Consider the following 114,985-nt stretch of genomic DNA (forward strand, 5'->3'; position numbering starts at 1 on the left):
AAGTACTAGGGAAATTGGATACTTACTGTGTGTCACAAAAAGTCTTCATAATCCCTACATAGGAGGGGGCGAGCCTTGCAAGTAGGGGATGAGAGAGAAACTCACACACGCACACACAAGCTCCCTTTACACAAAGGGAATGAGGGACACATGTCAGTTCCCTAGCCAAGATGCCCACAAGGTGTACCCAATTTGAAGGGGATCGGGGAGCACCACAGACAGAGAGTGAGAGAGAGAGAGAGAGAAGGAGACACACACTATGTGGGTGGGGAGACTCAAAGAGTGAGCAGCCCCCTATACACTTATGCTATGTATAAGGTATACAAGTCAGTGGGCGCCCAGACTCTGGGCGGCCGGGCAAGGCACAGGCGCCTATACCCCAACAACCTCCCACTTAAAGGCGACTGTGCCTTTAAGCAAGGGAACCTAGTCTAAAGACTAAAAAAGGTGAGAGAAAACCGCTCTCAACCGATGCCCACTGGCTGGCTGTGATCGTGTGCATCCGGCTGTCCTGCTCCCGTGTAAGTCCATACACCACCAGACGTACCGCACACGTACTGCAAGTATGTACGCAATACCTGCAAACCTCCCCTATGCTCTATGCCAAGATCAGTCATCGAACGACTGATCAACCCTGCTGCAAATGCTCCCACTGCAGCTGCTATGTCGGGCCTCGAGATCAGCATCTCGTACATGAGACCACCGAATGCCGATGCAATGCTAGCGGGCCCTGCTAGCTCTACGGAGCATGCATCAACATATATATCCCTGGCAATAGGCATCTCTGACTGACAAGGCGTGTCAGCCACATGCATCTCGTGACTGTCCGCAAAAGACGCATCAACCTGTCGTGCAACCTCAGAGCAAACCAGCTGCTCTAGGTGTCTGCTGGAAGACATATCCTGCACAACTATATCCCCATGCTCACTGTCGAGCATAGAAAGGAATGACTGCATAATTGCTGACATCTCAGCCTCCTCTGCAATCATCCACTGCAAACATGACCACTCAATCTGCTGTGACTCACTAGAGCTCTCATGCTCTAACTCCGTATGCATAGACTCTTGCACAACGTCCTCCTGTCGTGACTCACTAGAGCAAGACCGCTCTACCTGTCTATCCTGCATAGAAGTATCTAGCACAACTGAGTCTCTGCTTTGCTCAGTCACTAGCAAAGCATGCATGTCTGACTCTGTCACCTCTCTATGTGACTGCTCAAGTCGTGCCCCAACCGTGTGCACAACGATCTCACTACTCTGCACTCCATGCAAAGCATCCTGCAACCCACAAGCAAAAGAGACTCGCCTGCTCTCTCGCTCTCTACCTGGCTGCATGATCACAGAGACAACACCGTCTCTCGCGTGATCCACATGCAATGGGTAACCTGTACCACTCCTGGCACCTCTCGCAATCACTAGCGAACCCAAATGCATCACAAAATCTCGCTCTCGTAGCGAAATCTGACATCCACAATCTCTTAGCTGACCAATCGAGATCAAACTCACTGTCAAATCTGGTACATAGCGCACATGTCGTAACAAGTAAGATGCACCACTCGGTAATGACAGTCTCACATCTCCTGCACCTGCTATCGCATGCACCGATCCATCGGTCAAACGTACACTGCCAAGCATCCCGCTAGAATAGCTACAAAACCATGCACGATGCGGCGTGACATGAAACATAGCATCTGCGTCTAGCAACCACTGCGAAGGGAGTGCACTATCCACATGTATAGCATCTCGTGCATAGCTTGAGGTAAAAGTGACATCCCCGTCACTAGTATACTCCGACACTACATGTGCCTCAACTGTCAAAGCAACTGAGTCCATGGCATCACTACATACATCTCTGAGACTGCCATGTCTCCTACGATGTCGCATACGACGAAAACAGCGCCGTCTAACGTGTCCAGAATGACCACAATACCAACATGTCATCTGTCGGCGTGCTCGTGAATGTACATGTCTCACACGAGTCCGTGATGACTCAGATCTATCATACATATCATGTAATCTGCGCCAAAGTGCTCTCGAAGTAGTCTCATACATAACAAGAGCATATACAGATTCCGCAAGGTGCAAAGAGAGTGTAGATAGTGCCATCTCCTCTAGCTCCTGCCACTGATCATCAGACATGTTTGAAGGTCTACCTACATCACCACTCAATGGTCGATGCAACCCTCGCTGTGTCAATGCATCAAGCATACACTCTCTCCATGCCGCAAAGTCTGACCCATCAAACACGCGCATCTGTGAGAGGTCACAATCTAATCGATCACCTGTCTCTGCCATGAGCACAATGTAGCAAACTAGAAAGCAAAACCACCTCACCAACAACACCTGGAAACTGTCTACAAATATGGCCAGAAACACAATGTAAAACCTGTGAGACACACTCCAAAATAGAGCTCCCGCAATGTCAATACAAGCCTCGCCTGCTCTAGTATCACACTGCAATCTGTGAGCTAATCACCAAGCCCACACTGTGCGGTATCGATGCATATACACGCACAAATCTCCCACATGCAGAGAACACCGCACGCAAATGTTGAGTGCAACCCGCAATCTCTACCTAGATCGCATAAATGATGCGCATAAAACTCCTGGAAAAATTTCGCCAGAGTTTCGTCAGTAAAACGGCCACAAAACCAGTAACCAAACTGACTGCACGCTCAAAACCATGAGCAACCAAAGCGCATCAAACCGTACTCCAAATGCATGCACCAATCTCCACACTTTGCATACATCATTGCAAACACCTGCAAATCTAGTACACAAATATCTGCTCTACCTGTGACTGCCAAAAAACATGCTCGAGGCATACATTGCCGAGCTCAAAATGCAATCACAGTAGTCTCCCTGAGCATCAAACCACATAAGGCATACATCGTATCCTCCCACCTGTGAGGAAACTTGCAGCAAATATCACTCTCACATCTGAGAGCAAACCATGTGTGGAATCCTCGACACACAATAAACAACTGCTGCTGCAGAAAATTCAGCATTCAGAATTTTACAATTCTGATATGATGAGTGCGTCCGGAGAGTGCCAAAACCCCAAGGTAGACTCCTGGATCATATGTATCCGAGTCCGGGTGTGAAAGCTATGCCAAAAACAGTGTTTTTGGGACCCGAAAGTGCACAAATAAACTTGCTGCTGTACCTGCTGTAATTCAAAGCATAATTTCAGCAAATAGACATCACCATCGCGTCCGGAGCGTGCCAAAACCCTGACCTAGACTCCTGGATCATGTAGATCTGACTCTGTATGACGGAGCTACGCGAAAAACTGCGTTTTAGAGCCCAAAAATGGCAAAAACGAGCTGCACACAGTCTTGAACCTGCTCCTGCTCCACTCTGCGTGATGCAATGTCCTCTCAATGCAAGCTCCAACACAAGAGCTCTGCCACAACAGCATCCAAGCACTCGAATGTCAAGCTCTCCTCCGCCGAGCACTTCTCTAACGAGCTCCACTGAGCTCAAAAGCTCCTCTCACCAAGGAAGCCGCAACCGCCTCCTCGACCAAGCTTGACCACACCAAGCTCCTAAGCTCCAAAGACAATGCTCCTCAAGCTAAAATCGCTCTTCGTGAAACTCCGCGATCGAACTCCACCGTCGACAGCTCTCAAAGCCGTCGTGCTCTCCGCGGTCACCATAGCTCTGATACCAATTGAAGGGGATCGGGGAGCACCACAGACAGAGAGTGAGAGAGAGAGAGAGAGAGAGAAGGAGACACACACTATGTGGGTGGGGAGACTCAAAGAGTGAGCAGCCCCCTATACACTTATGCTATGTATAAGGTATACAAGTCAGTGGGCGCCCAGACTCTGGGCGGCCGGGCAAGGCACAGGCGCCTATACCCCAACACAATTCCTATTGGATGGCCTTGGAGGTGGACCAATGAGAATTAGGTTACAGTAAATCTAGTTTAATTAATTTAAAAACACTTAACAAAATAACCGATAAGAATTAAGCTCTCTAGAAGACTATTGGACAATCTCCCAAGGGGACCAATGAGCATTCAACATCCCAATGGCTTACCTGATTCCTATTGGCCAGGAGGCAAAGGGGTCCAATGAGAGTTTAGTTGCATTTATTAATTACCTAAAGCTCTCACAAAAGGGGAAAGGGGGACACATGTCAGAAGGCTATCACTTATGCTGCTTAATTTCCATTGGCTGAGGTTGGGGAGGTCCAATAGGATTGTAGCATGAGTAATTAGCAAGGGGGTCGACCAAGAGAGAGGGGGGGCTGATTTTTGCAAGGCATTATCACACACACAGTCACACAATCTCATGTGTGAAGCAAAGAAGACTCTCTCTCCTTCTCAAGCTTTAATGGAAAGCTTACCACCTATTCCAAGCTTGTGAGAAGAGGTGCCTACACCAACAACTCTTGGCTTTGTGATGCAAATCCAACCAAGAGCCAAGCTTCAATGCATGCTCATCTCCTCTACCATGCTAATTACTAAGCTAAGCTATGCTAATATGAGTGATTATGTGAGGTGATGTACATGTTTCTCGTAAGAATACTCCTTCTTCCTCTCAATCTACTCTCATACCCCGCTAGCTCTCACCATCTTCGAAGGTGTGTGAGGCCTTGGGTCTGAGACCGTGAGGGAACTGATGTTGTGTTTGATAAGTGTTTTTCTTAGTGCAGGAAATTTCCATCTTCATTGCACTAGCTAGTATAGAAGGAACACAAAGAATTGTATTGTAAAATGTCTCTCTTGATTTGAGAAACCTGTTACAAAGTCTTTTGGAGGGGGGACCGGCTCCATGAAAATCCGGTCATCAAATGTTGTCAATATCTTAATTTCTCTCTCTTTTGAAGTATTGTTCATGCTATCTAACTAGGTGTTATGCTTTTTGTTGCTCTCTCCACCCAAGCACTCTTGTTATTCTCATTAGGAAGCTATTCTAATGAAATGTTCACTATGTTCATGCTATTTTCCACTACACACAAGTTACTAGAATGTAACATTTAATGGTCTAGTAACTTGTTGTGTAGCGTAAGATAGCATGAACATGGTGAGCATTTCATTAGAATAGCTTCCTAATGAGAATAACAAGATAGTTAACAGGCATCGGGGCATCATTAGTAGCTTGCTCATTAGCAAAATCAAAGTTATCAACATTAATTTCACTCTCTTTACTATTGTCAGCCATTCTAACAACTGTTAGGTGTACTTTGGCACTTCAAGCCCTAGTTGCTACTCCTCTTTACCCCTTTAGAAAAAGCACTCAAGCTACTGTACCCATGGCTCGAATACCATTAATTGCAAGGAATAGAAGAGAGGGTCGTTCAACACCAAAACAACACCGGCTCCTGTCAAGCTTCTAATAACTCAATAGTGGTTAAGCCGTAGGCAAGCCCCGTAGGACTCCACTATTAAGACCATAGCTCTCGATGGTGATGCCCCCTTAACTGCACAACGGCATGCGCACTGCAAGGCTGAAAATTCCCTATTCTACTTACTCACATGCAATTAATAGTACCAACCATTTATAGCTAGCTTGAGGACCTCCCTTCTTGAGCAAGAAAAGGAGAAACCTTGTGCTCTCATACCAATGTAACATTTAATGGTCTAGTAACTTGTGTGTAGCGAAAAATAGCATGAACATAGTGAGCATTTCATCAGAATAGCTTCCTAACGAGAATAACAAGAGTGCTTGGGTGGAGAGAGCAACAAAAAGCATAACACCTAGTTAGATAGCATGAACAATACTTCAAAAGAGAGAGAAATTAAGCAATTGACAATAGTTGAGGACCGGATTTGCATGGAGCAGGTCCTCCCTCCAAAAGGCTTTGTATTATGGTTTCTCCCATCAAGAGAGACATTTTACAATACAATTCTTTGTGTTCCTTCAATACTAGCCAGTCAATGAAGATGGAAACTTCATGCACTAAGCAAAACACTTATCAAACACAACATCAATTCTCTCATGGTCTCAGACCCAAGACCTCACACACCTTCGAAGATGGTGAGAGCTAGCGGGGTATGAGAGTAGATTGAGAGGAAGAAGGAGTATTCTTATGAGAATGATGTACATCTCCTCACATAATCACTCATATTAGCATAGCTTAGCTTAGGAATTAGCATGGTCGAGGAGATGAGCATGCATTGAAGCTTGGCTCTTGGTTGGATTTGCATCACAAAGCCAAGAGTTGTTGGTGTAGGCACCCCTTCTCACAAGCTTGGAGTAAGTGGTAAGCTTTCCATTAAAGCTTGAGAAGGAGAGAGAGTCTTCTTTGCTTCACACATGAGATTGTGTGAGTGTGTGTGTGATAATGCCTTGCAAAAATCAGCCCCCTCTCTCTCTTGGTCGACCCCCCTTGCTAATTACTCATGCTACAGCCCTATTGGACCTCCCTAGCCTCAACCAATGGAAATTAAGCAGCATAAGTGATAGCCTTCTGACATGTGTCCCCCTTTCCCTTTTGTGAGAGCTTTAGGTAAGTAATAAATGCAACTAAACTCTCATTGGACCCTTTGCCTCCTGGCCAATAGGAATCAGGCAAGCCATTGGGATGCTGAATGCTCATTGGTCCCCTTGGGAGACTGTCCAATAGTCTTCTAGAGAGCTTAATTCTTATCGGTTATTTTGTTAAGTGTTTTTAAATTAATTAAACTAGATTTACTCTAGCCTTATTCTCATTGGTGCACCTCCAAGGCCATCCAATAGGAATTGGGTACACCTTGTGGGCATCCGGGCTAGGGAACTGACATGTGTCCCTCATTCCCTTTGTGTGTGTGTGTGTGTGTGTGTGTGTGTGTGTGTGTGTGAGGGTGTGAGTTTCTCTCTCATCCCCTACTTGCAAGGCTCGCCCCCTCCTATGTAGGGATTATGAAGACTTTTTGCCACACACACTAAGCATCCAATTTCCCTAGTGTTTGGCCTTTGGACACAACCTTTGAATTTTGGAACCTTAGCATTTTTGAAGTCTTAATTGGCTGGACCTTAGGGTCTTTTAAGCCCATTGTTGCACATGGCTCTTTTGCAGATGCCCCCCCCTTTGGATCCCTATTTTCCCTCCTTTGGATCCCTACTGTGGCCGGTCTACTAGCTTAACCAATATTCTAGCTTTTTCTCCCCTGGCACTTCCCCATATTAAATGATCAGTTTAACATGAGAGAATCATTTAGGAGAATTAGATATTGATTATTATGACACAGTAGCCTACCTTCAACCTGTAGGAGAGGAGTGTACACGTCCTTCAGTCAATAATTAAAGCTTGCAACTACTAGAACTGAGCATCTTGATCGTCCACGTCTAAGGTAAAAAATAAAGTCCAACTCTCTTCTTCGCTAATGCTTGTTTTAGATAGCCAAAAAGGCCTTAAATGAGAAGAGAGTTAAGCATACTTTGTTTTCAGCGTCCAAATGGATGGACAAGATTTTAGTTTGGATATTGTATAACACTTGGCATGTGATGTAGTTTGCATTAAGAAGAATTTTATTAAATCCTTTTTAGATGGTATACGAAAATGAAGCATGTCCTTCTTGGCTTGCTAGAGTAGGTTTTTGACTTTTCAAAACAAGTCTTAGAGAAGACTCCCAAAAAGCCTATTTTCACTCCATGGCATCCACAAAACCTTCATACGACATTTTAAATCAGTCTCTACTTCCAAAAAGCCTATTTTCACTGCATGTCATCCACAAAACCTTCACATGGCCCTTTTAAATTGGTCTCAGCTCCCAAAAAGCCTAATTCCACTATTTGGCCTACATAAAAAAGTCACACAACTTTTTTTAATTGGTATCAACTCCAAAAAAGTTACAAATTTCCTTCCCATATCCCAACTGCTTTAATGACAATGCCAAAAACAAACCACAAATAAAAGGAGATAATGATTGTTCACATGGAGAGATATATCTGATCAAGGTAGGAAATAATAAAAAATAAAATGTATGCTTGTTTCAAAAAGCCAAAAAGCTACAAATCTTGAAGCACATCAAATAAATCAATGATGTACCTGAGTTCAAGAAACGATAGAATTATCTTTATGTACATCCTTTTACTTTTTGTTTTTAAATCATTGCGATCGTTGAATAATTGGTTGCAAATTTGAAATTTACACGTATTTGAAGATCCAAACACGAGTGCGATATTATACATTTAGATTTGAAACAAGGTGAAAATTCACTATGGCATGGATAAGGCTATGAGAAGAATTTAATGATAAAAGGTTGCTTTATGAAAGAAAACAAGAAAGTGATACTATTTTTTTAAAACATTCGTTATCACAATAAAATATTATGTTGCTTGAGAAAAGTATAACAATAAACTATTTAAACTACAATACATTCCAAACATATAAAAAATAATGTTTGAAAAAACCACTTGGAAGCATTGTAGCAAATTTTAGGAAAAAAAAGTGGAAAAGTAAGAGGAAGATTGTGTGTGGCCCTCTGTAAAGAGAGAGGTCCACAAATGTCAACACCTCTCTCAAACACCTAAAAAAAATATTAAATTTTTTTGTCATGTGGCACCAATATGCAAACTTAATCCGATGATCCACAATTGCACCAAAAATCCAACGCTTTACTAAGGACTCCTTATGTAGTCCAAAAAACTTCTTACAATAGACTTGCTATTATACATTTAGGTTTTCAAAAAGCTCTAAATTTTGAGGCACATCATATAAATTGATGCTATAGAAAAGCTAAAAAATAAGGTGAAGGGTCAAGTTTGACGCTCTAAAATAATTTACAGAAATGGACGCACGTGAGTCTTTTAAATGAAAAGATCAAAGAAAATTTCAATAAGTCAATACTTCACATCAAACAGGGTAAAGGGGCCAATAAGGGGACGGGTACCAGAACAAAGCTGCACCTCCCCCCAATTTAGAGCCAAAAAATTGAAATATGCTTGGAATCTTGGTGATGTGTCTTTCTTTGATTTGCTGAAAAACTGATTATTATTGGGTCTTGTCTGTCTCTAACACGTGGGAAGCTTCCTTTTGTATTGGAAAATGCGCTACGCTATGTATTATTCTGCAATCGTAGGCAGATTGCGCTCAGATTTTTGCTATGAAACCCTCTCTTCAGTGCGCATCTTTTGCACCTTCTCTGACTCAAATCTGATAACGAGGGAGGGAGCTATGGCCAACGCCTCTTAGCTGGTCCACCACTCACCCCTTTACCCTATATGCCTAACTCTCTTCTTCACTATGGCTTGTTTTAGAAAGCCAAAAAGGAATGAAAAGGAAACCTTAATTGCAGGCAAGTGAAAGGTAACAAGCTCAATTGAAGACAAGAGAGCATACTAAAAGAACTAATTAAGGCTAGCTTGTGTTTAAATAAATAGAGGCACTGAAAGTGATGAACTATATTAACAGCCACAAGTGAAGGGAGGTTGAGCAAAAAGAATTCCTCTACAAACAATATAAGGTTGGTTCAGACGGGTGAAAGAGAAAGGAGCGTTGCGGACTATTGAGTTTGAACTCGTGTCTTTAGTGCAACTGAGAGCATCGTCACTACTAGGCCCCTATGGGTCACAATTGAGCATGCAATAATATTTAGAAAGGGATGCTGACCCTCGTGAATAGAGTGGAGGAGGTAGCTCCAAAAGCATCTATCTTTCTCTCTATCTCTTCGAGATTGATGGCAAGATGAGTTTCATCCGCCACGCTTAATACCCATGCGGCGAAGCACTACTTAAACTTCTATTTGCTAATGAGCCACTTTCAAAGTGTCCGTGAAACAAACCATCTACAATTCGACACGAAACTGCCAATTGCTAACGAGGCACTTTCAAAGAGCACATGCGAAGGATTCTACCACAAGTCTAGTTAATGAGCAACTGCAGTGTTTTGACGGAGACGGACACTCACTCTTCGACTAATTAGCGACGAGCTAGCTACTCTCTCTCTCTCTCTCTCTCTCTCTCTGTGTCGGCTACAGCTACATTGCCTAGTAGAGTAAACAGTCTCTCTCTAAGATGTCGACGTTTTTGGCTGCAAGAAACGCTCTTTCTTTGCCTCGTTTTGCTGGTGTGCGTCTGCTTTCTGCTTTTCGGCTTTTCTGGGCTGGAAGATGGCCATGGCAGCTCCGAAAGTGGAAGACAAGATGCACCCACCCAAGGACCAGCTTGATGGCTTCGAGTACTGCATAGACTCCAACCCACCTTGGCGTAAAACCCTCCTCCCTGGCTCTCATTTCAGTTCTATTGTCTTGCTATTGCATCTCTATTTCACACCCATCAAAATGGCACTTGTTCTTGTTTTGTATAGCCTTGTCAGATACATATATGAATTAAGCCATTTACAAGGGACTTAAGGCTTTGAAGAATGTGGAACAACCTTTTTTTTGGTTGTTTATGCAGATGCCTTGTTTTGCAGTGGTTCTGTTCCCTGTCATGCTAGATAGACTTTCGAGCATCTGTTAGTCCAATAAGAATGAGCAGTTGATTTGTCTTTCAATCTAAATTGGCATTTTTATATAGTGGTCTCCTATTGGTGAGGGTTCTTGAACAATTATAAATATTTTTCCTCACATAAGATGAAGCTTCAAAGGTGACCTCTTTAGCTCTTCCGTCGTGAGGTGAGCTTTGACACATGCAAGGAATTATTCACGGTGGCTCTTACCTAGTGAGATTATGGTTGCCAAGTACCTTTTGATTCCCTGATTTTTCAATGGTAGCTTTGTGATCTCGCAAGTTATATTATGTGTATCTCCTGCAATTACGGGACACCTACCTCTCAAACTAGATGCAAATTAAATTCTCTTCAGCAATGGAAATTCTTGATACACTTTAAGTTCATTCACATTTGAAATGAATTGTGCACACTTATGGAGTACGAAAGAAAAAAAGATCCTTGCTGCCAGCTTCAAGACACAATAAGTGTGTGTTGCTCATAGACTTTTAAAGACGTTTGAGCAGCTATGCTACCAGAGACTCCTATTGCAACCACGATTTGGTTTATTCAAGGTGTATGGAGGAGGAATCATTCCCTCTTCTAATGTAGAATCACCAAAGGTACCGACCCTTCAAATTTTTATTACTAGAGAACTTAAACACATTGTCTCTAGCTACTAGCTATGATCTCAACCAAAAATGCCCAAGTGAGTTCCCTGCTCTTGTAATGATCAAATCTCTGTGCATAAATTTTAGAGGCTATGAAGTCAATTGTACTTAAGGCGACATGACGTAAACGTGTTCTTCTAGACAAGGCATGCCCTCCCCTTGAACATCTCACCATTGGGCTGGTACTTGTTCCCTCTTAATGTCGTAGGGTATACACACAGCCGGGCATACAGAATTCAGGAGAGGTTTTTCTACCCTTGACCACATTCTCACACTCAGAGCCATTATTGAGGAGGGCATATGACATGGGAGACGGATCTATTGTAGCTTTGCGGAAGTCCGCAAAGCATTTGACACAGTGCCCAGAGCTAGATTGATGTGCAGACTACAGGAGATGGGAGTACCCACAGAGCTGATTTGGGGGGTTGTGGCATTATACAGGTCAGTAGTGGGACATGTACGCACTTGAGAGAGGCTACTACATTAGTTCACTCCACTTTAGAGGTGAAGCAGCTCTCTCCGATTCTATTTGGTATGTATGTGGGTGAGGTTTCTGACTATATTGAGAGAAATGGTGATAGAGGTGCACAATTGGTAGGGACATGGATTCCACTATTGTTATATGCTGATGATATTGTGCTGATCTGCGACTCTCCGGAGGGGATGCAACGTTACTTGGATGCTTTGCATAGGTTTGCCTGTCACAAACCGATGACGTGGTAGAATTGTAGGGACGACCGGGAATTGCGCTGGCATGCTGACGTGGCAGCAGTACGAATCTCTGCGTTTTGTGCTGACATGCCACGTGGCAGGCTGTACGGATTTCCGCAATTTCCGCTGGCTGCTTTTGGGCCATTGCTTTTGAGTTAGCAGCTTTTCATGTAACTGCTTTTGATTTTGAGGCCAAGGGCCTTTAAATTAGAACCGAAGGCCACTCTTTTACTCAGTGTGCTGACGAGAAACTAAGCAGAGAGGGCATGCGGGAGTTGTAACTTTGCTCAAGCATTAATATAAAAATAAATACCGAAAGGGGCGCCAGATTTTGGGGCCAATACCTTTGGGGACAGAACTACTCCGAGCATGTCGACTCTGTTTTAAAAGTGTGATAAAATTGTAAAGTATTTTAAGTGATTCTCTCGTGTGTCGTGCTTGATTTCTGTGTCCAAGTGTAACATTGCCCACGATAGTGGTTTGTCTGTCGACCTTGGTAAAACCAAGGTTATGGTGTTTAACACCACTCCACAATGAATCAGGAGATCAACACTTGCATTCACATACGGCCATGAGACAGAGGAGTACACAGATGCACCTACCTTGGGGTGGTCTTTAGTGGACCAGCATTTTCATTGAGGAGAGCAGCAGAGACTATAGTGACCAGAGCCTATGCAGCATTGGGTGGATAACGGAGTATGAACGAATGGAGATGCAGCGTCCCAGTCTCGACCCGAAGCTAGTTTGAAGATGTGCGTATGTGGCCGATAGCACATCCTATCCCATGAGACAAGTGGGTGTCCATGTATCTGGGTCTCGTCACGAAGAGGTCCTCCGTAAGCTAGAGAAGATGCTCTCTGTAGAAAGCCATCTTCGTGCCCAACCCATGTGCCATTTGTATCCAAGTCCTCGTGGTGTCTAGCTAAGTCAGGTCTTGGCGGATGAGCCTGGTGATCTTGGACCGTGTAAGAGTCAGAGAGGGTGCCTCCAATGAGTACTGGAAGGGGGGCAATCTGTCCATGCTGAACCCATGTGCCTGAAACCATGATGTCATCTCCCCATACCAGCATGTTGTATCTCCCTGCATAGCTAACTGTCGAGAGGACTCCAGTGCTAGGCAAGCATCCGTCTCTGGGAAGGTCCCATAGGTGATGTATAAAAAAGACGGATTTGGTGAGTGTCTTAACCACTAGTGGGGGGGCAGCTAGCTCTTCTCGGATAATGTCACATGGTACTGAAGCCGCGAGATCATAGAGACTAGAGGCTTCTCCATGTCCCCCCATCCATCAGTGCGACCTTGACCTCCCATGATGGTCCAATGAAGCCCCCCATATCTGAGCTCCATAGAGCAATGCGGAAGCCCCCAAAGTGTCAAAGAGCCATAGCTTCGACCGAGGCTCTTGGAATTGAACCTGTGAACACATCCTCTCCAATCCACCCAATGCTGCATAGGCTCTGGTCAGTCTAGTCTTTGCTGCTCTCCTTAGTGAAAATGCTGGTCTGCTAAATACCACCCCAAGGTATGTGTAAGCATCTGTATACTCCACTGTCTCATGGCCGTATGTGAATGTGGGTGCTGATCTCCTAATCCACAGTGGGGTGGTATTAAACACCATAACCTTGGTTTTACCAAGGTCAATAGACAAACCACTTTCATGGGGATACCTATGCAAAGCATCCAAGTGACGTTGCATCCCCTCCAGAGTCGGATATCAACACAATATCATCAGCATATAACAATAGTGGAATTGTGGAAGTCCACAAAGCTACAATAGATCCGTCTACCATGTGATCTGCCCTCCTCAATAATGGCTCTGAGTGTCACAATGTGGTCAAGAGTAGAAAAACCTCTCCTGAACCCTGCCTGCAGCCTGGCTGCGCGTATACCCTCCTTTTTTGCCCATCTACTCAGTTGAGAGATAGATAGATAGATTGGATTAACGTCCACGGAGGTCATATATGACCTATGGGACCAAAAACACAGACATTACAACGATTCATTCTCAGTGTGGGCTGATACATATCAATTAAGGACTGAGGGTCCATCAAGAGAGTAGGGTAGGAAAAAAGGAGAAAACAAACAAAAACCTAAGGGTCGGCTGTGGAGAGAGCTGGTTTGGGATTTCGGAATTCTTGGATGATCGCTTTGCCTCCTCGATAGATTGCCCATTTGCCTTGCTTACGCGCTTCATGCACCTTCTTAAGCTCGCTCGCTTTACTCTTGAGTTGATTCATGGTCAGTTCTTCTGCAATCCAAAGCTTGGTTTCTTTGAGAAGGCGGGATTGACGTAGAAACTTTACCCGCTCCTCTTTGTTCTTGAAGGTAAGGACACAATGCTCGGGACGTACATGACGATGTGTGTCATTGATCCAAGCAACATTCTCTGACTTGATGTTGACTGGCTCAATAATATTGTTGAGTTTGATGATTGCCTCTTCAAGGGTGTCCTCAATAGTGCACCACTGCAAGGGGAGCCCACCGATGCGTACCTTGAGGGCATTATCTTCTTGAGATTTTTGTTCGGAGATTTCCTTTGTTACACACGTCCTTACTTGGGCGATGGTTGTTGAATGAACTTGGTTAACCTTTGCCTCTACCTCCTTTACCTTGTCGGTGGTGAGGTCAGCCATAGAGTTGAATTGTTCTTCTAATTTGCTCAGGCGAGATTTGAGTTCAAAGTTTTCCTCCAAGACTCGATCAAGAGTTGCTTGCAACTGCGTGATGCGATCAAGTTTGCTGGGGGCTGCCAGTACTGTTGCAAAGCTCGGTCTTGCTGTGGCGGGGGTCTTTGGAGTAGCCATCCCTGTGCTTGAGGAGATCGAAGGGAACCGACCACTGACTCGCAAATTCCGGAGGGAAAAGCCTTTGAGAAAGCTCGAGGCTTCACCCTTTGAAGAAGTTTTGAACTCCTGTCCTCGGCCGAGTATCTTCTGAAGGGCACCACAACCTGTTGTACTTCACAGGGCTGAGGCCGAAAACAAGTGCCGGCACCACAACCTGTTGTACTTCGTAGGGCTGAGGCCGAAAGCAAGTGCCGAAAACGCCTTAAAGCTTTTATGAATGCTAAAAGCTTCAACAAACCTTTGAAAAAGCTCTTGTTCTTTTACTGTGTCGTAACCTGCTGGACAGGGGGTCTCCTGGCGGGCGTCGCAGGCTGCTGTACTTCGTAGGGCAGGAGATCTACTGGCGTGCGCCGCGAGCCAGGGGCCGAGGCCAATGCTGAGGCCATCGCAGGGGCTGGAACCACTTAACTGTGCGGGGCTGGGGCAGGCTTCGCCACAGAGCTGGGCTGTTGAGGGGGGCTAGGCTCAAGCTTAATGCCTCCCCCAGGGCAGCCCTTCGCCCAAGGGGGACTGAGGGAGACAATGCTAGGGTTACGGTGGACCTGAACTGCTCAGGCGCGCGCACGTGCGCGCGCGAGAGAGAGAGAGAGAGAGAGAGAGAGAGAGAGAGAGAGAGAGAGAGAGAGAGAGAGAGAGAGAGAGAGAGAGAGAGAGAGAGAGAGAGAGAGAGAGATATGAAATGAAATGTAATATTAACGTCTTCAAAAGGCCAAAATGACCTATGAGACCAAAAGGTTACATGTTGTGAATCTAATACTAGGTCTGGGTACAAAAAATATAAAGAACTGAAAAGAAAATAGTGGGTAGGGGTGGTGTGAAATCTGATACAAAGGGAATACAAAGGGTGAGTTGATACAATGGAGCTCTCTGACAGTCGAGGCATCATATACATATACATCAGTATCCGGGACGACTCCTATGTCGCGCCAGTATAGTATGGATCCTCTGTTGCAATCTGCGTCGATATTGAGAGGGCCCCCTCATCCGTGGGTGATGGGACTGCCCCAACTCTATCGCCCGATCAAGCAGTATGTCTCTGGTGTTGTTATGGTGTGGGGGCTGCTCGAACTCCTCTGTCTGTGACTGAAAGAAATCTGTAATCTTCCGCTCGCTGGATCTCTCTCATTGTGCCCCTCTTCAAGAGGTCCTCTCTGTGTTTGCGAATCTCCAGTAAGTATAATCCGAGGCATCTCTGATCCTGGTATCTCATGACTCTAGAAAGTGGCCCAAAACCCTCTCTGAATATAGAGTGAAAGTGGCCTCGTATCTCATAGTAGAGAGAGAGAGAGAGAGAGAGAGAGAGAGAGAGAGAGAGAGAGAGAGAGAGAGAGAGAGATGAAATGAAATAAAATGTTATGTCATAAAATCTAATATCTAACCAATCCAAACGATTTTCTCATATTAAACTGATCATTTAATGTGGGAGAATAAATGGGAACAAGGGTTAAGATATAGACATGTGCTTATAGATCTATCTCAATACGGGGCCAATGGTAAAGGGGCCCAAATGAGAGATGGTCTATCAAAGAGCAAGGCTAACCAATGGAGCATAAGACCTTAGGGTTAGCTTCATTGAAGACCTCCAATAGTTAGTGTAAAAGTCCTTTGACCTTAGGTAAGCTAGGGTTGAGCTTGAGGTGGGAACCCGGGCCAAGCTTGAGGTGGGAACCCGGCCTAAGCTTAAGGTGCTTGAGGTGCCTGATGCTTGAGATGCTTGAGGTGCTTGATGATTGAGATGCTTGAGATGCTAGGGTTGTACTTGAGGTCAGAATGTAGCCCAAGCTTAAAGTGTTTAAGGGCCAAGCTTGTGGTGGGAACTGGGCCTAAGCTTGAGGGGCTTGAGGTGTCAAAAGTCAAAGATCCAATCCCTACAAGGAGGGGGCAAGCTGTAAGGTGCAGCGGAATGAATGTTGTATTTTCTCAAGATTAATTTGCTCAAGGTTCCTTTTAGTTCTTAGGGAAGGTAGAGCCTTCCGTTCCTTATGGAGAGTGCTATGATCACGAACAAAGTGAGTGGATATTGTGCGTGCAAGTGTATGAGACTGAGAGAGAGAGGAGAGATACGACACCAGAGACGTTGTAAAACCCTCCTCCGAAGGCCCCACTCTCGTTGGCGAGAGTGGTCTACTTTTGATTGCACAAAGGTGTACAATGATTATGCATGGACCGGTGCAATTCGTGACTATGTCGGTGACGACGATGATGACTTTAAGGCTGAATTCGGTGCTCTTCTATCTGCTGTCCACAACGGGGTAATGGCTGAGAATTTGGACCACTTTGGGGTGCTGAAATTGATTGTTTTACTGCTGTTTTTATGGCTGAAAATCCCTGATTTGTCGAGGGTCTTGTGGTTGATAAAAACGCTGAAGCTTTAGCAAGATAAGGCTGCGTTTTTGTGGCTGTTGTCGAAGGCTGAAAACACTGATTTGTCGCAGGTTTAGGGCTGCGTTTTATGGCTGAAAACGCTGCCCACTTGCAGGTATTGCTGGCGATCCAAACGCTAGGGTTTGGGGCTACTGATTGTGGGGGTGGACTCACCAAGGCAAGCTTGAAGAGGGTCTTTGTTGAGAGAGGGGGGGAGTACCTGTTGCTTGAAAGCCTGTTGTGCTCCTTGCTCATCTGCCCAAGAGTGCTAACTTGGGTTTGCTTATATATTAACTTACCCAATTTGCCCTACTTAGTTCCCAACAAAAGTCACTTAATAAATAAGTGAAAAATGTCAAAAATAGGGAAAAATAGGATAAAGTCACTGGAAAAATCCCCAAACTGACTCTGATGGAATCTGATTGAAATGCTTATGCTTATGCGGTGTGCAACCAGAGGATATGCATCTACACTAAGTGACTGGCATGCACGGTCTACGAATAGACTCACAAAAGTGCCATATCACTACTAATCTAGAGTGATTGGACTGACTGAATCCTGTTATGCTGTAGCTTGTCCATAGACACATAGGGTTGGGATGTGTCACGTGACATCCCCTCCTTTTCAAAGTGAGGTACTGGTACCGTACTGTATGGCGTCGAGGGAGATCGCCAATAGCATCCGGAATCCTCGAAGGGACTCTTCGCCGGCCCACTTTGATGTGTGGGTTGTGCGGTACTTGAACTTCATAAAGGTTTGCAACGCTTGCTTCTTTGGGCTGCGCCGAAAGCGACACAAAGTCTTTTGTGGCTCCTTCAATGCTTCAACTTCGTCGAGAGTCATGCTTCTGTCTTCTTCAAGAATCTCCATGGCTGAAAATTCCTGAAACCACTTCCAACACAAAACCATGAACATACCCATTCCATGTAAAGTGAAGGGAAAAAATCTTGTCTTCGCTAAAGACTGTGTATGCAATGTAGATGAACATAGAGACGGAGTGACAACCCGTTCATCAAGCACATGCAAACAATGAGATCGAATCTTTTCTGTTTGATCCAGAGCAATCAACTGTGGCAAGTCAGAACGGAAATGCCCATGCTTGGTGCTCATACTTTCATGTGCTCGTTCGGAAACTATGTCATGCCAAGGAAGAGACATTGAATGTGACTTCCTTACATACATACCTTTCAGCTTTTCATGAAAAAACCGCATACATTCGTGCTCATCCATGAGAGAAACGTACTCAACATACAATATGTCATGCCTAGGAAAAGGGATCACATAACGATGCTGACTAAAATACAGGAGACAATCACGAATGAAACACTCGAACAATGCGTGCGTATCAATCATGCGAACACATAATACTTCCTGTGAGGTTCTTTGGACCTAGGCTCGAGAGCCAAGATCGATCCTTCGTGATTGATCGAATCTGCAACGAGGTTGGCTTCGCTAGAGAAAGCATCAACTAACACATCATCCTGGTGAACAATCACATCATCTTCATGCAACTCATCATGCTTGTCTTCATCATCCAAATCATCATGTAAATCATTATCATTCAAATCATCATGCTTCTCATAATCATGCAGATTCTGTGTGTCATGCTGTGGAGAAAAAGAGACTGAAAGAGTCTCCTTCTCCTGAATCCTTTCACTCTTGTCCTGCATATTAGCAATGAGAGATGGAGAATGAACAATGTCCTCTCCATGAATGACAATAGGAGAATCACTTTTGGCATTGAGAGCCTTAGTATCACGAAACCATTTAATGCCCAAAATCATATCACATCCTGAGATAGGAGAAACAACAAATCTTCTAGTGAAGGCAGCTTGTTGAATTCCAAACAACACATCAAGGCACTCCTCCGTGATGAGAGCATCCATACCGGGACGAAAGCCAGAGACCTCGATAGGAGATCTCAGACTAACTTTGAGGCGGGCTCTCTCAACAAGAGAAGAACTGATCACATCATGCATACTACCTGGAACAAACAATATGACAAAACGGTGGCCTGACGTATGACCATAACATTTAATGAGAGAATCATCAATGGGAGGGTCCTGAGAAACATGGGGCACACGTGTTATCATTCATTGCATTGACAGAGGAAGTGGGTGCTGTGGGTTCTTTAGATTCATTCGATTCAAGCTTAGGACATGTTCTTTTTATGTGACCCTTAATGTGACAATGAAAACAACGACCTTCCTTAGAATAAGTGCTTTGCTCTTTCGACGTGATGTATCCTTCTACAATTCCTTGTGCTCTACAATTCCTTGTGCTACCTTTTTATCTGGAGTAAGCTTAGGTTTAGCAATTGTGTTAGCCTTACCCTTAGATTCATTGGAAGAATTCTTTGCTGAGAGACTGTTGGAAGATTGGCTAGAAGAGTTATCATTCTTACCATTCTTACCGTTCTGAGGGTTCTGAGAAGTCTGCGAGGTACTTGTGGAAGTCTTGTTCTCCTTAGGCTTTCCCTCCTTGTGCTTCATCTCCTGTGCGAGAGCAATCGCTACCGCCTTGTTGAGATCGATTGGATCGAGAATCTCGACATTGTACATGATATACTCGTCCAATCCAAAGAGAAAAGCCTCTTTGCGCTCATCATCCGATTTTCGTAATTGAGTGCCTACTAGCTGCAAAACACGATTAGAGAAAGACATAACCGGCATACCGTTTTGCTTGAGAGCGCGCCAATCATCCTTCAATCGTGCGAGGTACTGAGGTGGCATAAACCGCGCCTTGAGCTTGTCTTGGAAATCAACCCAATTGAAGGAAAGGGGCGTGAATCCGTCGGCTTCCTCTGGGTGCGTGGCTAGCTGTGCCTCTTGCCATGCGTGGTACCAATTGATGGCATCATCGGCAAGGTACATAGCTGCCGTCAAAACTTTGCTATTTCCTGTCTTCTTAGTTGTTGCAAAATAAGCGTTAAATTGATGCAACCAAGAATGAATAACCGTAGCATCCATCTTACCGTCATACTTACTGAAGGTCAACTTCTCTGTGACTGGGTTGTTGGAGTCCGAATCGTGGTTTGCGCCACTTGATGAACTCCCACGATCTTTGGGTGGGTCTGACTTTGAAGCAAGTACTTCCCGAAGCAATTCTTGAGTGTGGCGTTCGCGTTGAGCTTCACGCTCAATCTCCAAAGCCACTCGTTGAGCTGCACGCTCGGCCTTAATGGCCGTGCTTCGTGCCACCTCTTCCGCCTTTCTTTGTTGTTTTCGTTCTTTGCGTTCGTCGCGCTCGCGTTCTAAAGCAAGGCGATTTGCTTCTTGTCTATCCATCATGGCCATCATCTGCTGGACCATTGCCTCCATAGGGTTTGGTGCACTTGGTGGCGTAGATGGCGAAGGGAGAGGGTTGAAGAAATCTCCTGGTGGGGAAAAGTCTTTGTCGCCTCTCTCATGCTCATCACCTGTATGCGAAGTATCCATTCCGCTTCGGGTGACGACCATGCACTATGATCTTGGTGTCTTAAGTTCGCGAGGAACTTGGGTTCTTGGTTCTTGAGGGTCTTGAGCTTGAGGGTTCCTTCTGCTTGCAAATCGCGTTTGAGAAGGATCTTCTTTTCACCCAAGTTCTACTCTTTTCCGCGGGCGCACCCCTTGGCGGCCTTGCGCTCACACCAAGGCTGCTTTTTCCCACCTGACGTCAATTGGCCGGCCGCTAAGTGCACGGTCCGCTCTCAATGAGTGAAAAGAGACACAAGGGGAGGCTGGACAAGCCCTTCTTTCTTGGGATTCCTTTCACTCTTCAACAAAACACGATTAGGAATCGACACGCCCAAGCGAACTTGGGTTCGTGTGACCTCCACAAGCAAAAAAAAATTCTTGTGGTTCTTGCGGTTCTTCCCTTGAGTAGTACAGAACACTTCCAAAGATCTGATACCAATGTAAGGTGCAGCGGAATGAATGGTGTATTTTCTCAAGATTAGTGATCTATATTTGCTCAAGGTTCCTTTTAGTTCTTAGGGAAGGTAGAGCCTTCCGTTCCTTATGGAGAGTGCTATGATCACGAACAAAGTGAATGGATATTGTGCGTGCAAGTGTATGAGACTGAGAGAAAGAGAGGAGAGATACGACACCAGAGACGTTGTAAAACCCTCCTTCGAAGGCCCCACTCTCGTCGGCGAGAGTGGTCTACTTTTGATTGCACAAAGGTGTACAATGATGATGCATGGACTGGTGCAATTCGTGACTATGTCGGTGACGACGATGATGACTTTAAGGCTGAATTCGGTGCTCTTCTATCTGTTGTCCACAACGGGGTAATGGTTGAGAATCTGGACCACTTTGGGGTGCTGAAATTGATTGTTTTACTGCTGTTTTTATGGCTGAAAATCCCTGATTTGTCGAGGGTCTTGTGGTTGATAAAAACGCTGAAGCTTTAGCAAGATAAGGCTGCGTTTTTGTGGCTGTCGTCGAAGGCTGAAAACACTGATTTGTCGCAGGTTTAGGGCTGCGTTTTATGGCTGAAAACGCTGCCCACTTGCAGGTATTGCTGGCGATCCAAACGCTAGGGTTTGGGGCTGCTGATCGTGGGAAAAAACGCCAAGAAGCAGGCCTTGTTGGCGATGGGCTGCTGGTGGGGATTCGGGAAACACCAAGGGGGAAGATGGTATGGCGATAGCAAACGCTAGGGGCTGATGGGGGTGGACTCACCAAGGCAAGCTTGAAGAGAGTCTTTGTTGAGAAAGGGGGGGAGTACCTGTTGCTTGAAAGCCTGTTGTGCTCCTTGCTCATCTGCCCAAGAGTGCTAACTTGGGTTTACTTATATATTAACTTACCCAATTTGCCCTACTTAGTTCCCAACAAAAGTCACTTAATAAATAAGTGAAAAATGTCAAAAATAGGGAAAAATAGGATAAAGTCACTGGAAAAATCCCCAAACTGACTCTGATGGAATCTGATGGAAATGCTTATGCTTAAGCGGTGTGCAACCAGAGGATATGCATCTACACTAAGTGACTGGCATGCACGGTCTACGAATAGACTCACAAAAGTGCCATATCACTACTAATTTGATTGGACTGACTGAACCCTGTTATACTGTAGCGTGTCCACGCACACATAGGGTTGGGATGTGTCACGTGACACAAGCCCTACATGAGGGGGGATGAGAGAGAACACACACACTTAAGGCATGCCTAGTACAAAGAAAGCAAAGGGGACACTCGTCAAGTTTCTCCTCATGTTGCCCTCATGGTATGCCTGAAGCCTATTGGTTGGCCACCCAAGAGGTCCAATGATAATTTAAGAGATTTAATTAATTGTCTTTGCATTTATCAAGTCCTCTCTCTCAAAGGGGAAAGGGGGATACTTGTCCCAAGGCTACCCTTGTTGCTTGTAATGCCTCCTGCTTGTGATTGGCTAGGCCTGGAGGGGTCCAATGAGCTTCAAGCATGAGCTACAAGGGGGGGTCGACCAAAGCAAGCCAGGGGGTTGCTTAGGGGGTATACTCTCCTACACACAATCACACACATTTTGATTGTGCATTGTGCAAAGTGCAAGAGCTCCCTCTCCTTCTCCAAGCAAGTAGAGGTTGAGAGCCTACACCAACACTCTTGGCTATGGAGTGCAAATCCAACCAAGAGCCATGCTTCAGTGCTTAAGCTTGCCATCTTCTCCATCTTCATTACTATGCTATTATGGATGCTAGCAAGAAGAGTGATGATAAGTGAGGAACTATTTCTTTCTCCTATGAAATGTTTCTTCTTCCTCTTCGCTACCCTCATTCCCTGCTAGCTCTCTCTACCTTCGAAGGTGTTTGAGGTCTTGGGACTGAGGCTTGGGATAGGTAAAGCTTTTTTCAAAGTTTATGTTATGCTTGTGATGCATGAAGCTTTCCATTAAAAGCGCGAAGCAGAAGGTACCGGTAGGTGCGCATCGCGATGTAGTGCAGGATTGGGGCAAGAAGTAGGAGGCACAGAGCAGCAGAGAGCTAGCGCTAGAGATCGAAGCAGGGAGAGAGAGAGAGAGCTCACGTTTTTGGGGAAAACTCAATAAGGGAGTTTTTGGTTTTCCCACTTTTATTATAAGTGACTTAAAAAAAATGTGTCCCAGTTCACATATGTCCAGGTTCACATTGAACCTGGACAAAGTATAAAAATGTACAAAAAGGGGGTTATATAGGCCTTTAACCAAACAACCTCCCACTTAAAGGCAGAAATGATGCCTTTAAGTTAATCAACTCCCACCAGCTGTATGCAATGCTTATGTTGAGCCTTAGCAAGACTCTTGGTGAGAACATCTACAGGGTTAGTCTGTGTATAGATCTTAGTCAAGGTTACTAGACCATCCTCCATTACCTGACGTATGAAGTGGTACTGCATGTCTATGTGTTTGGTACGTGCATGAAACATGACATTTTTGGCTAAATAGACAGCACTCTGGCTATCACAACCCAACACGGGTGTATGAGCAGGCATGCCAAGTTCTTTTGCAAGTCTGCCCAACCAAATGGCCTCCTTTGAAGTCTCTGTGGCTGAAATATATTCAGCCTCAGTAGTACTCAATGCTACAATTTTTTGCAACCTAGAACACTAAGAGACTGCACCACCAGCAATGGCAAATACATATCCACTAGTAGATTTCCTGGTATCCATGTCACCTGCCATGTCTGCATCACAATATCCCTGCAACTCTAAGTCACTTTTTCCATAACAAATACGCTTTGATTGTGTACCTTTCAAATATCTTAAAATGCATTTGACAACTTCTCAATGCGCTTTGCTAGGATTCGACATGTATCGACTAACAACTCCCACTGCATAAGCAATGTCGGGACGAGTGGCAACCATAGCATACATAAGAGAACCACAAGCTGATGCATATGGGATTCCCTTCATTGCTTCCAATGCCACCTCATCCTTTGGGCAATCTGCTTTGCTAAGCTTAGTGTATGGAGCTAAAGGTACTCCAAGAGGCTTAGCATCAGCCATATGAAACCTGTCAAGTACTCTTGCAATGTACCTTTCTTGAGATAAAAACTGCAATTTCAGCTTTCTATCACTTTTAATACGCATGCCAAAATATGCTCTGCATCACCCAAATCCTTCATAGCAAATGCTGAATTTAGCTTACGTTTCAGAGCATCAAGACTAGTCTTATGTTTCCCGGCAAGCAACATGTCATCAACATAGAGAAGAAGAATGATGGGACTACCATCTTCATCCCTTTTCGTATACAAACAATGATCTGCATGGCTGCGTTTAAAGCCTTGAGACAGCATGTGATGATTGTCTCAAACCATACAGAGCTCTTTTTAGTTTGCATACAAGTTCCTCGCGTGTAGGAACTACAAAACCTTCAGGTTGTTTCATGTATATGTCCTCTTCAATGTCACCATGCAAAAACGTTGTCTTTACATCCATTTGATTCCAAATCAAGCACCGCAACGAGAGCAAAAAGGACACGTAAAGTTGTAAGCTTTACAACAGGAGAAAAGATTTCTTGAAAATCAATTCCTTCTTTGTGTGCATATCCTTTTGCAACCAATCTTGCACTTGGGTTTTTCATCCACAATCTTAATTTTGTATACCCATTTGTTAGGAAGAGCCTTTCTCCCTTTAGGCAATGGCACAAGATTCCAAGTATCATTTGCATACAAGGATTTCATTTCCTCTTGCATTGCAAGCTCCCACTTACTGCTTGACTCACATGACTTAGCCTCTTTATAAGTAAGAGGTTCACCCTCATCTGACAACATTACATGATGCAAAGAGGGATTAATCTCTATGGTTGCCTTCTCAAACGAGTTGACATGCGTACCCAATGATCTACATTCTCAGGCAACGGTTCTACATCACAAGGCAACTCATTTTCAGCTCTATCATGCTGCTGAAAATCATTTTCAGCCAATTCAAGTGGTTGTCCATCCTCATTAGGAGCATCAAAATCATGTCCTACCTCTTCTGGCTCAAGGTTAACCGGCCGATTATCAATTTCAACTTGCGGTAATGCATCATGAGGCTCTTTTTCAACATCAATGGGTGGCATGGAAGGCTGAAATCTAACTGTTTTCTTGTCAGCATCAGGTTTTGTGGCATTCTTAAGCAATTTTGCCTCATTGAACACTACATCTCGACTGCGAATTACCTTTCTAAACTGTGGTAACCACACTCTATAGCCCATTTCACCTTCTTTCTCATAACCTAGAAAGACTCCCTTAATAGACTTCATATCAAGCTTTGTTCTCAAGTCATTGCCTACATGAACAAAAGCTTCGTAGCCAAATACTCTCAAATGATCATAAGAGGCAGGTTTGCCAAACCAAACCTCCTCTGGAATGTCATTTTTCAGCGTACTATTAGGAAAGCGATTGTAAATATGAACTGCAGTTTTCAATGCCTCCCCCCAAAACTCTTGGGAAAGATTAGCGGTGGACAACATGCAACGCACTCTCTTGCATAAAGTACGATTATACCTCTCAGCCACACCATTAGAAGACGGATTATAAGGGGCTGTCAACTCCCGTTTAATCCCATTTTCATCACAAAAACGCTAAATTCAGCAGATACATACTCTCCTCCATTATCAGATCTGAGACATTTAAGCTTAGTACTCTTTTGCGTAGTGACAAAAGTATGAAACTTCTTAAAAGCACTAAAAGTCTCACCCTTACTTTTCAACAAATGCACCAATCCTTTCCTAGTACAGTCATCAATAAATGTAACAAAATACAATGCACCACCAAAAGACTTAACAGGCATAGTACATACATCGGAGTGAATAAGATCAAGAGGATTAGCTTTGCGAGAGACACCAGAGTAATAAGAAGATTTCTTTTGCTTTCCATAAAGACAATCGCTACAAAAATCCAAATTTTTGTCTTTTACATCAACCTTCTTCAGAGAGGAAAGCACATCAATACCCTTTTGGCTCATATGGCCAAGTCTCTTATGCCACAATTTCGTGTGTGAAGCAACTTCAGCAACAGCAAGAAACTTGCCAGGCAAAGCTTTGCATCAAAGATAGTACAAAGTATCTCTTTTAGACCCTTTTGCAACAAGCATAGAGCCTTTAAGAAACTTCCATGAACCCCCATAAAAAATGGTCGTATAACCATGTGTATCTAACTGGCCAACAGATAGCAAACTTTTCTTAATGCCTGGTACAAACCTGACATCATTCAACACAAGCTCTTGACCATTGTTAAGAGCCAAATGCATGGTACCCATTCCCTCAATATTGCAAGCAAAATTATCACCAAGGTACACCTTGCCATAATTGCATGCAGCATATGTAGCAAAACACTCCAAAGATGGAGTCACATGGAATGAAGCACCAAAATCCACTATCCAAAACTGGGATAGGCCATCAGTAGCACTAAGCAATGCATCAATGACATCTTTCTTCGAGATAAGCATGTCTTTGCATTATCTATCACCAAATCTGAGGGGCATGAAGCCGCAACCAAAATTTCCTCAACGTCTGACAACTCCTCAATGACCTCACTAGAGAATACATTTGCATTCTTAGCACCCCTGGAGGAATCACCAACTGATTTTTCCCCTTTCTTCTCATCTTTCTTCCTCTTATCTTGCGTTTCCTTCTTCCTTTCCTGCTCTTTCTTGAAATACCTGCAATCAGGTTTCTTGTGACCCTTTCTGCCACATTGATAACAAGTGATATCTTTATCTTTTGTCTTGCTCTTACTTCTATTTTGAGTCCTGTTGCTCGCATCACGCTTTTGATTTCTACCTCTTGCATTGTAGGCAGAACTCAGTGTAACAGGGAACGGGGGGAACACAGTCCAAACGTTCCGAAACGGCGTTCCAGACGAGTCACGTTCCCAAAACAGAGATTGGAATGGAACGCCGTTCCGGAATGGGGTGTAACCAGAACGGTGTTCTGGAATGGGGGAAAAGAGGCGGAACTGCGAAACGCGGGGCGGAATGGGCAAAAGTAGGCATTTGGGGACAAAAAAGTAGGCTTTTGGGGGCAGGTTTGGGGCTGTTTAAGGAACATATTTGGTGAGGTTAGGGGGCAGATTTGGGGTTATTTAGGAGTTTATTTGGGACTAAGTTGAATGGAGGTAATTCAAGCCTTACTATAGTAGACCGTTCCCAATGTGAACCTGGACAAAGTATAAAAATGTACAAAAAGGGGTTATTTAGGCCTTTAATCCAACAACCATCTTCATTGTATCACCTAGGTCACAAGGAACACAAAGATTGTATTGTAACAAGTCTCTCTTGGGAGAAATCATAATACAAATGTCTATTGGAGGGGGGACCGGCTCCACATAAATCCGGTCCTCAAATGTTGTCATGTTCTCTAAATTCTCTCTCTTGCAAAAGTATTGTTCATGCAAAGTTAACTAATTGCTATGATTATGTTGTTATCTTCAAGTATGTTCACCCGCTATGCTCACAAAGTAATTTCTCAAAAGTACTTTCATTAATTTCCGCTACTCTCAAGTTAATAGGCCAATTCCATTACATTGGTATCAAAGCATTTGGTTTCTCTTTGTTGCTTAAGAAGAGAGGTCCTTAAGTAGTCTATAAATGGTTGATGTTGTTAATTATATTAGGGTAAGTGGAAGTGGGATCTATTATCGGTTTTGTTGAGCCCACTATGTAGGATATGGTGCACACCTCGAGATCTTTGGACGTAATAATGAAATCTTTTTAGACTTGCCTACGGCTTTACCATTATTGAGCCATAAGAAGTCCGAAAGGAGCTAGCCCTTGGCAACTTTGCTATGTTAGACCTACTCCACTACTCTCTATAATTAACCACTTCGAGCCGTGGGTGTAGATACTTAAGAGCCGATTTTCAAAGGCTAAGAGGAGTGGCAACTAAGGTTTTGAATTGCCAAAGCATACCCTAAGTACATACATAAATTTTGTTAACATGGCTGACAATAGTCAAGAGAGAAGAATGAACATTGATAACTTTGATTTTGCACATGATGGTGCTAATGATGATGCTCCCATGTTCGTGAATTATCTTGTTACTAGGTTGCAGCAAGCTATGGGCAACCCTGCTTTGCAAGCCGAAGTTACTCAACAACTTCGTGCTTATGGAATTTCCCTTCCTCTCCAAGAGGAGAGAGAGCTTAGGAGGCCTCTTGAAGAGACCCCCAAAAGAAGACTCTTTCCCATTCGAGAGGAGGAATCCAAAGAGCAAGAAAGCAATGAAACTTAAAGTTCCTCTGAAGATGTGGCTCCACGAAGACGGCGGTCTAGACGATCGCCCACTCCTCTCAAGAGGTAAAGATCAACACACAATCCTTCTCCTCGTTCAACGAAAGGGAACAAAGGAAGAAAAGGGCTAGAAATAGGTCACCCTCTTCTTCTTCTTCTTCACCTTCCTCCTCTTCGACGAAAGCTATGGCTATTCTACTAGAGAATACAAGAGGGGAGGACATTGTAAATCATACCCTGCATGGCGAAGGTCACAAAAGATAAAGAAGTTCAAGGAGGGAGGAAAGAGTATCTCTTTTCTCACCTATGATGGCACCTTTGGTGCTACCGACAAAGTGTTGGCCTTCATCCAACAATTTGATGCGGCCTTTGGAGACGAGAGCTTCATAGAGTCCTCCAAGCTACGCAATGTAGCTATGCACTTCCAAAAATCAGCTCTTCAATGGTGGGCTAGCCTTCATGGCAACAGTGAAGCCCCAAAGACATGAAGCAATTCCTTGCAAGCGATGCAAAGGACAAAGTGCTTACCGAATGGCGCAGCTTGAAGCTTCTCTCACGAGTCTATCCACAAGTATGTAGACAAGTTTTGGGATTTACATCTCAAGGCTACTATCTTTCAAAAGATAGACTTTGCCGAGCAAAGGCAGCAATTCTGTGCGGGATCATCTAAAGAGATGGCCGAATACATCAACTCTCAACGGCCTGGTTCTATCAGCAAAGTAATCCATCACACCATGGTTGCTTCACGCATCAATTTCCATTAAGGGGCTAGATGGAATGTCAAGCCCATGGAAAACGAAGATAAAAATGATGCAAAGGGAAAAACCAATGCTCAAAATTCTTCCCAAGGCACTTCCAACAACACCAAATCCTCGAAGCTCCTATGATGTATAGCGGAAATAGCCAGCTCCAACGGCTTCCGAGACAAAGGATCTGCCACCACATTCTTCTGTCCCTGCTCACGGACAATCTGGAAGTGAAACTGTGACAAGATGTTCGCCCACCGCATCTGCTTTTCCGAAAGTTGCTTCTGTGACAAGAAGTAGCGCAAACTTTGATGGTCTGTAAAGACAGTAAAATCCACTCCGAGTAGGTAGTGCCGCCACTGAGTAAGAGCATGGATCACTGCCAAAAGCTCTTTCTCATATATTTGTGCTGTCATCTCCGGCCTAGAGAACAATCGGCTCTCGTAAGCAATGACATGGCCTTCTTGCATCAAGACCGCACCCAGACTACGACCACAAGCATCACAAAATACTTCAAATGACTTCTGCAAGTCCGACAAAGTCAAATCTGGTCCTGTAGTCAATTTCTCTTTCAATGTCTGAAAGGCAGTCACCTCTGTGGGTCCCCACGAGAAAGGTACTCCTTTCTGTGTCAAGATATGCAAAGGGGAAGCAACCTCTGCAAACTTTCGTATGAACCGCCTGTAGTACGAACACAATCCCAAGAAGCTTCTAACTTCATGGACATTCCTCAAATCGGGCCAATCACGGATAGTCTCTATCTTGGCCGGGTCCATTTGCACTCCTGCTGGCTAACACTCTGTCCCAAAAAGTGTATCTCTGGTAAGAAAACTTCACTTTTCTTTGCAGTAATCACTAACCTGTGATCTTGTAATGCCTGAAAGACTTGAAGGAGATGATCTCTGTGTTCTGCCTCATTCTTGGAGAAAACAATGATGTCGTCAAAGAAAGTGCCAACAAATAGCCTGTACTCTCAAAAAATCCTGTCCATCATCCGGTTAAATGTCGCAGGAGCATTGGTTAAGCGAAAAGGCATCACCAAAAACTCAAATAACCCAAAAGTCGTCCGAAAAGCTGTCTTGTAGACATCTCCTGGCGCTATCCTGATATGATGATATCCACTCTTCAAGTCAATCCTGCTAAAGCACGAGGATCCCTGTAACCTGTCGAGTATATCATCGATCGTAGGAGTCGGAAATTTGTTCTTGATGGTGATTTCGTTGAGAGTGCTATAATCGATGCACATTCTCCAAGATCCGTCTTTCTTTAAAACCAACAACACTCGAGAGCAATACGGTGAAGTACTAGGCTGGACAAGACTCTTTTCCAAGAGGTCTTTCACTGGGTTCATAATCTTTTCATTCTGTACTCGGCTCACACGATAAGGTGGCCGATTCGGTGGCATGCTTCCAGGTATCACATCAATGGTTTGATCTTCAGGCCCTCTGAAAAGCAATCGGCATGAGTGTGGAGAAAAATCTTGGCGTTCTTTTGATCAGGTCAAAACATATTCAACCTTTATCTATCGTTTAGTTCTCTCCCAAAAGAATGAGTAAGAAACTGAAGTTCATCAAGTACAATCTCTAAGCCCTTCATTTATCAAAGTCGCTTTCTCGGCCCGGTAGTCAACCACGACGTAGTTCTTGTGGTACCAAGGGATCCTGAGTAGAATGTCACTCGCGTGCCCTGAACACCCCTGTCATTGCAAACGAAGTTAAAAAGTTTGCAATGTCGGTGTAATGGCAACATCCCATCCGGGTGCCAGTCGAACTACCTCCGTCTGTGGCGTCAGTCTGTTGGGCGTAATTCCAAATCGAGCCGCCAATTCCAAGTGAAAAGAAGTTGGCCTTGGCTCCTTCAAAAGAGCTTCCTGATCCTTCACTTTGCCCCAAAAAGCGGCAAAGTTTGTACCTTCATTCATTTGATTCGGTGCAAGTCCCACGCCATGTGGTACCAGTTTTGCTTTTCTATCTGCCTTTTCTACCATGTTCCTCAGCTGCTCTCGAACTCTCAGGCCTGTCGTCGTCTTTATCATTCTCATTCTGTTCTTTCTGTGCCTTTTTAGGACACTTCGCGGAGATATGTCCATGTTCCCTGCATCCAAAGCACTTCCCCTCTCTGATGAAGTGAGCTCTCTCCTCAGGAGTAAGCTTGGGTCGTGCATCCTTTTTCTCTGGGTTGCTCTTTTTCTTTCTACTTTCATTCCCAGAAGTCTGTTCGGCTCGTTGTGTCATGGCCTCATCTGTGGGGTAGGTCAGACTGCCAGAGTGAATGGCAAAGCCCCGCTTCGCATGACTCATCAACTCCTGAATAGAAGCTGACTTCTGTTCCAAGCAGTGATCTCGGATCTCTGTAGGTAGACCCAAGGTAAACCGCTCAATCTGTTCTCTCAATGAGATCTTCTTGAATAAAGAGGCGGGTAGAAAAGAGCTCCAGAATCTTTCACAATAAGCATTGATTGTATCTTTCTTGGTCATCGAAAGATGGTTCCAAGTAGCTCGTATATCTCGTTCATATTCTTGCGTCAACCAAGAAGAAATAAAAAGCTTCTTAAATTTCAGCCATTTAACTGGCGCAGTCTTGTTCAAAAGAAGCGTGGACCACCAAGTACGAGCATTCCTCTTAAAGTAAGAGGCAGCTCTCCGAATCTTGGAGTGCTCTGAATAGCGTCCTCCCGCGAAAGCGATGTCAAACTGCTGTATAAAAGACAGCCTTCGAAGCATCTGAGTATCTTGAAAAAGTATCAAACTTGATTGAGTGGCCACCTTCCTTAAACTCTCGAACTTTCTTTCTTTTATCTTCGAGAAAGTCATACTGGTTAGCTTTGTAAAAATTCTTCTTGTTCGCATAAAACTTTCCGTCATCGGAATTTGAGCTGTCTGTAGACGAGTCCTCAGTAGAACTGTCAGTCTCTGGGCGAGATGTAGCCTTCTTTGCCTTTTTCTTGCCCTTTCCGAAGCTTTGTGCGCTTTTTGCTTTTTCTGTCTTCTTCGCTCGAGTCTGAAGAGCTAGAAGAACTGTCAGAAGAAGAAGAAGAACTGAGTAAGCCTTCAAACTTGACACGCTTCTTTTGTTTCTTTGCCTTGTCAAAAGTTGACTGATGACCCAAATAACCTGGAATGTCAGTGCTTTTCTTCTGCTTTTTGCCGTGCTTTTTGGCTTTCTTTTGCGCGTCAAAAAGCTGAGCAATCCGTGCATCAACCACGTTCTCCAGTTCCTTCTCTGTATATTTTCTTGGAGGCAGAAGGTTTCTTGAGAGCGGGTTTCGGGAGTGGTGTTGTGGTTCTCTGCCACTCCGTTTGTACCTCTTCCAAAGAGGTCTGGTTCATATATTTTGCCATCTTCGAGTCCTTGGCAAAATTGAGCATCATCTTTGTTGCATCACCGATCAACTGGCGACGCTCCATCTCTCGCCGCTCCGCCTGAGTAGGCCAAGGCGGGCCATGCTCTTTGCCGGAATCTTCGTTATGATCCTTGCTCGCATCTCCAGATGCAGAGGGAGTCGACTGATCCTTGCGTGAAGCCATAGGTACCGCGGAAAAAAAAATTGGGGATCGGATTTCGCGTAGAAGAGAAATCGGCCGTGCTCTGATACCATTGTAACAGACTTGGACACTCCAAGTCAAGAATCAACCGCGACAGGACCAAATAACCACTTCAAAACAAGTCACAGATCACAATAGATGTACACTAGCCCGACAAAGTTTCGTGCCTAGAGATATTGGCCCCAAAGACTGGCGCCCCTTTCGGTATTTCTTTTTATATTAATCAGATCAAAGTACAAGAGAGTGGCTAGGGTTTCACTCTCAGACACTGCGTCCAGATGCTCTGAGAAGTGAGACCCTCACCACTAATTTAAAGGTTACAAGGGATGCCCAAAAGCAGAGCCCCAAAAGCTTTTAAACTACAAAGCATCAGTTCTCTCTCTCTTAGAGTCTTTTCTCTTTTTTTTATGAAAAAAAAGCAAAATTTGCGTCGCTCATCATTTTCAAAAAAATAAAAATAAATAATTTTTTTTTTTGCAGCCTCCGCGATTTTCGGAAATTTGGGTTTCTGGCAGAAATTAGGGTTTGCAGGAATTTTAGGGTTTTTGGCAGAAATTAGGGTTTCTGTTGTCCGCCACGTCATCACTTTGTGACACACATTGCTAGTAAGCACAATCAAGTGGCCGATGCACTTTCACGACGACCAAAAGTTAATGCAGTGTCTATAGCTACTCTCAATGATTTATCCTCTATGATAGATGAGTATGCTACTGACACTGACTTTAGAGACATAATGTCAGCCCTTAATTCGGGGAAGAAAGAGGATTCATTCACCTTGCAGGATGGTTATCTTCTCCACGGCAATAGGCTATGTGTTACCCATTCCCTTCTTGAGAAAGTTATGTATGAATCCCATGCTCCTCCCTATCTGGGACATAGAGGTATTCAACCTACTCTTCGAGGAGAGTAGACGTATTTCTATTGGCCTACTATGAAAGTGGACATACAAGAGTATGTTTCGAAATGCGTAGTATGCCAAAAGACCAAATATGATAGAGGGAATCAACATGATAGAGGGAAGCAACCTGGATTACTCCAGGCATTGCCTATCCCAAATTCACCATGGGAGAGTATATCCATGGATTTCATCTTTGGATTGCCCAAGTCTATCCATGGGAATACGGGAATATGGATAATAGTCGACAGGTTTAGCAAGCAAGTACACTTTATTCCTGTCAAAAAGACTATTAATGCACACCAAAATGGCAACTCTCTTCATATCTCAGCTTTTCAAACACCATGGATTACCAACATCCATCGTGTCAGATAGAGATCCTAGAATGACCAGTAATTTCTGGAAAGGTCTCTTTGAAAGTCTAGGAACACGATTGAATTTCTCTTCGGCCTATCACCCACAAACGGATGGCCAAAGTGAGATAGCCAATCTTACGATACTCGATCTACTCAAGACTTATGTTATTGAAGTAGATCAACGCTCACAATGGGAAAAATACTTACCTCTTGTAGAGTATGTCTACAATAATATTGTACATACTTCTACGGGAAAAGCACCTTTTGAGATCATTGAGGGAAGACCTAAAAGTCCCTTGCTACTCTAAGTACATGGGAAGATCTTCACCGCCGACGATGGGTATAGCCGTGACCTACAAGAATCTTTTCAAAAGATTAAGGAGGCTATATCCATCTCTCAACAAAGGCAAACAGCTACTGTTAACAAGCACAAAAGGGCCTTAATTCTCAAAGAAAATGATTGGGTCTTGCTTAAGTTTCCTAAGGCTTGATTAAGGCAAACGACGGGTAAAAATCCTACGGGCCATCAAAAGTATTATGCTAAGCTAGCAAAAAGATACTATGGTTCTTTCCAAATCTTGAAGCCCATCAATGAGACGGCTTACCAACTCAAGTTGCCCAACCATTGGCTCATACACAATGCCTTTCATGTCAGCCTACTCAAGACCTACAAAGGAGAGCCACCAAGTAAACCAATTATTGAAGACCCTCCCGAAGTTGAAGACCAAGAAGAGGTGCTACAACCCGAAGCTATCCTTCGCCATGAAGACAAGGTACTATGACATGGTAAGATTATCCGACAATATCTTATTCAATTAAAAAATTATCCTTTTGAAGATGCTAGATGGATGCAAGGAATACAGCTTAAGGATAGTATCAATGCTTACAATGCTACATTAGAGTAAGCAAATGTACAAATTTCTTTTTAATGACCCATGTTTTTGTCTTATAAAACTAGTTCTTTTTTTTTAATTGTACACAAATTTAAATAGTATGCATGCTTAGAATCATGTTTGTGATGACGACGTCTCTCAAACACCAAGTAGAATTTGTCACTCTACTTTAGGAGAATGAAATGGACTAAAGAGCAAACATGCTTGCGGCAGCTATGTCTCCCAAGCACCAAATGGATTAATCATCCATCTTGGAAAGATGTCGTAGCATCTTGGAAAGATGTCGTAGGGTAAAAAGGGATCCTCTACCCGCTAAGTAAGATTGACTAATGACTAAGGCTTTATCTCTTCTACCTCATAGTCGAAGACGACTATGATTTCAAGAGAGGGGTAATGTCATAAAATCTAATATATAACCAACCCAAATGATTTTCTCATATTAAACTGATCATTTAATGTGGAGAATAAACGGGAACAAGGGTTAAGATATAGACATGTGCTTATAGATCTATCTCAATACGGGGCCAATGGTAAAGGGGTCCAAATGAGAGATGGTCTATCAAAGAGCAAGGCTAACCAATGGAGCATAAGACCTTAGAGTTAGCTTCATTGAAGACTTCCAATAATTAGTATAAAAGTCCTTTGACCTTAGGTAAGCTAGGGCTGAGCTTGAGGTGGGAACCCGGCCCAAGCTTGAGGTGGGAATCCAGCTTAAGCTTAAGGTGCCTGATGACTGAGATGCTTGAGGTGCTTGATAATTGAGATGCTTGAGGTAGCCCAAGCTTAAAGTGCTTAAGGGCCAAGCTTGTGGTGGGAACTGGGCCTAAGCTTCAGGGGCTTGAGGTGTCAAAAGTCAAAGATCCAATCCCTACAAGGAGGGGGCGAGCCCTACATGAGGGGGATGAGAGAGAACACACACTCACACAAGGCATGCCTAGTACAAAGAAAGCAAAGAGACACTTGTCAAGTTTCTCCTCATGTTGCCCTCATGGTATGCCTGAAGCCTATTGGTTGGCCACCCAAGAGGTCCAATGATAATTTGAGAGATTTAATTAATTGTCTTTGCATTTATCAAGTCCTCTCTCTCAAAGGGGAAAGGGGGACACTTGTCCCAAGGCTACCCTTGTTGCTTGTAATGCCTCCTGCTTGTGATTGGCTAGGCCTGGAGGGGTCCAATGAGCTTCAAGCATGAGCTACAAGGGGGGGTCGACCAAAGCAAGCTAGGGGGTTGCTTAGGGGGTATACTCTCCCACACACACTCACACACATTCTGATTGTGCATTGTGCAAAGTGCAAGAGCTCGCTCTCCTTCTCCAAGCAAGTAGAGGTTGAGAGCCTACACCAACACCCTTGGCTATGGAGTGCAAATCCAACCAAGAGCCATGCTTCAATGCTTAAGCTTGCCATCTTCTCCATCTTCATTACTATTCCAGAGCGCTGTGTGAAGCTTTAGGCCTCAGCTTGCTCGACATTATTGCCACCCGTTTATTTTGGTGCTGAAGAATGAAACTACCTAGCTCTTGACAAGCGAAGCACAATAAGAACTGGTTCACCCAGCTTGGCTTCTTGACGAGGTACAGACGAGCAACTTGTTTCAAACCTCCTGTTTTATTTTTTGACGGCCCTAACCACTCACACAGGGGGGTTGATCATGTCTTCCCCTAGTACTCCAGCACAGAGCCGCAAGAGCTTTCTTGCGATGGTGGCCGCTCCAAAAAAAGACCCTTTTGCTCGTCAAGATGCACGGATTACAATCTTGGAGACGCAAATCCAAGATTTAATCAAGGAGAACGCGTCGCTTAAGCAACGCTTGCATTTGCTTGAGGAAGCAAAAGAAACAGAGAGTCAAGCTTTATTTGCAAAAGCCCACAAAGTCGAAGCTTCCCTCAGCGACACTGTCATGGCGGTACAAAAAGAACTACATGAGGTAACTAACAAGAAGCTGGACGCGCAAATATAAAAAGTGTTACAAGAAACCGACGGCAAGGGTCTCTTGGCCTCAAGATCAGGGTTGGAGGGCTCAACTCACCATGGTGCACCGAAGAAGACACACTCGAAGAAGCCATCACCAAGCTCAATGATATTCTCCAACCAATTCACATCAAGCCCGATTCCATCTCCTGGATCAACGACACGAACAAGGCAATTCCACCCCAACAATGTATCCTTACATTCAAGGACAAAGAAGCATGGATGAAACTACTGCAACAATCTCGCCTTCTCAGGGGAAGAACGCTTTGGATTGCCGAGGAACTGACTCCACAACAACTCAAGCTTAAAGCTAGTGAGCTCAAGAAGATGCACGAAGCTCGTAAACAAGGTAAATGGGTTGTCTACCGAGGCGGTAAAGCCATCATCCAGGAGTTTCGAACCCCTAAACCGGCATCTCCGTCTCTTGAACCCCATTAGGATCTTCTATTTTCCTTTTCCTCTTCTCCCCTCCAGTGGACCCTCAATCCCTAACTGATATGTATCTCTTAAAAAACCCCGTTGTAATGATCTCCTTTTGGTCCCATGGGTCATATGTGACCTCCGAGGATGATAATGAAATCAATCTATCTATTCCTTGCTAGCTCTCTCCATCTTCGAAGGTGTTTGAGGTCTTGGGAATGAGGCTTGGGATAGTTAAAGCTTTCTTCAAAGTTTATATTATGCTTGTGATGCATGAAGCTTTCCAATTTCATTGCATCACCTAGGTCACAAGGAACACAAAGATTGTATTGTAACAAGTCTCTCTTAATGGGAGAAATCATAATACAAATGCCTATTGGAGGGGAGACCGGCTCCACATAAATCCAGTCCTCAACTGTTGTCATGTTCTCTAAATTCTCTCTCTTGCAAAAGTATTGTTCATGCCAAGTTAACTAATTGCTATGATTATGTTGTTATCTTCAATTATGTTCACCCGCTATGCTCACAAAGTAATATCTTAAAAGTACTTTTCATTAATTTCCGCTACTCTCAAGTTAATAGGCCAATTCCATTACATGTTATGTTATATTAACGTCTTCAAAAGGCCAAAATGACCCATGAGACCAAAAAGCTACAACGTGATGAATCTGATACAATGTCTGAGTACCAAAAAGTACCAAAAATAAAAGGTACTGAAAAGGGGAAAGGGGGGGGGGGGGGGGGGGGGGGGTAACTATAGAATCCTAAACAGCTAGATGCGAACTAAGCAGCTAGTTGGAATTGTGTAGGATATAAGTAGGGGGGTGAGAATAGTGAATGATGGCTAATACAACACAGTGTGGGTGTATCCTAAAAAAGAGCTAAATTACATGAGATCCATCATCGGTCTTTGGCGGATCTTGTTAGATTTACACCACTTTGCTGCTTCACAGGTCTAGGGCATGCATGTACGGCTAGTGTGCCTCCAGGCTGGCCACCCTTTGCATATGCATATAGGCTGCATTGTCTGGCCGCCCACTTTTGGGCCGGCCGCCTTCATTTGTTCAGGCGCCCTACTTACACTTTTTTTTGCTGGGTCGTGGGGCATTCCTCTTGTATTGCTCGACCTCCCCTTGGGCACCTATATATGTGAGGCAAGGGGGGTAACTCACAGATACATACGATTGGCATTGTATTGGTCTCTTGTTCTAGTAGTCATGGGGGATTGATCGCCCCCTTTTCCCTACACTCTCTCTCTCTCTCTCTCTCTCTCTCTCTCTCTCTCTCTCTCATGCTTTCGCAAACGCGCACTCTCATAGACCTCATCAATCTCCTCCATGATCAGTAGTTTGATCGGGCGTTGTGCATGTCGGACCTAAGTGATTCGAACCCTCTGATGTAGCCTCCGTCCATGCTGTGTAGTCCTCCACGGTCGCTCGATCGATCAACGTGCCTCTAGTGTGAGGAGAATGTGAGCGTTGCTGTGGTAGCCTGCTCCTTCGGTTGCCGAGTGTCTACTCTAAAGAAGTCTGTGATCCATCTTTGAGACTGACTAGCCTCTCCTCTCATGAGGCTCTCTCTATGTCTGCGCAACTCGAGCAAAAATAGTCCCAGACATCTCTGGTCCTCATACCTCATGACTCTAGAGAGTGGTCCAAGGCTCTCTCTGAACAGGCAATGAAAGCGGCCTCGTATCTCATAGTAAACTTGGAAGTGGCATGTGTAGTGCAACTCTGTCTCAGGCTCCATGTGGCATAAGGGGCATGTCTTGGCCTTTGCTGGTACTCTGCTGTATCTCCCAATCTCAACCCGAAGCTCGTGTGAAGATGTGCGTATCTGGCAAATAGCACATCGTATCCCATGAGATAAATGTGTGTCCATGTATTTGGGGCTCATCACAAAACCATCCTTAGTGAGCTGGAGAAGACGCTCTCCATAGAAATCCATCTTCGTGCCCAGCTCCTGTGCCGGCTATATCCAGGTCCTCTTGGTATCTAGTCGATCAGGTCTTGGCGGATGAGCCTGGTGATCTCGGACTGTGTAAGAGTCAAAGAGGGTGCATCCAATGAGTATAGGAAGGGGGGCGATTTGTCCATGTTGAACCCATGTGCTTGAAACCATGATGCCATCTCCTCTCCCCACACGAGCATGCTGTATCTCCCTCCATAGCTAATTGTCGAGAGAACTCAAGTGCTAGGTGGGCATATCTATCTCTGGGGAGGTCCCATAAGCAGTGTATAAAGGAGACTAATCTGGTGAGCCATCAACCACTAGTGGGGGGGGCAGCTAGCTCTGCTCGAATAATGTCATGTGGTACTGAAGCCTTGGCTCTAATAAGCCGCGAAATCATACAGACCAGAGGCTTCTCCATGTCTCCCTATCCATCAATGCGACCTATCAATGCGACCTGGCCTCCCATGGCCTTCGGTTCTAATTAAAAGGCCCTTGGCCTCAAAATCAAAAGCAATTACATGAAAAGTTGCTAGCTCAAAAGCACCCAATGGAAATCCGTATTGCTTGCCATGTGGCATGTCAGTGCAAAAGACGGAGATCCGTACTGCTGCCACGTTATCATGCCAAAGCAATTCACGACTGTACGTACAGTTCTGCCACATCATCAGCTTGCCACATCATCAGTTTGTGACATGTCCCCCGCTTGAAAGAATTGTAATCGCCCTTTATTATGCCTGCAAAATCAAACATAAGCCATAAACCAATTCAATACACACTGACTCTTAGTACCGACGCACTGACTTAGTACCGACGCTCTAGACGACACAAATCGAGCACTTGTACCAAGACAACAGTCACATCACATCACATTCAAGTCATATCACATAAATCCATCGAGACCTACGACCATGGTTCCGGGCAACGTATTTAGCAGTCGCATCTAGATCCACACCGGACCTCATTGATGTTAGATTAACTAATTCGTATTGCGATCATGTCCATAGATTTCTCAAAACTGAAATGCTGCAGTCATTTCGTCAATCATTCCATCTTTCAATCTTGCACTCAAACACAATCACATGTGTGAGTAATCATTTTCGGGAATTCCAATTCATCAATCAGACACTGAGTTCATACTGAACAAAGTTTTCAATTATTCAGTTTAGTCATCTTATCGCTATGTAGCCATCTCATCTCTCGGGAACTCTTTATGCGCTCACCACGGTTTCATTCAATCATTCATCATTAGTTATCATCATCATTCAAAATTCATGATTCTTATCTCGAATCGTGATTGGGTTCATTCTGGAGTTGTCATTGCTCCCAATTTGTTATCATCTAATTCTCAATTTCACCTGTTATCTGTACACAAATAGCAGGATCTTCCAAAAAACATTAATTTCACCTTCAGGAATTTCCCATTTCAAAATTATTCATTCACAAAGTCATATAGCAAGAAATATAGTCAACACATCAGTATCTTTTTGTAGCGCGGATAATGTGTCGTGCTCTCTACAGTGTGGGTGTCCCTCAGTGTAATGTGCGTGACAATCTCACTCGACAGATGGAAACTCACTCAAACAGAATGAAACACAAAAAAAATGGATAACAACAGAACAACGGATAACAACAGAACGACAGAGACACAACAGTGGACCAGAACATGTGGACTCGACTATCTCAAAGAACCATGTACAGACTCTGGCGTGGCAGCACAGTCAGCTCTAGCCCAGGACTCACAGGCACAAATGGGGTGTCGAGGCTCAGATGTGCAGGGATGGTGAAGCAGTGCCCTGTGCATAGGCTCACTCGAGACAACTACGTACAAGATGATAGGAGAAGATGATAATAGAATGACCCGCCGCTACTACTCATAGGTACCACCGTAAAGAGCCACCAACGGCTCATAAATGTCAGCCATGTGGTGACCTGGCCACGAGGTCCACTAGACCACCGTCGGTACCTTGCCACATGTCACTTCCCAGCCCAGAGGGTCCGTCCAGTGTCCTTCCAATGTGAACCAGCCTAGACCAACTGTACTAACTGCGTCCTGTGAAAGACACTGTACCGTGAAAGACACTGTAGCCCTGCTACAGGTTGCCCGCCACAAGACCGCTCACCGTCTCGGTGAGAGGAAATTCTGAAAAAACTGATCATTCTTGCAGATAACCTTGCCACACTTTGCAACAACACCTTCTCGAAAGGAGGGATGACCATAAGCCCGAGTAACACCGCAAATAGGGTTAAGCTGTAGGGTTAAGCTCCATCATAATGGCAGAACAAAAAGGCCTTCTCAGTAGCAGCAAGATGGCAACCATCGAGCCATCTGGGGAAAAACTTGCGGGATGGGGAAAAAACATGCCGAGGCTGAGAGGGGTGGGTAGGCATAGATAGGGGGCTGGTTAGGGCCAAGTGGAAGTGAGGGGGTGGATAGGGGCGAGGGTAAGTGAGGGGGAGGGTAGGTGCGAGGGAAGGTTAGGGGAAGGGTAGGGGCGAGAGGGGGAGGGTAGGGACGAGGGGGTGATGGGGTGAGTAGGGGCGTGGGAAGGTGAGGGGAGGGTAGGGGCGAATCCTAACTGGGCTGGGGCGAGACAATTGGATAGGGGCGAATCCAGTTAGGTAGGGGCGAATCCAGGTAGCTTGGATAGGGGCGAGCCAAATTGGGCCGGGGCGAGACAAAGGATAGGGGCGAGAGGGGGTGGGCTGGGGCAAATCCTAACTGGGCTGGGGTGAGACCAATGGATAGAAGCGAGAGGGGGTGGGCTGAGGTGAATCCTAACTGGGCTGGGGCGAGACCAATGGATAGGGGCGAGAGGGTGATCTAGACTAGTGGCTAATTAGCATGAATGGAAAACCAGGTTCAAACACTTGAACAGGCATTCCATCACACAACTAAAAGGACCTTGGTTTGAAGCTTCTACTTGCTAAAACATGATCAAATACTGACCAAACGATATCTGAATGTAGCTATCTAGTGTAGTGTGTATGAAGGCATGTCTTCAATTCGACTTACCGACTCCATTGCCAGCTCATGTTCAAGCTGCCCACGTGTAGCCTTCATCACTACATTGAACTCCGTGTATGAAGCACGCATGGCAAGCCACAAAGTATCCATAACTTTGAATGCCACACAATACAGCAATTCAAAGGCCATCTCGTCTTCAGCAAGAATTCTCAAGAAACAAACTGCAGCCCAAGACCTCGGCTTTCCTGACCAAAGGTTAAGCATTTGAATCAGCATAAAGGTGATGTTCACAACAGCAACTGAGAACGGATACTCCCACGTTGCTTTTCTACCTCCTTTCTTGTACAACAGCTGCTGAAATGTTTTTGGGTATCGTTTTGAGAAGAACAACAAATTGTCGAGAGACATAAATCCTCCACCCCTGAAATCTGTGGATGGGTCAGCCCCTTGCCACCCCATATCTTTCCATTGACTGGAAACAAAGCCATTCAAGTGTGAGTTGGGAAAAGCAGCAGACCATAAATCCTTCAATACCTCACACAAGATCAAGAGGAAAGACTTCATAGGCTTCAATTGCGTGTAGAGACTGTTTTTGATATCTGTCGTTCTGATCACTTCCACAAAGGGAGCGTCTGAGTGATCAATCTCTGTGACCTTTACACTTGCCATTGACTGAGGTGGCTCATTGGGCTCAGCTATTGTAAGAACTTTGGAGGATGGAGGTGGGGTATTCTCAGGCAAAGAGTGAACAGATAGCCCATAACAAGGCATAGATTGGGTAGCTTCCAACCACTCTAGTAGGTCTTCATCTGACCCATCCGGCGGAGTAGGCTGTTCTAGTTCGGGATTGGACTCCATGGACAGGGAACTATGATGCACCACCGGATCCATTCCGCCTTCAAGGAGAATCGGTTGCATTGGGGAGCCAGGGGTTCGTATCCACATTGCATCGTTTCCCCAATCATGTAGTGCTTTCGTGTGTCGTAGCCATGGTCTGCCAATGAGCAATGGGACGCCGCCTTCTACCTGGGGAAGGCGAACCACCACAAAATCCAAGCTGAATGTGAAATCTTGAACCTGCAGAGGCACCTTTTCTACAATGCCCAAGGGGTAGACAGTCCTCTGGTCGGCCAAAGTCACTGTGAATGGGGTAGACCTAGTGGGCTGGAGACCCAATGCCAGCATAGTGAATTCAGGCATCAGGTTGATACCCGACCCACCATCTACTATGACCCTTGAGAATTCGTGGCTCAGAATAGAAATGGTTAGACACGGACTCTTGTAATCAGTAAGTGAAGCTTCGGGATAGGATATCATGTAGGATTCGGAGGGCTGCACTGGGAGGTGCCCGCCACTAGACCCTGCACCAGGGTACAGAGATTGAATGATGGCAAGGGTGTCACTTCGAAAATTTGCATCAAGTCGAAGCATGTCATACAATGACACTTGCTGAAAGGTATTCTTCAATATAGTCTCTGCTGTAGGTTTTTCTCTTGGGATCAATGTCTTCTCAGTTTCCTTGATCTTTTGTAAGTCAGCAACTGCTTCTAAGAAAGCCCCATCAATATCGGAGAGCATAGTAAAAGATCCTTTCTTAGCACTAGGGGATGGCATGTCAGCTACTGGAGGAGGTGTAGGCATTGGGGAGGAAAGGGCTGTACCTGCTGGAAGATTGAGGCCGAGGGCTGCCCTTTGAGCTCGTGTGAGGACACCAGCTGGCTCCTCTACCAGCTGCAACTTGTCTTGAGAGGCAATCATATGGGCAGAAAGTGGTGGCTTGGGGTTGGTACTAACTGCTATCAAATTGATCTTGGGAAAGGTGAATTCAGGTTGGCTCTGACTTGGCTCGCACAGGTAGAGGCGCGTTGTTTTGGACAATCCTTAGTGTAGTGATCCTGAGCCTCAGGGCAAAGTTGGCACGGAGAAGAGCCTTCTGGCAGAGGGCATTTGCTCTGATAATGCCCATACTCTCCACATCTGTAGCATAAAATGGGCCGATTGGAGGGACGGAACGGCGGACGAGGTGGTTGTTGCATGGAGTTTGAGGGTGACGTGTAGAAGCTCTGAGGGGTTGAGGGAGCATTAGCATGATAAAAACTGGGAGATGTAAAGTTGTTGTGCATACCTTGCATAGGAGGTGTTGTCAGCAGAGGTGGCATAGGGTGTTGATGACCATAGGGTGAAACCATGTTGGATGTAGGTGCTAACCCCTGTTGGAGAGTAGGACCAAGACTTTGCTGTATTTTGTGCAATCCCTTTATATAGTAGCAATCCTTGTCTTCATGACCCGATTTTTCGCAGAAGTGACAATAAGAGCGAAGGGGACAGTCCTGTGGAGGGTGTCCTGTGGAGGGCATGAACTACACCATACCATAGCCTTAGTCTCTTGCTGAGACCTGAGCTCTTCTAACTCTCTTTTAAGTTGATCATAAGCCTCTTGATGTGGAGGCTTCTCCTCTCTGAGAGAGAAGGATCTCTCTTCTTGAAGGGCCCGCTGTAACTTTAGGGCTTCCAGTTCCCTTCGTAAAGAAGTCAAGGGGTCTAATGGACTGTCCACGAGTACAGGGGCAGTATCTAACTGAGGAGAGTCAGTGAACTGCCTTCTTGCTCCCTCTATTCTAGTAGCAGTAGCAACAAAGTCCTCCAGACTAGCTTCAGGACAGAGACTTTCTCTGAGCTTTTGTTGAGAAGTCTTAGGCAGAGCTTTCTCTACCCACTTCTTCACCATGAATTCCCCTGGTTGCTGAGGCAGCTTAGCGACCAGGGACTTTGTTCTGGTCATGAGCTCTGCAAATGTCTCCTTGGGCTGGAGCAACAGGTTGGCCAACTCATCTAGAATCTTCTCTTGATAATCCCTTGGTCGGAAAGCTTCACAGAACTGCTGTCTTAACATGATCCAAGTAGTAAAGTGGTTTTCAGCAAACTGACTGCACCATTTATCTGCAAGACCATCCAAGGTGGACGGAAAGAGCACTAGGTATGCGTCTTCTCTGTCGAGGCCACGACCTCTGCAAAGAGAGACAAACCTCCGAGCATGGTCGTCTGCATCTTCGGTGGAGAGACCTTTAAAGGTCGGGAACTTGATGTTAACCTTTGCTAGAACACTTGTGAGCTCCTCCATGGCCTCTTGCTCCTGAGTCTGTTGCTCACTAGCTTGCTGTAACAAAATGAGGGAGAGCCTTACCGGAGAAGGTGACCTGGAGCTGGAGGATGTAGAACCGGTCGAAGGAATGGAGGTAGCTGTATGAGTAGGTATGGGTGATGGGGTTAATATGATTCTACTGGGCACCAAGGGTTGACGCCGTCTGTGGTAGTACTTCAGAGGACTCAGTAGTGCACTTTGACGCTCCAATGACCTCCTTGTATGTGTCATGCAGTAACCACCAACCCCACCAAGCTTTGGGCAAGAAGACCTTCACTTGGGCAAGACAACCTTCACTTGGCTGAACATTGGTCTAGACTCTACTAGACCAGGGCGAGTGACTAGACCACCTGGCCTGGACCAGGACGAGGAAGGATTAGACCAGGGACGAGAAGGACTAGACCCGGACGAGGACTGGGTGGACCAGGGCAAGAGAGGACTAGACCAACAAGGCGAGAGACTAGACCAGCTAGATTAAGCTGTCAAAGGTGAAACTGGACCAGACCAACAGGCTGCACAGGCGAAGCAAAAAAACCAGCTACTCAACAGAGTGAGACTTCAGTTGAGGTCCCACCGTGATCGCCAAAATGAGAGCACTTGTAGCGCAGATAATGTGTCTTGCTCTCTTCAGTGTGGGTGTCCCTCAGTGCAATGTGCGTGACAATCTCACTCGACAGATGGAAACTCACTCAAACAGAATGAAACACAGAAACAATGGATAACAACAGAACAACGGATAACAACAGAACGACAGAGACACAACAGTGGACCAGAACATGTGGACTAGAACATGTGGACTCGACTATCTCAAAGAACCATGTACAGACTCTGGCGTGGCAGCACACTCAGCTCAAGCCCAGGACTCACAGGTACAAATGGGGTGTCGAGGCTCAGATGTGCAGGGATGGTGAAGCAGTGCCCTGTGCATAGGCTCACTCTAGACAACTACGTACAAGATGATGGGAGAAGATGATAATAGAATGACCCGCCGCTACTACTCATAGGTACCACCGTAAAGAGCCACCAACGGCTCATAAATGTAAGCCATGTGGTGACCTGGCCACGAGGTCCACTAGACCACCGTCGGTACCCTGCCACGTGTCACTTCCCAGCCCAGAGGGTCCGTCCAGTGTCCTTCCAGTGTGAACCAGCCTAGACCAACTGTACTAACTGCGTCCTGTGAAAGACACTGTAGCCCTGCTACACTTTTTCAAATTCCTATCCTGTATCTGTTCTGGAGCGAGTATCTCATCACCTAATTCTATTTTAGTCTGTCAGTCGTTCTCATTCTTGTGCCTTTTTGGGGCACCGCACATATATAAGTGCCTGTTTAGAGAGGGCTTTGGACCACTCTCTAGAGTCATGGGGTATGAGGACCAGAGATGCCTGGGATTGTTTTTGCTCAAGCTGCATAGACACCGAGAGAGCCTCATGAGAGGAGAGGGCCAAGGCTAGCCAGTCTCAAAGACGATCACAAACTTCTTTAGAGCAGACAGTGCACAATCGGAGGAGCTACTACCACAGTAGAGCCCACACACCAGAGGCACGCTGATTGACCGAGCGACCCAGCTAGGGAGATCCAGACGCGCGCGACTACGGAGGACTACACAACATCGACGGAGGCTGCGTTAGAGGATTTAGATCAATTTGGCCCGACATGCATGATGCTTGGTCAGACTACTGACCATGGAGGAGATTGATGAGATCCGGTAGTGACCGATGATGGATCTCTTGTGATTTAGCCCTTTCTGAGGATACACTCACATTGTGTTGTCTTGGCCCCCATTCACTTCACCCCCCTACTCCTCCTGCACAATCCCAGTTAACTGCTTAGCTCACATCTAGCAGCTCAAGATTCTGTAGTAACCCCCCTGTTCTTCAGCACCCTTTTTATTTTTGTTAGTCAAACTTTGTATCAGATTCACTACATTGTAACTTTCTAGTCTCATAAGTCACTTTGGTCTTTTGAAGATGTTAATATAACATTTCGTTTCATTTCTCTCTTTTTCATTGCATTTCTCTCTCTCTCTCTCTCTGTCACAAATGTGATGACGTGGCTGCTCAATGCACACACACACACACACCCCTGTGGCGGGCAGCCAGCTGACGTGGCACTGCAGACACCGTGACACGTGGCAGGCCGTACAGAGTCCCGTGTTTTGCGGCGGAATATCGACAGGCTGCGCCAGCTTTTGGGCGATGCTTTTTGGCTACGCGATCTCAGATAGAGAGAGAGCTTTTGCTGCTCTATTTTCTACGCAATTGCAAGAGAGAGAAAGAGCTTTAAATTTTGAAGAAGCTTTAAAATTGCAAGCCTATTTTTAGGGCAATTTTTTTAATGGGAAGCTTTTTATGGCAGCTTTTGGGGCTCTGCTTTTGGCATCCCTTGTACTCTTTAAATTCGTGGGCAGGGCCTCATAACTCAGAGCATTTGGACGCAGAGTCTGAGTGTGAGCGCCTGTCCACACTCTTGTACTTTGAACACAGATTAATACAAAAAGAAATACCGAAAGGGGCGCCAATCTTTGGGGCCAATATCTCTAGGCACGGAACTCTGCCGGGCCAATGTCGAATAATTTGTGAACTGTGAACTGTTTTAAAGTGATTATTTGGTGCTGTCGTGGTAGATTCTTGACTTGGAGTGTCCAAGTTTGTTACAGTGGTATCAGAGCACGGCCGATTTCTCTTCTACGGGAAATCAGATCCCTAATTTTTTTCCACGACACCTATGGCTTCAGGCAAGGATCAATCGACTCCCTCTGCATCCGGAGATGCGGGAAGGGATCACAACGAAGATTCACGCGAGGAGTATGGCCCGCCTCGGCCTACTCAAGCGGAGCGTCAAGAGATGGAGCGCCGACAATTGATCGGCGATGCAACAAAGATGATGCTTAATTTTTCCAAGGACCCAAAACTGGCAAAATATATGAGCAAGACTTCTGTCGAAGAGGTGCACACATAGTGGCAGAAAACCACAAAACCACCCCCAAAACCCGCTCTCAAGAAACCTCCTTACTCCCAAGAAGTATACAGAGAAGGAATTAGAAGAGGTGGTTGATGCACGAATTGCTCAACTTTTTGATGCGTAGAACAAAACTGACAAGCACGACAAAAAACAGAAGAAAGGCACTGACTTCTCGGGTTATTTGGGTCGTCAGTCTACTTTTGAAAAAGCAAGAAAGCAGAAGAAGCGTGTTCGATTTGAAGGAGTACCCAGTTCTTCTTCTTCTTCTTCTTTTGACAATTCTTCTAGCTCATCTGACTCGAGCGAAGAAGACCAAAAAGGTAAAAAGCGAAGCAAGAAACAACGCTTCGGAAAGGGGAAAAAAAAGGCAAAGAAGTCTAAATCTCCCCCCGTGAGTGACAGTTCTACAGAGGACTCATCTATAGACAGTTCAGACTCTGAAGACAACAACTTTTATGCAAAGAAGAAGAATTTTTATAAAGCTAATCAGTATGACTTTCTGGAAGACAAAAGCAAGAAAGTTCGAGAGTTTAAGGAAGGTGGATAGTCAATTAAATTTGACACGTTTTCTGGATATAGAGATGCTTCGAAGGCTTTGTCTTTTGTACAGCAGTTTGACATTGCTTTCGTGGGAGGGCGTTACTCAGAGAACTCTAAGATTCGGAGAGCTGCCTCTTATTTTAAGGGGAATGCTTGAACTTGGTGGTCCACGCTTCTATTAAGCAAGGTTACGCCAGTTAAATGGCTGAAATTCAAGAGGCTTTTTCTTTCTTCTTGGTTGACTTGAGAGTATGAACGCGACATACGAACTGCTTGGAACCATCTTCGGATGACCAAGAAGGATATAGTGGACGCTTATTGCGAGAGATTCTGGAGCTCTTTTCTACCCGCCTCTTCATTTAAGAAGATCTCGTTCAAGGAACAGATTGAGCGGTTTACCTTGGGTCTACCTACAGAGATCTAAGATATTGCTTGGAACAAAAGTCACCTTCCATTCAGGAGTTGATGAGTCATGCGAAACGGGGTTTTGCCATTCACTCTGGCAGTTTGACCTACCCCACCGATGAGATCATGACACAAAGAGCTGAACAGACTTTGACAAATGAAAGTAGAAAGAGGAAGAGCAACCCAACCCAAAAAAGAAAGATGCACGACTCAAGCTTACCCCTCAGGAGCGGGATCGCTTCATCAGGGAAGGGAAGTGCTTTGGATGCGGGGAAACTGAACCTATCTCCGCGAAGTACCCTAAACAGGCACAGAAAGAATAGAATGACAAGGGACGAAAGGCCTGAGAGTTCGAGAGCAGCTGAGGAACGTGGACGAAAAGGCAAGATGAAAACAGGACTAGTTCCAGATTGCGTGGGTACCGATCTCAGCACGTTGGACGAAAGTACAGAACTTTGCCGAGCTTGGGGCAAAGTGAAAGACCACGAAGCCCTTATCTTCTTTGATGGAGGAGCCAAGGCCAACTTCATTTCACCGGAATTGGCGGCACGGCTTGAGATCACTCCCGATCGGATGGGACCACTTGCGGAGGCTGTTCTAGCGGCACCCGACAGGGACGTAGCCATTACACCTGTCATTGGCAAACTTCAGTTGCATTGTCAGGGGTATTTGGGGCATGAGGACTTTTACATAATGCCTTTGGAAGGTTGTGATGTCCTCTTGGGAATTCCTTGGTACCACAAGAACAACGCCGTGGTCGATTATCGGGCAAGGAAAGCGACATTGACTACAGAGAAGGGCAGAACCATTGTACTTGATATTAAACTTAAGGGCGAGCCTGTCCCTATTGTATCGGCTTCAGCCATTTCAAAGTTAATGAAATCCAGTTTGTTTGTTTACTCGATCTTTTTGAAAGAGTTGAGTGATGCAGATACGACAAATATGTCTGAACTTGATAAAGAACGCCAAGATAGGACAAATATGTCTGAACTTGATAAAGAACGCAAAGATTTTCTCCACTCTCATGCCGATTGCTTCTCAGAGGGCCTGCCAAGCGAGTTACCACCTACTCGTCCTGACGATCATACTATTGATCTGATACCTAGAAGCACACCACTGAACCGGTCACCTTACCGTGTGTGCCGAGCATAGAACGAAGAGATTATGAACCAAGTGAAAGACCTCTTGGAAAAGGGTCTTGTCCAGCCTAATACTTCACCATATTGCTCTCCAGTGTTGTTGGTTTTGAAGAAAGACGGATCTTGGAGAATGTGCATCAATTATAGAGCTCTCAACAAAATCACCATCAAGAACAGATTTCCGATTTCTAGGATCGATGATATACTCGACAGATTACAGGGATTCTCGTGCTTTAGCAGGATTGATTTGAAGAGTGGATATCATCAGATCCGAATCGCGTCGGGTGACGTCTACAAGACAGCCTTTCGGACGACTTTTGGGTTATTTGAGTTTTCGGTGATGCCCTTTGGCTTAACCAATGCTCCTGTGACATTTAACCGGATGATGGACAGGATTTTTCGAGAGTACAGGCTATTTGTTGGCACTTTCTTTGACGATATCATTGTTTTCTCCAAAAATGAGGCAGAACATAGAGATCATCTGCTTCAGGTCTTTCAATCATTACGAGATCACAAGTTAGTGATTAATGCTAAGAAAAGTGAATTTTTCTTACCAGAGATACACTTTTTGGGACACATTGTGTCAGCAACAGGAGTGCAAATGGATCCGGCCAAGATAGAGACTATCCGTGATTGGCCCGATTTAAAGAATGTCCATGAAGTTAGAAGCTTCTTGGGATTGTGTTCGTACTATAGGCGGTTCATTCGAAAGTTTGCAAAGGTTGCTTCCCCTATGCATATCTTGACACAGAAAGGAGTCCCTTTCTCGTGGGGACCCACAAAGGTCTGCCTTTCAGACTTTGAAAGAGAAATTGACTACGGGACCAATTTTCACTTTGCCGGACTTGCAGAAGTCACTCGAAGTATATTGTGATGCTTGTGGTCGTAGTTTGGGTGCGGTCTTAATGCAAGAAGGCTATGTCATTGCTTATGAGAGCCGATTGTTCTCAAGGCCGGAATTGACAACACAGATTTATGAGAAAGAGCTTTTGGCGGTTATCCATGCTCTTACTCAATGGTGGCACTACCTACTCGGAGCGGATTTTACTGTCTTTACAGACCATCAGAGTTTACGCTACTTGTTACAGAAGCAACTATCGGAAAAGCAGATGCGGTGGGCGAACATCTTGTCACAGTTTCACTTCCAGATTGTCCATGTTCAGGGACAGAAGAATTTGATGGGAGATGCTTTGTCTCAGAAGCGTTGGTTCTGGCTATTTTCGCGATACATCATAGGAGCTTCGAGGATATGGTCAACCAGTATGCCATAGATCCAGATTTGCAGATGTTTTCACACGGATACGGGATGGGGAGACAATAGCGGGATATTCCATTCGGGATGGCTACTTGATGAGGAAAACCATGTTGTGCGTCACACAGCCGTTGAGGGAAAAGGTTATGACTGAATGCCACTGTCCGCCTTTTACGGGTTACTATGGCATTGCTACCACCATGAAAGGGGTAGAGAGATACTTCTTTTGGCCGAGACTCAAGAAGGATGTGGACGAGTTTGTGCGCAGGTGCTTGGAATGCCAGAAGGTCAAGTTTGACAGGCATAAAGCACATGAATTGTTACAGCCTTTGCCTATACCCACCCGCCCATGGGAGAGTATTGCAATGGATTTCATTTTTGATCTCCCGAGAACTCAGAGTGGTCACGATGGTATCTAGATTGTTATTGACAGATTTAGCAAGCAAGCTCATTTCATTCTAGTGAAGAAAACAGTCAAGCAGAATCTCTTAGTGAGACTGTTTGTGGCCCAGATTTTCAGATTACATGGCATGCCCAAGACGATTGTCTCCGACAGGGACCCCAGATTCACGAGTTTGTTTTGGAAGGCAATTTGGGAGAACATTGGCAGGCGGTTGCAATTCTCGTCATCTTTCCACCCGCAGACTGACGGGCAATTTGAGATTGCCAATTCAGTGGTTTTAGATTTATTAAAGTCTTATATCTCGGATCAGAAGACTCAATGGGAAAAGTAGATATCTACCTTTGGTGGAATTTGCCTACAACAACACGATACACTCTTCGACAGGGAAGGTGCCATTTGAGATTGTTGAAGGTGCTGCGAAGGTTCCACCCTTCCTAAGCACAAAAGATAACATTTTTGAAGCTGATGAGTATACGCGCGACTTAGACATGGCTTTTGCCAAGGTCCGCGAGGCTTTGCAGAAATCTCAGGAAAGACAGAAAAAGGCAGCGGATCTCCATCGTCGCGATTTGAAATTGAAGGAGGATGATTGGGTGCTCTTACGTTTTGAGAAGGCACGATTGAGAAAGAAAAAGGGAAAGGAGAGGCTTTTTCCAAAGCTTAGTACGCGATACTGCGGACCTTTCCAGATCTCCGAAAAGATCAATGTCGTCTCCTTTCAACTGAAACTGCTTGACACTTGGAGGATTCACAATGCATTTCATGTGAGTCTCTTGAAACCTTTTAAAGGTGATGTGCCTGATGATGGGGAACCCGATGAGCAACCCGAAGTGGAGGAAAACGAGGAGATCCTTGTTACTCAACAGATTTTGGCACATAAGGACACAAAGAATTAGGGTAAAGTAAGAAGGCGGTTCTTGGTTAAATTCAAGAGCTATCCTACATTGGATGCGAAGTGGATGGAGGAGGAGGACCTAGCAGATACTCTCAGATTGTTAACCTTTACCTTGAAGCTTTTGGTTTAGCATAGTCTATTCCAAATGGAACCCAGAATTCAGCTTGGCCGAGATCTGGTGCAGTGGGATGCACAAGAGGGGAGTTACTCCGCTCCTTTGTCAACAGATGCCTTGATTTTTAGAATACTAGAGTCATTGATGTCTCTTTGAGCTTCAGGGATACTAAGAGTTGACAGTATTCTGCTGTATGACTTTATGAAATGAAATTCTGGAATATGAAACTGATTTGTTCTTGACTTGTTTTTAAGTGCAGGAACTGATAGATGAAATGATTGCAACATTTTGGTCTAATTGATCTCGAGTAGACATGGTTGCAATAGGGGTTAGTCAATCGGGCATTTATGAGGTCCTGACTGGATCAAGATGTGATTGCTAACTGCATTGCCGATCAATCATGGTCTAAGATCCGAATGAATGTTAAATGTCCTGTGATGTCCCTTGATGTCGTGTGATGTGACTATCGATTGGTACATGTGCTAGATGTGTGTTCCTAGTACGTAGATACTAACAGTCAGTGTCTGCTAAGGCAATTTATGGCTTCTGTCTATTTTGCAGGCGTAATCGAGGGCGATTACAATGCTTTCAAGAGGGGGGTATGTTACAAATGTGATGACGTGGCTGCTCAGTGCACAAACACACACCCCTTTGGCGGGGAGCCAGCTCACGTGGCACTGCAGACATCGTGACACGTGGCAGGCCGTACAGAGTCCCGCGTTTTGCGGTGTCATTTTGCGACGGAATATGCGGCAGGCTATGCTAGCTTTTGGGCGATGCTTTTTGGCTACGCGATCTCAGATAGAGAGAGAGCTTTTGCTGCCTTATTTTCTACGCAGTTGCAAGAGAGAGAAAGAGCTTTAAATTTTGAAGAAGCTTTAAAATTGCAAGTCTATTTTTAGGGCAGTTTTTTTTATGGGAAGCTTTTTATGGCAGCTTTTGGGGCTCTGCTTTTGGCATTCCTTGTACTCTTTAAATATGTGGGCAGGGCCTCATAACTCAGAGCATCTGGACGCAGAGTTTGAGTGTGAGCGCCTGCCCGTACTCTGGTACTTTAAACACAGATTAATACAAAAAGAAATACCGAAAGGGGCGCCAGTCTTTGGGATCAATATCTCTAGGCACGGAACTCCGCCGGGCCAGTGTCGAATAAATTGTGAACTGTGAACTGTGTTGAAGTGGTTATTTGGTGCTGTCGTGGTAGATTCTCGACTTGGAGTGTCCAAGTCTGTTACACTCTCTCTCTCTCTCTCTCAGTGTGTGTGTGTGTGTGTGTGTGTGTGTGTGTGTGTCTATTGCACATCTCTCTCACGAAAGTAAAAGGAACCTCGTGTACGTACTCATCCTGAGTACGTACACAAAAGGAACCTTGTGTACGCACAAGGAACCTTTTGTATGTATTGAGCACTCATCTTTAGCTATCACCATCAATCACTTCTGCGGCACCTAACACCAGGGACTCTCCTAGGAGTTATTGGAGGATTCTGGACTAGACCGTGGACCAGCCAATAGGCTCCGAAGATATCTACCTTTCAGTGTCTAGTTTCTCAGAGGGGATCTGCAATGGGAAGCTGGTTAGTCTGCAGTGGCCTCCCTCCCACCTACATTTGCTGTGGACATCATCTAGAGACGGTAGCGGCACTGTCTATGGGATTGCCCCCAGGCATGGCAGATCTGGCAGATGATTCTACGCCTACCTCTCTCATTGGAGGGGATTTACACCTGGGGAGCAGCAGCCTGGTTGACTTCTTTTTGCCCAGCTATGGGGTATGAAGCGGAGCCCGACAGCTAGGGCCAGGCCATTTGCTTCATTGGGGGGCAGCCTAGACAGTAACCCTCACGGGACTTCACTGCAGTACCCTGGACTTAGGAGAGAGAGATGAGATGGGAGCTTTTGAGCAGTCTCACTATTTGGTTCATTTCTAGAGCTAGATGCTTCCGAGCTTTTGAGGGTCGCCTCGAGTCTCTAGCGGAGACTGTTTGAGCTGTATGGTTGGAGCTGATCCACACCCTGCGTGGATTGTATGATCTCATGCAGGGGTCTTCGAAGTTCGGATCAAGTGGTATGATGAGGACAGGCTTTCCATGCCACTTGGAGTCGAGGCCTTTTACTCCTTCCAGACGTGTACTCTTCATTGGCACTACAGGCCAGCTGTGTGGCTCTTTCCCCTGCTCATTGTAGGATATGGCCCTTCACGCTTAGCCGTTGTGCACACTATTAGCAAGGAGAGTCTCCCTTTGCTTTTTCTGTTTTTCTTGCCGCCGCCTCATAGGAGTCATTTGGAGCCCCATTGAGTTAGGGTATGCAAAGGGGAAGCAATCTCCATAAACTGTGGAATGAACCACAAGTAGTACGAACACAAACCCAAAAAGCTTCGGACATCATGCACATTCTTTAATTCTGGCCAATCCCGAATAGTGGCAACTTTTTTTGGGTTCATCTCTACACCTGCTATTGAGATGATGCGCCGTAGAAAGTGTATCTTCTTGAGAAAGAACTCACCTTTCTTCCTGATGAGGACGCCTCAAAAACTTGAAAGAGATGTTTTCTGTGTTCTTCTTCATTCTTGAAAAACATGATGATGTCGTCGAAGAAAGTACCCACAAATTCTCTATGCTCTCGAAACATCCAGTCCATCATTCTATTGGATGGTGTAAGAGAAGACCTTCAAGCTCTGTATAAGTTCTCAATTCTGACTCCAATACCATCCCATAGATCTTGGTCAGCTTATGGCCAATCATAATAGTTGGCAGGGTCCATGCAGTTTCCTGCCTTGGGTAAAGGCACTATAATATGATTAGTCCAGTAGTCTTCAGGGTGCAACTTTTTAAGAGATCACTTTGTATGTTGAGTAGGATACAATCTTGTACAATTACTGCTTGAATCTAGTCAAGTAGATCACAATTATCCCAAATTTTGAGAAAGGATGAAAAGCATGGAGACTCTGATACCGCCCACACTTATTGTTATGTGCAAGTTGGGACTGAAGTTGTTTTGATGATACGAGCGTCATTTTTGAGCATGGTATTTAAATTTAAAGGCTGAAAAAACTTGCATCGTCAGAAATGAATGCATACTTTGGGTATTTAATTTTTTTGGGATCAGGCCGTTGTCTGGATTTAAAGTTGAATACGCCAGTCTTCTGCATAGAAGGTGCTTGTTGTGTGACGAATGGTGTTTTGTCTGTTTTGACCTCAATAATGGCATTCACCTTGTCTTTCAATGCTATGTATATGTGCTGATGATGCTTGTAGTTGTTATGTGGTGATGGTACTGGCACTTGTAATTGTTATGTGGTGAGAAGAGGCAGGCAAACATTGGGTTCAGCCATGAAAGTGTCTGGACAGTAATGAAATCATGTGATCTCTCAATGAGACATTTTCTGGTGCTTACAGCGGAGGCAATTATGTTGGGCTTTCAGCATTATATAGTCATGCTGGGAACGACTGTCATGATACCAAGTTTTTTGGTCCCTCTAATGGGAGGCAGTGATGTATGTCTGTCTCGCCTACAAGCAAGTATTAGCTGCAACATCTGAAAGTCGAACCCTCTGTTGATGCTAGGTTTTTCACTATGGACCTTTTCAGGGTGACAAGGCTCGGGTTATTCAGTCTTTGCTTTTTGTTGCGGGCCTTAACACTTACTTGCAAACCTTATTTGGGACACGATTGCCATCAGTCATTGGTGGTTCTTATGCTTTCTTAATTCCTATATTAACGATAATCAACTCCTCTAGACTTCAATTGATTTCTGATAATGAGCAGGTAAGTTTATTTTCATTATTAATTTAGCAAGAGCATTTGTAAGGGGCTCAACTATACTGCACTAATGATATTCTTATATATCCATCAATATAAACAGAGATTTTTTAGCACAATGAGAGCTATACAAGGTGCCCTGATTGCTTCTTCAAGCCTTCAGATAATACTTGGTTTTAGTGGATTGTGGGGCATTTTTACACGGCAAGTAACAATTTAGGAGTGCTGCCCGTTTTTTTAACCGAAGAATTTTCTTGCTAGTTTTAACTGTTTTGCTGGAATGGTTCTTTGTTTACCAGATTTCTCAGCCCTCTTGGTTCAGCTCCTGCTATTGCTTTAGTAGGTTTGGGATTGTACGGATTGGGCTTTCCTGGGGTAAGCAAGAGCACCTTATTATCTTCCTGGAAGCATTCATTTTTTGTCCATGAACAGAAATCCACAAATGTCATTGAATGCACTTGCTTATCTTGACTCCACTTTTACACATGTCTTGTTGAAAATAATGTTTGAATTGAATTGGGTAAAGCTTTCAAGTTGATGCTCATCCAGAGTCATCCAACATGCCTCTCGATACGTGAGGCTTTGAGCATATGGTCTCATGCTTTGGATAAAGTTCCTGTTAGAAACTAGAAGCGGCATTGTGGCTTGAAGTTTGCTTTGGAAGCTTCTACAAGGTTCTCTACATAGGAGGAGACATGATGCAGTGGCCAATGAGAGAGTTTTATGATGGTACTTAACAGTGGCTGCCTACTCAGGAGAGCAGGATTTGGGAGATGTGCTGCCAACTGGCTCTACTGGTTCGCTGATGTGTTCACATTTTTAGCATTGTTACCTTAGTCCTTTGTATTGAAAATTTGAATAATACGACGATGATGTAATTTTGTGGCCTCATTGGCATCTTAGGCCTTTTGCAGATTTGAATAAACATCTCCTTTCATTCATTTCTCTTTAGAGGCTAGGTGGTCTGCACCTTGGATGGGTTTGTTCAAATTGTTTGCAATGCTGCTCACCATATATTGGATGGTTGTTGCTGAAATGGCCAAATGTCTCTCTCTTTGTGCCTGGTTCCTGAAGTTGTGGACGAAACGTGTTTATGTAGTAAGGGAGTCATAGATGGTTTGTCTAGTGAAATTGGGAAGCATGGTCAAAAAGGGCAAAGGAGAATCATTCTGCTCCCATTGTTTCTATGCAAATGCAGAAGACCTACAATTCAGCAGTGCGGATGGGGGTTCCTTGGGATTCCTGGTTGTAATTGCTAGCTCTTATGCTTGAGAGAATGCAATTTGTGGTGGTAGATGAGGCATTGATGACGAGGTTGCGATGTACCTCTTACATTATTATGGAGATCAGTTACAGGATCACCAATGCTATTTTTTGAGTGTGTCTTGACAACTACCCTTCGTGGACAATGCTAAATAGAAACCTTCTTGACATGAGGAGTGTGTGCGCTGAATTAGTGATATCTCTTCCTCCATGGTTAGGGTTGGGCCATATGATGTGGTTATTGTGACTTGGTAGAAATCTACAGTGTGGATGCAGTAGAAATTATAATTTGGAAATTTGATTCTGTATGTAGAAAATGATTTGCAGTGGTGACTTGTTATTAGGGAGTCCTATGGAAGGGGGACGTAGCAGGCTGAAACAGAAGGTATCAAAGAAGTGAAATGGGACCATCACACAGATCACAATAGAAAGGGAAGTGAAGGGACCTATCTGTGGCCGCTTCTTCAATGTCGTATGCATTGTGTTTATGCAGATTGGCTCATCTGATGCTGTCCGCAAGGACCAGACAGTATTGCTTCCCCTCTAGAGTTCGGCTTAAGGCCGATTCCAGATCTCACTCAACGCATCGGCCTTTGACACTTCTATTAGTGTTGAAGTGTATATGGGAGGGGGGCAGATCCCCACCATCGATTAAAGCAACAAGCAACTTATTATGTGAAACTTGTCGGCTGTGATTTGCAGCTGACTTTTATGCAGCCGAAGGGACAAGCATTAATATGCAAGTGAGGTAAGGGAGTTATCTGGTTGCCAGTGAAATTGGTTTCAGTTTACAAAACGTCTCTAGAAAGGGCCTATGTATCTTATTTTTGAATTTATAATGATGCACACCCATTAACCGAGCAACTAACTCCTGTTCCAACAAAGCTGGTAGAACATACAGTAGACAGTGGTTCCTTGAGCAACTGACGTGTTAGTAATAAAGGCCATGGGCCAGAGACAGAGGCTGTTTTTACAGAGCTACAGAGAGCTAGAAGGCTACCTTCTTTCTTTTCCAAGGCGCAGTACTAGGCAGGTGAAATTTTCAACATTGGTAACAATGTTTAGGCTCTAAAGATGGATTGAGAATCTCAATTACAGTAACAAATGCCAATTCAAATTGTATAGAGAGGTCAGGTGAATAGTTCTTGTTAAATAAATAGTTCTCTTGTTTTTCTCTCACTCTGTGTATATTGCTGTTATGATCAGGTGCTATCTTTTATAGGTCCTATTTGTATTAGATGGTGATCGGCACCCTTTACATGCACTCTTTTATTTCAGGTTGCAAAGTGTGTGGAAATTGGCCTTCTGGAGTTTTTGTTGCTTGTACTACTTTCTCTGGTATGTTTGGCTATTAGTTTTGAGGTTCTAGGCTTGCAATATTTATTGGCAATATGAACTGTTCAATTCAGCAAATCAGGCTGTTTTTACCATGATAAGGGTTCTTGCAGTACTACAAAGGGCACATTGTACATACACTTGCAGATGCTTTACCTTGGTCCACACACATTAAGGCACACAGCAGGAGAATGCTTTTTGTTTCCAAGGGATTTGCTTGCTTCATGAAAAATCATACAGGCGGCCAAAATTAGTATACAAAGACATTTGGAGATTCAGAAGGGAATGCATTTGCAATACAGTCTAAGCTGCTGTTTTTGGCCCATCAATAATAGTTAGTTCTTGTTATGCATGCTTGCTTCAGCTCGTCTAGCCATGTTCTGTGGCATCACTCTTCAATAAATTGCTGTCATTCTTCCTCATTGCAACGTTTTTGTGCGCCTAGACAGTCTATTTGCAGTTACGAAGAATAAAATACTCAGTCTTGGCATCTGAAATAAGTGTTTGTTACTTGCAGTACCTGAGACACGTGGGATCCAAGAGAATACCTGTGTTTGAACGAATGCCAATTTTGTTGTCAGTGCCAGTCATTTGGGCCTTCGCTTATCTGTTAACTGTGAGTGGAGCCTATCGAAATGTCCCTAGCAAGACAAAGTTACACTGTCGCGCTGATGAGGCCAACTTGATAACATCCGCTCCTTGGTAGGTAATGAAACATCATTACAAAGGAAACCACCCTCCCCCCCCCCCCCCCCCCCCCCCCCAACCCTCTCTCTCTCTCTCTCTGACCAAGCATTTCCGGACATCAGCAAAAGTGGATATTGAGCATAATTGAGGAGAATCTGGGTATATAGCATCTAATGTTCATCTGAAGTGACATGATTTGTTTTTCTAAGTTTTGTGTTTTTGGCAAGTGTATTGTTATCTGGTTTGTCTAATGGGTAGACTTTGGACTGTACAGAACGTCAATAAAGCTCTCTCTCTCTCTCTCTCTCTCTCTCTCTCTCTCTCTCTCTCTCACCAGAGGCACACTGATCGACCGAGCGCTTGAACTGGGGAAATCCAGGCGCCCACGACTGCGGAGGACTACACAGCATCGACGGAGGCTACGTCAGAAGATCTGGAGCACGCTGGCCAGGCATGCACAACGCCCGGTCAGACTACTAACCATGGAGGAGATTGATGAGATTCGCCAACGACCGATGCTAGATCTCTTGTGATTCAGCTATCCGAGCAAGCCGCCCATTTTTGCCCATCTTTGCTTAGTTCACATCGACCAATCTAGGATCCCATAGTATATATCTTTGTTTTATACTGTTGTTATTTTGTTACTTTGACTTTGTATCAGATCCACCACCTTGTAACTTTCTGGTCTCATAGGTCACTATGGCCTTTTGAAGACGTTAATATAACATTTCATTTCATTTCATCTCTCTCTCTCTCTCTCTCTCTCTCTCTCTCTCTCTCTCTCTCATTCATTTCTCTCTACCGGCTATTCTTGAGTCAGGACTCGCGTGAGGCGTGGTGGCTCTTTCATGAGCAGTCCCCCACCCCCTGCCATTACCTCTACAGAGACCTGGGGTAAGTACGTGTCATCTTTGTACACAGTACCTGGACAACCGCCCCTTCCCAACCCCCCCAATCCATGCCGATACACATGTGCTTTTTTCACCGCTGAGATGGTGAAGAAAGCCACTGACAAGATGAGGATTGGGAGAGCATATGATTATGATGGCTTAGTGGCTGAGCATTTCATGCATGCCAGAGATCTACTGGCAGAGCTTCTAGCAGTTATGTTTAACCGTGCCATGTGTGAGGGCTTGCCTGATACTTGGAGCCTATCTACGATTGTACCTATCTTCAAGTCAGGAGACCCTATGGAGCCTGGGAATTATCGCACTATCATGATTGGACACACATTGGCACGGTTGTACTCATCCATTCTTGAGCAGCAGTTGAGTAGATGGGCAGAGAGGGAAGGAATGCGTGCAGTTGGGCAGGCAGGGTTCAAGAGAGGCTTTTCTACTCTTGACCATACCTTCACACTCAGGGCCATCATTGAGGAGGGCAGATCTCATGGGAGACGGATCTATTGTAGCTTTGTGGACTTCCGCAAAGCCTTTGACACAGTACCCAGAGCTAGATTGATGCGTAGATTACAGGAGATGGGAGTACCCACAGAGCTCATTTGGGGGATCATGGCATTGTACAGATCAGTAGTAGGGCATGCACACACCTTTGAGGGTCTATCTGCACGGGTTCACTCCACTATTGGGGTGAAGCAAGGCTGTCCGCTCTCTCCTACTCTATTCGATATGTAGGTGGATGAGGTTTTTGACTACATTGAGAGCGATGGTGATAGAGGTGCACAGCTGGCAGGGACATGGATTCCTCTATTGCTATATGCTGATGATATTGTGTTGATCTCCGACTCTCCGGAGGGGATGCAACGTCACTTGGATGCTTTGCATAGGTTTGCCCACGAAAGTGGTTTGTCTGTCAACCTTGGTAAAACCAAGGTTATGGTGTTAAATACCACCCCACAGTGGATCAGCAGGTCAGCACCTACATTCACATATGGCCAGGAGACTGTGGAGTATACAAATGCTTACACTTACCTTGGAGTGGTTTTTAGCGGACCTGCATTTTCACTGAGGAGAGAAGCAGAGACCAGATTGACTAGAGCCTATGCAGCATTGGGTATATTGGAGAGGATGTGTTCGCAGGTTCAGTTTCAGGAGCCTCGGACAATGCTCTGGCTCTTTGACACTTTGTGGTGGCTTCTGCATTGCTCTACTGAGATATGGGGACCTTCATTGGATCATCACGGGAGGTCGGGTCGCACTGATGGATGGGGGAGCATGGAGAAACCTTTGGTCTCTATGATCTCGCGGCTCATTAGAGCCAAGGCTTCAATTCCACGTGCCATTATCAGAGCAGAGCTAGCGGCCCCCCCACTAGTGGTTGAGGCGCTCACCAGATCAGTCTCCTTCATACACCGCATGTGGGAACTTCCAAGAGACAGATATGCCCGCCTTGCACTTGAGTCCTCTCGACAGTTAGCCATGTAGGGAGATGCATCATGCTGGTATGGGGAGGTGACATCATGGTTTCAGGTGCATGGGTTCAGCAGATAGGTTGCCACCCTTCCAGTACTCACTGGATGCACCATCTCTGACTCTTACACAGTCCGAGATCACCAGGCTCATCCGCCAAGACTTGACTCCGCTAGAAGGGGAACATGGATACAGCCAACACAGGAGTTGGGCACGAAGATGGCTTTTACAGAGAGCATCTTCTCCAGCTTACGGAGGATGGTTTTGTGACGAGACCCAGATACATGGACACCCACCCGTCTCATGGGATACGATGTGCTATTGGCGAGATACGTACATCTTCTCACCAGCTGCGGATTGAGACTGGGAGATACAGCGGAGTACCAGCAGAGGCCAGGACATGCCCCTTGTGTGACATGGAGCTTGAGACAGAGTTGCATTACACATGGTGCTGCCCCGTCTACTACGAGATACGAGGCCGCTTCCATTGCTTGTTTAGAGAGGGTTTTGGACCACTCTCTAGAGTCATGGGATACGAGGATCAAAGATGCCTAGGTTTGTTCTTGCTCGAGCTGCGCAGACATAGAGATAGCCTGATGAGTGGAGAGGCTAGCCAGTCTCAGAGACGGATCAGAGATTTCTTTAGAGCAGACATTGGACAGTCGGAGGAGCTACTCCCACTCACACCAGAGGCACACTGATCGACCGAGCGATTGGGCTGGGGAGATCCAGGCGCCCACGACTGCGGAGGACTACACAGCATCGACGGAGGCTACATCAGAAGATTCAAATCACTCTGGCCAGGCATGCACGACGCCGGCTCAGACTACTGACCATGGAGGAGATTGATGAGATCCGCCAGCGACCGATGTTGGATCTCCTGTGATTTAACTATTTAGCTATCTCAACCAGCTGCTCACTTAGCTTAGTTCACATCGAGCAGCTTAGGATTCCATAGTATTTTTGTTTTGTTATGTTGTTATTTTGTTACTCTGACTTTGTATCAAATCCATCACATTGTAACTTTCTGGTCTCATAGGTCACTTTGGCCTTTTGAAGACGTTAATATAACATTTCATTTCATTTCATTTCTCTCTCTCTCTTCTCTGGGATGTTAGTTGTTTTTCAGCTTTCATAGACATTTGATTAGATTCACCAAACATTGTAAACCTTTGGTCTCATAGGTCATTTTGGCCTTTTGAAGACGTTAATATATCATTTCATTTCATTCTCTCTCTCTCTCTCTCTCTCTCTCTCTCTCTCTCTCTCTCTCTCTCTCTCTCTATATATATATATATATATATATATATATATATATATATATATATATATATATATATATATATATATATATATATATATATATATATATATATAAACCCTAAACAGAGCAGCAGGACATCGTTGGCCTCCCTAGGGCGAGGGACAGCCCTGCGGGAGGTCACGCCATAGCTGTAGCTTCGCCCTGCCCTCCCTCGCCAGACCAAGCTCGCCTTTCTTCCTTGCGTGCACCAAGCCCCGCCTTCTCTGCTCCCGCTCTCTCTGTGCGCCACTCCAGTCCAGCAAGGTCGCGCTTCGCGCACGTGCTCTGTTCGAGCCTGCCTCTATTCTGTTTGGGCCTGCGTCCACGTGTTACCAGCCGAGCCAGGCCAGGCGCTCTGCTCGGGCCAAGCCAGGCCACGCCGCCGTCCCACGGTGCCTTGTCATTTCACCAAGGGGCACGAAAAAAAAGACTCTGCCCATTGCCCTAACCTAAGCAGCCTGTCCCACAAGAACTCAAAATCTGTGCTTCGATTGCAAGGGAAATCTACGCCCTCGACTACAAGGAAAAAATCTCGGACCTACGATGCAGCGAAGAGGCTCTCTCTCCCCAATCAAACGGACACGGCTCTTCGTACCCACCCCACGGGTGGATTGATGGACCGCCTTCACTCTCAAATTCGAGAGCTCAAGGATGAGAATGTGGAGCTCAAGGCGCGTCTTGCAGCCCTTGAGGCACGTTTCTCCTCCTTGGAGTGTCAAAAGAAAGATGATAGTGAGCACTGTCTCGCCAAAGCAAAGGAAGTCGAAAGCACCTTCAGCGCAAGCATGGGCACACTTGCCACCCAAGTCCAAGCAGCAACCGCGGTGGTCTCCTCCAAAGTAGAAGAGTGCATGCAAGAATGCCGTCGACGGGAAGGACTAGCACTATCTGTTCGTATCGGCGGCTTGCCCTCTACTTGATGGGAAGAGAACGATGATTGCGCTACATCCCAACACAATTGAGAGGGTTCACCAGGACAACCGCACCAACCAAGGCATCTTGGTCTTCAAGACTAAAAGAGGCGCATTACACTTCTACAACAAGCACGACTCCTCAAGGGCACCCCAGTATGGACAAGCGAGGCCTTGACACCTGCCCAACTTAAAGTCAAGAAACAAGAACTCCAAAAGGTTCGAGAGGCACGAGCAGCCAGCAAATGGGCTGTCTATCGAGGCGGCAAAGCCATCATCGAAGAAGGGGCTCCAAAAAACCCCCAAGCCATCTTCCCCTTCTCCCTCCCCTAAATGACATATGTCACAAATTTTGTTGTATCCACCTTAGCCATGATTCTCCATGTACTCCTCTAGTAAGAGGTCCAACCATGTATGTTTTGTTGGTCCCATAGGTCATATCTGACCTCCGTGGACGATAATGAATCTCTCTCTCTCTCTCTCTCTCTCTCTCTCTCTCTCTCTCTCTCTCTCTCTCTCTCTTTGTTGGATGTTAGTTGTTTTTCAGCTCTCACAAACATTCTATTAGATTCACCAAACATTGTAAACTTTTGGTCTCATAGGTCATTTTGGCCTTTTGAAGACATTAATATATCATTTCATCTCTCTCTCTCTCTGTCGGTGAATTTGGGTAAAACCAAAGTTATGGTGTTTAACACCACACCGCAATGGGTCAGTAGATCAGCACCTACATTTGCATATGGCCAGGATACAGTAGAGTACACAGATGCATACACATACCTTGGTGTGGTATTTGCAGGACCGAAGTTTACTCTTAAGAAAGCAGCAGAGGCTAGATTGTCCAGAGCCTCTGCGGCCTTGGGAGGGCTGGAGAGGATGTGTTCACAAGTGCAATTTCAGGAACCACGAACAAAACTTTGGCTCTTTGATACTGTGGTGGCTTCGGCTATGCTTTATGGGGTCCAGATTTTGGGACCATCTGTGGATCAGGATAATTGGAAGCCAATGGAGAGACCTTTGGTATCTATGATTTCCCGAATGATTAGAGCCAAGGCCTCCGTACCACACGCGATTATCCGAGCGGAACTAGCTGCCCCTCCGATAGAAATTGAAGCTCTTACCAGATCAGTGTCCTTTATACATGGTTTGTGGGATACAAATAATTGCTGCTATACTAGATTGGCCCTCGAATCCTCTCGACAGTTAGCAATGAAAGGGGATACATCATGCTGGTATGCGCAACTGTCTTCGTGGTTTCAGAGACACGGTTTCAGTATGGAAAGATTACCCCCCTACCAATACTCTCTTGAGGCTCCATCACTGGCAATTGTACGAACGGAGATTATTAAAATTATCCGTCAGGATCTTATACAGTTGGATACTAAGAGGACATGGGTAGACCCTACACAAGAATTGGGCACGAAGATGGCCGACTACAAAGAAAACTTCCTATAGCTATCTGAAGATGGATTTGTGACTCGCCCAAGCTACATGGATACCCACCTGTCTCATGGTTTGAGATGTGCTATTGGTCAGATTCGTACATCCTCACACCAGCTGGAAATTGAATTTGGCAGATTTAGGGGAATCCCACCTGAGAGCAGAATTTGCAAGTTATGCGGAATGGAGCCGGAGACAGAATTACACTACATATGCCATTGCACTGTATACTATGAGATACGTGGGCGTTTCCATTGCCTATTTAAAGAAGGCTTTGGACCTCTAGATAGAGTCAATACCAAGATCAAAGATGCTTAGGTTTGTACCTACTGGAAATACATCGGCACAGGGATAATCTAATGAGAAGACAAAGAGCACTACAGCCTTAGAGGCAGATCACAGATTTCTTCGGATCGAGAGAAGCAGGAGGGGTAGGAGAAGCAAGAGACAAGCAGCCAACACAAAGGAGTACCCACATCCATACCAAAGGCACCCTCATTGACAGGGCGATTGAGCTTAGGAAATCGAGACGACCACGACCGAGATGCAGAAGCACACTCCACCGGAGGAGGCTACAACAAAGGATTAGAAGCATTCTAGCCAGACACCCAGAATGCTCCTAAGCAGTTTATTTAATACTTTGTATTTAGTTTTCACATTTATTTTCACACTTTCACACTTTTCACACTTTTCACACTTAGTACTTTAGTACTAAGGTACCCAGACTTTGTAACAGATTCACCACTTTTGTATCAGTTTGGTCTCATAGGTCATTCTGGCCTTTTTGAAGACGTTAATATAACATTTCATTTCATTTCTCTCTCTCTCTCTCTCTCTCTCTCTCTCTCTCTCTCTCTCTCTCTCTCTCTGGGGTGGGGGTGGGGGTGTGCGCATGTGGTGTGTGTGTGTGTGGGTGTGAAGAAGAAGATGAAAACAGAATAACCTTTCTATCACCCAAATGTGGTAGATTGGTTATCCTGTTTCCCTCTGGAACAGTAGGTCTTGAGCTCAAGACTCGTCTCATAGACTATGAGTAAGCCCGTAGGTGGGAACCAACCACACAAGAATGATTGGAAAAATGCCCCAGACCTTGGCCTACCAAGAGGCAACAACTATGATGTTAGAATTATGCCACTCTGCATCAACTAGGGTTAGGGCATGCTTGCATGGCTAGTGTGCTCCTAGGCTGGTCACCCACATGCACTTGCATAGTGGGCTGCATTAACTCTGGGTCGGGCTGCTTTGGCCGGCCGGCCATCTTTTGTCCTGTTGCCCAACTTAGGGGCCTTTAAATTTCATTTAATGTGTAGTATTGTTGCATTGTTTTACCACCATGCTAGGTGACTTGCTGGTTTCACTCAGCTCAAGAGGGGACCTTTGTCAGGAGGATAGTCATGTTGACTTGCGATCTCGCGGGATTGTTGGCGTGGATCGTGCTTTGGTTGACAGTGGAGGATTGGAGGCAAGACATACAGACTTGATGGCACAGATTGCTCAGTCTAGCTATCCGTCTTCTTAGAGGATGATCACGGTGCAGATAGCTTGGTCTGGCCACCCCTCTTCCCAGGGGATGACCACAGTGCAAACTCCTACATGTGGCTTTCCCTCGTCATGGAGGATGATTACGAGCTGGCTGCTTGGTTGTACTCTCCCTCGTCTTAGAGGACTCAACCTACTGATAGGACACCACCCAATGGTGGTCCATGCAGTCCAACGGTGACTGCTGCAGCATATGGCAGCTTCCGAAGTGTAGACCACTGAGTCCGGATTGCCTTGTTATGGAGGACTTTTGTGGTGTAGACTTCTGAGCTGACTTTGCTGGAGTTTTTGTGGTCCAGCTGCCAGTTTACCCTTTGTTGCAGTTTCTTCCTTTTTTTTTTTGGGATGATTGACCATAGATCTTCTTTGCAGTTTGGTTGGATTGGACATTTGCGAGCCTATCAGTATTCCTTTATGACTCTTGAGTTAGGGCATGCTTGTATGGCTAATGTGCTCTCGATGTGTCGTGGGGTATATGGGGGGAGCCTGGGAGGGCCGGCCGACCTGGCATCCGGGTGCCTATATAGGCAGCGCCTCACCTTGGCATTCTCACACAATGTGATTGTATCTATTGAGAGTGCACCCTTAGGGGGTGTCGCCCTCCTCATGGTCATTTGTAGATAGACTACATAGTCTTCTCTCAACCTCTATGGTTTCCTCTCTCTCTCTCTCTCTCTCTCTCTCTCTCTCTCTCTCTCTCTCTCTCTCTCTCTCTCAATCTCTCACGCTCCCCCACTGGCCGCGCCCGCCACTAGTGTGGGCGTACACGCGTCTTCTCTCTTGCGGGCGGCTCGCCCAACTGCCGCGCCCGCTGCTAGTGTGGGTGCACACGTACATCTAACCCCCTCCTTGCGGACGGCGATCTAGCATGAGGAAGATGAACAATAAAGCCGAACCCCTGGAGAATGCTATTCAAAAATGCAAAGAGGAAATGACGGAGACCATTACCAAGATGAACCGCACTCTCTGGGGTACAATAAACATACTCGAAGGACGCGTGTTGATCCAAGAGAGCAAGATAAGCACCCTGGAAGACCGAGTGACGACCCAAGAGGAAGAGATCGCGTCACTCAAGAAAGATCTCGCCGAAGCACGATCAAGAAACACACTGGAAGAGGGCGAATTGCAACCCTCAGTAATCGAAGAAATCAACACGATCAAGGAGCAAGTACGGGCCATCCAAGAGGGAGAAGAGCAGCACAAAGAAATGACTACTTCTTGGGTGGATGTTCTTACCAAAACTCAACAGAAGGCAGACGAAGCCGAGAAATGGATCAAGGTGGCCAAGAAAGGGAAAGGCAAGGAGATAATGCCCACGTCCACACCTAGCAACATCATTAATCAGACACTTGAGGAGGAGCAGAGGAGAAGGGTGCGCGCTTTACATGTGAGAATTTGCGGTCTTAAAGACAAAGGCAATGTGGACGAAGAAGTAAAAGAACTCACAGCCTTGATGGGGATTCATGAGCCGACGCACACAAGGGCATGTAGAATGGCAACATAAAGAAAAATGGAAGCAGTGGAGAAACCTCAAAAGAAAGAGCACTCATCCTCCGTTTTCTCTCCATGGAAGCGAAGAAGTCCTTCTTGAAGAAAAGACCAACTCTTAAAGAGACTGGCATCTTTCTCGGGGATGATCTCACCCTCTCGCAGATCGCTCATATGCAGGAAGTAATGCCGGAGATTAGAGCGGCAAGGGAAAAAGGCAAGATCGCTTTTTACCGAGACGGAAAAGTGGTAATACTAGAGCGACGCTCCACATGACGGTGCGAGACTTATGGGACCACACTCAAAGTAGCTGCCTGGAACTGCAATGGATCTATGCGTCTTGATGTGGGAGCTTTTGAGGATAGCTTTACTGGAAGAGACATCATCTTTTACTCTGAGACACACCAGGCCCCTGGGCAATCCATGCCACGCATCAGTGGATACAGGTGGGATACAGCCTACAGACAGGAGACACGCTCAGAGCACAGAGGGCGGGGCTCGGGGGGGGTGGCAGTGTTATTTAGAGAGGATCTGCAGCCACTGATACACATAGCCCGCAGGGACGAGCAAGCTAGGTACATGTGGGTGAGACTGAAAGCAGAGACAGGCAGATACCTCTATCTAGCTATTTGCTACTTTCCCTCGAGTACATCAGTCTATGCATCACCCAGAGGACAGCCCCCTTTCTCTATTTTGGATGATGACATATGGGAGTTCTCTAGGGATGGTGACATTATCATCCTAGGGGACTTCAATGCTAGGACTGCCCATCACTAGGCAGTGTTTTATGATGATTCAAAGGAGATGCTAAGAGAGCTAGATGTAGCAGAGACGGGCCTTTCTAGACTATCACACGATGTGGAATATACTGAGTATGGGCGACACTTGATAGACATGGGCACTGCACATGGATTGGCCATCTTGAACGGCCTACAGAGATTTCCTACTTCGGGAGGTTTTACATGCTTCCCACACAGACATGGAGCCAGCACTGTGGACTATGTCATGGCACAGCCGAATCTCATCTCTAGTATCCAGGGCCCAGACCGGTCGGGGTGGCAGTGGATCATGCCCTGGTGTCGATGACCATCTCCTTCCAGTTCAGTGTAGCACACAGGCCACGAGTAGCGGCCCCCACTCGCTACACATTCACACGGGAGACGGATTCTGTATACATGGACGGAATCTACAGACGCCTATGCACTGAGGACCCGGGGCGACCTTTGGAGGAGCTAACTACTATACTGACACAAACATTACATGAGGCAGCAGCAGAAGGATACCCACACACCAAGCCTGAGCAGAGCCGCCGATCAGGGAGCATGCCTCAGAACAACTGGTACGATGAGGAGTGCCACCAGACTAGAGCCAGACTTCAGAAGGAGATGCTGTTGGGGGGCGTCACTCACAGACAGTCACAGATTGACTTCCGACGCGTGGTGTGGCGGAAGAAGAGGGCTTTTTTGGCTCGACTCGAACAGGATCTATATCAGCTATTCTTGAGTCAGGACTCGCGTGAGGCGTGGCGGCTTTTTCATGAGCAGTCCCCCCCCCCCCTTGCTATTTCCTCCACAGAGACCTGGGGTCAGTACGCATCATCTTTGTACACAGTACCTGGACAGTCGCCCCTCCCCGACCCCCCCGATCCATGCCGACATGCATGTGTGTTTTTCACCGCTGAGATGGTGAAGAAAGCTATTGACAGGATGAAGACTGGGGGAGCATATGATCATGACGGCCTAGTCGCTGAGCATTTCATGCATGCCAAAGACCTACTAGTAGAGCTTCTTCTAGCAGTTATGTTTAACCGTGCCATTTGTGAGGGCCTACCGGACACTTGGAGCCTATCTACGATCGTACCTATCTTCAAATGAGGAGACCCCATGGAGCCTAGGAATTATCGCACTATTATGATTGGGCACACATTGGCACGGTTGTATGCATCCATTCTTGAGCAACAGCTGAGTAGATGGGGAGAGAGGGAGGGAATACGTGCAACTGGGTAGGCAAGATTCAGGAGAGGCTTCTCTACTCTTGACCATATCCTGACACTCAGGGCCATCATCGAGGAAGGCAGATCTCATGGGAGACGGATCTATTGTAGCTTTGTTGACTTCCGCAAAGCTTTCGACACAGTACCCAGAGCTAGACTGATGCGCAGACTACAGGAAATGGGGGTACCCATAGAACTCATTTGGGGGACCATGGCATTGTACAGATCAGTAGTAGGGCATGTACGCACCCCGAAGGGACTTTCTACACCGGTTCACTCCACTATTGGGGTGAAGCAGGGCTGCCCGCTCTCTCCTACTCTTTTCGGTATGTATGTGGATGAGATTTCTGACTACATTGACACCGATGGAGATAAAGGTGCTCAGTTGGTAGGGACATGGATCCCACTTTTGTTATATGCTGATGACATAGTGTTGATCTCCGAATCCCAGAGGGAATGCAACGTCAATTGGATGCTTTGCATACGTTTGCCCACGAAAGTGGTTTGTTCGTCAACCTGGGTAAAACCAAGGTTATGGTGTTTAATACCACCCCACAGTGGATCAGGAGGTCAGCACCTACATTCACATACGGCCAGGAGACTGTGGAGTACACAGACGCTTACACTTACCTTGGAGTGGTTTTTAGCGGACCTGCATTCTCACTCAGAAGAGCATCTGAGACCAGACTTACTAGAGCCCACGCAGCATTGGATAGATTGGAAAGGATGTGTTCGCAGGTTCAGTTTCAGGGGCCCCGGACGAAGCTCTGGCTCTTTGACACCTTGGTGGCTTCAACATTGCTTTATGGAACCGAGATATGGGGACCTTCACTGGACCACCACGGGAAGCCGGGTCGCACAGACGGTTGGGGGAACATGGAGAAACCTCTCGTTTCTATGATCTAGCGGCTCATTAGAGCCAAGGCATCAGTACCGCGAGCCATTATCCGAGCAGAGCTAGCGGCCCTCCCACTAGTGGTGGAGGCGCTCACCAGATCAGTCTCCTTCATAAACCGCACATGGGAACTTCCTAGAAACAGATATGCTCGCATAGCACTTGAATCCTCTCGACAGTTAGCCATACAAGGAGATACAACATGCTGGTATGGGGAGATGACATCATGGTTTCAGGCACATGGGTTCAGCATCGACAGGCTGCCACCATTCCATTACTCATTGGAACCAAGCTCATCCGCCAAGACTTGACCCAACTAGACACCAGGAGGACATGGATACAACCAGCACAGGAATTGGGCACGAAGATGGCTTTCTACAGAGACCACCTTCTCCAGCTTACGGAAGATGGTTTTGTGACGAGACCCAAATACATGGATACCCACTTGTCTCATGGGATACGATGTGCTATTGGCCAGTTACGCACATCCTCTCACCAGTTGCAGATTGAAACTGGGAGATACAGCGGAGTACCAACAGAAGACAGGACTTGCCCCTTGTGTAACATGGAACCTGAGACAGAGCTACACTATACATGCCGCTGCCCCGTCTACTACAAGATACGAGGCCGATTCCACTGCTTGTTCAGAGAGGGTTTTGGACCACTCTCAAGAGTCATGGGATACGAAGATCAGAGATGTCTGGGTTTGTTCTTGCTCGAGCTGCGCAGACACAAAGATAGCCGGATGAATGGAGAGGCTAGCCAGTCTCAAAGACGGATCATAGACTTTTTCATAGTAGACACGGGACAGCCGCAGGAGCCACTCCCACAGTAGAGCTCCCCCTCGTCTCACACCAAAGGCACACTGATTGACCGAGCGATTGAATTGGGCAAATCCAAGCGCCCGCGACTGCGAAGAACTACACAGCATCGACGGAGGCTACGACAGAAAATTCCGAGCATGTTGGCCAGGCATGCACCACGCCCGGTCAGACTACTAACCATGGAGGAAATTGATGAGATTTGCCAACGACCGATGATAGATCTCTTGTGATTCAGCTATCCCAACAAGCCGCCCATTTTTTTGCTTAGTTTGTTGCTTGGCTCACATCAACCAACTTAGGACCCCATAGTATATATCTTTGTTTTTGTACTGTTGTTAGGTTATTTTGTTACTCTGACTTTGTATCAGATCCACCACTTTGTAACTTTCGGGTCTCATAGGTCATTATGGCCTTTCGAAGACGTTAATATAACATTTCATTTCATTTCATTTCTCTCTCTCTCTCTCAAGAGGTCTTGAGTTTAACTCTCGTCGGATAGATCTTTGAGGTCTCTTGGGATAGTTTCCTACGACCTTAAAATTCTCTTCTTCTCGTGGGTGTGTGTGTGTGTGGGTGTGTGAGTGTGTTAATAAAAAGAGGAAAACGGTATAACCTTTCTATCATCCAAGTGTGGCCCTCTTGAATAATAGGTCTTGAGTTCAACTCTTGTCGATAGATCTTTGAGGTCTCTTGGGATAGTTTCCTACAACATTATAATCCTCTTCTTCTCGTGGGTGTGTGTGTGTGTGTGTGGGTGTGTGAGTGTGTTAATAAAAAGAGGAAAACAGTATAACCTTTCTACCACCGAAGTGTGGTAGATTGGTTATGCCATTTCCCTCTTGAATAACAGGTCTTGAGTTTAACTCTCGTCTCATAGATCTTTGAGGTCTCTTGGGATAGTTTCCTACGACATTAAAATCCTCTTCTTCTTCTTCTTCTTCTTCTTCTTCTCTAGATCTTTAAGGTCTCTTGGGAAAGTTTCCTACGACGTTAAAACAATCTCTCTCTCTCTCTCTCTCTCTCTCTCTCTCTCTCTCTCTCTCTCTCTCTCTCTTAACGTTTTGGTCTCATAGGTCATTTTGGCCTTCTGAAGTCGTTAATATAGCATTTCATTTCATTTCATTCATCTCTCTCTCTCTCTCTCTCTCTCTCTCTCTCTCTCTCTCTCTCTCTCTCTCTAGGATTCCGCAGTATTTATATCTTGTTATCCCTAGTTGGATTTATTTTGTTAATCTGACTTGGTATCAGATACACCGCATTGTAACTTCCTGGTCTCTTTGGTCACTTTGGCCTTTTGAAGACGTTAATATAACATTTCATTTCATTTCATTTCGCATCGCCTCCGACAATTACTTCTCCTGAGATTTGGGGTCAATATATGACATCATTATATATGGTATCTGGACAACCTCCATTACCAGATCCGCTAGAGCCATGCCCTGCTACTAGCACTTTCTTCACTACGGAAATGGTGAAAAAAGCCATTGACAAGATGAAGACAAGAAGAGCATATGATCGTGAGGATTTAGTAGCAAAACATCTGATCCATGCAAGGGATCTACTTTCAGAAGTCCTTGCTCGTCTGTTTAATCGGGTCATGTGTGAAGGATTACCTGAATCTTGGAAATTATCTACTATCGTACCTATTTTCAAGTCAGGGGATCCTATGATACCCGAGAACTACCGTACCATTATGGTGGGTCACACACTAACCCGACTGTACGCATCCATTCTGGAACAAAAATTGAGTAGATGGGCAGAGAATGAGGGCAAAAGGGCAATAGGACAAGCTGGATTCAGGAGGGGTTATTCCACTTTAGATCATATTCTTACGCTCAGAACCATTATTGAGGAAGGAAGAGTAAGCGGGAAAAGGATGTATTGTTGCTTTGTGGATTTTCGGAAAGCTTTTGATACAGTACCAAGGGCCAGATTGATGCGCAGAATGCAAGAGTTAGGGGTCCCCAAAGAGATTATCTGGGGGATCATGGCCTTATACGGGTCAGTAAAACTGATTATGTACGTACTCCAGAAGGGGATTCCGACATTGTTCATTCCACCGTTGGAGTAAAGCAGGGATGCCCACTGTCCCCTACTTTATTTGGTATGTACATAGATGAGGTATCAGATTACATTGATAGAGAGGGTGACAGAGGTGCTCAACTTGCAGGGTCATGGATCCCTTTGTTGTTGTATGCAGATGATATTGTATTGATAGCAGAATCACCAGATTGAATGCAGAGGCAATTAGATGAATTACATAAATTCACAGAGGACAGCGGACTGTTGGTAAATTTGGGTAAAACCAAAGTTATGGTGTTTTAACACCACACCGCAGTGGGTTAGGAGATCGGCACCTACATTTACATATGGCCAGGATATAGTAGAGTACATAGATGCATACACATACCTTGGTGTGGTATTTACAGGACCGAAGTTTACTCTTAAGAAAGCAGCGGATGCTAGATTATCCAGAGCCTCTGCGGCCTTCGGAGGGTTGGAGAGGATGTGTTCTCAAGTGCAGTTTCAGGAACCACAAACAAAACTTTGGCTTTTTGATATTGTGGTGGCTTTGGCTATGCTTTATGGGGTCCAGATTTGGGGACCATCTGTGGATCAGGATAATTGGAAGCCAATGGAGAGACCTTTGGTATCTATGATTTCCCGAATGATTAGAGCCAAGGCCTCCATACCACACGCGATTACCTGAGCGGAACTAGCTGCCCCTCCGATAGAAATTGAAGCTCTTACCAGATCAGTGTCCTTTATACATGGTTTGTGGGATACAAATAATTGCCGAGATACTAGATTGGCCCTCGAATCCTCTCGACAATTAGCAATGAAAGGAGATACATCATGCTGGTATGCGCAATTGTCCTCGTGGTTTCAGAGACACAGGTTTAGTATGGAAAGATTACCCCCCTTCCAATACTCTCTTGAGGCTCCATCACTGGCAATCACACGAACGGAGATTAATAAAATCATCCACCAAGATCTTATACAGTTGGACACTAAGAGGACATGGGTAGCCTACACAAGAATTGGGCACGAAGATGGCCGACTACAAAGAAAACTTCCTACAACTATCTGAAGATGGTTTTGTGATTCGCCCGAGCTACATGGATACCCACCTGTCTCATGGTTTGAGATGTGCTATTGGTCAGATTCGTACATCCCCACACAGCTGGAAATTGAATTTGGCAGATTTAGGGGAATCCCACCTGAGAGCAGAATTTGCAGGTTATGCGGAATGGAGCCAGAGACAGAATTACACTACATATGCCATTGCACCGTATACTATGAGATACGTGGGTGTTTCCATTGCCTATTTAAAGAAGGCTTTGGACCTCTAGATAGAGTCATGCAATACCAGGATCAAATGTGTTTAGGCCTGTACCTATTACCTATTGGAACTACATCGGCACAGGGATAATCTAATGAGAAGACAAAGAACACTACAGCCTCAGAGGCAGATCACAGATTTCTTCGGATCGAGAGAAGCAGGAATGGAAGGAGAAGCAAGAGGCCAGCATCGAGCACAAAGGAGTACCCAACATTCATACCAAAGGCACCCTCATTGACAGGGCGATTGAGCTTAGGAAATCGAGACGACCACGACCGAGATGCAGAAGCACACTTCACCGGAGGAGACTACAACAAAGGATTAGAAGCATTCTAGCCAGACACCCAGAATGCTCCTAAGAAGTTTATCTAATACTTTGTATTTAGTTTTTTTTTTTTGCATTTATTTTCACACTTTCACACTTTTCACACTTAGTACTTTAGTACTAAGGTACCCAGACATTGTAACAGATTCACCACTTTTGTATCAGTTTGGTCTCATAGGTCACTCTGGCCTTTTGAAGACGTTAATATAACATTTCATTTTCTCTCTCACATTCATGGGTATGTCACTGTTTTTAGGGTTTTGTCACTTCTTTTTTTCTGTTGTTAGGGTTTCAAAATTGCTTTTTGGTTTTTTTAAAGGTTTCGTCAGTGTTTTTTTACTGTTTTTAGAGTTTTGAAACTGTTTTTCTGTTGTTTTCGAGGGTTTCGTTACTGTTTTTTAGGGTTTTGTCACCATTTCTTGCTGGTTTTTTCTGTTTTTTGTTGTTTTTTAGGATTTCAAATTTGTGTTTTGCTGTATTTTAAGGTTTTAGAAGTGTTTCTTGCTGTTTTTAGGGTTTTTTGTAAATTTTTGCTATTTTTAGAGTCTCTCTCTCTCTCTCTCTCCCCCCCTTCGACGCGTTCACGACGGCCACCAAGTTTCTGCCTTTCTTCTGCGTTTCCTGCGTCCCTGCATTTCCTGCGTTTCCTGCTTGCAAGCAACTTCCTCTAGCTGCTCGCACAAGTGTGTTTCGACCTGTTATTGAACAAATTGGACAATTTGAGCTTGATAACACAAGCTATGTTGAATTGAGGCGTAATTTTACAAGAGATGCCAGTCTTGTTGTCTTTGCCGGAAGGAATCCAACAGTGATCTCGAAGCCTCGCTTTTTCCTATATGCTGATGGAAGAGTTCCTGAGCTTACATTAGACATTCATTTTGAAGAAGGAAAATTAATTCATCTTATCTGGAAAGAAGATGATTGTGCTGCTTGCTATGCTAAAAATCAGCTCTGCAGAGATGGTAGTTGTGTGACGAGAGAGACAGACTGTCAAAGCGCAGATACTACAAACTCCACAATTACAGATTACAATTGCAGGCTGATGGCCCAGCAGCGCGTGGACTGCCTCCCTCTCGCGTGGCTGAGCACTGCACCCCCCCTGCGCGTGGCTGAGCGGCTGCTGCGCGTGGCTGAGCTGCCTGCCTGGGGATTGCTGCCCGCCCCACATCAGAACACACACACACACTCCCTCCCCCACCCCCCAGCAGGTGCAGGTCCCCCCCCCCCCCCCCCCCCCCCCCCCCCCCCCCCCAATCCCCCGCAAGTGCATAAAAGCAAAACAAATCAGTTCATCTGATTTTCTGAATTCCGGCAGGGAAGTAAATTATTTCTCAGAATATCAGAATTTTAGAATTGCTTCAGAATTTCAGATTTTCTGAGTTTCTGCAGAAAACACAAAAAAAAGACTCAGAGTAACATCAGAAAAATTTTCAGAAACTGCAAAATTCAAATCAGTTTTTCAGAGTGTCAGAATTTATTCCAAAAATCGCATACTGCATAATGTAGCAAGATGTATGGACATGTATGCCTGATGTGGGAGGAAATGTATGCATAGTGCGGGAAAACTTGTGTGCAGAAGTGCAGACTGGATTTGATTTGATGGAGGTCATGAGCACTTCGCCAGTGATGGAGGTCATGAGCACTTTTCCAGTGTGCAAGCCCCATACGAAGGCAACCTTTGTGCTTACAAACAAGCGGATAACACAAATGGAAAGGGAGATGAAATAATGGAAATCAGAAACGGAAGGATGGTGGAAAGAGAAGGCCAACCTTCTTCAAATGTTTCTCAACGAAAGCGCACAACGGAAGAAGGAGAAAGAGGACTTGCACGCAGAGCTACAAGGACTTAAGGCGGACTCACAAGCACTCAAAGAAGAGGTCTTAGCCCTCAAGCGAGAGCTTGCTGATAGAGCAAGCAATGGAATAGAGGAAGGGGAATTCCAACCCTCAGTGATAGAGGAAATCAAGGTCATCAGGGAGCAGGTGCGGATGATCAAAGAGGAGGAGAAACAGAATGTGGCAAAGACGTCTTCAAGGTTGGATGTGATCACGAAGACACAGAAGAAGGCGGATGAGGCCAAGAAATGGATAGAAGTTGCTAAGAAAGGGGAAGGGAAGGAAACCACATCTGTCCCCACTCCTACAATCATCAACATGACTCTAGAAGAAGAGCAACGAAGGAAAACTAGAGCTTTGCATATACGAGTAACCGGTCTAAAAGACCGAGATGAGGTAGCGAGGGAAGTCGAAGAACTTCTCCGCATGATGGGGAGTGAGGCTACTCATACAAAGGCATGGAGGGTGGGGAAGAAGACGCAAGGAAATGGGGAGACTTCCAAGGAGAGAGCTTTAATCATGCGTTTCCCATCCATGGAGGCAAAGGACTTCTTGAAGAGGCGTCCTACACTTAAGAAAACGGGTATATTCCTTGGAGATGACCTCACTCTCACACAACTTGCGCATATGAGAGAGGTAATGCGAGAGATTCAAGCGGCGAGAGAGAAGGGAAAGACGGCCTTCTACAGAGATGGTCGGGTGGTGATTGTAGAGCGGCGCTCCACATGACGGTGTGAGACCTATGGGACCACACTCAAAATTGCCACTTGGAATTGTAATGGATCTATGCGCCTTGATGTGGGTGCGTTTGAAGATAGTTTTATGGGAAGAGACATCGTCTTCTACTCTGAGACACATCAGGCCCCTGGGCAGTCTATGCCTCACATTAGTGAATATAGATGGGAGACAGCCTGTAGACAAGAGACACGATCAGAGCATAGAGGGCGGGGCTCAAGAGGAGTGGCAGTGTTATTCAGGGAGGAGTTGCAACCATTGATACATATAGCTCGCAGAGATGAGCAAGCTAGGTACATGTGGGTGAGATTGAGAGTAGAGACAGACAGATATCTTTACATTGCTATTTGCTACTTTCCCCCGAACACGTCAGTTTATGCACCACCCAGAGGACAGTCCCCCTTCTCTATTTTGGATGATGACATTTGGGAGTTCTCTAGAGATGGTGATATCATCATTCTAGGGGACTTCAATGCTAGGACTGTCGATCATCAGACAGTATTTTATGATACTTCAGAGGAGATGCTGAGAGAGCTAGATGTTGCAGAGACGGGCCTATCCAGGCTATCACAGGATGGGGAACACACTGAGTATGGACGGCACTTGATAGACATAGGGACTGCACACGGATTGGCCATCTTGAATGGCCTGCAGAGATTTCCCGCGGGGGGTTTTACATGCTGCGGGGGGTTTTACATGCTTTCCACACAAACATGGAGCCAACACAGTGGATTATATCATGGCACAGCCGAGCCTCATCTCTCATATCCAGGATCTCACAGTTGGACCCAGACCTGTGGGTGTGGCAGTAGATCATGCTCTTGTGTCGTTTACCATCTCTTTTCAATTTAGTATAGCACACAGGCCACGGGCAGTAGCCCCTACTCGCTACACCTTCATGCAGGAGACGGACTTTGTATACATAGATGGGATCTACAGACGCCTGTGCGTAGAGGAGCCAGGGCGACCTCTAGAGGAGCTTACTACTATACTGACACAGACACTACATGGTGCAGCAGCAAAGGCATACCCACATACCCAGCCTGAGCAAAGACGCCGTTCGGGGAGCATGCCCCAGAACAGCTGGTATGACGAGGAATGGCGGGACACTAGAGCTAGACTTCAGAGGGAGGTACTTTTGGGGGACATCACTCACAGACAATCACAGATTGACTTCCGACGCTTAGTGCGGCGGAAGTAGAGGGCATTTTTGGCTCGCCTAGAGCAGGATCTATACCAGCTATTCTTGAGTCAGGACTCGCGTGAGGCATGGCGGCTCTTTCATGAGCACTCCCCCCCCCCCCCCCCCCCCCCCGCCATTACTTCCACAGAGGCCTGGGGCCAATACGCATCATCTCTATACACAATTCCTCAGCAGCCCTCCCTTCCCGACCCCCCCGATCCATGCCCACACACATGTGCTTTTTTCACCGCTGAGATGGTGAGGAAGGCCATTGACAGGATGAGGACTAGGAGAGCTTATGATCATGATCGCTTAGTGGCTGAGCATTTCACGCATGCCAGAGATCTACTAGCACAGCTTCTAGCAGTTATGTTTAACCGTGCCATGTGTGAGGGCTTGCCTGATACTTGGAGCCTATCTACTATTGTACCTATCTTCAAGTCGGGAGACCCTATGGAGCCTGGGAATTATCGCACTATCATGATTGGACACACATTGGCACGGTTGTACGCATCTATTCTTGAGCAGCAGTTGAGTAGATGGGCAAAGAGGGAGGGGATACGCGCAGCCGGGCAGGTAGGGTTCAGGAGGGGTTTTTCTACTCTTGACCATATCTTGACACTCAGAGCCATCATTGAGGAGGGCAGATCACATGGGAGACGGATCTATTGTAGCTTTGTGGTTTTCCGCAAAGCATTTGACACAGTACCCAGAGCTAGATTGATGCGTAGATTACAGGAGATGGGAGTACCCACAAAGCTCATTTGGGGGGTCATGGCATTATACAGGTCATTAGTGGGGCATGTACGCACCTCAGAGGGTCTATCCACACCGGTTCACTCCACTATTGGGGTGAAGCAGGGTTGCCCGCTCTCTCCTACTCTATTTGGTATGTATGTGGATGAGGTTTCTGACTACATTGAGAGAGATGGTGATAGAGGTGCACAACTGGCAGGGACATGGATTCCACTATTGTTATATGCTGATGATATTGTGTTGATCTCCGACTCTCCGGAGGGGATGCAACGTCACTTGCATGCTTTGCAAAGGTTTGCCCAGGAAAGTGGTTTGCCTGTCAACCTTGGTAAAACCAAGGTCATGGTATTTAATACCACCCCACAGTGGATCAGGAGGTCAACGCCCGCATTCACATACGGCCAGGAGACAATGGAGTATACAGATGCTTATACTTACCTTGGAGTGGTTTTTAGTGGGCCAGCATTTTCACTGAGGAGGGCAGCAGAGACTAGATTGACCTGAGTCCAGGCAACACTAGGTAGATTGGAAAGGATGTGTTCACAGGTTCAGTTTCAGGAGCCTCGGACGAAGCTCTAGCTCTCTGACACTTTGGTGGCTTCTGCATTGCTTTATGGAGCTGAGATTTGGGGACCTTCATTGGATCATCACGGGAGGACAGGCCGCACTGATGGATGGGGGGACATGGAGAAGCCTCTGGTCTCTATGATCTCGCGGCTCATTAGAGCCAAGGCTAGAGTACCACGTGCCATTGTCCGAGCAGAGCTAGCTGCCCCCCCACTAGTGGTTGAGGCGCTCACCAGATCTGTCTCCTTCATACACCGCGTGTGGGAACTTCCCAGAGACAGATATGCCCGCCTTGCACTTGAGTCCTCTCGACAGTAGCCATGCAGGGAGATACAGCATGCTGGTATGGGGAGATGACATCATGGTTTCAGGCACATGGGTTCAGCATAGACAGTTTGCCTCCTTTCCAGTACTCACTGGATGCACCCTCTCTGACTCTTACACAGTCCGAGATCACCAAGCTCATCCGCCAGGACCTGACTCAGCTAGACACGAGGAGGACATGGATACAGCTAGCACAGGAGCTTGGCACGAAGATGGCTTTCTACAGAGAGCATCTTCTCCAGCTTACGGAGGACGGTTTTGTGACGAGGCCCAAGTACATGGACACACACTTGTCTCATGGGGTCCAATGTGCTATTGGCCAGATACGCACATCTTCACACCAGCTGCGGATCGAGACTGGGAGATACAGCGGAGTAGCAGCAAAGGCCAGGACATGCCCCCTATGTGACATAGAGCCTGAGACAGAGTTGCACTACACATGCCACTGCCCCGTCTATTACGAGATACGAGGCCGCTTCCACTGCTTGTTCAGAGAGGGCTTTGGACCACTCTCCAGAGTCATGCGGTACGAGGATCAGAGATGCTTGGGTTTGTGTTTGCTCGAGCTACGCAGACACAGAGAGAGCCTGATGAGAGGAGAGGCTAGCCAACATCAGAGACAGATCACAGACTTCTTTAGAGCAGACACTGGACACCCGGAGGAGTTACCACCACAGCAGAGCTCGCCGCCTCACGCCAGAGGCACACTGATCGATCGGGCGACCGAGCTGGGGAGATCCAGACGCCCGCGACTACGGAGGACTACACAGCACCGACGGAGGTTGCATCAGAGGATTCGGATCACTTTGGCCCGACATGCACGACGCCCGGTCAGACTACTGACCATGGAGGAGATTGATGAGATCCGCCAGTGACCGATGCTGGATCTCTTGTGATTTTAGCTATCCCAGCTAGCTAATTAGTTCACACCTTGGAGTTTAGGATTCCATAGTAGTCATTTAGTCATTTTGTCATATTGTCATTGTCATTTTCATTTCATTTTGTTACTTTTGTTACTCGGACTTTGTATCAGATCCACCACATTGTAACTTTTAGGTCTCATAGGTCACTTTGGCCTTTTGAAGACGTTAATATAACATTTCATTTCATTTCTCTCTCTCTCTCTCTCTCTCTCTCTCTCTCTCTCTCTCTCTCTCTCTCTCTCTCTCTCTCTCTCTCTCTCTCTCTCTCTCTCTCTCTCTCTCATGGGAAGCATTGGAGAAGTGCCAACGGCTTTCCCCACGTGTAAGAAGACGCATCCATCACCGGCTGTCCACAAAGCCTGTTTCATGCGGACAGGGAAGAGGATGTCGGCAATAGAGAAGGAAATGAGAGAATGGAGAAACGAAATGGAAGAGTGGAGGAAGGAGAGAAGCACCATTCTTCAAAGATGGACCGAAGAAAGAGATGGCATGCGTAGGAGGATCGCGTCGCTCGAGGAGAAAGTGGTCATCCAAGATTCCATCATCCGAAATCTACAAGCAAAAGTGGGTGGCTCAAAGAAGGCAAAATTCAGCCATCCATGATGGAAGGATTAAATACCATGAGAGAAGAATACGGGTTATCAAGGAAGATGAGGAGAAGAAGTCATGGGCCGCGGTCATCTCCGCAACACAAAAGAAAGTAGAGGAGGCGGAAAAATGGATTGAGGTTGCCAAGAAAGGGAAAGGTAATAAAGCTTCTTGTACACCCACTCTTATTAACATGACCCTCGAAGAGGAACAAAGGAGGAGCATGCGGGCTTTACATGTGAGGGTAACCGGCCTCAAGGACTTAAGCAATGTGGAAAAAGAGGTCACAAGCCTCACATCCATTATGGGGGTGGACAAGCCTTCACACACAAAGGCATGGAGAGTGGGTAAGAAGAGTGATGGCGTGGGAGAATCTTCAAAAGGGAGAGCTCTCATACAACGCTTCCCCTCTTTGGAAGAGAAAAAGGATTTCTTGAGAAAGAGGCCTACTCTCAAGAAGACAAGTGTTTTCCTCGATGATGATCTCACTCTCTCACAGCTTGCGCATATGAGAGAGGTAATGGTAGAGATTACGGCGGCAAGGGAGAAGGGAAAGATGGCCTTTTACAGAGATGGTCGGGTGGTGATTGTAGAGCGGCGCTCTACATGATGGTGTGAGACTTATGGGACGACACTGAAGATGGCTACTTGGAATTGTAATGGATCTATGAGGTTGGACGTCGGTGCCTTTGAGGACAGTTTCAGAGACAGGGACATTGTTTTCTTCTCAGAGACTCATCAGGCCCCTTGACAGCTTATGCCACATGTGGTGGGATACAGATGGGAGACAGCCCACAGGACAGTCGCGAGATCTAAGCATGGGAGTAGAGGTTCAAGAGGAGTAGCAGTGCTATTTAGGGAGGAGTTACAGCCACTACTACTTATTGTACGGAGAGATGATCATGCTAGATACCTATGAGTGAGGCTGAGAGCTGACACAGGTCGATTTCTATACATTACTATATGTTACATCCCCCCGAGTACCTCGGTATATGCTAGTAGGTATATACTGTTATTGTTCAATTGTTAGCAAGTACTTTCATTGATGATTGATTGAAGGTTTTTCATTGTTCTTTTATCACCAAATACAAATGTTTAATGTATGTTTTACACGATCGTTACTTGGTACTTGGCTAGTGAATCTCCAGTTGATGATGGATAGTAATGTGTCTTCAAGTAGTTTGCATGATATACATTTTCTTAATCTCTAATGAGGAATGGAATTTTCTTTTAAAAGTTCTCTCATTTATTGTTTTTTTACAAAGGTACGTATTTTTACGTACATAAAAATTTTATACGGAACGACTTACATATCTACAGATACGTACCATACATTACGTATGGTACCACCTTGTGAATCAATCGTGGCATGTGTGAGGGGTTACCTGAGACTTGGAGGTTGTCTACTATTGTGCCTATCTTCAAAGTAGGTGATCCTACAGAGCCTGGCCATTACGGCACTATTATGGTTGGGCACACTTTGGCACGGTTGTATGCATCCATTCTTGAGCAGCTGTTGAGTAATTGGGCAGAGGGTGAGGGTGTAGGAGCAAAGGGCCAGGCCGATTTCAGGATATTCAAAGTAGGTGATCCTACAGAGCCTGGGCATTACGGCACTATTATGGTTGGGCACACTTTGGCACGGTTGTATGCATCCATTCTTGAGCAGCTGTTGAGTAATAGGGCAGAGGGTGAGGGTGTAGGAGCAAAGGGCCAGGCCGATTTCAGGATATTCAAAGTAGGTGATCCTACAGAGCCTGGGCATTACGGCACTATTATGGTTGGGCACACATTGGCACGGTTGTATGCATCCATTCTTGAGCAGAAGTTGAGTAATTGGGCAGAGGGTGAGGGTGTAGGAGCAAAGGGCCAGGCCGGTTTCAAGATATTCTCCACTCTTGATCATATTCTGACACTCAAAGCCATCATTGAGGAGGGCAGGTCACATGGGAGACGGATTTATTGTAGCTTTGTGGATTTCCACAAAGCATTTGACATGGTACCGAGAGCTCGATTGATGCGCAGACTGCAGGAGATGAGGGTGCCCATAGTGTTGATTTAGGGGATTATGGCTCTATACAGATCAGTGATGGGACATGTGTGCACTCCGGAGGGGATAGTTCACTCCACCATTGGGGTGAAACAGGGTTGCCCATTGTCTCCTACTCTATTTGGGATGTATGTTGATGAGGTGTCTGATTACATTGACAGAGAGGGTGATAGAGGTGCCCAGCTGGCAGGGACGTGGCTCCCATTGTTGTTATATGCTGATGATATTGTGTTGATCTTTGACTCACTAGAAGGTATGCAGCTACAGTTTGATGCATTACACAGTTTTGCAGAGGATAGGGGATTGTCTGTAAACCTTGGTACACCAAGGTTACACCACAGTGGATCAGGAGATTGGCACTGACTTTCACATATGGTCAGGAGATTGTAGAGTAAACAGATGCATACACTTACCTTGGGGTTGTCTTCACTGGGGGCCGAGGTTTTCTTTGGGGAGAGCAGTAGAGACTAGACTGACTAGAGCTTTTGCGGCCTTGGGAGGCGTGGAGAGGATGTGTTGCAGGTTCAGTTCCAAGAACCTCGCACAAAGTTATGGCTCTTTGATACTCTAGTAGCCTCAGCTACGTTGTATGGGGTGCAGATATGGGGACCTCTGCCAGGATGGTTAAAGATTTATGGAGAGGCCCTTGGAGCAACTATCACTGCAGAGCTCGGCCCACACTCATTCCACCATTACCGGCACTCTCATCGATCGAGCACTAGAGCTATGGAGATCAAGATGGCCACGATTGAGGAAAGGGGCTACACAGCATCGACAAATACTACAGTAGAGGATTCGAGCCATACTCTCTCGACATCCAGAGTGCAGATGAGGATGGATTCTAGTAGTAGTATCTTTGTTCTAGTTCTTTTGTACCCAGACATGGTATTAGATTCACTATTTTGTAACAAATTGGTCTCATAGGTCATTTTAGCCTTTTGAAGATGTTAATATAACATTACATTTCTCAGGTTTGCAAGCATCCCGCTTTAGGATCTCTCTCTCTCTCTCTCTCTCTCTCTCTCTCTCTCTCTCTCTCTCTCTCTCTCTTTTTGTGCGTTGCTGGAAGTGCCGAATGATGCACTCTGGCAGATTTCACAGTGCTCGATAGTCAAGCAAATTCAAATTTTTATCAAGCAGGGACCTTGCTTTTACCAAGCAAGGGGCTTGCTTAAGCACAGGCCCTGCTTATCTCTCAAACAGAGGACTTGCTTATGGCAAGCAAGGGAGCTTTCCAAAGAAAAGAGACTGCTTAAGCTTTGGCCTTTCTTTTAGGGCAAGCTAAACTGTTGCCTCAAGCAGGGGGCTTGCTTATTTGAGGACCTCTTTCTCTCTATCCACCCTTCCCTTCTACATGTCATTTCCCAACTTCGCCCGTGGCAAGCAAAATCAAGCATATGCTTCACTTCAAGCGTATTTTCAACATTGATCAGAAACGAAGACATGGAGGAATGGAGGAGCTCAAAGATTAATTTTCTTCGAGAGAAAGAAGCGAAAGAGAGGATGTTGAAAGAGGAGAAGGAACAACTCGTCAACAAAATTGCCACACCAGAGAGTCCACAAAGAGATGGCCGAAAAAGATCAAAAGACGGACTCGAAGAGGGGGAATTTCAGCCATCTTTGTGGGAGGAAATTGACAGCATAAAGGAGCAAGTAAAAACCATAAAGAACGAGGAAGAGTAGAATAAAGCAGCAACGTCTCCATGGGCTGAAGTGGTTACGAAGACACAACAGAAGGTAGATGCGGCAGAGAATGGATTGAGGTGGCCAAGAAAGGGAAAAGTACGGCATCAACACCTACACCCACTCTCATAAACATGACTTTGGAAGAGGAACAAAAACGGAGGATGAGAGCCATGCATGTAAGAATATCTGGTCTTAGAGACCAAGATAATATAGAAGTGGAAGTGAAAGAGCTCTTGTAAATGATGGGGATCACGTCTCCGACACATACAAAAGCTTGGAGAGTGGAAAAGAAGAGCATAGAAAGAGATGCATCTTCAACCAAAGAGTGTGCTCTCATCTTAAGCTTCCGGTCATTGGAATCCAAGACGGAATTTAAAAAAAAGGACCTACTCAAAAGAAGACATGAATCTTTTTGGGCGATGACCTAACCTTAGCACAGCTAGCACACATGCAAGAGTTCATGCTAGAGATTCAGGCAAGAAGAGAAAGAGGGAAGATTGCCTTTTACAGAGATGGCAGAGTAGTGATCTTAGACAGAGGCACCACCTCACGGTGTGAGACCAATGGGACTTAAATTAAGATAGCTGCATGGAATTGCAATGGGTCTATGAGATTGGATGTAGGAGCATTTGAGAACAGTTTCAGTGGGAAGGAAATGGTTTTTACCTCAGAGACACACCAAGCGCTTTGACAGAACCTACCACATGTTAGTGGATATAGATGGGAGTCCGCTTTAGCAGACAGGAGAGCTTAGATGACGAGGGTGCGGCAGAGTGGGAGTACTATACAAGGGCCAATAGTGCACATTGTATGCAAAGATGGTCAAGCTCGGTATATGTGGGTGAGATTGAGGCCTGAGACTGGCAGATATCTCTACATTTCTATATGCTATTTTCCACCCTGTACATCATGTTAGAGTTTTGGCATCTCAAGTGAAGTGCCCGATGTGATCCCATTACTTAGTTTGGCTTTTAGGTATTTATTTTACTTACTTGTCAAAGTTTGGGTAGGGCAATTTGAGGTTGGTATATAAGTAACCCTCAGCCCCCATTGTATTGTACATTCAGTTGTTCATTGCCAAGGTTGATTGGTTCAAGAAACTCTCTCTCTCTCTCTCTCTCTCTCTCTCTCTCTCTCTCTCTCTCTCTCTCGCGTGCTCTTGGTCTCTATGCTTCCGCATCGTTGACTTTGACATGGTATTAGAGCTTCGTTCTCTGTGACCTTGGTGGAGCAAGGCGCTTCATTGAGAAGAGGAAAGTGCACCATGGAGTAGCTCGTTGAGAAGAAGAGCTGAAAGTCGCCAAGAACCCTTCCGTTACTGGCGTTCATCATCCGCCCCCTCCTCCAACTGCGTTCTCAAACCCTAGAGAACTTCTCCTTGCTGGCGCCGCTTACTCCTCCATTTCTTGCTATCGCCGTCGCATGGGTAGCGTTTTTTAAAACGCTTACTGGGTAGCTTACCTTGATGGTGGATAGTTTGAGCTCCTACCTGCCGTGGGTACTAGATCCTCTTGTCGGCGCTGCAGAGCCTCTTCCATGCCATCGTTTTAAAATGCTCCACCTGGTAGTCTTTTGGCGACATCAACCACAACACCTCCTCCTCTTTGGCTGCGGTACCCACAGTCACCCCCACCTTGTGACCTACGTTTTAAAACGTTGTGAGCCAGCAAGGGGTGGACGGTGTGTTGCTAGAGGAGGAACAAAAGTGAGTTGAAAGGTTATTTGGAAGCAGGGATCTTTGGAGTGGTGTACACTGCTTGCAAAGGCATCAAAGGTGTTTTGGAGAACGACTTTTTTGGAGTCACTCCTTGTGTAGAGTTTTCGAGGATTGTTTGGGATTTGTGTGGCCACCCTTTGGAAGGTAGGATTGTGGAGCCCTTTGTGCAGTGTTTCTGGAGCGGATTGGTGCAAACCTTGCGGCCACCTTTGAAGCCACTTTTGTGCAAGGGCTTGGAAAGTTTTGGACCAGCTTGGGAGGATAGGATTTCAAAGTTTGGTGCAGCTTGGTGGAATTGTACGGCCCTTGGAGTGCGAGAGGGAGCACAAGTATCCAGATCTTGCAACCTCAACAAAGCCCCCCCTTGCTCGAGTGCGAGCAACATCGGCCAAAACCAATTATCTGCTATGGAAAGCAGATCAACTATCTAGTATGCGGCCTTTGCCCAACCACAGTTCTCAAGGAAACCGTCGCTTTGTTTGGCTCGAGATTGTGCAGCCAAAAGCAAATGGACGAGTTTGCTGCAGGACAGGCAAAGGCAAGCTTCATAAGGATGGTAGTACTGATACTCTGCTAGTTGCCTCGATACCCACGAGGTCCGACAACAGTTGTTCTAAATGCGACATGATGCTTTGTTTGGCTCGGGAGTTCGAAGCCAAAGACAAAAAAAGGAACTCATAGGATGACAAAGACAAAGGCAAGCTGGAGAGAGATTACGGTAATAAAGATTTGATAGAGGAGATCGGCATGGCACACGTGGTGATGACCACGGTACCAGATTTCTAGTCAGAGGCCAGATGTCGCCACTAGCTTAAGCCAAAGAGGCTTGTGAGTGGCAGAGAGGGGCAAGAAGTGCTCTGTATAATTAATTTGGACCCTTGTGTTGGAGTTCAAGTTACAAGAGTTTGAACCCGTGGGTCGGAGAAGGCACTTGCAATTGGCAGGGAACCAATCAGAAGTATCTAAAGCACTATGGATGAGTGCACCAATCCATTGGTGTTGGTCGGATTATGGACAGGACGTGTTTCAAAGTTCATTATCTTGGAAGTATTTTTGGACATGATGTACTCACAGTTCACGAATGGGGATTCTTGGACGTAGTGTGGTCTACAGTTCAATTTTCTCAAAGGCAACTGATGCTCAACATGGCATTCTTCTAAGGTACAAAGTTGAGGATAGCAAATCCGAGGTGTATCCAGTAGACGGATCCTCTGCTTGGGTATCCATGGTAGCTTCTTCATCGACTTGGTCTCACTATTTATGTCCACTATGAGCTGTAGAGAGGGTGTTAGAGTTTTGGTATCTCAAGTGAACTGCCCCATGAGATCCCATTATTTAGTTTGGGTTTTCATTATTTATTTCACTTATTGTCAAAGTCTGGGTAGGGCAATTTACTAAGGTTGGTATACAAGCAACCCTCAGCGCCCATTGTATTGTACATTTAGTTATTCATTGCCAAGGTTGATTGGTTCAAGAGACTCTCTCTCTCTCTCTCTCTCTCTCTCTCTCTCTCTCTCTCTCTCTCTCTCTCTCTCTCTCTCTCTCTCTCTCTCTCTCTCTCTCTCCCCCTTGGTCTCTACACTTCCGCATCGTCGACTTTGAGGGCAGTCGTCGTTCTCTGTCCTAAACGATGACATATAAGAGTTTTAGGGATGGTGACATCCTCCTCCTAGGGGACTCCAATGCTCGGATGGGCAAAATGCTCATACAGTTTTTTATGACACTTCAGAAGAGATGCTTAGAGAGGTGGATGGAGGAGATTTGGGGCTTGATAGAGATTCACAGGATAGAGAGCAGATAAAGTATGGGAGACATCTCATGGAGATGGTGACTACATATGGTCTGGCCATACTTAATGGCCTACAACTTTTCCCTAGAGTTACTGGTTTCACATGCTTTCCACACAAGCATGGGGCCAACACAGTGGACTATGTCATGGCACAACCGAGCTTCATCTCCTGCATTCAGGATTTCACAGTAGGATCCAAACCAATGGGTGTAGCAGTGGATCATGCTTTTTTGAAACTTTCCATCTCCTTTAGTACAGTATAGCCCAGGTGTCAGGAGGGAGGCCACACACCTACTATACATTTACACCAAAGGCTGATTCTGTTTATACAGAGGAGACCTATAGTTGTCTATGTACAGCAACCATGTAGGATTCTGTGGAGGCGATCACCACTTTACTAACTGAGACATTGCTCGATTCTATACATTTACACCAAAGATTGATTCTGTTTATACAGAGGAGATCTATAGTCGTCTATGTACAGCAGCCATGCAGGACTCTGTGGAGGTGATCACCACTTTATTGACTGAGACATTACTTGATGCAGCAACAAAGGGATACTTACACATTCAGCCTGATTAGAGACGCCGTTCTAAGAGCATGCCTTAGAACAGTTGGTATGATGAGGAGTGTATAGAGACGAGAGCACAGCTTCAAAAGGATCTTTTCCTAGGGGTCATCATTCATAGACAGTCTTGGATAGCCTTCCGGTGTCTTGTGCGACGGAAGAAGTGAGCATTCCTAGCTCAGATGGAGTGAGACTTATACCAGTTGTTCTTGAGTAGAGGCTCAGGAGAGGCATGGCGTTTCTTTTATGAGCATTCCCCTCCCCCAATGATTACTTCTCTTGATGTGTGGGGTCAGTATGCAACATCCTTATATACGGTCCCTGGACAGACACCCCTTCCAGATGCTCTCGAGCCATGCCCATCTACGAGTACCTTCTTTATCACTGAGATGGTAAAGACGGCCATTGACAGGACGAGGACCAGGAGGGCATATGATTATGATGGTCTAGTAGTAGGGCACTTTGTATATGATAGAGATATGCTGACAAAGGTTGTCGCAGTTCTATTCAATCGTGTCATGTGTGAGGGTCTACATGAGACTTGGAGACTTTCTACTATTGTGCCTATTTTCAAGGCAGGTGATCCTACGAAGCGTGGAAACTACCGTACTATTATGATCGGACACACATTGGTACGGTTGTATGCATCTATCCTTGAGCAGCAATTGAGCAGATTGGCAAAGAATGAGAGCATATGGGTAGTGGGACATGCCGGTTTCAAGAAAAACCTACATTCACTTATGGTCAAGAGACTATGAAGTACATAGATGCACACACTTATCTTGGGGTAGTCTTCAGTGGGCCAAGGTTTTCTTTAAAGAGAGCAGTAGAGACTAGATTGACCAGAGCATATGGGGCCTTGGGAGGATCGGAGAGGATGTGTTCACAGGTTCAGTTCCAAGAACCCCGAATAAAGCTCTGCTTTTTGATACCTTGGTATCTTCAGCTATGCTCTATGGGGTTTAGGTTTGGGGACCCTCTGTGGGTCAGGATGGGTGGAGAGGTATGGAGAGGCCCTTGGTATGTATGGTCTCTGGGCTGATTAGAGCCAAGCCCTCCATGCCACACGAGATCATCAGAGTTGTCACAAAGTGGTGAAGTGGCATGCCCAACTAGAAGGGAAATGGCCGAGTGGACAAGAGGAACTGAAACCCATAAGAATTAAAGAATTGGGGCCGAGGGGCCTAAAAAGGGGTTAGGAGTTTAAAAACCTAACCTGCCAACTTAAAGAACTTATGGAGCACCGACCGAGGGGCTTAGAACCCTAAAAATATAAAAGTTTGAACCTTGGCTGCACTTAACATGTTGACGTGACTTGCGGTACGAAATTCCGCAATTTACGTTGAAAGTGTTGTCGTGGTAGGCTGTATGGATATTCATAATTTGTGCAGGCTGCTTTTTGGCACTTTTGCGTGGGCGTTTGGAGAGCAGATGCTTTTGGATCAAGTGCTTTTGGGTATCCCTTGTAAGTTTATAAGTGCTCTTTGGGCCACTCTTTCAAGAGCATCTTGACGCTGAGTCTCGGAGAGAGTTGGACCCTCGGGAGTTGTACTTTGCGAAGAGCAATAATAAAGAAATATTGAAAGGGGTGCGAGTCTTCGGGGCCAGTGCGTCTTGGCACGGAACTCCACCGTGCCATGTTGACTCTCCTTCTCTCTCTCTCTCTCTCTCTCTCTCTCTCTCTTTGTATTTAAGTTAAGTGATTTTGCAATTTCCGTTCGCGTGTTGCTAGTGATTTCTTGCTTCGAGTGTCCGAGCCTATAACAAGAGTGGAGTTAGCAGCACCCCCTTTTCAAATAACATTAAACTGAAAGAGAGAGAGAGTGCACGACACACGAGATGGGAGTGGCGGAGCTCCACCCCAAGAGAGAGCACTGGCCCCAACCCTTGGCCCCCCTTTCGGTATTATTTTATATTTGCTTGAACACAGTACAATGCCTGTACTCGCGCTCTGCACCTTGACCCGGAAGAGTGCAAGAGACTGAGCCCTCTGCACATATTGAAAGGCCCTTGGCCTCTAAAAAGCAGTGTATATGCAAAACTTCAAACTCAACAACATTTGGTCCCAAAAGCTGGCGCCCAGAGCTGCCAACGCGAATTACAAAAATCTGTACACCTGCCACGTTAACAGCGTAAAATGTGGAAATTCATGCAGTCTGTCATGTGGCATTGCAACGCAAAACGCGGGTGTTTGTACTGCTGCCACATCATCACGCTCCATGCAAATCTGTGTGTGTGGATCCGGCTTTATTTAGTCTCTCTAGGTCACTTGGGCCCCATCGGACGGGGTCCCATAAGTTGGTGGAAACTCCTCTTTAAAAATAGGCCACTCGGCAAGACTTTGCAAGTTGGTAAAACTTGTTCTGCTGGTTCTAGGGTTTAGGCCCCTCGGCCAGGATCTGCAAGTTGGCTTCGTTCTTCAGTGGCTTGACATGTCAGCAATTTGTGACAGAGGCCCTTGGTATCTATGATCTCTTGGCTGTTTAGAGCCAAGGCCTGCGTGCCACACGAGATCATTAGAGCGGAGTTAGCAGCCCCACCTATGGAGATGAGGCGCTTACCAGATCAATCTCTCTTTGTGCACAACTTATGGGATACTACCAGAAACAAATATGCCAGTTTGGCCCTTGATCCTCCACCACTGCAAAGCTCAGCTCATTCATACTCACACTCGCGATACGCTAATTGACCGAGCATTGGATCTAGGAAGATCGAGATGCCCCACGACTAAGGAGAGGAGCTTCACAGCATCGACAGAGACTACAACAAAGTATTCAAGCCATACTATCTCAACATCCAGAGTACGTATGAAGATGGATTCATGACCCATAATATCACCCTCTTGTATTGGGCACCCATTGTATCAGTGGTCACACATACCCCACACAGTTCTAGCTAGTAGCACTTCTAGATTCATTTTAGTATCTCTTTTTTTGTACCTAGACATGGTATTAGTTCATCAGTTTGTAACGGATCGGTTTCATAGGTCATTTTGGCCTTTTGAAGATGTTAATATATCATTTCATCTCTCTCTCTCTCTCTCTCTCTCTCTCTCTCTCTCTCTCTCTCTCTCTCTCTCTCTCTCTCTCTCTCTCTCTCTCTCTCATTCATTTGGAATATTCTGGGAGTACAACGATCATTTCCTTTCTTGTACCTTTTGTCCCTTTTGTTGGGATCTCTGAGGACATAGAAAGGTATATTTTGATTTGTGTTGTAGCCCTTCTTTGGCCTTTTGTAGACATACACCTTTCTCTCTTCTTTTCTCTCGAGTACTTACAATGGCTTGTGTTGATCTGTGGCAATTGTATTTTAGGATACGAATACCTTATCCCTTGCAATGGGGAGCACCATCATTTGATGCTGGTGAGACGTTTGGAATGATGGCAGCAGTGTTTACTTCTTTAGTGGAGGTAATTACAGCTCTTCATAGTCAATTAACGAAGTATACACGTGATATTGTTTTATTCTATAATAGCCTATGCATTTTGCAACATTCTTCACGCGAACATCTAGTGTAAGCATTGCAGGTGAACATAAAGCCATAAGTTACTGCTAGATACAGTGTGACTTTGTGTGTGACATTTTTAAGTTTTCAGGTATTCAATCTAATTTTTCTTTTATTATCAGTCTACAGCTGCATTTTTAGCAGTTTCTCGCCTAGCAAGCGCCACACCGCCTCCCGCATATGTCCTGAGTCGGGGTTCTGGTTGGCAGGTAGTGCACATGTAAAGAACAAGATTCCCTGTATTATAGTCCAAACATTTTCTTGCTCATAACCAATTGTTTTCTGGCTAGACAGGGTGTGGGTATATTGTTGAGTGGTTTATTTGGGACGTCAACTGGCTCTACAGTTTCTGTGTATGGATTTTTGCATGCTAATCCTTTTTGATAGAATTTGCAAAATATTCATCGAGGGTCAACTTTGATGTTCTTTACTTAGTCAAATTATCTTGCTCGATGTAGGGAGAATGCTGGGCTTCTAGGGATTACTCGTGTAGGGAGCAGGAGGGTGGTCCAAATATCAGCTGGTTTTATGATATTCTTCTCAATCTTCGGTGAGTGAAGACTTGCTTTTAAGTTTGCTTTTGTTATGGAAGAGGAAGGTGTGATCAGGGTCCTAGCTCACAAAGAATTTATAGGATGCACTTAGTGCATGGAAGATTAGTCTTTTACAGTATTTCGACACCATGTCCAATCTTATCTGTAGTCTGCAAGAATGCTCCTGAAACAACGAGGTTTTGAATGAAAATCTTCTCTTTCGTCATCTCCAGACTCTGGGCCAAAGCTTATCTTCACTGCTCGTTGCCCTTTAAAGGCTGAGGTTTATTGCCTTTGCTCCTTTGCTCGGTTTGCAACTCTCTAGGCTCCAGTTGCTTTGTGGAAAGTCTGAATCAGTTGATGCTAGACCCTGAACCATAGCACTAGTTATGCCATAAGATGAGGTTTCTATATTGAAGCACAATATAATGTGAACAATGCATCACACCGATGAGATTGGCGACATGCATGGAGCAATGATGCGACAAGGTCCCTGTAGCTGACATCAATGCTGTCATTTAAGGTTGTGGGTAACAATCACGGTGAATTTCTTCATATTATGCAAGGGTCTTAGCATCCATTTAACGTGCCTGATGCCTAGAAATCTCCTTTGCCAACTATGCCATTAGATTAAAATCACTAGGGAAGCTCAAATTGGTCTAATTGTATCCAAGCCGAGGGCTCAAAGATAACATTTCAGGGCTCAAAGACAGAGGCAGGCAACTAAACAGCCAATTATGGCATATTGGTGAGAAAAAGAAATAAAGAAAGATTTTTTAACGGCTTCAAGAGGCCAAAGTCGGCCTATGGGATAGATTGTTGACATGGGTGTTTACTCTAGCTATCCAGGAAAAGGACATACAAATAAGGTACTAAAAAGTAAATTGAAAGCTGAAAGTGGGTGATGGTGCAATATGCTCAGGGAGTACAACCATGATGTGCAGTTTCCTAGCTGGCTCCATGCTTTATGAGGCAGACCGTTGACATGGGTGTGTACTCTAGCTATCCAGGAAAAGGACAAAGGGTACAAAAAAGGCTACCAAAAAGTAACTCGAAAGCTGAAAGTGGGTGATGGTGCAATAGAGCTCTAAATCTCTGAGGGTGAAAAACAATATGCTCAGGGAGTACAACCATGATGTGCAGATTCCTAGCCAGCTCCATCTTGTGCCAAAACGAGGAGGCAGGCTATCATGCATGGGTAGGTAGAGGATGAAGAGTCCTGGGAGGACAGCACTTGGATCTCAAAAAAAGCCTGGTCCACCCCCTCCCGTCTAGCCTGCCAATGCGACACCTTGATCTCACTGATCTCCCTCTGATGTATCCCTGGGGTACGGTACTCTGGCGGTCGAGATTGCCTGTAGACCCAACAATCCCTGCATGCTGTTGTATGACTCCTCTCTGGTTATTACGAGGGCTTTGCCCGCCACCCTTCACACGCCTTTGAAGTCTCTGGCTTGTCTTCCTGCGCTTTTTCCTTTGAACACTTGGCTGCAATGTGGCTCGTCTCATCACAACCATAAAACTTACCTTGCTTGAACCATTCGGCCTTCTGCTCAGCCGTCAACTGAGGAATATTGTTCGCCTTTCTCTTCACAAGTTTCTTTTACCTTCTTTCCCTTCTTGGTATCTTTCTCGGCTGGCTCGATTCTTGACAATTCTCAAGGAGCTTGTGAGTTGTGAGTAATCATATAGTCCACCAACTCCTGAATGCTATAAGATTTGTATTTCGGACAATAACTCTATAGCTGGTTAGGCAATTCACAACCATAGGGCTCCATCTGCTCCTCGAATGGAACCAATGGGAAAGAAGCGACTGGAAGAAATGTATCCCAGTATCCTTGGTTGTAGGTCGTGAGTCTGTCGTCCTCTGTCATCCTGAAGTGGTTTCAAGCCGTTAAAATCTTCGCTTCGAACTTTGGGTTCAACCATAAAAATGCAAACATCCTCTTGAACCCCACCCAAGTACGGGGTGCCTGTTCATGTAAAAGTAAGGCCCACCACCAAATCTGAGCATTCCCCTTTAAGAATGAGGCCGCTTTCAGTACCTTGGAAGCTTCTGTAAAGTTGCCTCCAAAAAACACCACATCAGTTAGTTGTGCAAAAGGCAATGCCTTGTTTGCTTCTCGAGGCCATGAAAAAGTGTCAAGCTTCAGGCTGTGGCCTCTAGGCCTCTTATCATCCCTGTTCTCGTCGTCCATCCCCTGATTAGGTATCCATATTTGTTTGTACATGCGAGGTGCAGAACTAGACATTACTCTCTGTGGCTGTGGTCTCTCTTCTTCCTCCATCTCGTCAAAGTCAAAGTCATCGGCGCTAGTGCCTCTGCCATAAGCATCGGTACGTGCACCCAAAGCTCCTCTAGTCAGCCATGTTTGGATGCTGACTGTCTGGAAGATTGGATCCCTTCTTTGTGTTGGAGGTCTTTGCCTTGGCCTTCATCGGGATCTTGGACTTCGAATTGATGGTGCCTCTTCAGTTACTGTATCCATCGGTGACGCCTTCATGTGTTTGACATAGGGAGGATCCTGTGAATACTCGAGAAGATTTTGCATAAGAAATTTGACCTTCTATTGCTGCTTCTCATCTTGAGTCTCATCGGCATTTGCAACTGAATGAGGCCAGGCCAACGTGTTGTTCCACTTTGAAATGTTTTAATCTCTTGAAAGAGCTGTCAAGTAGATGGTTCTTGAAAGGCCTCAAAACCGTTGAAAGATGAAAATGGATGGTGCTTGTTTTGGTGAAATGGCATTGAGTCAAGCATAACATTTCAATGCTTGACCTTTATACCTAGTGAATGTGATTCATGGTAACCATGGGCTGGAAAACGTGTTATGTCATACACAAATCTAGGTTAGGTTCGAAAACATGTTATGTGTAGTACACATAAGAGTTCAAGCATATAAGGACTAGGGACTTGGGACTGTGGTATGTGATGAAGAAATGTACTGTGTGACAGAGAAGTGATAACTGCCATTCATTTGTCACATGACCCAATAAATGTTTTTCATCCAAAGTAGATGTGACACTTCGTTGTTTACATGATGTGATAACAAAGTTTGATCTGGTCTCTTCTAATAGGTAAGTTTGGTGCGTTCTTTGCATCGATCCCGTTCCCTATATTTTCAGCAATCTACTGTGTGCTCTTTGGGATAGTAGGTAAGTTTACAATATTTGTGCCATCTTCTGTTATCTGTAATAAGGGATAAGATGTACTTACTATGTACAGTTTTTTATTTCAGCTGCCACTGGTGTTTCCTTTCTGCAGTTCGTGAACCTTAATTCAATAAGGAGCCTTTTCATTGTTGGCCTTGCTCTCTTCATGGGCATATCAGTTCCTAAATATTTCAGCGAGTACACGGCAAGTGCAGGCCATGGACCAGCAGATACAAATGCAAGATGGGTAATTTACAGGAGGATGTTCCTCTCATGTATGCTTGCTTCTGCTGAGGTTTTTGATACAAAGTACTTTGTTTTCAGTTTAACGACATTATCAACACCATCTTCTCATCAGCAGTAACCGTGGGAGTGATGGTTGCTGTGTTTCTAGACAACACATATCAGGTGCAGGCATCCAAGAAGGACAGGGGAATGCCTTGGTGGGCGAACTTCAGAACTTTTAAAACAGACAGTAGAAGTGAAGAATTCTACTCACTTCCATTTCACCTTCATAGGTTTTTCCCCCCAGCGTGATTTGCGTGAGCTGTGCATGTGCATGCAGTGTCTTGTATACAGATAGAAATGGCTTTCCAGCATGATGTACCAATTCCATTTTTTTTGAAGACCTTTCTCCTGATTATCAAATAAGATACAACCAGTAGCTGCCATAAAAGCTGTAAACATATTTTATCAATTTACAAAAAATATATGTATATTCTTTGCATCAGAAAGCAGAGTTGAGGGAATAGCAGCTAAGAATATGCTAATTCTGGTTAGGGCTGTTGTATAAGTGTAAGTGTGTGTGTGTGTGTGTGTGTGTTGGATGCTCTTGATTTACCAAAAAAAAAAAAGAGTGTGTGGGATGCTCGGTTTGTTTTTTATCTTTGTTTCCAGCCGTATGCCGTTAGCTCAAGATGTAGCTCAATGGATTCAATCTATTGTGGGCAGCTCGTTTGTGGACGGAGTGCATTTTGCAGCGTGCGGGTTTTATGATGTGTTGCTATCTGACGTGGGGAAAGTTGGGTGCCCACCTCGGCCGATATGAAACAAAATTAGGTTTTGTATTTTATGGGACACTGACAAGGACCGTCCACCTGCGTTGGTGATTGAGGCGGAAAATGTTATGGGGGCCTTCTATTTTAAATTGAAGTGGGATTTTTGCTGGTGCCTATTTTGCGTGTCATAAGTTTGGACACATGGCTGATGAATGCCCTGCAGTTTTACATCCTCCCCCGCCTGCTGCTATGCTCCCTACCGTGGTAAAGAGTGACTCCACTGAGGATAAGGAGACTATAAAACAAACCCCTTGCAATGGACAAGTGGATAAGGATAAATGCAAAGCAAAAATGGTTCCTTCTGCTGCTTCTGTATTTATTTTTTTCTGAGAAGAAGATCCTTCTATTAGTTAATGAAACTTCCCATAGGGCTACAACCACCTCTACAAGAGAGGGCTACAACAATCATGATGGGGAGACTCTCCCAATGAAAAAACAGCATATGTACAATGAGGCTAAATCAAGAAATGGGAGTAGGGAAAAGCCACACAGGTGGACGGTAGTGTCATCTGAGCAAACCCTGGACCGTGGTGAAAAAAGGCCCAGGACACCAGAGTCAAAGGAAAGCCTCTCTGCGCTCCCGCATGCGGTCGGAGCTGCCTTGGAGTCTTTCGAACTGTCCTCTGAGAGTATGGATCAGCTCTAGCCAAAGATCCCGAACAGTCTCTGCTGGTGGTACAAGGCGAGCCTCGAAGATGCGGAAGCAGCAGGCCCGCCAAATGAACCAGAGTGTGAGGAGGTTGATGAGCTCCCAACACTCCTCTCTCTCCCTGCACCACTCCTGTGGAGTAAGCTCTGTATAGCAGGCTGGAGTGTAGGTCGACCCCCCTGCATCACTATCATCCTGCTGGTGGACGATAGCTCAAACTGAAGTGCTGGGCCCGTCAGAGTGGACCAAGCTGCTGCCCCCCAAGTGTACTGTCGAGCTGTAGAAAGAGTTGGCATCAGCCGAAGAACACGAAGCCACACATGCTGTGCCAAAGGACAGTCCCAAATACGGTGATGCTGACTCTCCACAAGGTGGCCACAAGCTGCACATGCGGCCGAGAGACCACTATGTACAAGCCAAGCTCCCGCTCCCAACTGCTGTAGCTCGGTGTGCAACCAACCACTGGAACAAAGTGACTCGCCTCGGCTGTCTGGAGTCCCACAACCTCTCCCAAAAAAAGCTGCCAAGAACTTAGCTGTGAGACCCTCCTCCTGCCAATGAGGTGCTACAGCAGGACGAGCCTCTCTGCGCTGCCAGCATGTGACGTCCAGTCGAACAGTAGTGTACTGAAAGAAAGGGACACCCGGATGGTCTGTTGAGGAGAAAGGGTCCCTCCAAGCCACTCTCCATGATCCCATTGTACTCGTGCCAATGGACAGCTCTCCCAAGCTCACATTCTCCAGTGGCTAGTCTCAAGAGCTATTGGGTCGGGATCTATGACACAAGTCCTCCCACAGATGCCCACCACTCGGATCCTCTGAAAACAGCACTCTGCCACCTGTGGGGCCTCTATTGCAACTCAGTGTAAGCGTCCCTCACCGTGTAGCTCGAAAAAAAGGGAGGGTATAGTCTCTGAGCAAGCCCGGAGTGAGATGGGAACCTTCGGTTGCGTGTAGGCCCCCATCCATGTGGGTGTTGTTGACTCGAGAGGTGTGAGCCACTTAGCTGGTACTGCCTCTGAGATGTCCCGATACATGCTCTGCACCCCTCTCATGCCCTACAGCTGAGTGTCCTGAAGCTCCTCTGACAAGCTTGAAAACTATAGCCAGTCACCTAAAGTGCGTGCTGGACCCTCTACCATGGGACCCCAGGAAACATGAGGCCGACTACCAACCAAGTGGCCTCTCTGAGTGCTAACCATGGGGTTCCAAACAAGGGGCTGTCTCAGGTGCTCCTCCGTGCAAGTAGGTTGACGCTGCTCTAAGCCTCTCCGCAGCTGCTCTCAGGATCGGAGCAGACTCACAGCGAAGCGGTCGTCGAGTCTCTTGCTCAAGCCAACTCTGCGCATCTCTGTGAAAATCCATCTGGTCGAAGGTCGCCAGGGGCCTCTAGCCTGAGGCACTCTAGCACTAAGCCGCTGAAGCAAGAACTCCTTCCAGGGCTCCTCTCTTAGAAGAAGTCCTCTGACGATAAACCTCCCTAGAAGGGCTCTGCTCTGCTGTGCTAGGTCTATGATCCCCAACCCTCCCTGAGAACAAGGAAGAATGGTGACCGGCCCGGGCAATTTGAGTGTCACGCCCTGACCAAAGGAAGTTCCCGATCAGCCTCTCTACCTGGCTGATGCAAGAACTCGAAAAGACCCAACATGAAGTGATGTACCACATAGTAGCCAACAACACCTGGTTGGCCACTACAACTCTGCCTGCTAGAGAAAGTCGTGCGAAGCTCCAATGTAACAACTTCCTCCTGATAGACAGAAGGAGGGGAGCAATCTGGTGCTCGGGAGACGAGTCCAAACCAACCTGACAACCCAAGTACTGAAGTGCAGTCCCTGGGGGAATCCACCTGAAACCCTCACCTTGCATCCAATCAGGCATAGGAGCACTACCAACCGAGAAAGCCAATGTCTTTCTCCAGTTGATTAGTGCACCTGATGCACAACAAAAAGTCTCAAGAGCTTGCTCACGCCTGTGAAGGTTGGCCTCCTGGCCATCCAAGTACAAGGCTGAGTCGTCTGCAAACTCAGCGTCGAGTAGCTTATCTCCCCGAATAGGGAGCGCTAAGCCACGTAAACCAACGTGCTGTGAAACCAGAAACCTGCTCATCGCCTCAGCATAGAACAGAAAGAGGAAGGGGGCAAGAGGGCAGCCCTGTCTGACCGAGCGTGTGAGCATGAAACGATTCCTTCTACCTCCCGACAAAAGTACCTGATTGTGTGCCCGTCTGTGCAAAGCTGACACCCCTCTGATCCAAGCATCTAAGAAGCCCATCCTGCATAGAGTGCCCTCCAAAAAGTCCCAGTCAACTCTGTCGTAGGCCTTCTCAAAGTCGAGAAGAAGAATCACCAGATCCTCACCACGGAGCCGCGCGAGGGCAGAAGCCTCCCAAAAGTAAAGATGTTATCAAGGATACTACGCTCCTTGACGAAACCTGTCTGTGTCCCATGTATATTGCTCTCTAGAAGTGGCTGAATCCTCAAACTCAGAGCCTTGGCAAGAATTTTGTAGGCTGAGTTGAGGATGGTGATGGGACGCCACTACTGAATCTCATCCAAGGAGCCACCCTCCTTGGGAATGAGGTAAATCAGGCCCTCGCTCATGTTGTCAAGAATCTCTCCTTTGTGCAGGATGAACTGAAAAGCACTGCAGAGCTCTGTGCCAAGCAAGTCCTAGTACTCCAAGAAAAAGCTGGGGGTCAAGCCATCCTCACCTGGACAGCCACCGCGGGGGAGTGCTCTAAGATCCGTGTGTAGCTCCTCTAACTGAAGAGGAAGCTCAAGCCTCTGGCGCATCTCCTCAGTCACAAGACAAGGCATCTGTGCCCACACATGCTCTCTGCATGCATCCCGACGCTCTGACTGAGGCTCTGCAGACAGTAAATCACGGTAGAAGTCAGTAGCAACTGCACGCATGTCCTCTGGCTCTAAAGCAACTGACCCGTTGGGCCTCCTCAACTGGCTAACCTTGGCATGCGTATTCCGGGGTCCCACTGCCTCAAAGAAAGCGACTGTCACTCTGTCACCCACCTAGGTCCACTGAGATGCTTGTCGATGAAAAGCAAACTCATGGCACCTCTCCTCTGTGCTGACGAGCTCCTGGCGAGCCTGCTGTAACTGCTCCTCCAACCAAGGATTGTCTAGATGTAGCTCCTGCATCCTCTGCAAGGAAGCAACGCCCCGCCGGAGACGTTGCTCCTCCTCTCTCGCTGCAGCCAGGCGAGCCGAAGACTCCTGAAGAAAGAAACGGCTAAGCTGAGCAAGTCCCAAGGCCACTCTGTCAGTAGGAGAATCTTGCATGTCTAGGCTCTCTGTCCCAAGAGCCTCCACTCGCTCTCTGAGCGCAAAGTCCAACAAGACCGTCCCAGGGATGCGCAACATCGTGCTTCCCCTCCTCTACCTATCAGTCACTGTAAGAATCATTGGTGCATGGTCCAAAAAGGAAGTCCCTGCGAGAATGCCAACTGTCCCACCCAAGTCACAGAAGCGGTCACTAGTGTAGAAGCAATCTATCCAAGATAGATTCACCCCTCCCAATGTGCGGTCCAAACGAGAGAAGGTCAGACTGTCTGGGGGCCTCACAAAGCTAGAATGCTGCCACATATCTGAAACCCGCAGTCGTACAAAACCTCTCCCAAGCTGCCAGCTCAACTCCATGCACAATAGTATGGCTATCCACCAATCCTGTCAGAGGGGTCCTCCAACATGTTGAAGTCACCCCCTATGCACCATTACTCTGTTTGCGGCAGAGACTCAACAATCCGAGACCAAAACTCTGCACGTGCACTCGCCCCATTGGGCACATAGATGTTCAAGAAGCCCGCGAGACAACCTTGAACCTGCATAGTGATCCACTGAGCCCTGCCTGACATAATAATTTCTCTGTCCACAATGGCCCGCTGCAAAGAATCCGCAAAAGTCATACATACTCCACCCTGGATGCCTCCAGGTCCAAATGCAGCTGACAAAAACGTCTCATATCGTCCACACAAAAGCTGACCACAACATCTAATGCGGCTCTCACACAGATGATGTTCCTTTAGCATAAAAAGGTCAATCCTCTCCTCCCACAAGGCATCGTTGAAGCTCCTGACGCAGCCGGCCCCTTTGACGTTGAAACTGGGGCCCATCTAATCCCTGTAAGTTCCATGAGACGATCCTCATGGGGAGCGAGAGAGAACTAATTGCTGCCGCAGCAGCTAACCGTGGTATCTTCGAGGCAGGCTTGGATGGAGAGTAATCTGCATCCGAGCGTCCTTGAGATAGGCGTGACTGTAAAGAGTGTCTAGGCCAAGCCTAAGTAGACCGAGCCGTGCGTAAAGCAACCTCCTCTGTCCAGGAGTCCTCGTGTATGTGTACATAGCATGGCGGGCTCTGCGTGTCAGCAAAAAAGTGAACCACGATGTGTCTACATCTTGCTGCGTCTGGAGGTGTCACAACAAACTTGGCGAATGGCCACAGAGTCTGAAGCAAGTCTGTAACCCCTAGGTCTCCCATGTGATGAGAGAACTTTAGGGCTTGTGTCTGCAACCACTCCAACACTGAGTCTATAGTCCACTCAGCCTGGTCCCTGCCGCATAGGGGAAAAGAGAAGCCATTCCAGCTGCTGGCTCGTTGTGCAATGTTGTCTCTATGGTCAATGTTTTGAGTTTGCCATAGTTTATGCTCCCCAAAGATCGTTGCATTGTGCTCAGCGATGGAGGGAGCTTTTTTCTTACCCTAGGCTACATAATGCTTTCCTATGTGATGACTTCAAAAATGTCCCTTCTCGAAACTACAACTCTATGGGCCGCATTCATATGCTTGGGACTAAACGAATTGGCTTGGGATGATTGGGTATGTGATTTGGGTATGTTGGATTTATGGTGCCATGTTTGTTGACATGATCCAGGGTTTACTTTCAATCATAATACATTTTAGCATGTTTGGATCAGATTGTACGGACGGTATTTGCATGGTATTTGCTTTATGCTAGTCAATTTGATGATTGTCTCCAAATTGTGGATAGAGCAGATACTCTTGCTTTCGGATCAAGCCCCTTTATGGATGGGTGTGTACTTTAATGTGCCCTGTGATGATATTGGCATCCAGGTCTCGGCTGCTCATATTGAATAGCAAATGTTTGAAACATGATCTTTTTAAAGAAATGGTGCTTCATACACTAGTACCTCTTTATCATTAGGTTTATGAGAACTCTGATATTGCATGGTTTCGGTTTGTTCATTATATGCAAGCTATTACTGGTGATGAACCTTTTATAGAAGAGGCCTTGCGTTCGAGGGTTAATAGAAATCACCCAGCTTGGATGGTTTGACATTGGAAATTTTTATTGCTTTTTGGAAGAATCGGTTTTGTGTATGATTGTGTAGCTAGGTTTTGGATTGAGAGTTGAGTGTATAGTGCAATGGTTTTAGTGCGATAGTGATGTTTCCTATACTTGGCTTACTGATAGTTGGAATTTAATAGACAAAGCTGCCCTTTGAGTGCCTTACTTTATGTTGTGGCTTCTCATCCTTTCCTTGCATATTTGGATCATTTGTTGACTTTTGGTGCACTACATGGATTGCAATTGTCAGCTGGTAAACGATTTGTAGCACAGGCTTATGCTTATGATTCCTTTTTAATGCCTCAAAATATGTAATCCAATGTGCAAAGGTTAATGGAAGCATTGGGATTGTTTGGGCAAGCTGTTGGCCTTTCTATTAAGTTTGAAAATCCAATTTTTAGCCATTAATGCGGAGCCTTGGCATAGTATTCCTCATGAGGCACTTGCGGGACTTTTGGGTTACTTGTTAGGTTGGCATATGTCATGTCAACAAATGACTCAATGGATGATGTAAAGGTTAAATCAAAAGCTTCACTACTAGAAACTTTCTAGGCCATTGTATATTCGTTTACGGATAGTGCAAACTGTTGTTATGGCATCTATTCAATTCTTTTTTCCATTGATAATGTGGAGGAAAGTGGAAATATATCGTTTTATGTCTTCGGCCATAGATATTATTTGAAAACCTAAACATGCTAAAAAAAATCTTTCAATTTATGTCTATCAAGAAGCTTTGTTCTTTGAAATTGGTTTGAATATTCTTGACAAACACTTTCATGCTTTGTTGTCTGAGTTTGTATCTCAGAGATAGTTTTGGGCTATTATGTGTGTTAAGTTGTGTTCTACATCTTTTGGCAATTGGATGGTCACAGATTGGAATGTGTCTTTGGTCATTTTGATGGTAAGATTTAGGGTTGTCCACTCTATACAAAGCTCATTTTAGCTTGGGAAAAGCTTGTACAGTTTCTTAACTAGACTCCACGATTGAATAATGGTTCTAGTTTGCTTTGTTTGGAAACTATTCAAAGTTTTTCATGAACCATTGGTTGTCCAGGAGCTTAAGAAGGATTGTTTTCTTGCAAAAAAAGATGTCTATGTCATTAAAGATGTACCGGATGATAGAGTTCAAGTGTTGTCTTTCGTAGGTGCCTGTGCTAATTTGGCATGGGATATTAATATCGTCCTTTGTGGCAAAAGATTCAAAATTTGTGACAAGGAAGCTAGGGGATGTGTGCAGTTTCTTAACTAGACTCCACGATTAAATAATGGTTCTAGTTTGCTTTGTTTGGAAACTATTCAAAGTTTTTCATGAACCATTGGTTGTCCAGGAGCTTAAGAAGGATTGTTTTCTTGCAAAAAAGATGTCTATGTCATTAAAGATGTACCGGATGATAGAGTTCAAGTGTTGTCTTTCGTAGGTGCTTGTGCTAATTTGGCATGGGATATTATTATCATCCTTTGTGGCAAAAGATTCAAAATTTGTGACAAGGAAGCTAGGGGATGCTTTTCTCAGATGAGAGAATTCACGATGAGATTTCTGGTCAAGGCTGTTGGAGAAAAATGTTGTGCTTCGCAATGTTTTGGTCAGAAAGGGATATGCCAGGACTTTGTCCAAATGCATTCACCTATTCTTTCACGTGGAAGGCATCTGGCCTTACATAAGACCTTCACAAGGATGTGATAGTTCACGACGATGAGATGGCTGGTCACGAGCTGTTGGACAAAGATGTTGTGCTTTTTGTGGTGCCTTGATCGATGTGTATGCCAATCATGAAAGCACGAAAAGCCCTTGATGGGCATCCTCTCAAGGATGTCATCTCAGAGAGTGCGTTGGTTGCAAGGTATGCCCAACATGGCTAAGACAAACGAAGCTTTGGGATATTTTAACTACATGCAAAGAGATTTCCTTTCTTCAAATGCAATCACCTATGCTTGTAATCAAGATGATGCCATCATGTGATCATCCTCCAATTTGGTTAGCTCTTTGAAAGTACGTGGCCTTACACAAGGCTTCACATGGATATATGATGAGATTGCAAGATATACCAATGGGAGCAAGCCAGGAAGCTCTCTCCAAGCTTCTCTTTTGAATTCTTATTTAAGAATGCATAATCTTGAGGTATACTCTTGTTGAATGTTTAGATGACAACAAAATGGTAAATGCAATATTGTATGAATGACAAGTATGAACAAATGCAATATTGTATGAATGACAAGTATGAACACAATTGTGAGATTGAATCATTATTACCCCTCGGAGACATGGTCACTATACCTACCCGATCTTGACCCAGTCAAAGAATATAATGTTGCATTTGATGATGCCAAACCACAAGCCATCTTGTTGGTGGTATGGTTGTGGGATAAACTAGAGCTACTCCACCAGGCTATTTCTTTCTTCCACTCTTACAAGGATGTATTTGCATGGACATACACGGACTTCCCATGGCATTAAGTGACATGGATAGGGTGTGAGGGATCGAAAATTGAGGATTTGCGAGCAGTCCAATGTGCATGTTGTAAGATGTAATTTGGGGCAAATTCTTGAGGAAGTTCACGTGGTAACGTACATGCAGACCGATGTAAATTCAGGTGCTCACGCGGCATTTTGTAAATTTGGGGCTTGAGATACATGATCCTGATTTTTTTCGTAGCCACCAAGTGCATCCCCACCCTTGATTCGCTCCCACATCGCCCGTGTCACTTAGAGAGGATAAATGACTTTTGCACTAAGATTATTCTTAATCCATTTAATGCACCAGCCTCGTGACCTTAGTCTTCAAGGATCTCTTTCTTGCTTACAATTTACAGATTTTTAGGGACGACTTATCCAATTTTTGTGGGTCTAACACTAACATTACTCTATATGCTTTCACTAAGCATCCTCCATGATCAACTTAAATTTTTTAATAAGTGAGGTGCTTCTAGGTGCAATTTAAATCCCTTGAAGTGTCGTTTCCTAGTCACCCAAGGCACCTTGGTAGGTCATGCCGCCGTAGCCATCCTACACATCCCTTGACCAATCCACCCAAAGGTGTTCGTTGCTTTTGATATTCACACTTGCTACTACCACCAGCACTTCATTCATATGTATGCTAACATTGCTCTTTCCATTGCAAGGCTCAAAAATTCCCTTCCATTGGGGTCCCACATAGAAACTTTCATTTTCAATGCTCAAGGAAAAGCTCACAGAGGCCCCTATTCTTATTGTTGACTAGTCTAAACTTTTCGTTGTTCACGCTATTATTAGCAACACAATGATAGGTATCGTCTTGACCCCACTAGATATAGAGAGAAGTACAGATCACCACATTTATTTTCTAGCAAGGTCCTCAACCAAGGAGAGCATAACTATACCATCATTGAGTGTGAGGGTCTTGCAAGATTTTATGCTTGTGACAATTTTTTCATCACTTGTTTGATGTCCAATTTTTTGTCCTCGTTAGTGATCATGATGCTCTTAAATATTTATTGAATAAGTCCATAGACAATAGGCAAAATCTAGAGATGGGTTCTTACTCTTCAAAGAGTTCAACTTGGATATTGGTTTGTGTGTTGGCCGTGATGGTATCATGGTTGATTACATGTCCTATGTTGAATGAAGCAAACATCCCACATCAACCAGTAATGACCCTCCCGATGTTACTCTATTGATGGTGGATTGCAAACCCTTCTTAATATGGTGCACTTTTGTCTATAGGCCACAATAATGGTGGTAGAACCCTAGCACCTTGGAATAGAAAAGATAATTGCTCTTCAAAAGTTTGTCATTCATTCTTAGGTAGGTCAACTCTATCAATGTGGGCTTGATGGTGTGTTAATCATGATTAGGCTCCGCACTTACTCATTGATGCTCACTATGGCTCACTTGTTGCTCAGTATCCTTGCCACCTTGCTCATTCTCCAATCTAGACTAGTCACTATGGTGGCCCATTGTGCTCAAAGATTATTACTAATGCCATCACATGTGACAATTTCCAATTATGTGGTCGTAAGCTTAGTAAGTCCTAAGCTATTGAATCAAACTCTACAAGCATCTATTGATTACTATCCATTTGAGAAGCGGGGCATTGAGTTTGGTGGTCCAATCAACCTACCATGACAACTTGTGAAGTAGAAGTATTTATTAGTTGCAATAGATTATGTGTAAGTGGATGAGTGCTATTGCCAGGTATTATTGCACATCAGCTATAGTGGCAAAGTTTCTCAATGATAATATCTTCACCTGGTTTGAGTGTCCTTTGGAGATCATCACGAATAGAGAACCTTGCTAATAGTGAGGCAATTGCCACCACCATTAGTAGTTATATATCTTTCGTCCATAGTCATGTTCTTACTACCCTCGGCCCAATCTCCAAGTGGAGAGTACCAATAAGATAATATGCCAGCTATTGAAGAAATATTATCCAACTACTTGGCCTTTAAATACCCTTTGGGCTTTTTGCTCTACATTTGAGGCTACTTAGCAAACCCTATTTATTCTCGCTCGCATTGTTTGGATTGCACTATTTTGTAGCTCTTTCACTCACGCACGGAGTTTATCTGCTGCAAGTCTTTATTTACAATCGCTCCTTCCAATCTGGTGATCTTGTTCAGCTCCATGAGGCAAATTATTTAAAGAAGGCCAAGAAGCTAGTATCGAACTGGGATGGTCCCTATATTGTTAAAGATGTTCTTTGTGCTATTTGACTTGCAATAGTTCGCTGCATTAAATGGATCGCTCTTGAAGAAGTATTAGACAACATGTACCATTACCTCTACTAATATAAGTAATGTTCCCACTCACCCACATGTCCATTCACAATCTCCCTCACATGATGCACAATGCTTCCGCCCCTTATTTTGATCATGAAGGTTCCACCCCAGCATTTTGTTGCATGAGACTCACCCTATCCCTCCTCTTGACTCGCCCCTTATTCCATTTGGCACCAAAAAGCACTCTCATTTCTGCGATTTTCTTGCCCCTTTAGCCATTTGCGCATTATTATCTCCTTAAATATTTGATCGTAAGGGTTATTTTTATTGGCAATATTTGTAGAAGTTTTTTTTTCCCTTTTTCCTTTTCTTTTCGAAGCACCAAAGGGCCCACCGGGGGAGGTGTTTATCCCTTCCAAATATTAGCCATGAAACATGGTCGGGCAAGGGCTGTGTACGTCGGGCAAGAGCCACGCGCATAGGCCTCACCATGGCCACCTAATTGATGCACCACGTGTTGAGAACTCGTAGCAACCAGCTAGGAACCTCCTCCGGAGGTGACCCAACCTAGAAAGAGAATGCACTCGAGTGTACAAGGGCAAGAGCCCTATCAACGCGAACACTAGGTGAGCACAAGGTGTCCCTTTAGAGGTGACTCAATGGGGATTTGAACCACAACTTGTTGAGAGGCCAAAGCTTTACCATTAGACCAACTCTCTGGGGACTATTTTAAGAAGATTTTACCTTATAAACACTGAATTCATGGTTATATTTGCAAAAATTACAAGCATGGCTTGTATTTTCTCTTTTTACGTTGAGACGGTCCGGGATGGGTACCAAGAGAGGTAACATCTAAACACTCCTCAAGGCTCCGTGCTGCTCAATTAGGACTGGGGCAACCACAAGCACAAAGAAAAATAATTAGGACTGGGGCAACCACAAGCACAAAGAAAAACAATAAACCCACATCCAAACCCAAACAAGAAAAGGGGCGCCACCTAGTTATGAGATGCAAACTAGAATGCAAGAGAGTTTTCATCACAACCATAAGAGACACAAAAAACGCACACAAACAATCTTAAAGAAACACGTGCATCAAGTAGAGCAAGAAAGATGTAGAGCAAAGAGGGGAGAGAGAGGAATGGAGCTTGTGCAATTCCTTGTTTGCAGCTTGTAAGTGATGGAGGATTAAGGTGAGCAAAGAAGTCCGAGCAAGAAAAAGAAAGCGAGTGGCAAAATTAAGCAAGCATCAATTCATTTGCGAAATCCCACAGATCATGCTCCTATATTTTATAGGTAATCATAGATTAAAATACCTTTGATTGTATAAAGTCTACACATATATTATAAATGCCAAATTGTATCCTACAAAGCATGCTCCTATATTCTATAAAGTAATAATAGATAAAAATAACTTTGATTGTATAAATTCTACACATATATTATAAATGCCAAATTTAGCAAAGTACAAAGATGTGAGCTCAAAGTTTCCTGCTGGAGTGGTTGGAGGTGAACAAGTCTATGCCATGCTATGTGGTCTCTATTAATTCCTTGCATGAGGATACACCCTCTTCCAGTGTTCCTTAAGTAGGTGAGCCCAACGAGCCACATCATCTAGCAACAAGTGTGGTGGTCACTGAGGATGATAACTCAATTGCCCCCTTGGTGGAATCCATTGGCCTTAGTGAGCCTATCAAGCACCATAGAAGGAGCAAGAAATCTCCTTTACAGGAGTTCACCCATGCCTCAACTCTCACCTCAGCCTCCTCTGTGTCTGACTCTCTAACCATGCAAAAGCTCATTTTTGTGTCTAATGTACTCCCCTTTGACAAGCTTCCATAGGGATGGTTGCAAGAAGAATATGCTGAACGCCAGCCCATGATGTTTTAAAGCTCCAATAGGCGGCACGGTCTTCATCTTTGAATGCTTCCTCACCATTCTCACCTCCTGACCAGTTAGAGAAGTCAACCTCGGGATCCTAACAATCCTCAACCTATCCTTTTATCCAACTGATTGTGGAATCACCCCGTGTTGCTCGATTAGGTAGTCCCACCAAAAGGCTAAGCCAGTCAAAGGTCGAGCTTACAAGCTCAACCCTAAGTAAGGAGAAGTTGTCAAACTGAAGCTAGAAAAAAAGCAAGAAGTAGGGATCATTGTACCTCGAGAGCACTTTGAGTGGCTATCACCCATGGTATATCACCCAAGAAGTAATCAAACAAAATCCGAGTGTGTGTCGACTACTGCACTCTGAACAAGGTAACAATTCCAAATGGTTTTCCAACACCCTTCACCCAACGCGTTCTCGAAGATGTAGTAGGAAACATACTTTACAATTTCATGTATGGATACAATGGCTACAATTAGTTGGGCATTCATCTTGTAGCTCGGATCAAGACTACATTCGTGACTCCATGGGGTATTTTCGTTTATACAAGGATGTCTGTTGGGTTGAAAAACGCCCCTCCATCTTCAACCGCACAATATACATCATCTTTTATCCTCTCCTCATTGATCATCTTCAAATCTTCATGGATGATTTTTTGACATTCTCTGGTGTTTAGTGTTCCATCCCAGTGGAAAATTTGGAGGAGCATCTAGCTTAGCTCCCTGCATTCTTCCTCAAGTGCCGAGAGGCACGTCTAAAGCGCAACCCTAACAAATGCCACTTTTTGGTAACTCAAGGTACACTTTTGGTCCAGGTGGTGTCTGCTAAAGGTTTGGCTCTTGACCCTAACAAGATAGTGGCCACTTTGAGATTACCTCCCCCTCTTGATCCCAAGGGTATTAAAAGCTTTGTAGGCCATACATGTTATCATCGCAAGTTCATTCACATGTATGTCGATGTCACCAACCCTTGACCCAACTGACCAGCGTTGTAGTACCCTTTCAATGGTCCACGGCTAAAACCCAAGATTTTGCTTACCTAAAAAAGCACTTGACTGAAGCCCCTATTTTAGTTGTTGCGGATTGGTCTCTCACCTTTCATGTACATATTGATGCTAGTCAGACTGTTGTAGGTGTTGTTCTGACCAAGCCTAGCAAGGAGTTCAACTTGGATTTCCACATTCATTATGCAAGTTGTTTTCTCACTAAAGGTGAGCATAACTATAGTACAATAGAGAGGGAAGGTTTGGCTACTATTATGCCTTGCAAAAATTCCAACATTATTTATTAGGAGTTCACTTCATCATTATTATTGATCATCATGCATTGCATATCTACTCAATAAACCACAAGCTGCAAGATGAGTTTGGCAATGGCTCCTTCTGTTCCAGGAGTTTGATTTTGAAGTGGTCCTCATCCAGGCATGCGTCACATCTTGACTGACTGCCTCCCTCGCATACAAACAGGTGAAGAAGCTACATGTGTTGATGATGACTTTCCAAATAGTACTCTCTTTAAAGTGGACACGACACCAAAATGTTATGGTGATGTGTTGTATTTGTTGTCCACTGGCCTTTATCCAGAGGATGCCTCTCCATTGCAGAAAAGAAGACCATTGATGAAGTCTCGACCATTTAATTTGATTGGAGGTCAGCTCTATAAGTCTGGACCAGTGTGCTGCACATTTGTGTCTTCCTCCATGAAGTAGAGCATATTTTAGAAGATGCCCATAGTGGTCCCACAGGTGGCCATTACCTTGGCCACATCATAGCACAAAATTTTTTATAGAGTGGATTATGGTGGCCCTATGTGTTTAGGGATGCAATTTCTCATGTGAGAGATTGTGATGTTTGTCAACGTCGTGCACCTAAACCTAGTAAGCAATCCAATCGTCCCTTATAGGTATCTATGGCATGGTTGCCATTTGAAAGATGGGGTTTGGACTTTGTTGGTCCAATCTCTCTCACAGCTCAACCAGACAATCGTAAGTATCTCCTTGTTGCTATAGATTATGCCACCAAGTGGCAAAGGTAAATGCCACTACAGATTGCACAGGTACTATTGTGGCCAGGTTCTTGTATGAGTATATACTTTGCAGATTTGGGTGTTCCCTTGAGATCACAAGTGATCAAGGCAGTCACTTTGTCAACGAGCTGATGGCCACACTATTGAGCAACTATAAAATCTTTCATCCCAAGTCGTGACCCTACGATCCTAGAGCCAATGGACATGCAAAGAGTACTAGCAAAGTTTTAAGTTTCGTCCTCTAGAAGGCCTGCCATGTGCATTCAACATCCTGGGCTCAAGAAATCTTCGGCATTGTCTGGGTATATCGTACTTCCTTCAAAGCAACCACAAACCGCACTCCCTTTTTAAACTGTATATTGGCTTAGAAGAAATTACTCCTTTTGAATTCAATTTTGGATCCTCTAGGGTGGGCAGCCTTCGTGTCACAACTGGGGATTGCCTCTGCCTACCTTTCTCGTCTCTCCATGTTGGAAGAGAGCCGCACATTAGCTTCCTATGCTCTCTAGGAAGAGCAACACCATCGCAAAGCATGGCATTATTGTCGTCTTTGCAAGCCTAAAATAGTGCAAGGCTCGCTAGTGCTGGTTTATCAAGCATGACATTAGAAAAAGGCAAAGAAGTTGATTCCAGCCCTGGCAAGGACCATACATGATATTGGAGATTTTGCCACAAGGAGTGGTACAATTAGCAACTCCAAACGGTGTTCCCTTGCCACTTGTAAATGATTCCAGGATCAAATGCTATTATCCCTCACTTTAAGCCATAAGTACTTTGTCTCTTCCCGATACTACATTAAAGTTGCAAGATCCCGACTCCCTTAATTTAGTCTAAACTTAGCTAGAGCATTTTGGATCAGCCCTGGCAAGGACCATACATGATATTGGAGATTTTGCCACAAGGAGTGGTACAATTAGCAACTCCGAAAGGTGTTCCCTTGCCACTTGTAAATGACTCCAGGATCAAATGCTATTATCCCTCACTTTAAGCCATAAGTATTTTTTCTCTTTCCGATACTACATTAAAGTTGCAAGATCCCCACTCCCTTAATTTAGTTTAAACTTAGCTAGAGCATTTTGCATTTTGCTTTCAAAATGGATGACTAGTCCATTTGGTGCTTGGGAGACTTAGCTGCCGCAAGCATGTCTGCTCTTTAGTCCATATCATACTCCCAAAGTAGAGGGACAAGTTCTACTTGGTGTTTTGAGTGACGCTGTCATTACAAACATGATACTAAGCATGCATACTATTTAAATTTGTGCA

At 45.4% G+C, this 114,985-nt stretch overlaps 3 protein-coding genes across 4 annotated transcripts; 1 reads left to right on the forward strand and 2 right to left on the reverse strand.

Moving 5' to 3' along the window:
• Positions 1-9,861: 9,861 nt before the first annotated feature.
• On the forward strand, positions 9,862-98,806 carry LOC147447720 (nucleobase-ascorbate transporter 2-like). 2 transcript variants are annotated; one of them, XM_086523434.1, is made up of 14 exons: positions 9,874-10,138; positions 56,100-56,197; positions 56,292-56,468; positions 56,566-56,666; positions 56,762-56,837; positions 59,004-59,063; positions 59,578-59,762; positions 94,213-94,309; positions 94,527-94,613; positions 94,699-94,757; positions 94,863-94,954; positions 98,016-98,093; positions 98,177-98,337; positions 98,415-98,806. In XM_086523434.1, the coding sequence occupies exons 1-14, from the start codon at positions 10,042-10,044 to the stop codon at positions 98,625-98,627; spliced, it is 1,581 nt and encodes a 526-aa protein (XP_086379560.1). In that variant the 5' UTR covers positions 9,874-10,041; the 3' UTR covers positions 98,628-98,806. The 2 variants fall into 2 exon arrangements, with proteins under 2 accessions (XP_086379561.1, XP_086379560.1); XM_086523435.1 differs by lacking the exon at positions 98,016-98,093 and having other exon boundaries at positions 9,862-10,138.
• On the reverse strand, positions 13,790-17,067 carry LOC147447721 (uncharacterized). Its single transcript, XM_086524391.1, has one exon. It carries the CDS (start codon positions 14,543-14,545, stop codon positions 13,832-13,834), a length of 714 nt encoding a protein of 237 aa, XP_086380517.1. The 5' UTR covers positions 14,546-17,067; the 3' UTR covers positions 13,790-13,831.
• On the reverse strand, positions 41,718-43,350 carry LOC147447722 (uncharacterized). Its single transcript, XM_086524392.1, has one exon. The coding sequence runs from the start codon at positions 43,276-43,278 to the stop codon at positions 41,854-41,856; it is 1,425 nt and encodes a 474-aa protein (XP_086380518.1). The 5' UTR covers positions 43,279-43,350; the 3' UTR covers positions 41,718-41,853.
• Positions 98,807-114,985: the final 16,179 nt, after the last annotated feature.

The sequence above is a fragment of the Adiantum capillus-veneris genome, chromosome 11 (assembly GCF_014529385.1).
Source record: "Adiantum capillus-veneris isolate H3 chromosome 11, ASM1452938v2, whole genome shotgun sequence".
NCBI classification, from domain to species: domain Eukaryota; kingdom Viridiplantae; phylum Streptophyta; class Polypodiopsida; order Polypodiales; family Pteridaceae; genus Adiantum; species Adiantum capillus-veneris.

Coding starts and splice junctions, on each gene's coding strand:
- LOC147447722 (XM_086524392.1), bottom strand. CDS start 43,278: ATGCTTCGACTTGATGCAAATTTTCGAAGTGACACCCTTGCCATCATT.
- LOC147447720 (XM_086523434.1), top strand. CDS start 10,042: ATGGCCATGGCAGCTCCGAAAGTGGAAGACAAGATGCACCCACCCAAG. Junction 56,667..56,761: donor TTGTGGGGCATTTTTACACG/GCAAGTAACAAT, acceptor TTTGTTTACCAG/ATTTCTCAGCCCTCTTGGTT. Junction 94,310..94,526: donor TGTTTACTTCTTTAGTGGAG/GTAATTACAGCT, acceptor TTTTATTATCAG/TCTACAGCTGCATTTTTAGC.
- LOC147447721 (XM_086524391.1), bottom strand. CDS start 14,545: ATGGCTACTCCAAAGACCCCCGCCACAGCAAGACCGAGCTTTGCAACA.